At 43.9% G+C, this 144,179-nt stretch overlaps 4 protein-coding genes and 2 pseudogenes across 9 annotated transcripts; 1 reads left to right on the top strand and 5 right to left on the bottom strand.

The window, feature by feature from the left end:
- Window positions 1-23,334: 23,334 nt before the first annotated feature.
- Window positions 23,335-23,780, bottom strand: LOC121479040 (annotated as a pseudogene).
- A 1,945-nt stretch (window positions 23,781-25,725) lies between these two features.
- Window positions 25,726-29,600, top strand: CCR4 (C-C motif chemokine receptor 4). The gene is made up of 2 exons (XM_041734545.1): window positions 25,726-25,807; window positions 28,093-29,600. Exon 2 carries the CDS (start codon window positions 28,140-28,142, stop codon window positions 29,220-29,222), a length of 1,083 nt encoding a protein of 360 aa, XP_041590479.1. The 5' UTR covers window positions 25,726-25,807; window positions 28,093-28,139; the 3' UTR covers window positions 29,223-29,600.
- Window positions 29,601-35,618: 6,018 nt separating this feature from the next.
- On the bottom strand, window positions 35,619-36,915 carry LOC121478877 (TATA box-binding protein-associated factor RNA polymerase I subunit D-like). The gene has a single exon (XM_041734294.1). The coding sequence runs from the start codon at window positions 36,828-36,830 to the stop codon at window positions 36,012-36,014; it is 819 nt and encodes a 272-aa protein (XP_041590228.1). The 5' UTR covers window positions 36,831-36,915; the 3' UTR covers window positions 35,619-36,011.
- An 802-nt stretch (window positions 36,916-37,717) lies between these two features.
- Window positions 37,718-38,880, bottom strand: LOC121478579 (annotated as a pseudogene).
- A 20,295-nt stretch (window positions 38,881-59,175) lies between these two features.
- GLB1 (galactosidase beta 1) lies at window positions 59,176-141,840 on the bottom strand. 2 transcript variants are annotated; one of them, XM_041734620.1, is made up of 16 exons: window positions 141,713-141,840; window positions 119,762-119,931; window positions 117,930-118,080; window positions 117,310-117,370; window positions 115,236-115,330; window positions 108,360-108,540; window positions 105,676-105,734; window positions 104,304-104,425; window positions 104,182-104,222; window positions 99,521-99,633; window positions 85,742-85,816; window positions 83,464-83,553; window positions 80,062-80,175; window positions 78,606-78,737; window positions 77,171-77,425; window positions 59,176-59,795 (listed from the first exon to the last, which is right to left on the bottom strand). In XM_041734620.1, the coding sequence occupies exons 1-16, from the start codon at window positions 141,803-141,805 to the stop codon at window positions 59,526-59,528; spliced, it is 2,022 nt and encodes a 673-aa protein (XP_041590554.1). In that variant the 5' UTR covers window positions 141,806-141,840; the 3' UTR covers window positions 59,176-59,525. The 2 variants fall into 2 exon arrangements, with proteins under 2 accessions (XP_041590554.1, XP_041590555.1); XM_041734621.1 differs by lacking the exon at window positions 59,176-59,795 and adding an exon at window positions 69,160-69,220.
- TMPPE (transmembrane protein with metallophosphoesterase domain) lies at window positions 120,776-141,850 on the bottom strand. Of its 5 annotated transcripts, none has more exons than XR_005984648.1 (3): window positions 141,219-141,531; window positions 136,556-139,754; window positions 120,776-120,798 (listed from the first exon to the last, which is right to left on the bottom strand). XR_005984648.1 is itself a non-coding variant. In XM_041734624.1 (2 exons), the coding sequence occupies exon 2, from the start codon at window positions 139,643-139,645 to the stop codon at window positions 138,302-138,304; it is 1,344 nt and encodes a 447-aa protein (XP_041590558.1). In that variant the 5' UTR covers window positions 139,646-139,754; window positions 141,713-141,850; the 3' UTR covers window positions 134,814-138,301. The 5 variants fall into 5 exon arrangements, 3 of the variants coding, with proteins under 3 accessions (XP_041590558.1, XP_041590557.1, XP_041590559.1); XR_005984649.1 differs by lacking the exon at window positions 120,776-120,798 and having other exon boundaries at window positions 134,814-136,723; window positions 137,139-139,754; XM_041734624.1 differs by lacking the exons at window positions 120,776-120,798; window positions 141,219-141,531 and adding an exon at window positions 141,713-141,850 and having other exon boundaries at window positions 134,814-139,754.
- Between the last annotated feature and the right edge of the window lie 2,329 nt (window positions 141,851-144,179).

Below are 144,179 nucleotides of genomic sequence, written 5' to 3'. Positions count from 1 at the left end.
GACTGGGTATTCACACATTTATGCCTGGTGGGTTCTGTGATGTGAATGTACTTTCTGCTCAACTAAGCCTTTTCGGGGCCTGCTAGGACAGGTGGCCTGACAACAACTTTGTTTTCTTCGGTGGGGTGGTTTCTTGGTGTTTCACTCAAAAGATGTCAACTTTGATTTCAGTGATTGAGGCTTATCTTGGCAACTTTTACAGTCAAGCATTCCCAACAGGTTTTATTTATTTTTATTTATTTATTTATTTATTTATTTATTTATTTATTTATTTATTTTTTCCCAACAGGTTTTAAAATGGCTATCATGGGATGCCCTGGTGGCTCAGTGGTAGAGCATCTGCCTTTGGCTCAGGGCATATCTTGCAGTCCTGGGATGGAGTCCCACATCCAGCTTCCTGCATGGAGCCTGCTTCTCCCTCTGCCTATGTCTCTGCCTCTCTCTGTGTGTCTCTCATGAATAAATAAGTAAAATCAGAATAGAATAGAATAGAATAGAATAGAATAGAATAGAATAGAATAGAATAGAAATGGCTATCATATATAACATCCAGAGTTCTGTTTATAGTAATATGTGCTATCCTTGCTACAGAAGGCTAAAGACAGACTATTTTCTCTGGACTGTGCTGTCACTGAATCTGAAATTTATAATTTCTTACACTGTATTCTAGGCAGTATAATTTCTTATGCTGCATGGGATTTCAACAGCAGTATGGACCACCGTCTGCCAGATGAGTCGCTGGTTATCTGTGAGAAGCTGACACGGGAACGAGTGCTCAGTAAGAAGGGGGTAGGAGAGGTGTCCAACCTGGACTGCGACTTCCCGTCAGGTCCTCAGGGTACTCGGTTTATGAATGTGCCCACAGTGTTCATGTTTGTCATGGGAATGAGGAGAGAGAGGGTGAGGGATCCACCCAGAACACACCGTCCCGTGCCCCTCATGCAGGGAGGGCTGGGCAGGTGCCTGCATGTCAAGGTTCTCAGCCAACTCCAGCAGAATCCCTGAGAAACAGGCTGTGTCAGGATTCCAGCACCGCGTGTTATTGCTACACCTTCCGCAAAACAACAAAGGCAACTCCCCTGAAAAGATCTCCCTCCAGGACATTTTTCCTAAAGCAAGGCAGAGACCAAGAAGAAGGTAGAAGCCAGCCTCAGAGGAGGAAGTAGTGTTGGAGATGGAGGAATGGCCCAGTGTGTGCCTTTTAGGTGGGGCAGTTTGCTCTGTTGGGACACAGGCCACATAGCACCTTCTGTTTTTTTTTTTTTTTTTTTTTTTAAGATTTTTATTTATTTATTTATTCATGAGAGACAGAGAGAGAGAGGCAGAGACACAGGCAGAGGGAGAAGCAGGCTCCATGCAGGGAGCTCGATGTGGGACTCCATCCCGGGACTCAGGGGTCACGCCCTGGGCCAAAGGCAGACGCTAAACTGCTGAGCCACCCAGGGATCCCTGCCTTCTGGTTTTGAAAGGCCACTCCCTACTCATTTGGGTTCTCTTTTCTTTTGCTTTAAGTATTTTCATTCCTGATCATGCTGCATACATACGTGTCTGTATATATGACTATGAATCTAAAAGTTCATTTTCCTATTTATCAAGTCTCCAGGACTCTCTGCCACTACCAAACTTAACATGCTATAAAATTGATCACATATTCTCTTTTTCCTGCCACCTGGCCTCCCTTAGCAGCCTCCTCAGGCCTGCCATGGACACTTCCACTGATACACTAGAGGCTTTGGCAATGCCATTTTATTTATTCATTAGTTTATTCAATAGTCAAATATCCAGATATTTGTCGAATTTTTCTATTTTCTTATTTTTTTAAAAGATTTATTTATTTATTTATTCATGATAGACATAGAGAGAGAGAGAGAGGGGGGCAAAGACACAGGAGGAGTGAGAAGCAGGCTCCATGCCAGGAGCCCGACATGGGACTCGATCCGGGGACTCCAGGATCGCGCCCTGGGCCAAAGGCAGGCGCCAAACTGCCGAGCCATCCAGAGATCCCCTGTTTTCTTATTTAAAAAAAAGTTTTTTTAAAAGATTTTACTTATTCATGAGAGACACAGAGAGAGAGAGAGAGAGGCAGAGACACAGGTGGTGGGAGAAGCAGGCTCCCCATAATGCACCCGATGCAGGACTTGATCCCAGATCCTGGGATCACGCCCTGAGCTGAAGGCAGACAGGAGAGGCCCTGTCTAGCACTGGTCACAAAGTCCTTGCATCACTACATATTAGCTTATTAGTGACCCTGGCTGGGTTATTACACCTCTCTCAAATCTCAGAGTCCTCACTGTGAAGTGGAAATTCTAGTAGCTGCTGTGCAGGATCATGGTGAGAAATAAGTAAAATAATGAACAAACAGAACGGGCTTTACTGAGCGTTTAAAGCTTTGGTGGATGGGAGCCACCCTTAGGACACTGGCTTCCTATTTGAGGAACAGGCATTGCCCCACTCTAGGTGTTGGCAGTGGGACAACCGCTTGACCCATAGAAGGTTTGTAATTTACTCACATTCAGGAGGCATCTTGTAAGGATGGTGTTGGTCTGATAGGGACCTGTGTCATCCCTGACCCCTAGCGGCTGCAGCACAGTTCACAAGGGCTTAGTTGCTGGTCAGTCACTTGAGATGTGACAGTAATCAGGGGTGCCTGTGTGGCTCAGCGTTTGAGCGTCTGCCTTCATTCAGCTCAGGCTGTGATTCCGGAAGCTCAGGATCGAGTCCGGCATTGGGCTCCCTGCATGGAGCCTACTTCTCCATCTGCCTGTGTCTCTGCCTCTCTGTGCATCTCTCATGAATAAGTTAAATAAAATCTTGGGAAAAAAAAAAAAAAAGATGTGATGATAACCAGACTCCTATAGGCTTGGAATTGATAGCCAGTACATTGTGGTCATTCAGTCACCAAAATATAGGTGGCAAGTAAGCATACAAAGATATTCTCAGCATCACAGGTCATTAGGGAAATGCAAATACCACCACAAACTTATTAGAATGAGTGGAACTGAAAAACTGGTAATACTTGATGGTGGTAAGGATGTGGAGCAGCAGGAACTCTCGTTCATTGCTAGTGGGAGTGCAAGACCCTGGCAGAGAGATTGGTAGTGTCTTACAAAACGGAACATACTCTTACCATATAAATACCTTACCTGTAGTCATGCTCCTTGGCACTTACTCAAATGTCCATGCAAAACCCTGCATACCAATGTGTATAGCAGCTTCCTCCCTCCCTCCCTGCTTCCCTCCCTCCCTGCTTCCCTCCCTCCCTGCTTTCCTCCCTCCCTTCCCTCCCTCTCTTTCCTTCCTTCTGATTTTATTTATTTATTCATGAGAGACCCAGAGAGGCAGAGGCAGAGGGAGGAGAAGCAGGCTCCTGGTGCGGAGCCCGATGTGGAGCCTGATGCAGAACTCGATCCCAGGACCCCGGGATCACGACCTGAGCTAAAGGCAGACACTCAACCACTGAGCCACTCAGGCGTCCCTTTGGGCCCTCTTTAAGAGAAAAAACTACAAAACCACAAATACAAAATTAGGTTAAGAAGAAATATTTCTTTAGGATGTTACAGGAAATCATAATAAATTATAAATTTGAAAAAGCTGAAAAATACCACAAACACAAAATCCTGAAAAATAATATATAATTTCTATTGTCCAAGGCATTTTTATAGAAACGAACACCCCATATTTTCTGCTGCACATACTCCGATTACTTCTTCATATAACAATGTTTCAAATGTTTTCTACAGAGAGAATACAGAGGTAGTTCAATCTTACTTCTAGCATGTGATCAAAACTTTTTCATTACTGATAGATTAGAAAAGTGTCTTTCAGCACCACAGCTCATTAAGCCTTATAATGTGTCTTGCAAATTCTTGAGATTTGTCAAATTATTGTCAAATATGAGAAAACTTGTATCACGCTTCTCTCCTTTGAGGGGTAAGACCTGGGGATCCAGTAATCAATCTTAAATATTATTTAGGTTGGTGATACTTGGTGGCAAATTGATGTTGCCATGAAACAGCCTGAATTTTGGGCCGGGCTCGGCACATTTGCTTCATGTCAGATTAGTAAGACTATTGCCATTTCTGTCCCATGACAGTTAGCAATGATTTAATTATATTCAGAGGTGATGAGGGACCACAGAAATATATCCTGTTCAATCTAAGTATATTCTCAGCTCAATATTCCCTTAGTTGGGTCCCCCAAAATGTCAAAGGCCAGCCCTGAGCCTCTGCCACGGGATGTGCAAACTCCAGGTGGGAAGAGAGCAGCCTTAACCAAGTGCAGTTGAGCTATCTTACTGTTGTCTGTTTTATTAAATAGAAGCTGTAATCATGTTACACTGCTGCACTGTAGAGAAAAATCTGTGCTTCATAGAAAACTTACGTACCACATGTCTTCTGTATTAGCTGCGAAGTATGGAGCTGATTGTATGGAGCCATTTAACAACTCTAAATTGTAGACAACTGAGAGCAACATAAGATAATTCTTATATGTTAAAGTGCAAATGAATTCTGCCCAGTGGATGGAGCTTTGTCTCCATTTGTACACTTATTTCAATATTCCTGATCTGTAAATGTGTCTGTTCTTTGTAGATATAACATCTGCCTGGTTCCCTCACTATGCTTAAAATCTTTAACATGTTTATTTTATATTTGTATGAAAGTCATACTAATACCTTAAAAAAATCCTTTAATAATAGGGTCCTGGGGATCCCTGGATGGCTCAGTGGTTTAGTGCTGCCTTCAACCCAGGGTTTGATCCTGGAGTCCTGGGATCGAGTCCCACATCGGGCTCCCAGCATGGAGCCTGCTTTTCCCTCTGCCTGTGTCTCTGTCTCTTTCTCTGTGTCTCTCATGAATAAATAAATACAATCTTTAAAAAAAATACTAGGTTCCTTCCCAGGGCCTTCAAAGGAGCCCATGCAAATTGTGAGTGAGAGGCCATAAAGGATAAACTTTATAGGCCTCATGGTAAATCTTCCACTGGAATTAAAATTTCAGGTACTGTGACGGGATGCTTGGGTGGCTCAGCAGTTGAGCATCTGCCTTTGGCTCAGGTCATGATCCTGGGTCTGGAGATCGAGTCCCACCATCGGGCTCCCTCCAAGGATCCTGCTTCTCCCTCTGCCTGTGTCTCTGCCTCTCTGTGTTTCATGAATAAATAAATCAAACCTAAAAAAAAAAAAAAAATCAGGTAATGTGTGCAACATGAGAAGAAAAAAGAGCATGGATGGACCCACTTAAATGGGATGGACTAAAGAAGCAAGCACTGGGCTGCAAGAAAAGCCAGGAGTGGTCACTGCTACAGAAAGCAAATGAGTACAGATTTTGGAAAATTAAATAATGGAATGCAGTGTAAAATGCCTTGGGTTCAAGTAAGAACCTAGAGGTGGAAATCTGATTTGAAAATTAGGAGACCGGGGGATCCCTGGGTGGCTCAGCAGTTTAGCTAAAGCCTGCCTTTGGACCAGGGCACGATCCTGGAGTCCCAGGATCGAGTCCTATGTCAGGCTCCCTGCATGGAGCCTGCTTCTCCCTCTGCCTGTGTCTCTGCCTCTCTCTCTCTCTCTCTCTCTCTCTCTGTCTCTATGTCTATTATGAATAAATAAATAAAATCTTAAAAAAAAAGAAAGAAAATTAGGAGACCAAGACTCTCCTTGATAGCAATATTACGACAAGAATGAGGAAATAACCCTGGCAAGGGGAGTGAATGGAGGTGGACAAAGTGAGTACCGTGAGCGTGGCTTCCCTTTTTTTTTTTTTTTAAAGATTTTATTTATTTATTTATTCATGAGAGACACACAGAGAGAGGCAGAGACACAGGCAGAGGGAGAAGCAGGCTCCATGCACTGGAAGCCCAACGTGGGATTCGATCCCACATCTTCAGGATCGTGCCCTGGGCCAAAGGCAGGCGCCAAACCGCTGCGCCACCCAGGGATCCCTGAGTGTAGCTTCCTATTTCAAATAACTTGGCAATGAAAGGAAGGACTGAGATACCCCAACAGATAAGAGTAGACAGGAGCTTGGAGGGAATTTCCCCCAGTGACATATCATCACTGACATTTTCAAGTATCTAAGAACATCTAAAAAGAAATTTTAAAGAAAGAAAAACAAGGAAATTTTATTATTTATTTATTTATTTATTTATCTATTTATTTTACTTCTTTTGGTCTTTATTAACAAGGAAATTTTAAAGAAGGATTTACAAGGATATTATCATCATTTCATTTCTACATATAATCGGTAAATGTGTATAATATATAAAATAATAATGAGCCAATGTTTTGTATATACAGAAACATGATGCAAAATTAGAATCATACTATATATATATTATAGGAATATACTCATTACTTTTTCATACCTGGGAGAATATTTTCATTTAAGAGTCTTCCAAATCAGTAGCATAAAGACTGTATAATATTCTATATCGTGGGTGTTCCATAATCAATTGATTCATACTACTTGGCCTGGCCTTTAGATTATTAACAATTATCACTCTTTCAATACTGCTGCTATGACTTTCCTTTACATTACTCTTTTTTTTTTTAAGAAAGAATTTATTTAGTGGTGCCTGGGTGGCTTAGTTATTTAAGTGTCTGCCTTCAGCTTGGGTCCCATGTCAGGCTCTCTGCTTGATGGGAAGCCTTCTTTTCCCTCTCCCTCTCCCACTTCCTCTGCTTGTGCTCTCTCTGTCAGATAAATAAGTAAAATCTTAAAAAAAAAAATAAAGGATTTTATTTTAGAGAGGGAGAGTGGGGGGGGTGCAGAGGGGAGGGAGAGAATCTCAAGTGACTCCTTGCTGAGCACAGAGCAGACAGGGAGCTTGATTCCACGACCCGGAGATCAGGACCTGAGCTGAAACCAAAAGTCTGATGCTCAACCGACTGAGCTATCCAGGCACCTCTTCTTCTTTTTTTGTTTTTTAAAGATTTTTATTTATTTTATTCATGAGAGAGAGAGAGAGGGAGAGGGAGAGAGAGGCAGAGACACAGGCAGAGGGAGAAGCAGGCTCCATGCAGGGAGCCTGATGTGGGACTCGATCCCGGGTCTCCAGGATCACCCCCTGGGCTGAAGGCGATGCTAAACTGCTGAAGCCACCGGAGCTGACCAGGCACCAATTCTTTACATTAATTTTAATGATTAGTTCTAATTCATTCCAAAAGAAAATTACTTTTTTTTTTTTTTTTTTTTAGAAAAATTACTTTGAAGTAGAATTCTTGGGTCAAACAGACATGTTTCTGGCCTTTAATACATATTATCAAATTTCCCTATAAGTAGGCTGACCCAGCTTTCTCAGTGTATGAGTGACTGCTTATATCTTCCTTACCAATGAGAATTTGCATATTTTAAGAATATTTGCCAATTTGTTAGGCAGATGTTGCACTATTATAGTGTGTTTGATGGAACATTTACCATAAGTTTCTTTCACTCTTCTCATAAGCTAAGATTTCATTGTGCTTTCTTCTGCTAACCAAAATTTGTAATTTTACTTATTTGGAAATTGGGTTTGTATTGGAGAAAAATGGTGGTTGTTGGTGATTTACACAAGAACACAATCCATAGAGTTGTAGAGATAAAACCAGACTGAACTGGATAGAGAGAGTGGCATTTTCAGGGATCACAAGCACAGACGGTTCTTCTGGAGAATTTTGCTATAAAGGAAAACAGAGAAACTAGCTGTAGTTGTGGAACATGGGGAAGTGGACCATGGAGTCAAAGAAAAGGTTTTTTATATATGGGAGTGACTAGCAGAGAAGGGAGACTGAGCAGTTGACCTTAGTAAGAGCAAAGGAGGGCCATGCATTTTACCAGGACATGATGTGGATGAAGTGCAAACAGGTTGGAAGATTTGGAAAGTGAGGCGGCTCTTCTATTTTTCAGTAAATCAAGAAATGGTCAAAGCTGAAATGAGAGGAATGCTGGAATTCTGGTATAAAAGGAGGTAGGATATGATATTTCAGAAAATGGAGGAGTAAACTGATGGGAGAAATCCAGTAAGACTGCTAGATAATGCCAAGGGCCAAATAACATTCACGATTAGAAACTAGATGTGAGATCAGTCTACACACATCTAGTTTGTTTGGTTTTTTCCTTCCACCACAGTAAGCTGCTCAGATTCAAGTGACAAATAAGCAGAGTTAAATCAACTAGGGTTGGGGTACAGAAAGGATAGGGAGTTGATGATTACTGAAGTGAGTTATTATAGTGATGGGGTCACAGTATTGTAACTAGGTGGAAGGGAGGCAAAGAAACAAAGTGGGTTACGGGCAGCAAGAGTGGTGAGCCACTCTTTTCTCCAGCCATCCAAGGTTCTAAAAGGAAAGAAGGCTAAGGGGAAGATGGTGGGCCCTGTCCCTATTGCTGTGAAGAAGCTAGAGGTTGAGAAGGTGGTCAGTCCCCTGTTTGAGAAAAGGACCAATAATTTTAGCATTGGATAGGACATCCAGCCCAAAAGGGACTTCACCCATCTTGTCAAAAGGCCCTGCTGTATCCGGCTGCAACAGTGAGAAGCTTTGGCTAAGCTGGTGGAAGTTATCAGGACCAATTCCAATGACAGATATGATGAGATCTGCTGTCACTAGGGAGGCAATGTCCTAGGTACAAAGTAGGTGGCTCACCTTGCCAAGCTGGAAAGGGTGAAGGCTAAAGAACTGGCCACCAAACTGGGCTAAGCTGTTGAATTTTTTGTACATAAAAGTAATAAAAAAGTCTATTAAAAAAAAAAAAGTGAACCAATCATGGAGGCCTCAAAGGGGCCGAGGGATCACTGGAACACAATAGAAGGAGGGATCACAATAGAAGAACTATTAAGATGGGTGGTAAGAAAAAAGAGGGATGTCTGGTTGGCTCAGCAGTTGAGCACTTGCCCCTGGCTCAGGGCATGATCCACCATGGAGCATGATTTTTTTTTACTCTAAACAAAGCATCCACACACTTTCAATGTTTATCTTGTTTACAGATTTATATAGACTATCTGTGTTCTACAGTAATCCACGGTCTCAGGATCAAGTCCCACATCAGACGCCCTGCCTGGAGCCTGCTTTTCCTTCTGCCTTTCTCTCTCTGTGTCTTTCATGAATAAATAAATAAAATCTTTAAAAGAAAATAGAAAGTGGTTTTTGGAGAGTAGGATGCTTGAAGTGGACATCGGGGAGGTGGCCAGGTAAGATGCAGAAAGGGTTTTTGAAAATGTGGTTGAGGAACCGGGTCCAAGGTACTAGAGTGATAATCAGTGACCACAGCTGAAATGCATGATGGAGAGTAATGTCATGAAGGATTAAGACTCTAAGCCAGGTGAAGAGTCTTCAGTGAATGAAGGAATTGGCTAATTGTGGGTAGATCCTACTGCAGTACAGAAGTAGGAGTCTGATGGCCTGCATTTCACAGGGGATGGGCATTGAAGGAGGAAAACGGAGACATGATGAGAATGGGAAATGAGCAGCGAGGAGATCTTTTTTCTCCTCCAAATTCTTTAGAAGCAGGAGTGTTTGAGAAAGAACCACAACCCCAGAGATGATTAGAGTGTGGGGAGCATGAATAAGGGCTGATACAGAACCTGGCTTACTCAATGCTGGGGTATTCTCTTTTTAGACATTTTCCCCAGCTACTCTAAATTCCTTTTTTTTTTTTTTTAAGATTTTATTTATTTATTTATTTGAGATAGAGATGGAGATAGAGTGAGCACCAGTGTTCTTAGGGGATAGTGAGATTTTAGTATTTATTACTTCTACATTGGAAGTGAAGGAAACACTGAGACAAATGGTAGAGGACATAGGAGTGGGTGGGAGAAGGTGTTCCTGAGGAAAACCTTATCATGAGGTTATGAGGTCAAGGTTTGGGAATGCTGGGCTTTTTCCCCCAGGGCTGACCCTGAGCTGTGCCTCACCCTCCACCTCAGTGGGTCTCTTGCTGTCCCTAGGGGGGGGGGGGCAGGCTGGGGACCTGGGTCTCAGCTGGCGTCGATGTTTATGGAGGGGACTAAGATCATCCATCAGCCATCGATCACTTTGCAGTGCTCGGGTTTGCTCTTTGATGGCTTCCTCTTGACTTCGTGTGGTGCATTTGTTCATAACTAGGAAGTAATGCATGTTTGGTTCTTCAGAGTTTGGGAAAAGTGTTAGTCTGTGAAGGTCCCTTGGGTGCAGAGAGAAAATTGGTGTCTCCTATCCTGACTCAATGAGAAGGATGAATCTCCCAGAAAGAGCTGTAGCAGCATCGTTGGAAGAGAGGAAGACTGGCTTTGGAGGTGGAAGAAAACCTTCGGGGGAGCTCAGGAGATACCAGGAGAGGGGGGCTGACCGCCTCAGAGAGGATTCCTAAGGGCTACCACCTGGCCACCATTCACCTGTTCTCAGACTCTGCAATTTTGCCATTTCCAGCCTGTTATAAGAATGGCATCCTACAGTTTGTAACCTTTCAGCATAATTACTTTCCAGTCCAGCCAGATTGTTACTGCCTCAGTACTTGTTCTCAGGAGAAGCTGGGGTTCTTTGTGGAACCCCAGCTTCTCATGGTACCATGCTTACGTGATATGGGCTGACAATTCAGCCTGAGCTGATGTGAAGACAAGATAGCTCAGGTGTTGGGTGTTACTCTTAAGTCCATCACTTAGCAGCGTTGTGATGTTGGCATGACTGCTAATATGTTTGTGTCTCAGCCTCCCTGTCAACATAGGGAAGATGGTGAAACAAACAGGACTGAAAGGGACAGTAGATGGGTGCTCAGGAGAGGGTCTCTCACAGTGAACATTCAGTAGTTCACCTACTAGGATCCTGTTTTTTATTTATTTATTTATTTATTTATTTATTTATTTATTTTAATTTATTTATTCATGATAGACAGAGGAAGAGACACAGGAGGGAGAAGCAGGCTCAATGCCGGGAGCCCGACGCGGGATTCGATCCCGAAACTCCAGGATCGCGCCCTGGGCCAAAGGCAGGCGCTAAACCGCTGAGCCACCCAGGGATCCCTAGGATCCTGTTTTTACCTGTATTATTCATCTCAATCTGAGAGAGCAGGATTGATTAGATTATGGCTTTTCGTATTTGAAAAGGATACTGATGACCAGCAACAACTGCAGCCTCTCGATTACCATTATTATGCTCTGCCACAGTAAACTTTTTATGATCTTTTTTTTTTTTTTAAAGATTTTATTTATTTATTCGTAGAGACACAGAGAGAGAATGAGAGGCAGAGACACAGGCAGAGGGAGAAGCAGGCTCCATGCAGCGAGCCCGACGCGGGACTCGATCCAGGGTCTACAGGATCACGCCCCGGGCCGCAGGCGGCACTAAACTGCTGCGCCACCGGGGCTGCCCAACTTTTTATGATCTTTGACCCAACATCTGTCCTGTCTCCACTCCTTGCTTCTGGCCCCATGGTTTTCTTTACCTTGGGATATAGTCAGTCTGTCTGTCTTTCTAATGATTTTATTTATTTTTTTGAGAGAGAGAGAAAGAGAGCACTAGCAGGGAGGGGGCAGCAGGAGAGGGAGAAGCAGACTCCCAGCTGAGCATGGAGCCTGATACAGGACTTGATCTTGGGACTCGAGGATCGTGACCTGAGCTGAAGGTAGGTGTCTAACCGACTGAGCCATTCAGGTGCCCGGGATACAGTCTCATGGATTCTTCGTCTGGCAAATATAGCTAGCAAGTACCAGCTTTCTCAGAAGCCTTGTTCATTCCAACAAAATAGTTACTTTTCTACTGTAGGACAAAATTCTATCCAACTCTGTTTCAAGTACTGTATTATCATATTTTTATTTCCTCCACAAATCTATGAACTTTTATCCTGAACTAATTAATATTCATCTTTAAATCCCCATGGTCCAACACACTGCCAATCCTATAGGAGATGCTAACTATAAGTTATTAAATCAGTGAATGAAAATGAATTCCTGTGTAGAAGAACTGATTAGACCTTGAATTTCTAGGAAAATATAGATATTTTTAAGATTTTATTTATTTATTCATGAGAGATACACACAGAAAGAGAGAGAGAGAGAGAGAGAGAGAGAGAGAGAGAGAGAGAGGCAGAGACCCAGGCAGAGGGAGAAGCAGGCTCCATGCAGGGAACCCCAAGTGGTAACTGATCCCAGGATTGTGGGATCACACCCTGAGCCAAAGGCACATGCTCAACCACTGAGCCACCCAGGCGTCCCTCTAGGAAAAGATTTATATTTGAAAGTATAGGTGCACCTGGGTGGCTCAGCAGTTAAGCCTCTGACTTCCGCTCAGGGCATGATCCTGGGGTTCCCGGATCGAGTCCCGCATTGGGCTCCCTGCATGAGGCCTGCTTCTCCCTCTGTCTCTTTCCTTCTGTGTCTTTTATGAATATATAAATAAAATCTTGGGCAGCCCAGGTGGCTCAGCAGTTTAGCGCCGCCTTTAGCCCAGGGTATGATCCTGGAGACGCAGGATCAGGTCCCACATCCAGCTCCCTGCATAGAGCCTGCTTCTCCCTCTGCCTGTGTCTCTGCCTCTCTCTCTCTGTGTCTCTCATGAATAAATAAATAAAAATCTTAAAAAAAAAAGTTTATGCACCTTTTAATTTTTTTTAATTATTTATTTATTTTTTATTTATGATAGTCATACAGAGAGAAAGAGAGAGGCAGAGACACAGGCAGAGGGAGAAGCAGGCTCCATGCGCCGGGAGCCTGATGTGGGATTCGATCCCGGGTCTCCAGGATCACGCCCTGGGCCAAAGACAGGCGCCAAACCGCTGCGCCACCCAGGGATCCCTATGCACCTTTTAAATTGGCAAATTGCCCTGTAGAGATATAATTTCTTTATAGCTCTGTGATATTCCGTCAAGTCATTATAGTTTAATTACATAGTGTGATGACCTAGTAGAGCTGTATGATGTGTTTCGTTTCATTACATATGTAACCATTTTCATTTATTACTACATAATCTTCAGGAACAACTTTTTAAGAAGATTTTTTTTTTTTTTTTAATAAACTGTCTATTTTGGTAGGTTAATTTTACTAGATGTGATTTCTAACAAGGAACTTAGTTTCTTTCTTTTTTTTTTTTTAATTTTTATTTATTTATGATAGTCACACACAGAGAGAGAGAGAGAGGCAGAGAGTCACAGGCAGAGGGAGAAGCAGGCTCCATGCACCGGGAGCCCGACGTGGGACTCGATCCCGGGTCCCCAGGATCGCGCCCTGGGCCAAAGGCAGGCGCCAAACCGCTGCGCCACCCAGGGATCCCCTAAGAAGATTTTTTTAAAAGAATTTTATTTATTTATTCATGAGAGACACAGGTAGAGGGAGAAGCAGGCTCCATGCAGAGAGCCCGACGTGGGACTCGATCCTGGGTCTCCAGGATCATGCTCTGGGTTGAAGGCAGGCGCTAAACCACTGAGCCACCCAGGGATCCCCTGAAGAAGATTTTTAAGAAAATTTTAAGTAATCTTATACACCCAATACGGGGCTTGAACTTAGAGTCCTGAGATCAAAAGTTACATGTTCTACCAACTGAACCAGCCAGGTGCCTTAGAAACATAATTTTAATAACTAAATATAGTTGTTCCTCAGTTTTAAGTGTTTCACTATTTTGGAGATTTCATTTGCTTTCATTGTTTTGGCATTCCACATAATACGGCAATGATCATTTTAAAAAAATATTTTATTTATTTATTTATTCATGAGAGACACAGAGAGATAGAGAGAGAGAGGCAGAGGGAGAAGCAGACTCCCTGCAGGGAGCCCGACGTGGTACCTGACTCAGGACCCTGGGATCATGACACACGCGGAAGGCAGACGCTCAGCCACCGAGCCACCCAGGCACCCCCAAACTGCAGTGATCATCTATTCGCATAAAGTCATTTCTGTCTTTTCATTGTTTTCTTTTTTTATTTTTTTAAAGATTTATTTTAAAGAAGGAGAGAGAGTGTGAATAGGGTCAGGGGAGGGCCAGAGGGAGAGGAGAGAGAATCCTCAAGCAGGATCCTGGCTCACTGCAGAGCCTGTCGTCCCTCACCATTCTCTCACTCTCTTCTGCCCCGACCCTATGTAACCATTAATCTTTCTACCTTTATAGATTTGCCTATTCTGGACATATATAAATGGAGTAATAATGGGTTTTTTGGGGGCCAACTTTTTTCACTTACCATAATTTTTTAAAGTACATGATGTACTTTATTTCTTTTTATAGTTGAATAATATTCCATTGTATGGATATACTACATTTTAATCTATTCATCATTTGATGGACATTTAGATTGTTTACACCTTTTTGGCTATTATGAATAATGTTTTTGTTAACATATGTAAGTTTTTGTATGGATATATATTTTTATTTCTCTTGAGTGTATACCTAGGAGTGGAATTGCTGGATCATACAGTAACTCTTTTTAATTGTTTCGGGAATTGCCCAACTGTTTTCCAAAGTGGCTGCACCATTTTACATTCCCACTAGTAATATACGATGGTTCCAATTTCTTTAGTCCTTGCCAACACTTCTTACTATTTGTTTTTTTTGTTTGTTTGTTTGTTTGTTTGTAAGCATCCTAGAGGATGTGAAGTTGTAAATCAAATGTTTTGCATTTCCCTAATGGCTAATGATGTTGAACATCTTATATCTATATTTTGTTGTCTCCAATTGTGTATAACACAGAATTTCATGTGCTTCTTATTAGCTATTTTTATCTCTTCTTTGGAGAAATGTGTATTAGCTTCTTTCTCCATATTAAATTTGGTTATTTGTCTTCTTAGTGAGCATTTTTATGTATTCTAGATTTAAGTCTTATAACAGATACATGAATTACAAATATTTTTTCCCATTCTGTGGGTTGTTTTTTTAATTTTGTGGTGGTATCCTTTAAAAAATTATTTATTTAAAAAAATAAAAAATAAAAAATTATTTATTTTACATAATCTCTATACCAAGTGTGAGGCTCCAATTCATGACATAAAGAATAAGAGTTGCGTGCTCAAAAAAAAAAAAAAAAAAAAAAGAGTTGCGTGCTCCACCAACCGAGCCAGCCAGGTGCCCCTCACTGTATACTTTTTGGAGAAAAGTTAAAATTATTTAACTTAGTAGTATTATAAAAATACTGAACCCCTTGAAAGAATGTTGGAGCCCCTTAGGGATCCTAGGACCACACTTTGGAAACTGCTGTACTACACACACACACACACACACACACACATACATTTTTGACCCAACTCAATATCAGTATTTTAGCTTTCATAATGACTTTCAGTTTATTTTAGTTAGTTATTTAGTTAGTTTCAGAGAGAGAATTTGGTGATTCATCAGTTGCATATATCACTTACATCAAGTGCCTTCCTTTATTTTTAGAGAGAAAGAGACAGAGAACGAATACACGTGCACACATACACACAAGTGGGGATTGGGGGATGGTGGTGGTTGGGAGAGGGAGAGGGAAGAGAGAATCTTAAGCAGGCTCTACTCTCAGTGCCTAGCCTGACATGGGGCTCAATCTCACAACCCTGAGATTGTGACCTGAGTTGAAATCAAGAGTCTGACACTTAGCTGACTGAGACCCCCAGCATCCCAAATTTCAGTTTATTTTATTTTATTTTTTTTCAGTTTATTTTAAATGAGTACATTATATCTGTTTTTAACTCAGAACTCAGTGATGATAAGGCTATACATGTATATAATCAATCAGACTGTGGCCCTTAAAATAACTGCCAAAATGGGAGCATTACATTTTAGCTTGGGGGCAAGCACAGTAATAAAGATCTGCCATATGATATAACAGCTGGAATAATATCTTTATCATAAAACTAATTATATGAATTTTTCTAGGTTTTAGGTTACGGTAGGATTTTTCTCCCCAAATAGTTCAAGCTCTGTCATAATAAACTATGACTGATAAGCCATAAAGTGTGTGGGAATGATATTGTTGACGATCCTCTTGGTATTGTTGGTGATCATTTGTAGGAATTCTGGAAGTTAGCTCTCAGTTTCATTGAGAAGGAATATATTTTCATATATAAATTTTCCACACATCTTAAGAATGGCAATATTCTTTGGGTCCTCCAAGTTCATTTTGAACTTCTGAATCTAAATGTTAGATATAAAATAAGATTGAACTAAAAACTGCTTGCACACCACCCAAATGAGGTCCTAGTATGCAGATGAAGATGTGACAGTGAGTTTGGAGTGACAGTCAACTTTGTAGGCAATAGAAGCACCAAACAGAAACTCTTAGAGAAGCTGAAAGAAGCTAAAGCATTTTAGAACATATTAAATGGGTGAGTTTTAATAGTATAACTCTAATATGGTTATTCCCTTATTCGCAAAACCTAGCTGATTAGCAGATTTTGTCCATAAAGAGATGATGTTACACTTAAAGTGGAAAATGCATTTCTTTGTTTCATGATTCTATCACTACCATCTGTGTTATTACATAAAGTTGAAATATTTTCAGAAAAGAGCAAAAGATGATATTTTCTGTATAGCTTTTTTGAAGATTTTATTTTTTTTAAAGTAATCTCTACACTCAACATGGGGCTTGAACTTACAACCCCAAGATCAAGAGTCATATGCTATACCAAGTAAGTTAGCCAGGCAACCCTCTACATAAATTTTTTTTAAAGATTTTATTTATTTATTTATTAATGAGAGGCAGAGACACAGGCGGAAGGATAAGCAGGCTCCATGCAGGGAGCCCGATGTGGGACTCGATCCCAGGACTCCAAGATCACGCTCCGGACCAGAGGCAGGTGCTAACCCGCTGAGCCACCCAGGGATCCCCCTCTGCATAAACTTTTAAAGTACCTTTGGTAATGTATGAAAAATGTTTTTGATTAAAAACCCATTTTGTTTTATATTAGATATCATTTTTTATCTTGGACTGTTCTCAAATATTCCAAATGTTCCCCACGAGAGAACCTCGGGCCCATGTGTATGTGATCAGGTAATGAGTAGCTGTTCCTTGTCCATCTCCCTCTCCACGTGGACCTCTGGCACTCAGGGAAGCTGAGGACATCCCAAGCCTGAGCCGTGGGGGGCTAACATGTCAGCAGGTCTGGGACCTTGAGGTGGGAGTGTCCGGGAAGTGGCAGGGCTGGAGGAGGCTGGGGGAGAGGGAGCGGGCGGTCTGCTCCTGAGGGTCGGGGCGATGGCGGTGGACACCTGCAGACAGGGAGCGGGGAGATGGCTCCCACTGCTTCCCCACAGTCTCAGTTTTCCTTATTGTAAGCCTGGGTTTGGCACCATGAGACCCATTATGTGGGTCATCATGGCTCCCTTATTTCCTTTTTTTGGTTTGTTTTTCTTTTCCCCCTAGACCAAAAAAAAAACAGCAACAGAACACGTGCCCCTCGGCGCAGGTTCTCCAGCCTCCAGAGCCACCTCCTGCCTCCCCAGGTTCCACCTAAGGATTCTCAGGGCTGCAGAAGTGATTTCTTTCCCCACTTGCTTCCTCCTGGTGACCCATCCTGTCAGCGTCTCCAAGGCCATGGTAACTGTGTCTCTGTTACTCGCGTTCACTTACCATCCCCCTCATATATAAAATGAGACATTAACAGTGTTTATACTTTAAAAATATACAAGCTTCTGTTTATATATTTTGCTGTCTCCAATTGTGTATAATGCAGAATGGCTAGAGCATTGAGCCACTGAGAAGAGCAGAAAGGTAGCTGGAAGGAATGGTTGTTCCAGAGACAGGATTTGGTAGTTTGTGTGTGTGTTGGGTGGGTGCAATGGGAGATGGTGTCAAGAATATGCCCTGCACGGGGATCCCTGGGTGGCTCAGTGGTTAAGTGCCGCCTTCGGCCTGGGGTGTGATACTGGAGACCCAGGATCGAGTCCCACATTGGGCTCCCCACAAGGAGCCTGCTTCTCCCTCTGCCTGTGTCTGTGCCTCCCTCTCTCTCTGTGTCTCCCATGAATAAATAAAATAAAATCTTAAAAAAAAAAGAATATGGGGATCCCTGGGTGGCGCAGCGGTTTGGCGCCTGCCTTTGGCCCAGGGCGCGATCCTGGAGACCCGGGATCGAATCCCACATCAGGCTCCCGGTGCATGGAGCCTGCTTCTCCCTCCGCCTGTGTCTCTGCCTCTCTCTCTCTCTCTCTGTGACTATCATAAATAAAAAAAAAAAAAAAAAAAAAAAAAAAAAGAATATGCCTTGAAGTATTGTGGTTTTTTATTTTTTATTTTTTTTTAAATATTTTTTTGAGAGGGGTGGAGGGGCAGAGGGAGAGAAAGAATCTGAAGCAGGCTCCATACCCAAGGCAGAGCCCTACGTGGGGCTGGATCTCACCACCCTGAGATAACGACTGGACCCCAAACCAAGAGTCCAACACTCACCTGACTGAGCCACCTGGGCACCCCTGCCCTGAAGAATTGTAGTCTTGGGTGATGAAGTATCTCTTGGGGCATTTGGAAAGACAACTCTCCTCTGGATTTTAACCCATTAGCAGCCTCTCTAATTATATTATTATGTCAGGGTTTCATGGAAGAGGTTGGCTGATTTCACACATGGGGTTTCACACATAGGATTTCTGGGGAGTAGGATATTGTTGGAGATTTTTAAAATAACAAAAATATATTCAGTCTGTCTCTGGAACAGTCACTAAAGTTCATTTCTGGATACTTTCTTTTGTTTCTATTTTTCTATCCCTGTACCAGTGCCACCAATACCCAATTAGGTTATTTTTACGTTGTTGAGTTGTAGGACTTCTCTGTATGTTTTGGATATTAACTCCTAATCAGATATATAATTTGCAAATAGCTTCTCCCATTCTGTAGATTGCCTTTTCACTCTGTTGATTGTGTCCTTTGATGCACAGAAGTTTTAAATTTTGGTATAGTCCTTCAGTCTATTTTTTCTTTTGCTACCTATGTCTTTGGGGTCATCTTCAAGAAACCACTGTCAAATCCATTATCATGAAGGCTTTCTGCTATGTTTTCTTCTATGAATTTTATAATTTTAGCTTTTATATTTAGGTCTTTTTTTAAAAAAGATTTTATTTATTTATTCATGAGAGACACACACAGAGAGAGAGACAGAGATATAGGCAGAGAGAGAAGCAGGCTCCATGCAGGGAGCCTGATGGGGGACTCAATCCCAGGACTCCAGGATCATGCCCTGAGCCAAAGGCAGATGCTCAACTGCTGAGCCACCCAGGCGTCCCTATATTTAGGTCCTTAATCTATTTTGAGTTAATTTTTGAATATGGTGAAGGTAAAGATCCAGTTTTAATCTTCTGTAGGAGGATATCCAGTTTTCTCTAACACCATGTATTAAAAAGACTTGTCCTTCTTTATTGAATGACCTTGGCACCCTTTTTGAAAATAATTTGACCATGTATGTAAGGATTTATTTTTGGGCTGTCTGTTCTAGTTCATTGCTTTATATGTTTGTCTTTATGCCAGTCATACTGTTTTGATTACTGTACCTTTCTAGTAAATTTTAAAGTCAGGAAGCGTGAAACCTCCAACTTTGTTCTTTTTCAAGATTGTTTGGCTGTGGGGTGCCTGGGTAGCTCAGTCGGTTAAGGGTTTGCTGTTGGATCAAGACATGGTCCCATGGAGCCCTGCACCAGGCTCCTGGCTCAGTGGGGCGTCTGCTTCTCCCTCTGCTACTCCCTCTGCTTGTGTTCTCTCACTCTCTCTTTGTGAAATAAATAAATAAAATCTTAAAAAAAAAAAAGACTATTTGGCCATTTCGGGGTCCCTTACATTCCATATGAATTTTAGGATGGATTTTTAAAAATAATATTAATTATCTATCTATATCTATCTATCTATCTATCTATCTATCTATCTATCTATCTATCTAATTAGGGGGGCAGAGGGAGAGTCAGAATCTTAAGCAGGCTTCACACCCAGACAGGGCCTGATGCAGGGCTCAATCTTACAACCCTGAGATCATGACCTGAGCTGAAATCAAGAGTCGGACACTTAACTAATTGAGCCACCCAGGTGCCCCAGGATGGATTTTTTTTTTCTATTTCTGTAAAATACACTTTTGGAGTTTTGATAGGGATAGCATTAACTTTGTAGACTGACTTGGGTGTTCAACATCTTATTATTAAGTCTTTCAAGCCACGAACATGGGATGGCTTTCCATTTATTTCTGTCTTCTTTAATTACTTTCAGCAACATTTTATAGTTTTTAGAATATAAGTCTGGCCTGCTAGATTGTTTATTCCCAGTATTTTATTCTTCTTGATGTTATTGTAAATGGAATTGTTTTCTTAATTTTTTTAGATTGTTCATTGTTAGTATATAGAAATGCAGCTGATTTTTGTGTATTGATTTTGTACCCTGCAACTTTGTTGAATTCATTATATATTTTATTTAAAAATCTTGTCTTTTTCTATGAACTCTGATAGAACTGATGCTGATGGTCATTCTAGTCACAGTCCTGATTTTAAAAGGAATGGCTTTTGCTATTTACAATTAAATGGGTCTTTTTGGGAGATTTTCTTTGCAGTTACCTTTATTGACTTAGATGTTCCCTTCTGTTCTTAATGTCGTATGGTGTGGTTTTTTTCCAAATCGTGAATATCATTCTACTTATTCAATGCTTTTTCTGTGTCAGTGGATTTTCTCATTTATTTTGTTAATATGGTGATTTGCATTATAATAGATTCTATAATATCAAACCAACTTTGCATTTCTGAAATGGACTTAATTTGGTCATTATGTACTTTTTCAATTTTAGTGTTTGGTTTATTAGTATTTTATATAGGATAGTTGCATCAACATACTTATGAGTGAAATTGAATAATTTAATTTTTTTCATACAGTTTGGTTATACTAACTTCATAAAATGAGTTCAGGAGTTTTCCTTTTTTTTTGTAATTCTGGGGAAAAATGCATGAGATTAGAATTATATGTACATTGCATGTTTCGTAGAATTTTCCTGTAAATTTATCTATCCTGACTATTTTTTTTTACTTTGTTTTTATGCAAGGCATTTAAAGTAATGATTCAATTTTTAAAAAGATTATAATTTAAAAAATAAAAAGATTAGAAGTCAGATTTTGTATTCATTCATAGAGGAGAGACCCAGAGAGAGAGAGAGAGGCAGAGACACAGGCAGAGGGAGAAGCAAGTTCCATGCAAGGAGCCCGATGTGGGACTCAATCCCAGTCCCTGGGACCACGCCCTGAGATGTTTACCACTGAGCCACCCAGGATTCCCTTTCTATCTCTTTAAAAATCAATTTGTGTTTGAATTGTCTGTAATTTCCTATTTCTTTACCAAAGTTATGTGTATTCAGTCCTCCCCTGTAAAATGGCTTACATACCGTCTTGATCCAGCTTGAGGCCCTGGGTAGAGGCCAATCAGTTACCCTTTTCGACCAGTCACTTCCTTATCAGCATCTCTGCTCTGGGGAACTGTCCACTAGCCCGAATCACCCTGGGACCAGATACTAGACAGCTAGGGCCAATTCCTTTGCACAATCTCAAATTATCCCAATTAGCCTATTAACAGAGAACCCATAAAAAGAAACTAACTTCACCCTGCTTGTCAAACATAAGCTGCCCCCTAGAGTCCCACCTTGCTGTCACTCTGTCCCTGGGTACAGTACCCTGTGTGGCCCTGCTTGGTAGCCTTCTCTCATTTTATTTTATTTATTTTTTAGAAGATTATATTTATTTATTCATCACACACACACACACACACACACACACACACAGAGGCAGAGACATAGGCAGTGGGAGAAGCAGGCACATGCCGGGAGCCTGATGTGGGACTTGATCCCTCAACCCCAGGATCACGCCCTGAGCCAAAGGCTCAACCGCTGAGCCACCCATGCATCCCGCCTTCTCTCATTTTAAATGTTAACAGGTCTGACGCCAAACCTTTGATGCTTTTTTTTCTTAAAGATTTTATTTGAGAGAGCATGAGCAGGGTGGGGGGCAGAGGGAGAGGGCGAAGCCGACTTCCCACTGAGCAGGGAGCTCACGGTGGGGGAGGGGGGCTCCATCCCAGGACCCTGAGACCGTGACCAGAGCTGAAGGCAGATGCTTAACCGACTGAACCACCCAGGCGCCCCCTAATCTTTGATGCTTTACTACCACTGCTCTGCCGCTGAGCTCCCACGGAGCTCCTCCCGAGGCCTTGGGAGTGGCGTCCAGTGTCAAATAGGCTGGTTCCTGGGGGTTGGTATGTTCCGTGTGGCCTTGGGGTATATACTTAATGTTTTTGGTGTTGAGATAAGGTTTGGTACACCAGAGGGCGCTGTAGTCTTACATGAGTGCTTCCTTCCCCTGGGATGCTGATGCCACCCAGCACCTTGCCTTGGGGGAAGACTTGTCTGCTCCTCTCTGGTCAGGTTTGACGTTCTTAGCCCAGTGAAAGATGGTCTATGAACATGTCAAGAGTGTATGCATTAGCCCCAACTGTGTCTGGCCATGATGCCTTGAGTACACCCTGTCCCCTCTCTGGGTTCCTATTTCCCTACTTATGACATAGACATTACCAACAATGTGATCCTTTTGGGGGGGAGGTAAGAGTACTATTTAATTTTGAAACCCCTACTGGAGGGAAAATCTACTTAGTGTTTTTCCAGGACAGTAACATTATGACTTGGTAAACCTGAAACTCACTTTCTCCAGGGCGATCACCTTTGCATTCGGAAACATGAAACCTGCTCTTCGCCTTAGCCCTAACTCGGAGATGAAGCGTGGCCCACTGAGTCAGAATCCAAATACCTCCTGGATTCCTCATTGTAGCTACAGGCCACATGCCAGGCTCAGCTCCTTCATGAGAGAAAGCTATTACTGTGCATTTTATCTATGGCCCTAATTTCCATGGCTAGTGCTACAGTGGAGCGCCTATGTCGGGCACCATGCCAACTGCTTGAGCTCGCCAGTCCTCTCAACAGTCCTCATGCAGTATCACCCCTTTTACAGATGAGAAGACTGAGGTTCACATAGCCATGAAGTGGTGGCACTGGGATCCAAAGCCAGACGGAGCAGGCCTCCAAGCCAGTGCTCTCAACCAACACAGACACTGGGACTCATGATCTCCCTCCCTTGGACCTGGGATGCTTCCCATGTGGCCAGGTTCAGTCATGGGAGCATTTACTGCCTTTCAAAGAGGTGTCTCCAGGCCCACAATGACCAATGACAACACACGATCATCTGGACCTCTGGCTCGCGCATGCTCTAGAACTAACACCCAAACACTCCTCCCCCAAGGCCAGGTCCGTGGAGGCTTAGGCAATGTGTTCAGATGGGCTTGCCCAGGGCTCTCATGGCTTTCCCACTGTGCCTCCAGCTCTCTACCTTGTCCTTCAAGGCCTGGGATTTCATGATAGAAGCTTACTCTGGCTCTACATTTCTAAAACTAGGGGGATTTTTTTTTAATTGCTCCAGTCAATGAAAGGGAAACTTTACTGAAACCCCAGGGCCTTAGGGCTTAGGAGGCCACCCCGCTGGCGAAGGACCTTCTTGGGGCATAGGCTGTTGGTGTGGCTGCACTGCTTGTGGCAGGTGGCAGGGTGGGGGTGCAGGCGAGCATTGTGGTGGATCATCCTGTCACCCTTGTATTTCTGGGCCAGCTTACTGAGGGGAGGCTTGATGGTGTTGCCCCGCAGGGGAAGTACCAAGTGCAGGGTGGACTCTTTCTCGATGTTGTAGAGAGTGGCCATTTGCTTGCAAAAATCCAACACTGCTGGTCAGGCGGGATGCCGTCCTTGTCTTGGATTTTGGCTTTGACATTCTTGATGGTGCCGCTGGGCTCGACCTCAAGGACAATGGTCTTGTCCATCAGGGTCTTCAGGAAGATCTGCTTCTCTGTGTCTGCTGCAAGGCTGCCTCTGCCAAAGCATTTGGCCATCGTGTTGAAGAGAAAAGAGGGCAGCGGAACCTAAAAATATGCTTATTCTGTAAATTACCCTGTGTAACAGGCATAGTTTAACTGGTCAAATAGGGACTTTTTTATTCTTTTTTTTTTTTTTTAAGATTTTATTTATTCATGAGGGACACACACAGAGAGAGGCAGAGACACAGGCAGAGGGAGAAGCAGGCTCCATGTAGGAGCCTGACATAGGACTCAATCCCAGGTCTCCAGGATCACGCCCCGGGCTGAAGGCGGCGCTAAACCGCTGAGCCACCTGGGCTGCCTGGGACTTTTTTATTCTATATCTACTTCCAGAGTTCACAATGATAATTGGCATTGGAAAGCCCCCAAGAAGTGCTGCAGTATAGAGCTGTGTTTAGCCTGAACCCAAGCCCAGAGATCCCTGTACTAATTTGACCACTGAGCTTCATCTCTTTGTTTCAGGGTATCTGTGAATTTGGTCCCACGGTCATCCGCTGGGATTGTTGCCCAATCCCCGCTGGGGATTGTCAGGTCTCTCAGCCTCAGCTCTGTTGACATCCTGGGCAGGAGAACTCTGTTGTGGAGGGCTATCTTCTGCCTTGTAGGATTTTAGCAGCATTCCTGGCCTTTTCCCATTAGAAGTCAGAAGCAGCTCTTCCCAACCCCAGACGAAGTGTCTCCAGATGGCCCACGTGTGGGGGGCCTAAGAACCCCTGGACCCAACACTCTACCTCATGCACACTTGGTAAAGGCAGTATTGCCTTCAAAGAGGTGAACAAAAAACCCCTACTCTTTTTATGTATAACGCACTCATATACACGTATTACATCATAAACCATAGATACATGGTTTGTTTGTGGTGTTAACATTTCATGGGGAAGTGATTAAGAAAAAGTAACTGAGGGGACTCCTTGGGGAGAGGTGGAGAGGTAATAATGAACAAAGAAAGGGTGATAAACATGGATCTGGCTCAATTTTTAAGTTCTTATTCATACAACTTCCTTAGGAAAAATGACATTCCGTGGCTCTTTTAAGCCAAACCGAAGAGCTAAGCCACTGCAGACACGTAAAGGGAAAACATCTGGAACCTGCAGAAGCTGAGGCTGTGATAGACAAAGACTTAGGACTGCTGTCAGCCCATTGGCTGTGACTGCCATGCCACCCTGGAGGGACTTGGCCAAGATCACCGGCAGTGGAAGCGCCCTGGTTTGTAGGTAGAGGGGCGTGGGGCAGGTCTTCCTGTTGCAAGGGGGGCTTGAAGCTATATTGCTGGATGCCATGTTACACGAGCTTGACGACACGCCTGAATGTGGGGGGCTCAAGCTCTCCAGTTCCCGGACACACACATTCGCAAACATGTTTCTCTCTTCTGGTGACTCTTGCATGTGTCTGGCCTCTCTGCTGACTTCCTTGGGTGCCCCCTGTTGGAGGATACCGCACATCATGGGTGCCTGTGGACAGGCAAATCACAAACAGCCCACTGATCCAGAGGGTACAGATTATTTCTCCTGCATATAGCCGGCCAAAGGCAATTTTTTAAATTAAAAATCCACCAAATAGGGGCACCTGGGTGGCTCAGCGGTTGAGCGTCTGCCTTTGGCTCAGGGCATGATCCAGGGATCCTGAGATCCAGTGCTTGCTTCTCCCTCTGCCTACGTCTCTGCCTCTCTCTGTGTCTCTCATGAATAAATAAATAAGATCTTAAAAAAATAAAAATAAAAATCACAAATAAACATTTAAAAATTAAGAAATTTCTCTTTCAAAAGAAAACGTACTTCATTTCCCTCTTTAATCTCGCAGAGAGCAAACCTTCCTAGCTTTCAGTTTTGGGAAATGAGTGGCTCTTAGTCACTCATTTTCTCCTTCTTACTTCTATCAAAAAAACCCTCTTGAACTCAGCATAGATGGGTGAGGGACAGAGCTGATGCTCACAGGAAGCCACGCGCCCTACAAAGGCACCTGCCGTTCTTAGCGCTGTGCTTCTCGAGCAAGCCTGGCACTGGCTCACGGATCCTCCTCAGAACCACTGTCAGGAGAGCGAGGTAAGTGGGGTTGGGGCCACTCGCAGGGCCTCGGGCCATACACTGCTTTCTCGGTGGCTGTGTGGACTTCGGAAGAAGCTGAAAGTTGCCCAGGGGCTCAACTAGTGCCAACACTCAGGCATCTCGGACACCCTGGGGCTCCCAGCTGGCTCTGACCTTGGCATCCACACGCCATCTACTTGCACTCGCACCTTGGGGCCCTCATGGGACAGGTGTTCGCAGCCGCGGGGCTCTCTCCCTGCACACGTCGGACCCGAGTCCACATGCTCGGAATACACAGATACTTTTTATCAAACATACACACTTTTTTCTGCTTCTTGCTTCTGTGGAGATTCCCAGGTCAAGAAACACCGGGCAGATAAGGCTGATGGAATGATTCCTGAGATTTACCAGTTGTGTTTACCTTTTTTGTTTTCCTGATAATTTCCTAATTCCTCAGCCTCTTCTATTCCATAAGCTTTCGCTGGTCAAACAGTGTAGGGAGACTGGGATTGTTACCTATTTAACTAATATTCATTTGATGACATTTTTGAGAGGCCCAGCGATGCCCCAGGTCTTCAGCATCTGTTTGCAGGGGTAAACCAAAATCTCTCTCTTGAGAAACCAGATGGAGTTTGAGTGTTTGGGGGTGTGGTGATGAGGGTGGGAGGTGGGGGGTAGATGGGAATTAACGAACACTGTGGAAAGAGCTGTAATAATGAGTACCGGGTGCCATTGAAAAGGAAGCAAGAGGATGTAGCCCTGAGTCAGAAAGTACCTCTGGCCCCGAATTGCTCTGATTCACATGTGAACATGTGTGTGACTTTAAGAAGGTTTTAATGTTTTCACCTGCCAATTTAGGTAGGAAATGAGGGTGCTTGGAGAGGGAGAAGGGTTACATTTCTGGCCATGATGTGCCTTTTCAAGATCTGTTGGGCTAATTCCCACTGTGATGGGATTCAGTGCATGGGACTATTCTTGCATGCAGTTTTGATAAAAAGACCCAAAAGTTCCCTCAAATTACCATCTGAGTACTGTGAAATTATCTAAGACCTGCCACCTTCAGAAAGGCCTGGAAAACACACTTGCTGCATTTGTATCAGACTAGCCCAGAAACAGCTAGCCACCAGCCCTGGAAGGCCAGGCATGTTCCTGCCTAAGATGGTGTTCTAGAATGAACACGGGACTTAGTGTGTGCCAGAGACAACTTGCACCAACCCAAGACTGCAGAGATGAGGGAATTTTGTGAGGCAGTTAGTAGCTGGAATTTTGCCACGGTGGAAGTATTTGTACCATAGAAACCAGTAAACACCATAAATCAGAGTGCCTCATCTCACCTCCCCACACTGATTTCCCAGTACATCATTGGGACTTGGGGCCCAAAGAAGAAGTTCTGCATAGCCATGTGGCCTCATTTAACTTCTCTGAACTTTTTATGGCTCATCTACACTCTGGTCCAATATGCTTGCTTGACTTAGAGCTCTTGAATTTTTTTTGGGAGGCTGGTAGGGGCCAGGAGCATGGGAGAGGATTAAATGCACAATACCAGGGAACATGCTTTGAAGTCCACGTGTCAAACTTGCAGGAGGGATTAGAATTTTTTTTTTTAAGATTTTATTTAATCATGAGAGACAGAGAGAGGCAGAGACACAGGCAGAGGGAGAAGCGGGTTCCTTTCGGGGAGCCTGAAGTGGGACTCATCCCAGGACCCTGGGATCATGCCCTGGGCCGAAGGCAGATGCTCAACCGCTGAGCCACCCAGCTGTCCTTGAATTTTTATATAAAGGCCGGTGACCGACCATTTAGCCTAGTGGTTATTGAAGCAACTACTGAATTTTTGGAGTTATAATCTGAAGGGGAACCACGAGTAGAGTTTTAATCTTTTTGTTTTGTTTTACTTTGCCTTGATGTCACAAAGGCAGCTCTGAGTACAGGACTGTTGGGAATCTCAAGTGAGATTGATTCTGCAAATGATTCTGTTACCCCAGACTATTGCTTAGAAACGCATCCTTGAAAACACCTCTTTGAGAAGGAGTTTGTACTGTCCCCACTTACAGAAGAGAGAACTGAAGCTCCGCTCAGGAGGGGTAGGAAAGGGGCAGAGCTGGTACTTGGAATCTGCTAACTCCAAAGGGCAGAGTTCTACTGTTTGGCTGCCCTGCCCTGCGGGGAATGCAGCCCTTGAACTTGGGAAGGTGGGGAAGGGCGGGTGATGGTCCAGGTAAGAAGCAGCTGTGCTCTGTATTCAGCACCATTTCGATTAGTTTTGTTCTTATGGAAATCTTGTTTGCTCTTCCCCTCACAAGCTTCTGCTTGGGCTCAGACCTGCGTGGAGGAGCCTGTAGATTTGAAAATGAATCCCACAGATATAGCAGACACCACCCTGGATGAAAGCATCTATAATAATTACTATCTCTACGAAAACATCCCTAAGCCGTGCACCAAAGAAGGCATCAAGGCATTTGGGGAGCTCTTCCTGCCCCCTCTCTACTCCTTGGTCTTCCTGTTTGGTCTCCTTGGAAACTCTGTGGTGGTTGTGGTCCTGTTCAAGTACAAGAGGCTCAAATCCATGACTGACGTGTACCTGCTCAACCTTGCCATCTCGGACCTGCTCTTCGTGCTCTCTCTCCCCTTCTGGGGCTACTATGCTGCAGACCAGTGGGTTTTTGGACTAGGTCTCTGCAAGATTATTTCCTGGATGTACCTGGTGGGCTTTTACAGTGGCATCTTCTTCATCATGCTCATGAGCATCGACAGATACCTGGCAATTGTGCATGCAGTGTTCTCCCTGAGGGCGAGGACCTTGACGTATGGGGTCATCACTAGCTTGGCCACGTGGTCTGTGGCTGTCCTGGCCTCCCTTCCAGGCCTTTTATTCAGCACCTGTTATACCGAGCGCAACCATACCTACTGCAAAACCAAGTACTCCCTCAACTCTACAAGGTGGAAGGTGCTGAGCTCCCTGGAGATCAACATTCTGGGATTGGTGATTCCCTTGGGCACCATGCTGTTCTGCTACTCCATGATCATCAGGACACTGCAGCACTGCAAAAATGAGAAGAAGAGCAAGGCAGTGAGGATGGTCTTTGCCGTAGTGGCTCTCTTTCTCGGGTTCTGGGCGCCTTACAATGTGGTGCTCTTCCTGGAGACACTGGTGGAATTGGAGGTCCTTCAGGACTGCACCTTTGAAAGGCACCTGGACTATGCCATTCAGGCCACAGAGACCCTGGCTTTCGTTCACTGCTGCCTTAATCCCGTCATCTACTTTTTCCTAGGGGAGAAATTCCGCAAGTATCTCGTGCAGCTCTTCAAAACCTGCAGGGGCCCTTTCATGCTCTGCCAATACTGTAGGCTCCTCCAAATGTACTCCCCCGACACTCCCAGCTCGTCCTACACGCAGTCCACCGGGGATCACGATCTTCACGATGCTCTGTAAAGAATGAGGAGGCAAACGATAGAGCTCAGTTTCCCAAATTAAGAGCTTAAAATTGTATTATAGTAAGAATTCCTGAGCAAGTGGCAGGAAGAAGCCTTACATCTACTGCAGACCACGGGCTTCTCCCCGGCGTCAGCTTTTCCTCTTGCCACCTGTGAGTTCAGCGCAGCAGGAGCCCAGCTGGGCTGTGGCATCCCTCTTCTTCCCGGGCTTGCCTGCAGGGATGAATAAACAAAGAATTCTGAGCAGCATTTCAATGAGGTTGTACCTAATACTGTAAGGGAAGGATCATTCGTTCCCTCCTGAGCTGATGGAGTTCTCCAGGAGGAACTGTGGAAGATTGACTGGTGGAATCAATTGCTATTTCTTGCTGTGAGAAATGGGCCCTTTAATCAACTTCTAGCTTTTGTGGAACCATATAAAAGATTTTGACATGCCGTCCTAGGGTTTTTCTAATAATATACCTGAAGCATGATATATTGTCTAAAGCCAGATGTACGCAGAAGCAAGTAGTGAAGTAATGAACCTGATCTTGATTCTTTTATTTTAAGGTTTTATTTGTTAACGGAAACCAAAATTTGATGCTGATTACAAGTGTAAGGAGGTGAAGGCATTAGCGTGGTCTGATTTCCAAACATGAAACAAACATAAGGCATTAAAAAAATTCCAACACATTGGTGGAAATTCAAACACACTTTCATATGCTTGTGAGCATATTTTGTTTTAATGATAACAGATGAATATTCAAATTTCACAAATAGTATATAGGTGCAGATACATTCATTTAAGGTCTTTTACCTGTGTACAAACAGAACCTTCAAAACTAAAAATAACAAGGCCTAATAAAGGATGACAATGCTTCCTTAATAAGTTTGAAATGCCTGCCAGCCATCAAGTGAGGCGAGAATCAACAATTAAAGGTTTACTGATGTGGCATGAACAGGACCGTCACAAAATTATGAAAGTTGTGAACAAGGTTATCGCGTCTTTTAAGATATTGTTCTCCCTTTTAACTTTTAGATGACTCAAAATTTCAGTCAGTCATATCTTACAAGTCATTTTAATCATGTAATTGTTTGACACCTTTAAAATAAATCTCTGTTCTTACAGCCTTAATTAATCAGAATTAAGTAAAGACTTTAATCAAGTTGGGAGAGACCTATAATCCCTCCCAAGACAAAAACCTATCTTGCAAACTATTAATTGAGTTACCTGTTTCAAATGCTTCTGTAAGTGTACATATTATTACATGTTCTCCATCTATAAAGGGTGCATTTCCAGAAAGTTGGTTTTCAGAGAAGTGATTTTAAAACGATAGATTAATGTTGCCTTTATAGACAAAAGTAAAATAAACTTGTATATAGTGCCTTGGAGCCTTTTTCCTGATCCTGTTTGTGTTGCGTTTCTTGCTGGGTCTGGGGATCTGAGCCGATGGGGATGCGGTGTGCTGGGAAGAAACAGAGGGCTCTGGGTAGAGCCACCATGGCCATGGCCACATAGGAGGGGAGGGCAGAGCCACCTGCAGCAGCGCCTGCAAATCTTCGCTCTGCACTCCCATGTGAGCTGGAACACATCACTTCCGGCCTCAGTTTACTCTCATCTGGAAAGCAGAATGTATTGCAGGGTGATTGAAAGAAAGGTGATTATTCCCTGGTAAAGCTTGTAATGGTGTTCATTTTATCACAGCCACAGGGAAATTTTAGGGCACCCACAGACCTGCTGCTGGGGTTTCCCTGTCATTTGGTTCCTCCACGCACACAATGGTAAACAAGGTGGGGTACAGTCTGGGCGCTGCTCTCCCTCCTCCTGAGGGTGGGATCATCTGTGGCCTCAGGTCACTCAGGCCTTCCCCTGCTCCAAAGCTGGGGAGGATTCCTTTAGGATGGGGGTTTGGAAGCTTTGGTGACACTCAAACATGACACTCTCAGAACACTGAAAATATCTTCACGTTCAGCAACAGACACATGAAACACAAGCCAGCCTGATTTCTACACAGAGGTAGTAATACAAAGGTGAGTTTAACTCTACGTTCTCAGACACTCTGCTCCCTTCTGGGGAGCACAGACTGGGTGCAATTTGTTTAAGGACAACAGACATGGTGGTTGCACAACACTGTGAATGTACTGTCACTGGATTGCACATTTTAATTTTTATTTAAAGATTTTATTTATTCATTCACGAGAGACAGAAAGAGAGAGAGGCAGAGACACAGGCAGAGGGAGAAGCAGGCTCCATGCAGGGAGCCCGATGCAGGACTTGATCCCGGGACTCCAGGATCATGTCCTGGGCTGAAGGCGGCGCTAAACCACTGAGCCACTGGGGCTGCCCTTTATTTTTAAAAGATTTTATTTATTTATTCACCAGAGACACAGAAAGAGAGGCAGAGACATAGGCAGAGGGAGAAGTAGTCTCCCTGTGGGGATCCCAATGCAGGACTGAATCCCACCCAGGACCCTGTGATCATGACCTGAGCCAAAGGCGGACACTCAACCACTGAGCCATCCAGGTGCCCCTAAATTGCACATTTTTAAAAGATTACTTTTCTATTATGTGAATTTTAGCTCAACAAGAGCGATAAGCAATAACCCTCTCAGTATCTATCCCCTAGTAGGCACTCGAATTCTACTGAATAAATACATGCCATTTTCTTCCTGTGAGAAGAAAAAATACACGGTGTTGGCAAAAGGTCTTCAGACCTTTGGGGAGCCTTTCCTTGGGAAACTCCTAACAGTTTGGAACATCTGTTCCAATTGCATCTGGATGTAATTAGTTTCAACTTGTTGAACATCTATTTTGTGCTAAGCACAATGCTAGTTTATGGAGAGACTAACAGGATAAAGGAGAAAACTCTGCACTTGTGGAATTTATAATCTGATAAAGGGAAAACACCAGCACAAGATCAGGTCTCATGCCAGCAGGACAGATTTGACAACAGAGTAACAAACACAATGCTTTGAGACTTTAGAGGAAGGAGCAATGGATTTAATTTCCAATTTCATCATACAATTAGCTTTTGAAGTACGCCCATAAAAGGACCATGGTTTTGATGAACAGAAGGGAGGAAGGACATTCTAGTCTGATGGAAAGGCAGGTAGTGTTAAGAGCATACTGTGTGATCAGGGAGTGGTGAGTGGTCCGGGTAGTTAGAATATGGGGGGTAAGGGAGGGGGGGTAGCAGCAAAGCAGGGAAAGGTGAGACCAAAGGGAAATTAAAGACCTAAGGAGCAGCAGTTTTGAGGCTGCCTCCTGCGCTAGGCTTGAGAAGTATAGTGGATTCTAGGGTGTGTTGTCCACACCCCCTGTTCAGGACTCAAGTGCTCACAGCTACCAGGAGCATTGACGGTCAACAGCTCTCAGCCAGTCTCCTTTGAGGACTGTCCTCACTGGGGCAGTTCATATCCAGTGTCTGGATAATGAAGAAGTATAAACACTGGTCCTCTTGCCTTCATTTGGGACCACTCTGACAGGCCGGTCCAATTCTGGAGCTCTCTGGAGCTCTCCATAAGATTAGCTGGGGCCTCTGTTGCAGCTACATTGCAATGCAATTTTTCCTGTTGACTAGTCTTGCTTCCTTCATGTTCTCAGAGGTTCTCTTGTTCCCAAGAGGACTCCCCATTAAATCCCCTGTTAGTCACAGAGTCACAGAGTCTGTTTTTAGGAACCCCAGTCTAAAACGATGATCACATATAATATAAGTGGAAATTGACCTCCCAGGTGTGGGGAAATGAGAAGGCATGATCTCTGCATCGGGATGTCCTTCCATCATTGCCCTTTGGCCATCAACCCCATCTGATCCTTGGTTCCTATGTTTCCATTTGTCACTTGCACCCTCGCTCCCGTAATTTGCCTGCCTCACTCCTAGAGGCATCTCCCTCTTCACTACTGTTATGGTCATGGACCGTCTCTACCCTTGGTTGTACTACAGCCACCTGACCCGTCAGTGACTTCTGGTTCAAATGAACCAGATACAAGCTCCACCCAGTTTTGTGGTCACAATACTTTACTCCTTAAAAGCTTATAATGGCTCCAAATTCCCCTTTCAGAAAAGCAGAAATCCACCAAAGGATTCATATATTGAAACTCAATTCAGCTTCATTGTAAAGTAGATAAGGTTGGGTTTACCCCAAGAAACTGAGGTTCTGGGGAAACAGTATTGTAATCATGCAGTAGACTAACTCCACCAACAGTAACCACCACCTAACTGCCTAGCAAAATGCCTAGCACAGGGTAGTTCAATTATTTTCTAGTGAATGAGTGAATTCCCTTATCTCTTCGTTAAGCCCAGTATAGATACTGGCAATTCAAGTTTCTATTTCACTACACAAAGTTCAGCAGCCCTCTCTCCAAAATCCCCACTATGTTTCTAATAAAACTTTGGGTGACAGAGTTCAAGATTGATTGAATTGCCTCCTACTTCCAGAAATCAGTGGGTGTTCTTTGGGTCAAAGATTACTTCATTGAGACTTTTGCTATGAGCATAGTAGCAGAAGTCTGCATTTTCACCTTCTCTAGGACCTATACAATAACAGCAAGAAGAAGGAATTAAAAATTTAAAAAGCCCCCAAACTCCATTTTTTAAAATTCTTTTTAAGTAGGTTCCACACCCAGTGTGGGGCTCGAACTCGCCACCCTGAGATCAAGAATCACATGTCCTACCGACTGTGCCAGCAAGGTGCCCCACAAACTCTATTTTCAATCAAACTTGGAGAGAGAGAGACTTTTCAGATTTCAAAATATATGTAACGGCTACTAAAAGCGGCCACTACGAGGCAAGAATTATGTGGAGAAGATGAAGAGAAGAACAGTCAGAGGGGCTGTGCCACAGACTTTAGAGAGCCTGCGAATACACATGTCCTGAGGGAGGGGCACATCATGAGGAGCAGGAGCTGAATACAAACATGCTTCCCAGTTCAGAGCTAGTCACTAAGAAAAGTAATATTGACTATAATCAAGATGGTATAGAAAGGTAGGAATATAATAATTTATTACCATAATTAAATATATCTGTCTCAGCTCAAAATGCTTCCTAGGGCACTCCAAGGTATTCCAGCTAAAAACGGAAGAGAAGAAAGGTGCTATCACTTCTACAAAACGTCACACTGAATATACTTGCTCCATGCTTAAGAGAAAGAAATCAGTGGTGTAAAGATTGGAAAAGACAAAATACCTAATGCCCTTCAAAACTGAATGTCATCAAAAACAAGGAAAGTCTAAGAAACTGTTACAGCTAAGAGGAGCCTAAAGAGAGAAGACAACTAAATGAATTAGTTCTGGAACAGAAATGGACATTAGCTAAAAACTAAGGAAATCTGAATAAGGTATGCACATTAGTTAATAATAATGTACCCATATTGGGTCATTAAGCATAAAGTATCCTGCGGGGAAATTGCAGGGGGGTATATGGGAGGTCTCTGTACTTTCTTCACAATTTTTTGTAAACTTAAAACTGTTCTAAGATATAAAGTTTATTTTTTAAATTGGAAAAGAAAAGACAAAGTATCTCTAGTTGTAATGATAGTATTAAATAACTGGAAAGCTCAAGAGAATCATCGGAAAAATATGAGTAACAAGATAATTAGGTGAGTTAATAGGGGAAAGCGCTAATACATAAAAATTGTATTTAGATTTGCAAATAACCATTAGTTAGAAGATGTGATGGAAAAACAGACCTGCATTTTGAAAGAGATTAGAAAAAAAAATCCTAATTAAGATACATATTATGTATCTGAAATATATAGGAAATAAATATATGAAAAAAACCCCTGCTTACAACACTGAACACCAAAATGATCTAGATGAAAAGGCTTACATGCTCTTCTGCAAGAAGACTCAATGTTATAAAAACATCAGATCTTCCTAAGTTAAGTGGTTAAGTTCAATGTTATTCAAGACACATCAATGATTCTGTTTAAACTACATACCTTGATTTAAAATTTCCTGTGAAAAAATAAAATAAAATAAAATTTCCTGTGAAAATAAACAAAAAAGAATATTCCGAACAGAAGAGCAATAAGTATATTGATACTATAAATTACTGTGTATATTAAATTAGTTAGTTAATTAAAATAGTATGGCAATGGTCCAGAAAGTGGAGTGGGACAGAATAGGAAACCTGGTATTAAAAAAAAAAAAAGGAAAAAAAAAAGGAAAAAAAAAAAAAAAAAAAAAAAAAGGAAATCTGGTATTAGATCAAAGCATATATGGGAACTTAGCACATTAAAGATGGTATTTTAAATTAAACGGGGAATACAATAAATTTCTTATTTAAGGAGAGAGCCAAATGGACTGTCATTTGAGAAAAAAAATTAAGCATGATTCTTTCATCACACACATGGTTAAACCTCAAAAAGATATTTATTTATTTTTTTATTTTTTATTTTTTTAAAAATTAATAAATTTTTATTTAAGATATTTGACATGTGATTCCTTCGGCCGCCAATCACCATAGTTCCACCAAAGCCAGAGTGATGATCTTCAAAATAGCACTTTTAAAACAAACTTTTGTTCAATCCACAGCCGTCACTGTCCAGAGGTCTTCTTGGATCTCCACTTGAATATGGACATACTTCAAAAACTCCCCACTGTAATCTTTGAGGTCCAACTTCTTTAGAGCCCCATTTAGGGTCTAAACAGATAAATGATCTTCCTGGTTCTCAAACATCCTCTAAACATGAATGAGTTCAAATCATATTCACCCCTAAACTATCACACCCTAGAACTGTACAGATTGTTGGGATACGCCAATACCTTTAAATCCAGACACTGTTTTCAAGTGAAAAGCCTTAATATTCATATTCCTATCTCTTCCTTTTCAGACCATTCTATCCTCTGTCCCATGTTTTTGGATTTTGATGCTCTCTTTTTAGACGAAGCAGCTTCTTCAGTATATTCCTCTTGTCCTAAATACAGATTCATTTTCTTTGGTATTTCAGAACTTACTATGAATTCATTATTGTCCACCAATTTGATATCACACCCATCATCATTTTCAAGAGTTGTTGCAGCCTCTTCCACTGTTTCTGACTCTTCAATAGGAGAGAGAGATCCATCATCATCCAAGTATTTGTATCTACGACTGTCAAAATCTTCCCTTTCTAAATCTTCACCAACATTCATTTGTTTCAAGGATTCCTTGAGATAGTATTCATACTTCAATTTTTCAAGGTAGTTGAAAAATCCTCTTGCCACCGCTTGCTCAAAGCTTAAAATCTTTCTCCATGGTAATGGCTTTTTTACATTCTCAGATTCTAAAAATGGGAACCCAGATCCTTTGTCTTTAACTTGTTTCTTATTTATTTGGGAGCGTCTAGTGGTTTTTCTTCCTTCTGGTCTTCCCCTTGGTCTTTCTTTTGGCTTATATTTCCTCTTTTTACGTTTCTTTTTTTTGAATCTTTCAAAAATAGCTTTTAAAGTCAGTGGTCTTGGTTCAAAAGAGGAGTCACTAGATGAATCCCTTGCTTCAACACCTCCAGAAGAACGAACAAACTTTCTAATAGGGTTTTTTTGCCCCTGTTTTGGTGAGTACGGGACAAACTGAGTCTTAAATAAGCTGCTACCAGAAGAATTATCACTTTCATTGTCAATTTCTACAGCTGAATTAGATGCCATTACAGGTTGAGAAAATTCGTTACTTATTCTCCCCCAAGTCCTTTCCAAATTGTATTCACCACTTGTTTGCTTCAGAGTTCTCAGCAACCACACGGAAGGAAAGTCAAAAAGATATTTAAATGTAAAAATTGGAACAATAAAATTTCTAATAAGAAAAACAGGAGAATTTCTTCATAATTTTCGCACAGGCAAGGTCTTTCTCAAAATTCAGAAGGCTTAAAGAAAAGATTAATAAATTCAACTATGTGAATATAAAAATATGCATAACACAAACATCACCAAAAAAGAAATCAGAAGACAAACAACAAACTGGGGAAAGTGTTTATATGCAACTGAACTTTTTTCCTAGTAAGTAAGTGGCACATGCATGTTTATGTCACTTTTCTCAGTACTTTTGTATATGGTTGAAGTATTTAATGATAAAAAAATAATTAATTAACTTGTGTCCATGCTATGGAATGTGATGCTATTAAAAAGAATGCTTTCCAGCTAGATACTTACTATCATGCAGAAATGTTCATGATGTATTAACAGCACTTTATTTTTTAGACTGAACTGCTTTTATTAATAGACACAATGAATTACTGAAACAGTGATTTTATGTGGTTTTCCTCTTATTTTTTTTTTAAATTTTTTATTTATTTATGATAGTCACACACAGAGAGAGAGAGAGGCAGAGACACAGGCGGAGGGAGAAGCAGGCTCCATGCACCAGGAGCCTGATGTGGGATTCGATCCCGGGTCTCCAGGATCGCGCCCTGGGCCAAAGGCAGGCGCCAAACCGCTGCGCCACCCAGGGATCCCATGTGGTTTTCCTCTTAAAGACAGTACTTACAGGTACAAAGATGCAGAGATGTCTATAACCTTCAGATGTCTACTTGAAAAGTTCAATATTGACTCTCCTCATCTGATGATTCACAAATTCTCCATAATCAGATTGATGTCTTAGATTTAGATGACTAATGAAATTTTAAACAAAAATTAAAAAAAATATTTATTTATTTATTTGAGAGAGAGAGTGGGAGCAGGGGGTGGAAGGATGGAGAGGGACAAGCAGATTCCTCGCTGACACAGAGCCAGAGGCAGCGCTTGATCCCAGGACCCTGAGATCATGACCTGAGCTGAAATCAAGAGCTGGAAGCTTAACCAACTGAGACACCCAGGCGCCCCAACTCAGGAAATTTGTAGTAATTTGGCTAGAATCTCCCCCAGGAAGAGACACACAAAGAGGACACATCACAGGAACTATCTGAAACAGGTGATAATAGTTACAATGATCCAAGTAAACACTGTCTGGTAAGGTGTGATTCTTGACCCAAGGGACACTTAAAGGTGGGATGCCCAGAAGAACTTGTATTCTTGGGGTGCCTGGGTGGCTCAGTCAGTTAAGTGTCCCACCCTCGATCTTGGCTCAGGTCTTGATCTCAGGGTCATGAGTTCAAGCCCTGAACTGGGCTTCACATGATGCCTGCTTAAAAAACAAAATAAAACAAACTCATTAGGGGTGGCTGCTTGGCTGACTCAGTCATTTGAGCATGCAACTCGATGTCAGGAGTCATGAGTACAAGGCCCAATGTTGGGCATGGAGCTTTTTTAAAACATTTTTTGGGGGGGGGGCATGGAGCTTAATAAAAAAAGAAGAGCTTGTATTCTCTTGATAAGTTTTTGTGTTATCAGATGTAGATCTCTCACTTTTATTACTGTTCCCTACTGAATCTTGAGAGATCTGAAATTTTGGAATGCTAGAGGAAACATCAAATTCATCTTATAAGATTTGTAATGATGTATCATGTGATAGAATTTAATCTGTTTTGCAAAGCATCTGCAGCTACCAGAAAACTTCCTCTTGATAATTTCAAGGTCTAAGGCCAGTTCAGGACTCTCTCTCTTCTAGTCACATTTCTATGACAGAGGGGATGATGTATTCTGTTTTCTCTTATTGCAGTCAGGAAACATTTTCTACAGAAAACATGCCGACAAGCCAGGTCCAGTAGAAATCAGTAGAATCATCTTTGGTGTGGGATGTGGCCATGGAGAGCTCCTCAGCCATAGTGGTGGGGGTGTTGGAGGGAATCAAGGCAATGGTGGCACTAGATGCTCTACTCGAACTATTAACTGCATTTAGAAAACCTGGGCAGATAAACCTCAAACTTAATTCCTAAAATGTTAGTCATTACAGAGTTCTTTTCTCCAGATTTATCAAGCTATTATTGATGTTAGCTATTTCATAGAATGAAGAATTATGTTTTATACATTCCAGGCTTATTTCTTTAAACAAACATGGATTCCTTTCATAATCTGCCAAAAACAATAGAAATATTTCCATCTTAGAAAAAAGAAGATCTTTGTGATTATGGAAAGCTGACTAATGAACCAAAGAGAGATACCCTAAAAAGGGGGTCTCACAGGTGAGGTGTGCAGGTGGATGCTCATCCTGATATGACGCCCACCTACAGAGATGTCAGTGCATTGAAGAAGATGCTGACGTCAGTCCCAGGGATGTAGCAGAGTTCATGGTGTGAGATATGTACAAGATAGCATTAGGAGCCTGCAGAATGTTAGCTTTTTTTGATCACACAGGAAGTAAATGAGACTATAATTGGAGCCCAACTAGGCAGGAAAAACATCTGTCATTACGCACTGTACAGCCTCCTATCCACAGTTATCCCGGTTAGAGGGATTCCTCCTAATTTTGATGACATCACCATGAAAACATCATATGCAAACAAAGTGAGCAGTGGTTCAGGTGATGCATTTTGTGGTCCAGCTGCGCTCCTCTTGGGAGAATAACTAAGGAGGAGTTAGAGAAGTTTTGTGCAGCAGACAAAGAGTGAGTTTATGAGGGAACGGGTTCAAACTGCCCTGAAAACTTCTTGAGGGTCACAGAATTGCTGAGTCATTCACTGGGAAGACTTCTAATTAAGGTGAAGCGAAGTTCATTGTTTGCGGGTCTTCCTGTTTTCCAAAACTTACTGAGATGACAGATAACATGTAATAAGAGAAATTTTTTTAAAAGATTTTATTTATTTATTCATGAGAGATACACAGAGAGAGAGGCAGAGACACAGGCAGAGGGAGGAGCAGGCTCCATGCAGGGAGCCCAATGTGGGACTTGATCCTGGGACCCCAGGATCATGCCCTGGGCTGAAGGCAGGCACCCAGCTGCTGAGCCACCCATGGATTCCCAATAAGAGAAATTTAAAAGATTGTTTTGTACAAAAGCCATTTTGGAAAATAGATTGACAATTCTTTATAAAATTGAATGTATACCTACTCTGTGATCCAAGGATTCTACACTCAGGTATCAACTCAAGTAAAATGAAAACACCAGTCTATTAAGAGACTTATTCAAGAATGTTTATAACATCACGGTTAGTGGTGAAAGACTAAATGCCTTCCCCTTTGTAAAATCAGGAACAAGACAATACATCTGTTCTTGCCCCTTCCATTCATATTGTACAAGAGGTTCTTGGTAGAAAAAAAAAAGGCAAGAAAAAGAAATAAAATGCATTTGGATTGGAAAGGAAGAAGTAAATCTATGTCTATAAGATGACATAATCTAAGGAATCCATAAAAAAGTATTAGAACAAATAAGTTCAGCAGATTATAGGATACAACATCAATATACAAAAATCAATTACATTCTGATACACTGATGATGAATAATTCAAACATGAAATTAGAAAACAATTCCATGTACAAGGACATAGATAAATTTGACAAAAAGAAAGTACAAGATACATGCATTGAAAGCTAGAAAACACTGTGGAAATAAATTAGAGAAGCCCTAAATTGATGTAAAGACATTCTGTGCTCATTGATTAGAAGATTTGGAATTTTAAAGATCTTTCAAAAATGTCAATGCTTTCTAAATTGATTTCTAGATTCAGTAAAATCCCTATCACAACCCAAGCTGGCTTTAAAAAAATTTTTTTGGTAGAAATTGACAAGCTGATTCGGCATAGCAATGAAGGGGATCCAGAAGTGCTAAACCGGCTTTGAAAGAAAATAAAGTTGGAACACTCACACTTCTCAATTTCAAAACTTACTAACAGGCTACAGCTACTGTGATTAAGACAATGTAGTATAGCATAAGGATAGACATATAGATCAAGGGATTAGAGTTGAGAGTTGAGAAATAAACCATCATGTTTATGGTTCATTGATTGTTTGACATGGGTGTCAAGATAATTCGGTGGGGGGAAAGAATGGTTTCTTTCAACAACTGGTGTTGGCACAACCAAATATCCACTTCCAAAAGAATGAAGTTGGACCACTACCCCAGCTCCATACACAAAAAGTTAAAAGACTCCAGATCTAAATGTAAGAGCTAAAAGTGTAAAGTTTTAGAAGAAAACAAAGTTATAAATCTTCATGACCTCAGGTTAGGTAAATTTATAGAGACAAAAAGTCAATGAGTGGTTACCTAAGGCCAGGAGAAGAGGGAGATGGGGAGTGACCACTAATGGGTATGGATTTCTTTTTGGGGTGATGAAAAGCTTCAAAGTATAGATTGTAGAGATGGCTGCACAACTCTGTGAATATATTAAGCATCATTGAATTGTGCATCTTGAATGATCTAGTCAAGTATAACACCCAATAATGTAAATGAAAGAATAAGTCATTTACAACATTGATATGCCTCAGAAACATTATGTTAAGCAAAAGAAGCCAAGCACAAAAAGACACATATTAAATGATTCTACATATATGAACAGGCAAAACTCATCTATGGAGAAAAAAATTACAACAGTTGCCTTTGACAAGTAGTAGAGTATCAGTTGTGAAAAGAGTACAGAAGAATAAACTGGTGGTGAAGATTTCCTGTATCTTATTGGGTACTGCTGATCTGGGTAGACACATTTATCAAAATTTATTGTACTATATACACTTTAAAATACGCATATTTTATGGCATGCAAATTATACATCAATTAAAAAATATTGCAGAAAATTATAGGATTAAGTGTCTGGAAGAACTGGGAAATGAAAGCAAAGTGGCAAGCAAAGCTGATGCCTCAAGTCTGCTGGATCCTGGGACCTAAAGTTGGCAGTAGCTGCCAGAGTTCTGATCCTACAGAGTAACTCTGCTCCATACGATGGTGGGGAGGGTTTGAAGGCAGAGGCTATATTAGGGCAGGGCTACCTCACTTCTGAAAGAAGGTGGAAGAACTGCTGATTGGCAGCTGTAGGTCTTGTAACCTGGATGATAAATACAAACGCACAACTAAGATTTGAATTTAAGCCCCAACCGATGATCCAAAGTGTGATACCCTCAGAACTGTAAGATTGGAGATTCAAACCACCAACTTAAGACCTAGTTGTAGGCTGTAAATCTAATCTACTAACTGGTAGGAGTCTTAAGCTGAATTCTCTAGGAGTAGAGTCTTAGACAGGGGTTCCAGAGAAAGCAATTTACTAGGGGCACCTCTGTGGGGAAGGGAAGAAGGGAATATTATATGGAAGCCAAAGAAGGTAAGCAAAGATGTGTTCTGTAGTAGGGTTCTCCAGAGAACTAGAACCAATAGGAGAGGGACACCTGGGTGGCTCAGTGGTTGAGCATCTGCCTTCAGCTCAGGGCATGATCCTGGGGTCCTGGGATTGAGTCCCACATCAAGTTCCCTGCATGGAGCCTGCTGCTCTCTCTGCCTGTGTCTCTGCCTCTCTCTCTGTGTCTCTCGTGAATAAATAAATAAAATCCTTTTTTTAAAAAAAAAAAAAAAAAAAAGACCAGGGATCCCTGGGTGGCGCAGCGGTTTGGCGCCTGCCTTTGGCCCAGGGCGCGATCCTGGAGACCCGGGATCGAATCCCACGTCGGGCTCCCGGTGCATGGAGCCTGCTTCTCCCTCTGCCTGTGTCTCTGCCTCTCTCTTTCTCTCTCTCTCTCTCTCTGTGACTATCATAAGTAAATAAAAATTAAAAAAAAAAAAGACCAATAAGAGATCTATCATCTATCTATCTATCCATCACCTATCTAGAGACTTTTCTAAGGAATTGGTTCATGTGTTTATGGAGGCTGACAAGACCCAAAGTCTGCAGGGTGAGAGCTGGAGACCTGGAAAAACTGATGGTATAGTTCCAGGCAGAAGGCCTGCCAGGCTTGAAAATCAGGAAGAGCCAATGTTTCAGCTTGAGTCCAAAGGCAGGAAAAAAAAAATCAATGGCCTATTTTGAAGGCACTCAAGCAGAAGGAATTTTGACTCTTTTATTCATGGGATGGTCAGCATTTTTGTTCTGTTTGGGTCTCCAGCTGGTTGGATGAGACTCACCCATACTAGGGAGGACAATCTGCTTTTCCCAACCTAGAGATTAAAATTTGTTTTGTTTTGTTGTTGTTGTTGATGTTGTATAAAATTTAATTGAGGTGAGTTTTAGAGATTCAAATGTTGATCTCATCCAGATATCTTCACCAGAATGTTGACCAAATGCCTGGATGCTCCATAGCCTAGTCAAGGTGACACACAAAATTAACCATCACAAGCTCCCTGCATTGGCTTGTTCCTAGAGGGCCCCTCAGACACAAATTGTACCACAGAATTAATCCCACTTTGAGGCAAAGGGTCTGGTCTTTTGTGTCCCCATGTTAGTGAGGCATCTTCCTAATTAAGCCAAGAGTAGCTCTCTCGGGAAGGGAGCATCTAATGCTCATAGCATTTGGGGGGGGGGGTGCACACTGGCAGGCAAAGGCTTCTGGGGGGGGCACCAACAACATCCTGTACAGAGGTAACCTCAAAATTCCTATACAGGGATGGAGGAGCACAGAGAGACAGGCAGAAACAAATCTTTATAACAAACTAATAGAAAATTTCCCAGTGAAAATGAGCATGAAAACCAAAATTCCATAGTCCAAGGAAAAAATATAATTATAAAACAATGAACAAGAACAATAATCAAAACAAGAGTTCACTTGAGATGAACTCAGTATAATAGAATGGTATAGAAAATGCTTCTAAATAAATAGGCTAATTTATATTTTTGAGGAAGTAATAACACCTACTAAAATAACAAAAGATTCTAAAACATTTACTGACACCAGGAAGGGCTGATCCTACCAGAAGTGTTAAAAGAGATACACATGGGTGTCAACAGTAAACTTCCTTTTAGAACTGAGCTTCATTTCTATTTTGTGACCCCAGTTCTCCCAAAGCTGAAGACATAATCTTAGTCAATTCAGTGTCCCACCTACCCCTTCTTTCTTCAATGGTATGTGGCATCACAAGTTCGGGAAAGGGCCTCTGCTCTTCATTATCTTTTGGTGTCACTACCTGCAGAGGTGCACTTCATCCTGTCTGAGCCTCAAATATCAATCCATGAAGTGACCTGCTGAGCTGACCTGCCCTTGCATCCAGGACTTCTGCAGCCTATTTATCAGACCCTTTGACACTCCTCTTGTAACAGGAAATATTCCACTTTCTCCTGCTTTACTCTGAGGCCTCAGGAGGCTTCGTGAGCCTGCCTAGACCTTCACTACTTCATGCTGCTCCAGCTGGCATGGGCAACTTTCTATTGCTCTCCACTCCATATCTGGCTCATGGGAACCCTTGGAGGTGATCTTGGTCCATGTGCAGATACTCATGCTGCCTCCACACCTGCATCCTGAGGGGGAGCTCAGGGATCTTGCTTCTTCCCCAAGCTGGGCTGTGGGAATGATGGCCTAAAAAGCCCCATTTGCTTAGATATCAAAGCGCTGGGGGGGATTGTATCACTCTGCCTAACCCCAACAGCTTGGGCGTCGGAGGTGGCAGTGCTAGGACTCTTCTCAGGACTCCGGGATCCTCACACAAATCTGACTGTTTTGATTTCCTTATGACTCTTTTCCTACTCTCTGTCAGCCCAATGAAGCCACTTGCCTCTGGGGCCTTTTCCAAAGAAGTTGGACCTGGAAGGGCAAAGGTGGGCATGTGTCATTTCAGGAATACAGACAGGACATGCTTATTTTAAAAATTATTAGAAGTTCAGAGATGGGGGCAGCCCCGGTGGTGCAGTGGTTTAGCGTCGCCTGCAGCCCAGGGTGTGATCCTGGAGACCCTGGATCGAGTCCCACGTCAGGCTCTCTGCATGGAGCCTGCTTCTCCCTCTGCCTGTGTCTCTGCCTCTCTCTCTCTGTCTGTGTCTCTATGAATAAATAAATAAAATCTTAAAAAAAAAAAAAAGAAATTCAGAGGTGGGAGTAAACAAAGAAGAGGAGAGAAGATAAAAGGATGGGCAAGCAATATGGATGGTGGGAGAATGTCCTATGAAGATTGAAATATCCAGGGGCACCTAGCTGGCTCCGTCGGAAGAGCATACAACTCTTGATCTCAAGGTTGTGAGTCCAAGCTTCACATTGGGTGTAGAGATTACTTAAAAAATAAGATCTTTAAAAAAACCCTGGAATATCTAATATTCAAAACTACTGAGCTTATGCTGTTGCAGTATAGACCGCCCCTTGCCCCCAATCTCTTCAAAGCTTCTATAAAGTTCTAAAGATAAAAAGGTCCGATGTGGGTGAGGTTTTTGTGAAACTCAAGGGACTCAGCTCCACATTTGAGTCAAGATACTGCAAAAGGGTGTGTGGGATGGTGAGATCGTTCACGAACTGAACTAATTCAGTAGAAGCAGAGGCAGAATGTCTAGCCAGAGGAAATTATGAGAAAATCAGCCCTCCAAGGGTTCACAGAAACTTGGGAAGGTTTTAAAGACAGATCTTATCTAAATTTTTCAAGAGAAGGACACCTGCCCTCACATCTGTGCTAGATATGCCGGAAGGAAAGCTGGAGCCATGTAGACACCCTCTTAATCTGTGGACAGAGTCATGGCCTCACTCTTTCACCCATGAAGTATTGATTGAGAACCTACAAGGGGTTGTGCTGGACTGGGTACCAATGATACAAGAATGAAACCACATGGAACTTGCGTGAGGCTCTCTTAGCAGTAAACAAACACGTACACTATTATGGGCTACCTGCCATAGAGAGGGATGTAACTGGAGAAAGAATTAGCAGCCCCTGCACAAACCAGCTGCAGGAGAACCTAGCTCTGGGAGGACATGTGGGAGCTTCCTATCTACCCTGTGCATTTCCCCTTCAGGGCTCACAGAATGTTTTGCTAGCGTGGTCCAAATCTGGAAGTCTGCACTTCTGACACTGTGTCCTGGATATTTATTCACAAGTCCTTTGCCTAATTAAACATGGGAAGTTTCTCGTCTTTGTTGGTTATTGTGATCATCATGAACTACTGCTTTGTGAGCACAGGGCTACCCTGCAGAAGCTCCACGATGACCACGTTCTGACACCAGGAGAGTACAGGTGAAGTATTAGGAACAGTATCGCCAAAACAGGAAATTGCCCATCATCTCAAAAACCTTTGGGGGAGATCACCGTCTTAGTGTCCAGAGTTAAGACCAAGAACAACAGGCTCTTTTTGGAGAGGGACCTCAGTCCCAAAGAGACTGTGAGATTCTCGGCACATTTAGTGTGGAGATGCAGGGGTTTTCAGAGATTTTCTCCAAGTGGGAGTTGAAAAGAACAATTCTCCCCCACCATTTTACATAATAACAGCAATCAAAATAAAATAAATGTTATAAGTTTCAGGAGTTAGGGAAGGAAATAAGCTCATCTATTGTAGATTCCTACAACAGAGGAATTCATGGGCTTCTGACACAGAAGGAATTTTTTAAAAAAAGATTTTATTTATTTATTCATGAGAGACAGAGAGAGAGAGAGAGAGAGAGAGAGAGAGAGGCAGAGAAACAGGTTCCATGCAGCGAGCCTGACGTGGGACTCGATCCTGTGTCTCCAGGATCACACCCCGGGCAGAAGGCGGCGCTAAACCGCTGAGCTACCCAGGCTGCCCACAAAAGGAGTTTTGTAACAAAAATTCCTGCAAAAAGTTTAGCTTTCTACTTCCCTTTCTTTTTAATGGGTGAACAAACCCAAGGCAAAATACTCTTGGAGACACCTCAGCAGAGAGAAGCAGCTCTGACCAGTGGAGGCCTTGCTTGTCCCACCGGAAGAAAAGGGAGAGAAGGCAGGGGAGAGGAGGGCAGGGAGGTTGGGCCTGAGCCCTGGCTTTTTCTGTGCTGTTGACTGGCTGTGTGACTTTGAGTCTGCATTTCCGCTCTCTGGACTCAAAGTTCTTGGCCTTCGTGATACAGATTGAAATGTGGTTATTTGGGATGTCTGGGTGGCTCAGTTGGTTAAGCATCTGCCTTCAGCTCATGTCATGATCCCAGGATGGGGAACCTGCTTCTCCTTCTCCCTTGGCTGTTGCCCCTGCTTGTACTTTCTGACTCTCTCTTTCTCTGTCAAGTAAATTAATACAAAATCTTTAAAAAATTTTTCTTTTTAAATAATAAAATGTGGTTATTTATTTTTTTAAAGATTTTATTTATTTATTCATGAGAGACACAGAGAGAGGCAGAGACACAGGCAGAGGGAGAAGCAGGCTCCCCCGGGGGGAGCCCAATGCAGGACTTAATCCTGGGACCCTGGGATCATGCCCTGAGCCGAAGGCAGATGCTCAACCGCTGAACCACCCAGGTGTTCCTAAAATGTGGTTATTTTATTTTGTAGTTCCCGAAGTTCTATTTAGTTCTTTTACAAATCTGTGATGTTTCATCATAGTTTCCTGTCCTACCAACATTGTTTATTGGTCTTTAAATATCGTATTTATTTTAAAATATATCTCATAATTTAATATGTGAATCCTGTATGGACCTGTTTCTGCTGGTTCGAGTTTATATTGCTTTGTTTTTGTGTGTGTATTTGATTATATTTGACTGCTCTTTGACCCTGAAAATTACTTGGGGGATGGCCTAAGATGTGGGATGAAGGTGCCCTTATTCCAAAGATGATTTTGAGTTTGCTTCTGCCAGACACAAAGGGGAATTATCAGTATTGCACGGGACTTCGGCTCATAGCCCAATGTTTATTGGACAACCTCAGTGATGCAAGTTTAGACCCCAGATCTGCACAAGGGCTGGCCTGTGCTCACAACCTCAGGGAGAGGTTGGATTGGTTACTCCTGTCTTGCTCCAGTCAAGGCGCTTGTCCCTACGTCCCCTAGGACTCAGATAAGGGAAGATGATTTCCATTTGTTCCACTCATACTCTAAAGATCAGAGCCAGCCAGTGTAATGTGGGTCTGGCTCCTATGGGACCTCCCAGGCTTGAAGACCCCTGGGCCTCACGAAGCCACCCAAGACAGTTTCCAGTTTCTCCGTCAGCTTACTTTGGATCGCCAAATGCAAAAATGTCTCTGGATGATTTATTTATCTCTTTCTTACCATCCCATCAGCTTTTCAGGGCTCTATGATAAAAGACTGTTCACTTCTCTTTCTATATTTTATTTTATGCATACATGTTTAGGATTGGCATATCTCCTTGATGAAGAGTAATTTAATCATTTTTATGGTGATTTTTCTGTTCTTAAAGATGCTTTCAGAATTAAAGTCTGGTTTTTGTTGTTGTTGTTTGCGGGGGGCTGTCACCACACTTTGGCAACTTTGAGAGGAATGCTCCGGCTGATGGCTGCTTTGTCAGCCTGGGTCCCAGCGTGAAAACAATGGGGAACTGAGAACCCTCCCCCCAACTAATTGTCAAAGGATGTGTAGCAAGAATGAGAAATGATCTTGTTTTAAACTACCAGGATTTGGGTGTCGTTTGTTATGTAATATAACTTAGCCTATATTGACTGATACAGAAATATTCAGCTAATGCCTCAAAAATGTTATCCTCATTACACAATCATATGAGACACTTCACATCAGGTTCCCTGATACCTCTGCATGCCGTATGTTCTCAACATCATCCATCCCTGTCACTCACATGTCTGGGATTGGCCTTGTTCTCTCGTGGCTCTGGCTATCTGGAAATATGGGCAACTCCACCCAGGACACTCTCTCCACCCTTCAGGCGGCCAAATCTTATCCTTCTGGTCTCAGTTTAGAGACCTGTAGCAGGGGCAGATGATGCCTGCCCAAATATCCATCGGGGACTGGTGTACCCACTCTCTAGCGTCTGCAAGCACTGGTTGCAACCTCACAGATGCTCTTTTCCCTCGTTCTTGGCTATTATTCATAAGTCCCCCAGAGCACAGCTAGTTCCTCTCCCCCATGACAGCCTGCAGCCAGTGGCTGGCTGACATGACATTGGATAATAAGTTTGGCCTCCCCTGACTCAGGGTGAGACCAACTTGGTGGTACAATGAATATGTGTGTTTCTCTGGAATTAGCAGCCTAAGCTGGCTTGCTGACCAACCTCAGACATAGGAGTGAGCCCATGCAACATTAGCAGAGCCTGGCCCAGATCGGAAGTACCCAGCAGGATTGTGAATTAAGGAAATAGTTGTTTTCTGCTGAAGTTAGTCTCTTGGCTTATCTTTTATTTCCCTGCCCATGTTTTTCCCTCACTCCCTCTCTCCTCAGAGCATCCTCTCTATAAACTGCAGGCACTGGAGCCCTTGTCTTGGGTCTTGCAGTATGACAGTGTCCCCGACTGCCTGCCTCTGCGCTGTGAACCCCTCCTGAGCAGCTTTACCCCTGTACTGTTCCGGTCATGGTGCCTGTTTCAAGCATTCAATCCAGCATGCATTGGGTCAGTCTGTTTACTCACCTCTCCTACTAACTATATATATATATATATATTTTAAAGATTTTATTTATTTATTCATGAGAGACACAAAGAGACAGAGAGGCAGAGACACAGGCAGAGGGAGAAGCAGGCTCCATGCAGGGAGCCCGATGTGGGACTCGATCCCAGGTCTCCAGGATCACACCCCGGGCCGAAGGCGGTGTTAAACCACTGAGCTGCCCGGGCTGCCCTCTCCTACTAACTATAAACCTCATGAAGGCCTTGTTTTATTATTATTGCTATTAATAGTAATCTATGTTGTTAAAAGAAGATTGAGAGGGACAGTGGCTCTCACTGGGTGGCTCAGTGGTTGAGTGTCTGCCTTCACCTCAGATCGTGATCCTGGGGCCCTGGGATCGAGTCCCACACTGGGCTCCCCAGAGGGAGCCTGCTTCTCCCTCTGCTTATGTCTCTGCCTCTCTCTGTGTCTCATGAATAAATAAATAATCTTAAAAAAAAAAGATTGAGAGGGGGGCAGTAAAGCAGTTACCATTTTATCCTCAACCCCGCGTATTCATTAGGTGCTCACTGATAGTTGAATGAATGAATGGAATGGCTGTTCTGGATTGAGCAAAGTGTTGCAGAACACATTGGAGATTAGTAACATTCCTTTAGAGAGTGGACCTTGGAGACTTTTCCGGTGCAGAGACTAAGGACTTCAGTGATAGAATTTCTGAAAAGAAGAAGGAGTAAATTCAGTGTAGAAAAACATGGGAGCAGAAAATGGCAGAATTTTGTTACCAGGAGAAACAGGGGCATTTGAGACTAAGATGATGTCGAAAGGTTCTACTCAGTGAGGAGGGGCTCAAAGTCTGGTTCACTACCACTGTGTGATGTGCACATTCTGCATATGCTATCTGTTAACACACAGGCACCAAGCACACTGAGCTTTTTAAGAAAATATACTTTATTTATAATTATTTGAGAGAGAGTGCACTTGTGTGAGCTGGTGGGGAAGGGGCAGAAAGAGAAGGAGAAGCATACTCCCCACTGAGCAGGGGGCCTGCCATGGGACTCTATCCCAGGACCCCGGGATCATGACCTGAGCCGAAGACATGCTTAACCTACTGAGCCACCCAGGTGCCCTTACCCTGAGCTTTTACACCAGGGTGGAGGAGGTGGTTATTCTCAAAAGCATCGCTCTGTTTGAATACCTGAGATGGGAGGGTCCTTCCTAGCTGGTAAGAGGCAAAATTCTGATGTGCAGAGTGGAAAAAATCAGATTGTCATCTCAGTCTCCTTTCTCCATCCTCCACTTCCGTCCTCCTGAACAATCAGAATTCCGTCTTCCACTGGGAGGTTTCTGTAGAGTTTGTAACAAGACTGACTTGAATCTGTAAACCTTAGGACAGGGTCTGGAAGATGGGTGTGTTCCAATAAACACCTGTCTATTAGCAGCTGATCAGAAATCACAGAATCTTTTACTGGAAAGACAAAGCCAGTCCTGTACCCAACTATCTCTCATCTGGTTTTCTCCCTCTAGATCCTTAGTGCTGCAAAAATTCCATCTAGTGAAAAGATTTGGTGTGTCTCTTCTAGGCCATCTCGATTTCAGAGTACAAAACCATGAAAGATTCATCAAGGTTGCTGAGGGCTCTGAGAGCAGCCTGGCTACCTGTGGTCCACTAAAACGATCTCCTCAGTGTGCTTGCTTGAGTGCTTTGCTGTCTTTGTTCTTTGCAAATGCATGTGCTAGTGTTTACTGAGGATGGCAGAGTGTGGACAGATGAGACCCATCACCAACAAAGAAAGTTCCGAGGTGTTTATCATCTAAAGGGCTCCAGCTGACGTCAGTGAGCAGCTTCTCTGGGCAGGTCCCCTCAGCCAGTGTCAACTCCAGGGAGTGCTCCCTCCAAAGAACCAGAGAAGCGACAGTCACCATGAGAAGTGATAGTGGCCATCTGACTCTTCAGCTCCAACCCATGCCATGTCTATCTCCTCACCTCTTTCAGAGAAACCTGCTGCTCATGGAACCTTTCAGCTCAGTTCCTGGGGGGATTTGCTGAGTGTGTCAAAGAATTAAGACCAGGCTCTATTGAGGAGGGAGGCCTGGCATGGAGAATTCCTCGATTCCTGACCTGTGTCCACCGGGATCCCATACGTGCGGGCCATCCTGCTTTCCACAGACATATGTATGATGGTGGGTCATTGACCAAACCCTGAGGCCACAGCTCATACCTGGCCTCTTGGCAGCCCAGCAGCCTAGCTGAAGTAGTGTTCTGTGTTTTGAGTGTTCTCAAAGGGAATACAAAACTATCTTCTTGCAGCCTGATCAAGCAAGGCAACCTGTCTCTGGAAAAAGAGTGGGGGGATGTGTAGGTCAGAGACTTGAATTTTAGTTTCAGTCCCCATAACTTGGGGCAAATGACAAGATTTCTTACTTCTCACTCTTCCTAAACTACAAATTGGGCTGCATATCACCTGGTTTATTTCTTCAAAAGTTTCTTTTAAAGATCCAGTGAGATACTGTATGCAAAATCAAACATTAAAATCTGTTATTCTTGTTGTTTTATTACTATTATTAAAGCGCCATCAGAGTTTAGGGCAGGAGCCTAGAAAGGTCAGAGGATAACAGATATACAGACAGTAAATTCAGGACACTGCCATCCGGGTGGCTCTAATCCGAGGGCTCTAATCCCTGCATCTCTCTCTAATCCAAACTCTAGTCGGACTGGAGAGTTGCACAGCATCAGTTTCTGGGATTCTTCATAATCTCTCCAGACTCTGGATCTCTACAGGTGCTGCTTCCCTTCTGGAAGCACCTTCCTCTGTCTTCATTTTTACTCCTTCTCCTCCTCTTACTCCCCACCTGGCTCAACTCCAGGAAGCCAGCAACCCACACTCTACATCCAGTCTATGAATAGATCCAGGTATCATGGCACTCCAGTCTTGTCCTGGCCATTACCCCCGGCACAATGTCACACTGCCCACTTAACACATGTCTGTGCTCCCCGAGAGGCAAGGACACGTCCTGCTCAGTAGCACGGGGTTTGGAGTAAGTACTGAATAAACCCTGATTGAGTAAACGAAGAAAAAAAAAGCCCGCTCTAAAGGTTAAAGCTGAGGAGCACCTGAAATGATCAGACCCCAAACCCTTGGATTCCAAAGGCCACAGAAAAGAGGACAGATGTGCCGTAGCAGCCTGAGCACACTGGGAAAAAGCTTCCATTGCTTAGTAAGAATTAAAGCAAAGTAGAAGTACATTGGCCACAGGGCACCTCTTGCTCAATCTAAATCACAAGAGGTGACCAAAGATAATAAAGGGGGAAACCAGACTGACCTTTAAGGGCAGTGCCCATCATCTCGCAGCAGCATCACTATGGCTGGTGTCTGCTTTACATAGTGGGTTTCTAGTCTGTGTTCAGAGTCACAATGTCACTTTAGTTAATACCTCATGGGACCACCAGAGGCCAGGTAACCTGCCAGAGAGAGGAATTCAATTCATTAAACACAGGGTAAATGTAGTTCCTGTGGACCAAGCACATTGCTCTGCCAGTGGGGGCTTGGGTGAAGGGTGAATGGGACTCAGCTCACACTCTGGGGGTTCTTAGATGTTTAGTGGAATGGACAGAAATGCACAAAGCTGGCTGTGCTACAACCCAGCACCGTATGTACCTGTGAGAGGGGTTTTTGTTTTGTTTTAATGGCCACACATTCATTGTCCTTCCTCCTATGGAGTGGTGGGATCTCTGTGCCCTCCCCTTGAATCTGGGTGTGCAGCAGAGTGCAGTGGAATGGTGTGACTCCCGAGTCTGGGTCTTATAGGGCCATGCAGCTTCTGCCTGGTTCTGCTGGAAAGCTTCCTCACTGGACACACCCTCTCAGAACCTGGCCGCCACCCTGAAGAAGCCAGAGCCACATGAGAAGGGCACACGTCGTTGCTTTAGTGATAATCCCAACTGAGCTTAGACTTTGAGTCATCCCAGCCTAAATGCCAGATGTGAAGGAAACTCCAGATGATTCCAGTAGCCAGCAGAGGCCCCACCTATCACAGAGCAAAGACAGGCCAACTTACTGCCTCTGTCCAGATTCTTGATCCATAGAATCACATGCGTCACAAAATAGTTATTCTGTGCCACATAAAGAAACTTAATTGAAGTGCCTAATATACAATAACAGACCACAAGCAAAACAGTACACATGATGAGAGGTGCCCTTTGGGCTAGGAATTCAATATATTTTCACTAGAAAGCTCCCCTCCCTCCTTCTTCTTCTGTATAGGTTTTATTACCACAGAGCTGGAGCAGGGGTTGAGTCCTTCTTCAGTCTTGGAAGCTTTCCTATGGTGACTAGGACATTACTCAGTTCCTCTTGCTTCTTCTTGGTGTGGATGTGAGTCTGGACCTTTGCTTGATGACCTTGAGGGCCCACTTGTCCTTGAATGGCCCCACCGTGCATTGCTCGTAGAGGGCAAAGCTGAACCCCTGCTGAATCATGTCCTGCATGAACTTGGGGTGCTCAGTGAGGAGCTGTGGGACGGTGTCTCAGCTTGCTCACATTCTTGGCCATCTTGTGGCCCTTGTTAAGACCCATGGCTGTGGGGTGGCACAGAGCTGTGGCCGCTACCTTTCAGTGGCTACTGTGGCTGAGGGGCCCTGCCTAGGTTTTGAGATTGGGAGTCTTTTCCATGGGGGGACCACCCTCCAGGCACTGTCCCCACCCCCTCCGCCCTCACTGCCATGTTAATGCTGGGGTGTCCTGACAGATGACACCCCTTTGCTTTCTGTGGGACCTCCTCTCCTGCCACCAGTCTGTGTCCATGTTTTATACTAGAGTGTCACCTTCCCCTTTGCATCCTTTGGCCAAGCACAGCGCCTGGTCAGGAGAACTAGGTTGAAAGGGCTCCAGGAGAAGGATGGTGTGTCCTGGAGAGCATCTCTTCTCACCTTGTCCTTCCTTCAGGCTTCCAGATGCTGGCTTCCCAGCTTCTGTGGAGGAATGGCAGAGGAAAGAATCCAGCTGCCCTCCAGGAAGCCCCTACGACATGGCAAGTGCCGTCTGAGGTGCTTTTATGATTCTTGCATTGGATTTAAAACCCCTGAGGTGGGGACTGACACTTAGGATGTGGGGAAATTGAGGCTTCTAAGGGAATGGATTGTCTGAGGCCATGCCAGTGGTAAGTGATATAGTGGGAACAGGAACCTGTGTCCTGTTTCAGCTGGGGACACAGTGCTTCTGCTTTGGGAATTCAGAGGACTGAGGCTCGTGGGTGGCTCCCTCACCTGTGGGAAAGCCCCCAGGGATGAAGGTAGAGTGACTGCCTGAGGGGGGATCTGTTCAGAATCTGCACGGGGCGTTTACATGGCTGCTGTGTGTCCAGCTAACAAACATCACGGCCAGAGGTGGGGGGCGAGGGATGACCCAGGAGGAAAAGCTCAGTCAGACTGAGCTCAGGGCCAGGGCTCAACCCCAGAGCCGCCCCCTCCTACGTCTGGACATCGACTGGACTTTCCTCACAGCCCACGAGTTACGGGCTCACATCAGGCATCTGCTGTGCCACAGACCAGACTGAGTCCCCTCCCGGTGACTAAAAGAGGGATTTCAGAAAATGACTTCTTTCCTCCGAAGGCACGAAGCGAAGACCACACAAGGCCATTTCCTATCTGTGTCATCTGACAGAGGCTACGTTGCTTGGTGGGGAAACAATGAAAAAAACCCAAGCTCAGATGAGCACTGAACAATCTCATTCTGAATAAACTGAGTCTGCTGAGAAACGGGGGCTGCCAAGTTGACAGAGACAAAAGGAGACACATGAAGGGCTGGGGCGGGGAGGAGAGGGCTCGGCAGCTCCGGCCCCGCTGCCTTTGGCTCGCTGGCCTCGGAGGAGCGCCCTGCAACTGCCCGGCAGCTTCCGCAAACGCTCGACTACAGGCCGCAGGACTACAGGGCTCCCACGGGGAGTGAGGACACAGGAGCCGCGGAGAATTGTGCGTGGAGGTTCACAGCTCAGTGCTGGTAGCGGCCCCACCCGGGAAACAACTTCAGAGCTCAGTGCCTGACATCGGCAGACGCACGGTCTTGTGTCCGCACACGGCCCGCCAGCAGCCGGGCTCCTGGGCACACGAGGGCACGGACGCACCTGGAACACTGGACGCCGCGCGAGAAGGCCCTGGAAGGCTGCGCATGGCCATCCCGGGGTAGGAGACTCCAGAGTCGCAGCAAACAGATCAGCGGTGCCTGGGGTGGGAGTGGGAATGCAGACTTCCTGCGCCACAGAACTTTCTGGGGTGGAGCGCCCTAAAGCTGGACTGTGGCAATGGCTGCACAGCTGCAGACATTTAGTAAAACACATCAAACCATACCTTTATATGGGCAAATTTTATGGTATGTAAATGACTCCTCCATAAAGCTGTCTACTTAGTTTTTAAAAGGTTTTATTTATTTATGAGAGAGAGAGAGAGAGAGAGAGAGAGAGAGAATGAGCATGAGCAGGGTGAGGGGCAGAGGGAGAGGGAGACTCCCGGCTGAGCGGAGAGCCTGATGCAGGGCTTGATCCTGGGACTCTGGAATTGACCTGAGGTGAAGACAGATGCTTAACCTACTAAGCCACCTGGGTGCCCCTATTTACCTATTTAAGATTTTATTTATTTGAGGGAGGGAGGGAGAGAGAGAGACAGAGACAGAGAGAGAGAGAGAGAGAGAGAGAGAGAATGTGTGCACAAGGGTAGGGGGAGGGTCAGAAGGAGAAGCTGATTTCCCACTGAGTGGGGAGTTGGATGCATGGCTTGATCCCAGGATCCCTACATCATGACCTGAGTTGAAGTCAGATGCTTAACGGATTGAGCCACCCAGGCACCCCTGATAAAGCTATTTACTTTTTTCTTTTTCTAAAGATTTTATTTATTTGAGAGAGAGTGTGAGCACAAGTGGGGGGAGGGGTAGAGCTCCGGAGAGGGAGAAGTAGATTCCCTGCTGAGCAGGGAGCCCAATGTGAGGCTTGGTCCCAGGACCCTGGGATCATGACCTGAGCTGAAATCAAGAGTCAGTCTTTTTTTTTTTTTTAAGATTTTATTTATTTATTCATTAGAGACACACACGGAGAGAGGCAGAGACACAGGCAGAGGGAGAAGCAGGCTCCATGCAGAGAGCCCAGTGTGGGACTCGATCCCAGGACCCAGGATCATGCCGTGGGCCGAAGGCAGATGCTCAACCACTGAGCCACCCAGACGTCCCTCAAGAGCCAGACACTTAACCAACTGAGCTACCCAGGCACCCCCATATGTTTTTTTTAAAGATTTGTATTTCTTTGAGAGAGAGAAAGAGGGAGCACGTACAAGTGTGAGCAGGGGGAGAGGCAGGGGGTGGAGGAAGAGGGAGGATTTCAACCACTCCTTGCTGAGTGCTGAGGCTAACATGAGGCTTGATCCCAGGACCCTGGGATCATAACCTGAGCTGAAACCAAGAGTCTGTTGCTTAACTGACTGAGCCATCCAGCTGCTCCAAGGTGCAATGGCATCACAGCGGGCACCTGCGTGGCTCAGTCAGTTGAGTGTCTGCCTTTGGCTCAGGTCTGATCCCAGGGTCCTGGGATCTATCCCCACATCAGACTCCCTGCTCAGCAGAGAGTCTGCTTCTCCCTCTCCTTCTGCCCCTCCCACCCCCCACTTGTACTCAGGCTCTCTCTCTCTCAAATAAATAAAATCTCTTTTTTTTTTTATTAAGATTTTGTTTATTTATTCATGAGAGACATGGAGAGAAAGAGGCAGAGACACAGGCAGAGGGAGAAACAGGCCCCACGCAGGGAGTCGGACATGGGACTCGATCCGAGGTCTCCAGAATCACCTCTGGGCTGAAGGCAGTGCTAAACCACTGAGCCACCAGGGCTGCCCTCACATAAATAAAATCTTAAAAAAAAAAAAAAAAAAAAGAAGAATGGTATCATAGGTGAAACGTATGCCTCTCTGAGGTGGTCTGGAGAGCTGGATGGGACATGGAATCCAGGGTGGTACAATCTATGTTATCAAGAGCTGGTTTCCCAGAACACAACACCTTGGACAAGGGATGTCAGGGTGCTGTAGAAGGGATTCCCTCACACTGACCAAACACTGGCTTTGGATGGAGACAGACTCAACTGGAATCCAACCCTGCCTCTCATGAAGTTTTCAATATTTTCATCTGTCAGATGGACTTGCTGCTGCCTGAGTGTGGTTCTGAAGATGGGGTGGATAGAATGGAAGAACACACTCTCGCAAGGAAACCCCACTTCACCACCTTTGTCTTCTGGAGCCTTGACAGGCTGTGTCCGGGACAGTGGAGGCAACTGCCAACACACATGATGTTTTATTAGGAATGATCTCACATTTCTTTCCAGAGCTTTTTTTTTAAAATTTTTATTTATTTATTATAGTCACAGAGAGAGAAAGAGAGAGAGAGGCAGAGACATAGGCAGAGGGAGAAGCAGGCTCCATGCACCGGGAGCCCGATGTGGGATTCGATCCCGGGTCTCCAGGATCACGCCCTGGGCCAAAGGCAGGCGCCAAACCGCTGCGCCACCCAGGGATCCCTCTTTCCAGAGCTTATAGCTGGGTGCAGTCCTGGAGTATCTTTTATAAGTTGTTAGTAACTAGCAATGAAAGGAGGAGTAAAGTAATGAGAACATGAGTCCACGCAGACCCTCCTTCGCCCTGCGATATGCCTTAAACATCAAGTGCAGAACATCTAGACAAAAATGCTATGGAAAATGGTCCTAAATAAAGTTCTGGTCTCAGTTTGTCTCAACCCCGGGCTGCCTCCTACAGCTGGCTCAGTCAGCCAGAGCTTTGGTACTCCCTGGTGAGTCTCACATGTTTGTTATCAGTGTCTATGAGACAGGGAAAACAGCTAGCATGAAAATATGTTGTAGATTAGTATCAAAAATCTTTCCTTTCTTCCTCCTTTAAAAACATTTACATCTTAAAAAAAAAAACATTTACATCTTTTCTGTAAAGGATTTAAAACATGGGTGAACAAAAAAGAAAAAGCAAACTCTCGAATGCTTACCACCCAGATACAATCAAGTAACACTTTGGTGTGTGTTGTTTCAGTCCTTTCCCGTGGGAACATAAGCATATATTGGTATTATGTATGCAGTGTGTGCCTGGACGCCTGCACCAGACTACGTGCCTTCAAATCCTGTCTCTACCATTTACAGCTGTGTGGCTGGCTAAATCAGGGAAGATGATGATGCATTTCCTCAGTTCTTGTGAGGGACGAGTAAATTAAACATATACTGTGCTCAGAACCGGGCATGGTATCAGACAAGAGCTCAACAAATGAGAGCTACTGCCCCATGGCAGGGCATGCATAGTCTGCAATCACACGTCCCTATATATCCATGTATGTACCCTCACTCACGTGTAGGGGTGTCTACCAACATTCGTTCACACCTATGTTGTGTGGATAGGTGCAGTTCTTATGTCTAAACACAGAAAGCAGGACCGCATTTAAGTAATCTGCTTTTTTCACACAGCATATCATGAAAATATGACATATCTACATCATCAGTTTAGTGGCCACATAGTTGTCTCCCTGTGCAGAGGTGCCAGACTATGTACAGCCTCCAGGCTGGTCATTTAGGTTTTTGCATAATGGTTTTGAGTTGCATTTATGGGCCACCTAGTAGACATCACAGAAACACAAAAGGAAGTCAAATGAGGATCAGAGAAGTAGTAGTCCACTAGATCAAACCAAGACGATTTTCCATTCCTTTGAACCGCAGTTAGTGAAGTGGCTTATTCGACCCACTCAAGTCTAGTTATGATTTAAATCAGAGCCTATAATTTAATATCTGCTCAACATGCAAAACAGTATCATCATTGAATACAAATTTTATTCAACAAAAAGACAACATGATTCCTCCAAAATAAAAATCAGGAACACCTTCAGAGCTTCCATTCCAAACTGTGTGCCACTGCCCTCATCATGCATTCATGGTGGCCCCTGCCAGTGGAGGCTTGGGCACTACCAGGCTGCCTGGAAACCTCAGGAGAAAATGCACATTCTAAATCTATTTTCCAGTTGAACTTTCCAGTGAGTGTTGGCATTACACGGGGGGATAGGTGAGGTATGTGCAAGGCTGAAACTCCAATGGGTCACAGTGTTTCATCATCAGACATAGTCCAGTCTCAAGTCTCGATAGGACAGGTTTGGAGGGGGATGACCAGGGGTTGGAGGGGCACCGATAACCGGCCTGTCCACAAACTCCACGGTGCACACTTCTGGGCCACTGTCACCACAGGGCGCGTGCTCCAGTTCCAGCACCATGATGGTGTTTGGGGTTGATGTCACCAGGATGTGCCGTGGCACAAACAAAGTCATCTGGGGGCCCCGCGCTGGCCAATATCGACCGAGGTTAAAGCCATTAATCCACACCTGACCCTGAGAGAGAGGGAGAGAGAAAACCATCAATCCCAGCTGTACTGACAGTCCTGAGGAGTCTGATGCACGGGGCAGGAGAGGCAGGAAATGCCCTCATCAAGGCACTCTCTGGCCTCAGACCAGGCCTGACACCCTGGCTCCCACCAGTGTTGGCTCCTCTACCTTGCTGAGATGACTGGCCAAGTTGGGCAGGGGCTGGAAGGCAGAAAAAAACAAAAAGTTGCCCCAAATCCCTGTTCCTGCCTCAGGAGAATATATGTTCGGTTCTTCTGACTGGTCAATATTGTACAGTACTGGACAGCACTGTGGCAGTTTCACCAGGTTTCTGAATGCTGTCCTGGGTCCCGGGGGACTGCTGCCCCCATATGCCAGCCCTTCACTGACTTCACACAGAGGAGAACTGCAGAGCTGTCCCCCAAGATGGTGAGCTTTCCTCCTTCACTCCCCTTCCCAAAGGCAAGTCTTAACCATGTTGTCTGCATGCACCGGATGAGCACAGGCCCATCTGCAGCAGTTTGGGAACATGGGTTCCAGGAGCCACTGTCAAACATGGTGGGAAGGCCATGCTTGCTACCAGGAGCAGACATGATCCTACATACTTCCAAGGCCATTTCTGCAAGTAGAAACTCCCTCCCTCATAAAACTGAGAGCTAAGAAACCCCTAAAGAATAGGGTCCCCGTTTGGGTTTGTCTACACAGCTTTCACTACACGTGCTAGGGTTTGCTCACAGTTAGGACTTAACAGTTGGATGAACAAGTTGCATATTCTATTACAAAGTGTGTGGGGAGGGATCACACATGAGAAAGACAGAAAATATGAATATATGGAGATGAAGGAAGGAAGGAATAGAGGTGAAGGAGGGAGAAGTAAAGAGACTGCTATCCACAGTGGCCTGAATATACTGGGGCTGCCCTGGAGGTGCAGCCATGGTGTCACCTGCTGAGCCCTGACATCACCGTCCCTCGGCATCCTTCATGATACAGCTGCAGTCACTCACCTAGAGTGACTCAGTTGCTCACCTTGAGTATTTTTCAGCCTCCAGATGCCCCTTTTAGTGTCACTCCCTCTGAATGTCCTCCCTGGGTTCAAATCTTAGTCCTGCTACTTCCTGGCTACCAGACCTCACACAGGTCCCACCCACGCTGGGGACTGGGGCCAGTAGAAGGGGGCAGTGCTGTCCAGTGGGCCGCATAGTGGCTGGATCCGGCCAGGGCCCAGGGAGTAGCAGTGCTCCTCACATTAACATAAAAAAGATCTTGGCACTCAGAGGCCTAGAAAAGGAGGCCAGTGATTGAAAACCATCTGTCTGTTGAATTAAGTCATTTAGAGAAAGGATGACAGTTTCACGGTTCTCAGAACTATTTTACTCTTGTTTTTACCGCGGGATATGCTATCTCAATCCTTCCTACAAGGCATCGGCAATGACAGCCTTATCAGGTTTTTATCAGCTGAAGATCTGCCGGCACCTTGTTTTTGCAGCCGAAGAGAAGAGCAGCACTTTACTTTCGAGGCCCAGGGGGAGATGAGTTCAAAGGGGGAGCAGTGCGGGGGCTCTGAGCAGCGCACACGAGGGGTGGCCTGTGCACACATGCTTTCCCAAATGTCCTGACCAAAGCCAAGCCAACTCCCAACCCAAAGACGAGGGAGATGATGTGGAGGACTGATCCCTTCTCTTGCTTAAAATTCCCTCTTTTGAGTAGCTAAGGGACTGTCCCTCACATCCCTTGTGCCAAACTGGAAAGCTGGGAACCATTTCCCTGAATCCCCTTTGCCAGAGGGTTTGGGGTTAAAGTTGGTCAAAAGAGGACCCTGCCTGAGATTGGGCATGTGGAAGGGAAGCTGAGGCCATTGCTCCTGGAGGGTTGTCTCAGACACATGGCTGATGGAACCAGGGGCATCTGAGCCTATCCTCGGTCCTCCGTGTCTGGTTCATCTTCCTAAATGCTGCCTTGCAGATGTGCTGCCTCACCAGGCAACAGTGCCAAAGCCCTCCTGTGAGCTCCCCAAAGTACCATTCTGGCAGCTAGACTTGCTTCTGAGAGCCCCTGGGCCAGCTTGACCAACATGGCAAGGCTGCTTAGTGGTATAACCCTGGGATGGGGGAAAACTACAGGGGGTGTGCAAGGTGAGATGCCCACATACTGGAGAACTATCTGGGTGGGCGAGGAGGCAGAGTTCATACAGGAGCAGAAGGCCCTCAGTAGGCCACAGGTGATCATTTGGGGTAGAAAAGAATAACTAGAGTAGGAGGTGCTGTGTCCGGAATTAAGGAAGCAGTTAGGAGAAAAATCCTATCCACCTTGATCAGCAATGAGGAGTGACAGTTTGGGGTCATGCCTGCCTGTCACAGTGCAGCCTGTGGAGATATGAGTATTCCCTAGTAGGAGTGAGACCTCACACAAATGTGCGATGAGCTACAAAAGTGGAAGTTGGAGAGAAGCTAGGGACTCAAAGGTAGACCACCTTGCTGCTGGGCAGAGCCTCGGTTCTAGAGTTAATCAAAGAAGTGTGGGGACCTGTGAGGAGGCTGCAGGAGTCTGAGACAGCATTGATCATGACTTTCTCTAGAAGACTAATAAAGCTCTCTATTAGATTTATCTAATAGAGCTGTCAGGGAAGAGAGAATCGGAGATACTGTAGTCTGACAGTGTGGCCTTGGTTAATTCTAGAAAGCTATGAACTTCTTCAGGACAAAAATGTCTCTCCACTCCCAGCTCCTAACAGAATGGGCCTTAAGTGAAGTTTAAGGTGGCTTGGTTGCCCTTCCAGGACAGGAGAAAAGCATTTGTAAAGAACCTCCAAGGAATCTGGAAAGAATGGGCTACAGGCCCACAGCTCTGAAGCACTGCAGTTCAATAGAGCTTTTTGCAATGATGGAATGTTCCACATAGCCCAACATGGTAGCTGTGTGCACATGGCAGTGGCTACCAAGGGCTTGACATGTGTCTAATGTGAGAAGGAACTGAATTTTCACTTTTCATCAATTTATATTTAAACATCAACAGCCACGTGTGGCTAGCACAGCTGTGGAACGGCGAGGTACCTGGCATTTCATTGTCAGACCACAACATCTCTGCTGCAAAATGAAAATCAGACGATTTTTGTGCGATCTTGCCTCCGACCTCCTCCCCAGAACCCTGTGCCTACTTCCTTCCCATCCCGTCTGCGCTACCGTCCCCCTTGCCCACTCGGATCCCCACGGAACTCCTCCCTGTCACCTGGATGCATCACCTTCTCCCTCCTGCAGTAACTGTTCCCAGATCCCAAGCCTTCTGATCTCAACCCCACCGTCACTTACTTCCTCAGGGAACAGGAGCCATGGTCATCCTCCTCAATCCTGTGCCTTTCTGTACAGGTCACACACTATCCCCTCAGGATCTTTTTTTCCTCCTACTTATTGTCATTGTTTGACATTTGTATCATTTGTTTGATTATTAGCTTATCTGCTCTTTCCAGCATAGATTCTATGAAGGGAAAACTTTGTCCATCTTGTTCGCAATGAGACTCCCAGCACTCAGAAGAGTGATACTCGGTATATAATCTAACAGCACCTATTAGGGAAGACTGGCTGATAATTAATTCTGCCTGGGAAGAGATTCAAGGAAGAGGTGACTTGAAGTCCTACTGAAAGAATATTCCACGCTCTTCTGCTCCCACCTTAAGAACCTTAAGAATTTTAGAGAATCCTGTTCACTGGAAGAAAAATAAAATATTTGCATTCCTCCTTGATTAGCACTGTGATTTTTTAGTTGTAAAAAGTTACTTTAAAAGAATCATGTTTAAAAAGATTCTATTAACGGGGATCCCTGGGTGGCTCAGTGGTTTGGCGTCTGCCTTCAGCCGGGGGTGGGGGGGGGTGGGGGGGTAGGGCGTGATCCTGGAGTCCCAGGATAGAGTCCTGCATCGGGCTCCCTGCAGGGAGCCTGCTTCTCCCTCTGCCTGTGTCTCTGCCCCTCTCTCTCTCTCTCTCTCTGTGTCTCTCATAAATAAATAAAATCTTAAAAAAAAATTCTATTAAAAATATACTCACTCTGATTATTGTTTCTCTTTAAAAAGTTATGTTAAAGTTATTGGGGGTAGGAGGAGAGTGTGCACATGTTAGTAAATGTGATATAAATGTAGGCTCACTCTCAATACAGAGAGCCCCACTGGGGCCAAACATTTCTAGGGTGAATACCAATGGCTTCTGGGGCTTCCTGGGGCTGTCCCAATTAAAATAGATCTATGACAAAGTCTGACTTTCTCTGACCATGGCTTGACCCCTGGTGGAGTCCCCACTCTGCTATTATCACCAAGGTGATAATAGATCCAATAAATGTTAGGTTCCTGGAAATGTGTGACCTGCTTCTTTGTTAATCAGACAAATGTGTGTCTGTCTGTTTTAAAAGTTCTCTAAACACAATTCTCTCCTAAGAACTTAAAGCAAAAATTTCAATGCTGTTTTAAAGTCACAGTTTAAAAATTTTCAAATTTGCTCCAGTGTTCCTTCAAAAACAACAAACTCTGATTGAATGCTGACTTTGTCAAACTCTGAAAGAAGTCAAAGACCATTTGAGGACTTAAAGTGGAACAGACCAAGGTCCATTTCTCAAGGTTAAAAGGCTCCCATTACACAGGATAAATGAGTAATTGTGATGTTAATTTGGGAGAAAGAAAAGAAAAAGAATTTTTTTAAAAAAAAAGGTAAAATAGGGAAGGGCTTGCTTAGATAAGATGGTTAAAGAGATCTCATCACACTGCACTGCACAGAGAAAAAATTAATTCTCCCCTTTTTTTTAGATCCAAAAGGGTCTGCAGCTGATGTAAACCACCCTCCCTGCTTCCTCCTTGGTCTTGGAGTAATAAATAACTGTATGATCTCTCTGTATCTTATGACAGATCCAACTAGAATTAAAGCGATGAAAACATAAAATATTAGCATAAAAGATGAATCACTTCTTCCTTTTTTCAAATCCCACACATAAATTCCTTTCCTTCTGAGGTCCCAAAGTTCTAGCCCTGCTTGACCTTTTTAGGAGCACCTCATTTAACAGTGGGCATCATGCAGTCTCATGTATCTGGAACAAAGCTAAGAAATGGTGAGCAAAACCTGATTCCAGGCAGCCTTATATGTGTTACAAAATAACATGTACTAAAAATTGCAAAGAGAACCACCCCCTTCAACTCAGAGCCTCTTTATACCTAATTTGTTTGTTACTAAAGTTTGTCACTAAATTTTTGTTACTAAATTCTTAAAACATTTAAAAATTTTATTTATTTATTTTTAAAGTAAGCTCTCTGCTCAACCTGGGACTTGAACTCATGACCTCAAGATCAAGAGTTGCATGCTCTATAGACTGAGCCAGCCAGGCACCCTACCCTGTTTTGGTGCTAAATTAATATATATTGGTGGAAAGAAATTTGATGATCTAGTTTCCAAGCTTATTGGACTTATGACTAGGAAACAATGAATTAGATGGAAATAGAATCTGTAGGAGGTAAAAATAACCATAAATTGAATTAGGCCAAAAAAAGTTTAAAAAGCAAATCAGATTCAGAATGAAAGCAGGGTTAGCTGTGCTAAGACTTGCGGCAGTTTGCAGAAATGGCTACAGTTCTCTGCAGCTTCCCCTGTCAAGAGACAGAATCTGTTCCTCCATCCCCTGAACCTGGCTGGTCTAGTGACTTGCTCTGGCCAAAGAACATGGGAGAAGTGACTTGTGATTTCCGACTTGGGCCCTAAGAAGCCTCACATGCTGGCATTCTTCCTTTGAACACTGCCAGGTGCCATATGAACGAGTCTGGGACAGCTTGCTGGATGATGAGACATGGCCCGATCTCCTCTGTCACCTAAGTGGACAGATAGCTAACATCCAGGAATGCAGCCTCCGTGCAGACCAGAAGGGCATGCCCAGCTGAGACCAGCAGCAGAATGGCCCTGTTTGCCAATACCTGCAGTGATGAGCTGAATGAATGGCTGTGACTTTAAACCACTAAGGTGTGATGGTTTGTTATACAGCAAAAGCTAACTGATACATATCAAGGTGTATTAGCATGCTACTTTTCAGTAAAGGAAATGATGTTTATAAACCCAATTTAAAAACCATAGAGTCATTTTCTAGTATGCAGTTCCTCTTTTACTAATCAGTCACCAGATCCTGTCAGTGCTGCCTAGTGGTGTGTGTGCCCGTCTCGGGGTGGTTGTAAATGACTCAGTAGGAGGACACACGTGAGCACCCAGCACAGTGACATGCAGTAAGCTCTCAATAAATGCAGCTGCTGGTGTTATTTCTCAAGGAGGAGCCCTTCCCACCACCCCCATTGCTACACCAAAGTCCTAGCTTCATTCCTTTTCCAGGGGCCACGTCTCCAGCAGAAGAGCAGATGTCAGGGCTAATGAGGAGGAAGAGGTCTGTTTTAGATGGAGCGAGTTGGAGATGCCTGTGAGAGTGCCAAAGGCAGGCCCACACTGGTGGTTGGATGTGGGTCTCTGGGTTCTCAAAAGTGCTTAGTTGGAGCTGGGAATTTGGTTGCTGGTACATCCATGAGGATGACATCCCCTGGAAGTGTGAGAAGGGGGTGCAGGATCAAGTCCTAGGACTGCAGCATAGAAGTTGACAGAGAAGCCTGGAAAGGAAACCCTGGAGGAATTTCACACAGAAGTTAGAAGAGTTTCCAGGAAGGGAGTGGTTACTCACATCAGACGTTACTTGTCAAGATGTTAAGTAAGACGAGGCTTGAGAAATGGCTGGGGGACATATCAACATGTGGGTGCTGGTGGTGTTGGTGAGAACAGCTTTGGAGGAGCGTGGGAGCAGAAGGTAGTTCCTCCCCCATGGCACTCCACTCGGAGTTAGTCCTATCAGCTGAGTCCTTTCCCAACAGCTCCAAACCTGGGACAGGTACCCCACCTCTGCATTCCCATTACAAGCACTGAATATATATGCTTTCTTTTTTTTTTTTTTTTAAAGATTGTATGTAGGGGGTCCCTGGGTAGCTCAGTAGTTTAGTGCTGCCTTCAGTCCGGGGCATGATCCTGGAGACCCAGGATCGAGTCCCACATCAGGCTCCCTGCACGGAGCCTGCTTCTCCTTCTGCCTGTGTCTCTGCCTTTCTTTCTGTGTGTCTCTCATGAATAAATAAATAAAATCATAAAAAAAATAAATATTGTATGTATGTATTTAGAGGGAGTGTGAGCAGAGGGAGGGGCAGAGGGAGAGAGAGAATCTCAAGTAGACTCTGCACTGAGTGTGGGGCTCGTTCTTACAACCCTGAGATCATGACCTGAGCCAAAATCAAGAGTCCAATGCTTAACTGAATGAGCCATCCCAGTGCCCCTGAATACATACTTTTAACTTGCATTGCAGCCCACCTCCTAATTTGTACAGGCTTCTATGTATAGACTCAAGACCCACAGGTCTTCTATAGGATGGCCATTAGGTCTGGCAACATAGAGGAAATTATTCCACTGCACTGAATGTAGCTTTACTTATTTATTTATTTTTGCTAAGTGCCAGACTTGATGGCCCCTTCCTTTTCAATGATTAGATGATTAGTAAGTACTTGAGGCTGAACATGTCTAAAACAGAGCTTCTGATCCCCACCGGCACCCCGCCTGCCCTGCTCCAGCCTTCCTACCTCAGAAACTAACCACACACTCACCCCTCCCATTACATGTAGCCTCAAACTCTGGGGTCCTCCTTGACTGCTTTCTCTGGAACACCTTACAGTATCCTTCAGCAAACTTTGCCTTTTCTTTTTGTTTTCTTTCTTTTCTTTTCTTTCTTTCTTTTAAGATTTTATTTATTTGAGAAAGAGAGTGAGAGAGATAGAAGGAACAGGGGTAGAGGCAGAGGGAAAGGGAAAAGCAGACTCCCTGCTGAGCAGGGAACCTGGTGTGGGGCTGGATCCCATTGGGATCATAACCTGAGATGAAGGCAGATGCTTAACTAACTGAGTCACCCAGGCACCCTGCCTTTTTCCCCCCTGCTCTGAATCTTGCACTTCACTTCATTAGTACCCAAGCAGTTTCTTATAGGATTGCCACAATAGCTTCCTACCAGGAATTCCTGCATCAAGTCTTGCCCTCCTATAATCCATTCCCACTGAGAAGTGAGCTTTTATTTATTTTTTTAAGATTTTATTTATTTATTCATTCATGAGAAACACACACAGAGAGAGAGAGGCAAAGACACAGGCAGAGGGAGAAGCAGGCTCCATGCAGGAAGCCTGATGTGGGACTCGATCCCCGGTCTCCAGGATCATGCCCTGGGCTGAAGGTGGCGCTAAACCGCTGAGCCACCCAGGCTGCCGGAGCAGTGAACTTTTAAAGTCAGCTTTTTCATTGCTTACTCGTCACCATTGGAGTGAGAAGCCAAATTCACCAGCCCTGACTTGGCCATCCCTTTAGCTAGCCCCTCTTCTCCCACACTCCCCCCATCACGCATGGGATTTTTCTCTTTGTGGGCCTTTGCACTTGCTGCTCCCTGGCTCTGGAACGTTCTTCCTCTGGCTCCTCACATGGGTGACTGAGCACCATACTTCAGTTCTCAATGGTCACTTTCTCCTAGAGGCACGCTTGACCACTCCTTAGGTGATGGTTTCAAAATATGCCATTCTTAACACTTCTCCCTTCAAAGGGCAGAATCTAATTCCTATCCCCAAAACAGGGACTGGACTCAATGACTCTCTTTTAACTAACTGAATGTGATGAATACTATGTGACTTTCAAGGCTAGGTTATAAAAAAGGGTGGTTTCTGCCTCTTTCTCTTTCCTGGATGGCTCCGTCTGGGAAAGCCAGTCGCCGCCATGTCATGAGGACACTCAAGCAACCTATGGAGAGGCCTGTGTAGAGAAGAACTAAGGCCTCCAGGCAGCAGCCAGCACCACTGGCAGCCATGGGAGTGAGGCACCTTGGAAGTGGGTCTTCCTGAGCCAGTCAAGCCTTCAGACGCTGTAACCCTGTCTGACAGCTTGACTAGAACTTCACGAGAGAGCCTGCTCCAAAACCACCAGGCCAAGCTGGTCCCAAATCCCTGATCCACAGAAACTGTGAACTTAATAAGTGCTTATCATAGTTTTAAGCCACTAAATTTTAGGGTAAAATTTGTTACACAGCAATAGGTAACTATTATACCATATACGATAGCAACATCTTCACCTCTGTACCTTACTTTACATCACATCATCACGTTTAATTTCTTCCTACTTGTTACCAATATCTGAAATTATAGCATTCAATTTTTGAATTTATTTTAATTTATTTTTTTAAAAAATATTTTTATTTATTTATTCATGAGAGACACAGAGAAAGAGAGGTAGAAACAGAGACAGAGACAGAAGCAGGCTCCATGCAGGAAGCTCGATGTGGGACTCGATCCGGAGACTTCGGGATCACGCCTTGAGTCAAAGGCAGACACTCAACCATTGAGCCAGCCAGGCGTCCTGTGAATTTATTTTTAATTCAAATTATAGCATTTAATTATGAAGTCTTTCCCTGTAGCAATGCCCATGCCTATCCTGCTCACATGGTGAATGAAACCACCTTTCCAATTGTACTTTCTACCACTCCCTTCCTGACTCCTTCTGGGATGTTATCTATGACACCAGCGATTCTCTGGATACCAGCTGCAGGTCCAACAATTCAATTATGACATCATCTACCTAGAGCTGGGATCAGATCCCGTAAGACTGCCCTTACTTCAGATGCCAGTTGCAAGTCTGGGGCACCTATACTTCTGAACTACCAGCTACAACTTGGGGGTTCCTGTAACCACCTCCTTGGGTTCAATAATTTGCTAGAATGGTACACAGAACTCAGGAAAGCATTTTACTTACATTTACCCTCTCCAGGTGTACCTTCCATCACCTGAATTTGTTTACTCACCCAGAAGTTCTAGGGTTTTTACAAAGCTCCATCTCCAGCCCCCAATACCTACCCCAAGAAGTCAGAAGTTAGGGGGTGGAGCTGAAGAGTTGCAATCATTTAACTACTTGGTGTTTCTGGTGACCAGGCCCCACTGGCACTAGAAAGAACAAATGATGAGGGTGCTGGAAATTTCAAAAGCAAGACACAGAAATAATTTTAATTTATGAAGGGATTTCTGCCAGCCCTTTGTTAGAAATTCTTTTCTTTCGTGATTTTTTTTTACATCTTGAAAGAAGGAATATTTTTTTCCTTTAAAAAATAAAATTACTTTTAGTCAGTATTCTATTTTGCTTCTTAGCTTTCAGAGAATAATTCTGGTTGAGAAGAGTGGGACATTACTCCAGCCCTCTCCTCATCATGCTCTGTTATGCACCCAACCCTACCACGAGTGGCCAACACATGCGGGAAGGCAGTGGATATTGATACGAGACTTATGTGCACCATATGGAGGAGAGATAAAGAACGCCAATCCACTGCATTGGCCGAACACTTAAGGTATGGCACACATGACACAGCTAGAACTCCGCCTATCTGAGGGAGCTTGTGGGCAGATAAGAGTTCTGTGCAGACAAAATGCTGGCCTGTGTCTCTTGGAAAGAGCAAAATTTATGCCTGACCACTTCCCACTGGAAATCCCAGTTTGATGGTTGGGCATTTAACCAGAAAGCCATATCCTAATCAGAAGTGATTTCCTTAATCTCATGAATCACCCTTATCAGTGACTTTGTTCACTAAATCAAGGCAGTCTCTGTCAACTGAAGAGCACCAGCGCAGAGGCTGGCACAGGGCCGCAGAGGAGGGTGCAGGAGGGTCAGTGTGTCCAGAGGCAGGGTCTTAGGAATGGCTCCAGGTTCAGATGTCATTCTGTCCAACCCTTCCTATCCCTCCACCTGCCAAAGTGCTCATTCTCCCAAAAGTCAGAACTCAGTGCTCTGTGGAGGATGAGTTCTCTTTGTTCCACATCTGCTGATTATTCAGAACCTCAGGAGCTGGCCTAGGTCTGTCCTCATTAACAGGGACCACAGTTGACCAGAAAATAATAGAAAACAGTATGCACTGTTTTATGTGTATGTCCTCTGACCTTCGGACCCATGCAACCCAGGTCTACAAATCCCGTGGATAGGCCCTCTTGTCTGCTTTATTGAGATATACTTCACACACCATACAATTCACTCAAGTGTACAATTCGGTGGCTGTGAGAACACTATAGAGCTTTGCAACCATTACTGCAGTCAATTTTAGAATATCTTCATCACTCCAAACAGAAACCCTGCAGCCTTTAGTATTCACTCCCCATCCTTCCTCCCAACCTGCTCCTTTCCCTACTTTAGGCAACCACTGATTTTTCTGTGTCTATAGATTTGCCTATTCTGGACATTTCATATAAATGGAATCTTCCACATGTTTGGTTTGTGATTGGTTCCTTTCATTTAACACACTTTCCAGGCTCATCCAGTTGTAACATATATAACTACTTCATTTATTTTTACTGCCAAATAACTTTCCTTTACTATATATATAATAAACATTTTGTTTATTCATTCATCAGTGGATGGACATTTGAGCTTTTCCACCTTCTCATTGATTTTGGATAATTTGGGATAATGCTGCTGTGAACATCTGTGTATTAGTTTTTGAGTAGACATGTGCATTAGATGGGCTTTTGGGGTTTTAAGCCTTCTGACATATTTGTAAAGGGCGCATGTCTATGGACCTTCCAAACATGAAGGTGTAGAACACCCATCAGATTGACAAAATTGGTGCAGAGCCCCCGTCTGCACAAGTTCCTCATCGGCCTTGCAGGTCCTGCACCTTGCTGCCTGCCCTTCCATGTGGGCCTGCAAGTTGGGCAGATGTGGGGCTCAGGGAGTGGTTCCACTACCTACTTCTGCTCCTCCTGCAAGGTCCTTACCTCTCTTGACCTGCTCACCTGCAAACTAGAAGTAATGACAGGACATCCCACTCCACCTGCTCTTTTGGTGATTACAGAGGTAGTGTCTTAAAGTGTTGAGCACAAGGCCTGGGTCAGGCACTCTTGGGTGTGACACCTTTATGACCTTGGCCAAGGTGAAACCCCTTAGACTTCCAAAGATGTCTGCTTTTCCATTTCTGCACCTTTGCATCTATCATTTTTCCACTTGAGATTCCCTCCCTGAAAACCTCCCTCTGACTCTGGGGAAGGGCTATCCACCTGTCAGGTCTGCTTCACTTGAGCCACCCCACTCTTTCATCATCCCTGTCATGGACAGGTTGTCTTTCTGCTTTGCATCTCCTGAAAGTTCTTTCTCTGAAAGCACTAAACTGATGCCGCCTGGTGAACAATGGCTTTCATCTGCCTTGGCCCTGTATCCACAGCCCCTTGCAAAGCCTCTCATCACCAACAGGGCTGCCTGAGGGCCTACACTCCTCCTACTTGCTTTTTTCCTGGGGTGGGGGTGGAGGGTTGCTCAGCAACACAGCCACCTGTGCACCCTTCCACCGGAGAGAATTTACAGAGCAACCAGGTCCTGGGAGGTGAGCAGGATGGTGAATAAGCTGAGCACTTTTAACAAATGCCCTTTCTGAAGCTGGGTGGGTGAAACCGTGGTGCCAGCCTAAGTATGATGAGCTCGGGTGGGGCACTCAGGTGGGCGGGGATGGTTCTTTCCTGGACTAGAGTCTAGGAAGGTTTCTTAGAGGAGTTAATGCTGGTCTTGGCAGGTGAATATGTGTTGGGTAGTGTGAGAGAGTAAAAAAAAGCATGAACAAAGGACACATGTGACCCAGCAGGATACCAAGAGGAACAAGGAGACAAGGAAACCTGGGAAAAAGGAGGGAGCAAGGGAGCAAGAAGAACAAGATTGCTGGCTAAAGTGCAAAGATCCAGAGAGGGTCTGACTTTGCTTCTGGGTCTCAGAGCACCCAGACGGCACTTCTTGGTGGGAACCTGGAAGGTGACAGAAAAGACTGAAAGGCTGCTAAAATGCAGGATCCGGGCCTGGAGGAAGAAGGTGTGGAGAGGATTCAGAGCTCAGACTTCCTCCTCTGGCCACTGGGCAGGAAGTGAGGGTACAGGCAGAGATAAGTCTGACAGGAAGCTGAGGGAACAAAGGAGTTACACTTGATAGCAGTCAAGGAGGGTGAGTGGGTGGGGAAGGAGGCTGGTGGCTTGGCTTAGGGGAGAGGTGAAGGTTAGAAAGACCAGCTGGGGAAGGGGGAAGAGAGACCAAAGACTGCTAGGCCCATTGGGGGCCTCCAGGGCTGGAGAGTGCGGGGATCAGGGGCCCTGATGAGCACTCTAGAGAGCCCCCCACCTCCTGCAGTGCTCAGGAACTGGTGAAGGAGCACAGACCAATGGTGGACCCACTCAAAATAGAGAATGAAGGATGCCTGGGTGGCTTAGTGGTTAAGTGTCTGCCTTCAGCTCAGGGCATGATCCTGGGGTCCAGGGATCAAGTCCCACATCGGGCTCCCTACATGGAGCCTGCTTCTCCCTCTGCCTATGTCTCTGCCTCTCTCTCTCTCTCTCTCTCTCTGTGTGTCTCTCATGAATAAATAAATAAAATCTTTTAAAAAATTAGAGGATGAACAAGGAGACAGAGTGGAAGGTCAAGGGGGCCGGTTCTTTTTAAAAAAGAACAGGGATGATCTCTAGGCTGGATAGGGAAGAGCGGTGGCCTTAAGGGTGGAGAGTTTCAGGTCATCAGTAAGATCCAAGAACAAGCTGGGGAGGCATGAGAGTTTGGGGGATAGAAACACATAGCAAGAGACAGGATATCACAGCTCAAGATTCTGGAGGTATGTTCACCAAGATATACCATATGCTCGGTCATGAAACAAGTTTCAATAAATTTAAGAAGACTGTGGAACTATCACCACAATTGAATTTTGGAACATTTCCAACACCCCAAAAAGAAACCTACTACTTGCAGTTATTCTCCATTCCTACCATCAGCCCCAGACAACCATGAAGCTACTTTTGGTCTCTACAGATTTGTCTTTACTGAACATTTGATATAAATAGAATCCTACAACATATGGTCTTTTATGCCTGGCTTCTTTTACTTAGTGTGTTTTTTCAGACTCATCCACACTGTAGCTTGTATCAGTAGTCTGTTCCTTTTTACTATGGAACACTATTCCTTTGTATGGATATACCACCTTTTCTTTACCCATTCATCAATTGATGGACATTTGAATTATATCCAGTTTGGGGTTATTATGAATTATGCTGCTCTGAATATTTGCATAGACGTCTTTAGGTAGATAAAGGTAGATTTCTCTTGGGTATACACCCAAAAGTGGAACTCCTAGTCCTATGGTAATTCTGTTTAACCTTTGAAAAAAACCTCCAAAACCATGTTCCAAAGTGTTTGTGCCATTTTACATTCCCACAAGTGATGTAGGAGGGTTCTCATTTCTCCGTATCCTTGCCAACATTTGTTATTGTTCATTTTTTATTATTATAGCCATTCTAGTGGGCGTGAAGTAGTATTTCACTGAAGGTTCTGATTTATACTTTTCTGACAATTAATAATGTTGAGAGCATTATGCATCTTTTCAGGTACTTAGCCATGTGTATATCTCCTTTGGTGATATTTGAACATTTTTTGATTGGGTTGTTTGCCTTCCTATTATTGAGCTGTAAGAATTCTTGATGTATTCTAGAAACAAATTCTTTGCTAGACATATGATTTGAAAATATTTTCTCCCAGTCTGTGGTTTGAGTTTTCTTTTTCTTAATGATTTCTTTTGTTTGTTTTTTTTTAATTTTTTTAAATTTTTTAATTTTTAAATTTTTTTTAATGGTTTCTTTTGAAGAGCAAACATTTTTAATTTTGATGAAATCCAATTTATCACTTTTTCCTTAAGGATCATGCTTTAGGGTCAATGTAACAAGTCTTTGCCTAATCAAAGGTCATTCAGGTTTTCTTCCTTCTTTTAGAAAAATTTTATAGAAGAATTAAATTAGAAATCAGTAAAAGTAAGATATGCTGAAAAAAACCCCACAAATATATGGAAATTAAATAACAATTATCTATGAGGGTTTGTTTTTTTTTTGAGAGAGAGAAAACACAAAAAGTGGAGGGAGAGAGGGAGAGAGAGAATTTTAAGTAGGCTCCATGATCAGCACAGGACATGGGGCTCAATTCTAGGACCCTCAGATCATGACATGAGCCAAAGTCAAGATTCAGATGCTTAATTGACTGAACCACCCAGGCACCCCCAAAAGGGCACTTCTTAAGCAAATGTGTGCATCTTTTATCCTCTATTCTTCCAGCTATTTACCTACTTTTCTCCTCTTCTTCAGAGTCAAAATTCTCAAAATGAATGTTTATATTCAAGTATTCAAATTTATGTTCACAAGTTTGTTTCTTTACCTTATACTCCTTGGGGGTATATAGTACAGCCTATGGATGCTTTGCTCCACTGGCATATACTTCCTGAGGGTCCCAGTGAGCTCCTTGTTACGAAATCCAGTAGAAGAGCTTCTGTCTTTCTCACATTCATCCCCTCAGCAGTACAAATGCCGGTTTTCCTTCTCACTCTCTGCCCACCGTGTTTGTACCCCTTTTCTTTTTTTCTGTATCCTTTCTCCTCAGAGGATCTCCTCCAACCCATGTCTTCAGTGACCATCCATACACAGATGATCTTATACATACATTCCCAGCTCAGATCCATCCTCTGGCTTCTCCCTCCACAGATATCACAGCCCTCTTCCAATATCTTCTCTCAGCTATTCTCAAAGGCCTCTCAAACTCAATCTATCCAAATCCAACTCACAATCTCCCCCTTCTAGCACATGTCTTTTTCTGAAATTTCTTCTTTCAATAAATGGTACCATCTTCTCAGCCACCAAGCTGGAATGTAAGAGTCATCCAGGATATGTCCTTCTCTTTGAATCCTGATATCCAATCCATCATTACAACTCACTGATTTAACTTCACACATCTCTTAGATAGTTGATATTATCTCCATCTTGTCTACCACTATCCTAGTCTCACACTGAGACTATGGTCCAGCTGCCTAGATAGCTTCCCAAAATCCACAGGTACTCTCACCCAACCCTATTCTGCACCCTGGTATCAGAGAAGCTTGTCCCATCACAATCACATCATGGCACTCTCCTGCTTCAAAGGCTCTCAACACAAAGACAAAACTTTAATGTAGTTTAATTGGCCTAGTTCAATCTCATCTCTACCAACTTTCTAGTCTCTTCTCTGAACCACACTCCACACCTAAACCCTATATTTGGGTCCTTTACCAGTTCCTCATGCTCCTCATTCTCCCTCTAACCACATGGCCTTTGCACATGCTATCTTCTTTGCTTGGAACAAGTTTCCCTTCCCCTTTTGCCATGTTAATTCCTTTTTTTTTTTTTTTTTTTGTTAATTCTTTCTTATCCTTCATATCTTTGTCAAGCATGACTCTCACAGGAAAGGCTTCCCTGATCTCCCTGACAAGGTCAAATGCCCCAATTATTATCAACTCCTGTATTTCTTCTTAGCACTTATTGCAGCTGCAGTCTTGTCATTTAATTTGGGTGATTATATGATTTGGGTCTGTCTCCCCAACTAGTGTGTAAGTTCCATGAGGGCAAGTCCCATAGCTGGTTTGGTTCATCGTTGTATCCTTAGCACCCAGCACAAAGCTTGGATACATAGTGGCCACTGAAAAATACTTGTTGAATGAATAACTGAGTCATGGTAAGGTCACCCTGGATGAAAATACGACTGAAGAGAAGAAGACAACAGTGAAGGAAGACATGTGAACACCTTCAAAGAATAAAGGAGGGGAGGTGACCAGGCTGTAAAATGGCCAAGGAAGGGATCCCTGGGTGGCGCAGCGGTTTGGCGCCTGCCTTTGGCCCAGGGCGCGATCTTGGAGACCCGGGATCGAATCCCACATCAGGCTCCCGGTGCATGGAGCCTGCTTCTCCCTCCGCCTGTGTCTCTGCCTCTCTCTCTCTCTGTGACTATCATAAATAAATAAAAATAAAAAAAAAATGGCCAAGGAAGAGCTGAAGATCATGGAGATAGTGGTGGATGCCCCCAGGGTGCAGGGCTGTATGAAGGTGGGGTGTTGTGGAGTGTAGGGGGAGGCATGGACAAAAGAAAAATAAGTTCTCCCAGTGATTCATCCCTTTGCTTGGACCAAATTTTCTTCAAGATAAAGAGAAAGTATCCCTCATAATCAGTGTCCAAAGGAGCTATGGTTTTTCTTAAAGGAAGGAGGAAAGCCATCATTTTCTCAAGGAAGTTGTCAGTCAGTGAAAATGGGGCAGATGCTATACATTCAAGCTGGCAATTGCATTCCTGAAGATCTGCCATGGTTCCACTACTGAGGAATGGGTAAACTAACACAGAAAGCCCCCACTCCCAAACTGTTACACAACATCTCATTAGCAGTTCTTTTTTATTCCTTATCAGAAGCTAAAAGCAGATGTTTGAGACCTGAATTAAAACACTTTCCATGAAGACACGTACCTTGGTCCATCCAGGAAACTGGATAAAGGTGTCCTGGGGCAAGTCTGGGATCCCACTGGGAATAGAGAAGTTCCCCATATAAAAGGCCGGGAGCGTGTAGTTAGACGAGCAGTGGGCAAAGGTTTTATTATGGCGGCCATTGTTAGGGCCATGCCAGCCTCCCAGGTGGCTGCGTACTGCATCCTCAGTGTCCAACGGGAAGATCATCCAGTTTGTGAGGATACTAGACCCAAGGGTCAGGTTAGAAATAAGGCCCTGTAAAGGAGAAACTGAGCAATGAGCTAGGGTGGGAAGTAAAAGGCTTCAAGTGTCTTTGTGTCCCTACGCTGAATTCTTGAGAAGAGCAAACCAGGACATGAAACACCAAGAGTAAATGAGACTCAAATTGTGTGTGTACAATTTGAGTCTCATTTTTGAGCCTGAGGCCAGAGCTTTTGACTCCATACCCCCAATCTTCAGTGTTCAGTTCAGAGTCATTGCTGGATGGAAGGAATGAGTGGAGTCAGGAATACAGAAGAACATTTAGCCACTGTAGGAAGGGCTGGGGGGACAGACTCTGCCCCTTCATATAACCAGGAGCATGGCCATTCCATTGGAGTGTGATTGCCCTGCCTCTGAGTGGCACCAACAGGGTCAGGGAATAACCCCACACATGGGTTTTGTCCTAGAGGGGGGTACCCTCAATCTTTCCATGTGGGGGCCTTCTCTCCTCTAGATGGTGAGCTACATGGGAGAAGCCTGTACCTCAACATCTTTGTCTGCAAGATGCTCTGCAAGGCACTTTGAGGCATGCAAAGATGTCAAAGTGCCTTGCAGAGCATCTTGCAGAGTATGACCTTACCAAACATTTGCTGAATAATGCTCTAAAAATGTTTTCCTCAGGCAAACGTTTGGGCTGGGGCTAGACACCTGGACACAGGGTAACCAGGAGGGGTAAGAGAGACCGTGCACCAAGTGAAAAGCCTTTCTATTATTCAAGACTTCGTCCTGGATTGTCCACATCCAGAAAACAGAGCCAATCAAATACTAAGCTGGCTTTTTCAGCAACAGGGTATCTTTTGAAAGCTAGGTAGGTCTTTAAAGCAAGGGAGAAGCAGGGTGCAGTAGCTTCCTCCTTCTGTTTCTACAGGGTGACTGAACCTGAACACAAGAGAAGGGTTCTCTTTGCAAAGCACAACTTTCTCATCACCTGCAGAGGAAAACAGGTCTTCAAAATAGCCCAACTTTGAAGTTGCAAAACAAATTACCGTAGATTTACCCGCCAAACTTGGCAAAGTGTGCATGCTTTTAAAAATCGCTTCTTTGTGAACAGGGCTGGAGGAGAAGAATGTATATATGAGAGTTTTTAAATGGGTTTGCAGAAACTTCCTTAGGTGGCACAGGCATGGCCCCATCAACCTTTGAACCTCACTCCTGACAGTGGGGCTGCTCCTACCTTAAAATCATTGATATATCTGCCATAGTTCACACGTCCCATGTTCTCCACCAGCAGGTCCAGAGTGGCTCCAGCCTTCCCGGTTATGTTCAGAGTGATGACATTACTTCGCTCCATGACTCCCTGGGGCACCTGTGGGGTTAGAGACCAGTGGGAATTAACTGGTGTGAAAAATGCAGCAGAACCCAGCTCCCTCAGCTGTCACACTCATTTTGCTGTCTTGAAGTGTCACTGGACTCCGGAGGCAATGCTCTGAAAGCCCCTTTGCCCAAATCACCAGCCAGGTGATCAAGTTCCTCTAAACACTGCTTCCTAAGCAGGCAACTCACCAGCTACAGCTCAGAACAAGGGAAGATCTAGGCTGGGTTCCTCTGCTTTGGGATGTTTTGCTGCACATCCATTTTTAATAGGAAAGGAATGGAGAAAATTCAAGGAAGGGATTCGATTCCTATCACAGGAACTGCTTTGTATTCTTACAGCACAAAAGGCAATCATAAAAGGTGGCTTCTAAACAACGTGGAGAAATGAGACAAAATCAGATAGATGAGATAAAATCAGAGAGTTAGGTGGAGTAGTCTCACCTCAAAATACCTGATAATGGTGCATTAACCATGTAAATTGTATAATAGAGTGAGAAAAAAGCCAGGTTTTTTTTTTTCTTTTTTTTTTAGCAGCAACATATTCCTAACTTTTTGAAAGGGGAAGGTTTTGTTTTGTTTCTTTCTTTAAAAAAAAAAAGTTACATTGACTACAATTCAGTAAGATGACCCCTAAAATGGAATTCAAGAAACAACTGCTAACACTATACACACGGGCAATATACATATTTAAATGTCCTAGAAACTTGCTCCCACTGAAATGAAAGCCTTTGATCACAATAGAATGGAAATATTTTAATTTAAAATTTCCTGAACAAATTTCTGCGGTTAGAAAAATCTCTTCCTGTGTTTTTTCACATGATTATTTCAGTGGAAGGGATGGAAACCCTCCAGTGTACCTTTGCTGTGTTGGGAGATAAAGGTCTTTGTATATTGTAGCTATAATTATAATTCTCTAGAAGAGAATTTCTCATGCAGGATGAAGGCATAGGGTTAAAGGGATCCCTGCTCCAGCATGTACCACACAGACCCTGTCCTTAAAGAGCAAAGGCCACATGGCTGATGTTCTGTGACCAGGCGGAGAAGATGGCATGGACTAGGGAGACCAGGAAGGTTTAGGAGAAGAGAGGGTACTTGAGTGTACCCCTCCGGGTTCAGATGGGCGAGGGGGTGTATTCCAGGTGGAGGGAGCATGGGTGAGGCCACATCAGCCAGCAAGGACCATAGCTGAAGGACACCAAGAGGAGCAGAGCCTGAGTTTGGAAAGGTAGTCAATAGCTTTGAATGCCACATTACCAAGCGCAGACCACACATTGCCCCACTGGGGCAGACAGGCACAGCTCAGTGACAATTCTTACCCCATCCACAGAGACATAGGCGCGGTCGCGGACTCCACTGAGGGGTGAAGACAGGGGTGTGGGGTCACTACAGTCTTGAGGAAGTGTTGTTCGGTACATCACAAAACCGAAATACTGGTGAGAAAAAGATGTAAGAAAAAACACATCACTCTTTGAAAGATAGCTTGGTTGCCTCAAATCTGTGTGAAAGTGGTGTTTCTAAAATCATAAAGAAAATGTTTCCTCAGCCTCTCACAAAAATTCAGTCTGAAAAAAGGGAACTGGCTTAAATTTTTATATCATACTCTATCAGAGTAGTAAGAGCAAGGAACCCAGAAGAACACTGTATCAGCATCCCTTCCCTATGTGAGGAAACTGGACCTTGGAACATGTTAAATGATTTGCCCAGAATCACTCAGGTGACTCCTATCATATATATCAAAAGGTCATGTTACCTCAAACACACAACACAACACAACAAAAAAAGACAAACATGGGCACTGGTTGGCTCAGGGGGTAGACTGACTCTTGATCTCAGGTTCATGAGGTCAAGCCCCACACTGGGTGTGAAGATTACTTAAAAATAAAATCTTAAAAAAAAAAAAAGACAAACAACAACAAAGCCAAGAATGTTCGGTAAAACATTTTCCAGGTTCTTGGGCTAAATGTGCTTTCACATACAAAACAAGAGTCAATCAGAAACTGTTTAACGTGGAGGGCTGGGGGGTGGTGGGGACAGATATAGTGAGAGGTGGGGGTGTGACCTGTTGCTAAGTCAGAAAACAGTGGTATAGATACTGGTATCCCTGGTCTGAAAGGAAGGCCCCAGACTATCAGCCCCAGCAGCAACAGCACCCATGGCCTCAGCTGGTGATGTTCCCATTGTGGATACTAGCCAGGGTGAGTTGGATCAGACCTTGCCATACAAGAGCATCCAAAAGACATCTGGCATGACGGACAGAGAAAATGTTTCTCATATCTAGGGCCCAGAAAGCAAGGGAGTGCATCTCAGCAAATGCAAAGGTGATTTGGAGGAACTGAAACACACACACACACACACACACACACACACACACACACACACACAACAAATACGCCAACCCATGTTCCTGTATTGCAGGAAAGGGCTGAACTCAATAAATGTCACTGGGGTCACCACCCAAGGCTTCATACACAAGGGCGCCTCCCCTCCCAGATTTCCCAAATCTCCATCTCTTGTTTTTTTTTTTTTTCTTTTCCAAGTAATCAAAGTGGTAAGTCCCAACTCAGAGGCTGAGGGACACACTGTGAAGGGCTTCCTAGAGGGGAGTGGAAGCTGCAGACCTCCCCAAGAAGGTAGCTGAGGCTGTGAGGTGCTGGGTGGGGTGGGGAGAGGTGGGGCAGCTGCTGCAGAGGAACCCTACTCCCTGAGCCTTGCCCTTCATGGATTTCGCTGGAAATAAACATTCACTGGTCTTGCCCCAGACTGAAACAGCCAGGGCCCAGGGAGGCCCCCAGTCCTAGAGCACTGCCATGGCCAGAGGTCACAAAGCAGAAGGGTCTGGCAAAGAACAATGAGTACAAGTGTCTCTACATTAACCTGGGACTTTACTTCCTAGGTTCCAACTGTCCCAGGGACCATGCCTTGTCCGTGGTACTCCCCTGCTAGGTGGAGAAGGTGGTTGCATTTTCTAGATGAAGGTACGGATACATAGCCGGTGTTGGCTGGAACTAGAGCAGGAATTCTACCCAGCGTTAATGAAAGGGGGGGGGGGGGGTTTAATTACTCATTTTATTGACCACAGAGTTGTTGGAATAAACCAGAGCTGTTAGAATAAAGTCACAAGTGTAAGCAGAGTCACCGGGGGCAAAATACACTAAACTAAGATTAGAGATGTTATTGTTTTATCACCTTATTGTTCAGACACCTTCCAGAAGGGGATCTCCACAGAGGATCAGTGAAGGGGGGTCCAGATAAGTTTCTATTTCAAAAAATGGAGCTGAATTCCCAACTAAGGGTTCAAAATTAACCTCACAACAAAGGGACAAACTGACCTCATGGGTACCCTGGCACAGAGCTCTGAGAAGGACACATTGCCTTTGGCACGTTCATGCCAAAAACATGTTACTGCATCTAATCAGTGAGGGGCAGTCTACAAACAACTGGCCCAAACTCCTCAGAAATGTCCATACCATAAGAAAGAGAGAGAGTAAAAACAAGACTTAGTAACAGTCACAAATGAAAGAAGACCAGACATTCTAAGTAATTGCAATGTGTGATCATGAATTGGAAACCGGATTGAAAAATAGCTATAAAAGGACATTATTGGATACTTGACTAGAGAATGCATATTAATGTTAAAGTCCTTAAGTATGATCCTGTATTGTGACTATGAGACAGTGTCCTTTATCTCAAAAGATATATTCTGTTATATTTAGGGATGAAGTGTCAGGACATTGACAACAAAGCTGAATGGTTAAAAACAAGGCGGTTGACTGCATACATACACACAGAGGCAACTGCTAACACTTAGTGAATCCAGGTGAAAGCTGTGTGAGTGCAAATTATACTTTTCTTGCAACATTTTTAGATTTGAAAATTTCTGAAATAGAAAGTTGGGGAAAAAATTTTAAATAAATGCCTGGCTGGCTCAGTTGCTAGGACATGTGACTCTTGATCTCAGGGTCATGAGTTTCGGCCCCATGCTGGGCATGGAGGCTACTTAAAAAAATAAAAAATAAAATAAATATGAGGCAGTGCCTGGGTTAACCACATGCACACATGCATACACACTGACACACACACGTGCTCTGCTCTCTGTTCTCTTCAACAGCAGGAAAGAGAACCTAATCTATTAAGAATACAGTTCCTATACCTTGGAGCTAACAAGAACAAATAATTTGACTTTTGCATATTAAAACAGTGGTTTTCCTCTAGTAATAAAGATTAACTATATTAGAAATGCACCCAGTTTATAGCTTGCACTACAGAATTATGTTGAATCAGGTTGGGTTACTACCTATTTGAGTGATAAGAAACAGGGAGGTGGGGAGATAGGAAAGATCAGTTCACCATGCCATATTTTTTTTTTTAAGATTTTATTTATTTATTCATGACAGACACAGAGAGAGAGGCAGAGACATAGGTAGAGGGAGAAGCAGGTTCCCTGCAGGGAGCCCAATGTGGGACTGGATCCCAGGACCCAGGGATCACACTCTGAGCTAAAGGCAGATGCTCAACCACTGAGCCAGCCAGGCACCCCCCACTACACCATAGTTAAAGCTGAAGAGAGCCTGGGAATCTGTGGTGAATTCCCCTAGGATCTGATTTATCTGCCTATGGTTCTGGTCCATGCACTCAGAACTGGCTCTGCGAGGCAGTGCAGAAAGCACATTTTTTTAAGTAGAGAAAGCAAGGGTGAAGCATCACCTTTGAAGGCCTACCTGTTTCACCTGGATAAACGTCAAGGGATAAAGGCTGTTTATGGGCCCAGGCGGACACAGAACATTCAGGGCCTCCTCCACTGTCTTTAACTGAAAAGAAACCAAAACATCATTCACTTGCTGTCACCCCTCCCTGGTAACCACAGTGGAGGGTAATGCCATTTGCAAATTATCAAAGCCATCAGTGGATTTGCCCAAATCCTTGACTAGACCTAATGGTTCAGATTCCACTCTTGCTGCCCCTACCCCAGACACCCTCAATCATGCCTATCCATGAGTCAGGGGACGCTTGATGAAAAGTAGCTGATGGTAATCAGAAGGTTTCAAGCATACCTATTTGCAAATACAACCTCCTTTGTATAAAAGGCCTTTAAAATGAATGAAAACCGAGGCTCAGAGGCTGCTCCCTCTGTAAAGCCTTCCCCAGCATCCCCAAGGGAAGCAACCATGACTGTGCCTTCCTCTGAACTGATCTGGTATCTATTTACCATGTCTGCATCCATGACTAGTTGATTACGTTTGCCGTCCTTGCCAGACTGTCCGCTCCTTAAGGGCAGGGTCTGTAGGGTGCAGTGTCACCCAATACCCAGCCCATAGCAGAGACTCAATAAATGCTTAGTATATTCAGTCCAAATGACGGGGTATTCTTGTACTTCAGGATGCTTATTCTGATGCAGTAGCAAGAATGCTAACAGCTCCCAATCACTGAGTGCCTACCAAATACCAGGTCAAAGCACCCTACAGGCACACCTTGCTGAACCTTCGAGCCACCCAAGGAGGCTGCCCTCATCCCCATGTTAGGGATGAAGAGACAGGTTTTCAGAGAGATTCACTGGAGCAATGGCAGAGTCAAGATTTGCAGTGAGGTTTGGCTCCGAACCCAGGACTTCCTGTGACATGATCCTGGTCAGGAATTTTTATAAATACTTCTCGAGGTTACCTGACCTTGCTGATGTGTGGCATCAAGGAAAGCAAAATCTTAAGCATAATTATATCAATTTGGCTATTCCATGGATGTTTTTCTACCTGGACAGCTGAAGAAATTCAACTCATGGTACAAGGTTTAATCCTATAAAACCATGTCTGACATAAATTCAGTTATATGCTAATTTGCTACCTTAAATTATATACATTTAGCTAATAATGAAAAGCTATTTCTGCTCACACAATTTTTTCCTTCATGGTAAACAGAATGTATTTTTGGTACTAAGCTCAGTTTTGTTTTCTTTCTCTCTCTCTCATTTTTTTTTCTGTATTAAATATTTGCAGTTATTTTCTGTTGCATAAAAATAAATTTCTCTCAGCTCTAAAACCAACCAACCTTTTCCTTAAGTAGCAGCAGCAATGAAAAAGTAGAAGGTGCTCCCCCTTCTGAAGTGTGATTAAAGTCTGATTAAACTAAATAAAGATTCCTATCAGGCAGACAGACCACAGTCTTTGTAGAATGTAACACACGTATCTGACACTAGGTGGAAAATGTTACAAGAGCTCAACCAACCATAATATCAAAGGGCTTCAGGAACGGAAAAATTATACAATCATGTTTGGCATTTGGTTTAAAGATAAAAACTTACGCTATTTTAGAATATCAAGATTCTTAAGAAATATGTAACTGCTCGTGTTTTTTTTTTTTTCTTGTGAGTTAACAGATGTAGGAGTTAGGGATTATAAAAGGGGAAATCCTGAAGACAAAGATGGTCAAAACAAATTTATTTTGGCTTACGTCACTCCCAACTATGAAATGAAATCTCCCTTTTCTCTTTCCTAGAATAAAATGTCTCTAACTCCTATTTATGATTAACTTTTAGCTTTTCCCCTCAATGTCCCATTTGCCATATAAACCACAGAGCAGAAAAATTAGAATATGATTTTGAGATGGAGGGGAATATACTATCTATGAAAATGCCCGTGGTTTTGAGGACCCCCACAAAAAAGTAAATTACAGGAAAGAGTCTTACCAGCCATAACAAGGTGCTATGTTTTTCCACAAAGGCTCCTGAAACTGCTTTGGATGACTGGTAATTAAACCAAAATTACCCGAATGCTCTAAGAATGCCCACCTACCCCTGCTCATGCCCCTGGGTGCTTGCCCTGACAACCTGAACACATAGCCGCTCACCTCTCACATACCCATTTCCCCAGAAACATCACCCACCCCGTCAGTCTCACAGAAAACGGATTCACAGAAAAACAGAACCAATTCCCCAGCGTAACACTTTCACTCACAACTAACTTCCACTTCCCCACTCTCAACACCTTTGTTTATTTGCTCTCTTACCTTCTTCAGAGCAACTTTTCCATATGCAAACTTGGGTGTAGACGGAGGGATAAAACCTTCTGGTACTTTTTCAAACTATAAACCGGAGTGGAAAAAAGAGAAGATAAAAAGCTGTTAAACCCTCAGAAATACTATATGCAATTCATTTTTCAAAAGGAAACTCAAAGACTCAAACAATGGTGCCAGTGATTTTTGGAAAGGCAAAGAAACAAGAGACTTTCTCCACAACAGGGTCTGGTAAAATTTTTACTTCTAAGTATATGCCTGTGTATTTATGTTTGCATTTTAAGCTCCAGGAATCATTTAAATAATTATAAAATAAAAGATTGCAAGACAGCAAAAACGAGAAGAATGAGGTGTTGGCAGAAAGCTGGAATGGGGGAGAAAAGGAAGAAGGCCCACAGCAAGGCAGAATCTGAAGGGAGGGAGCTATAGTAGTAGGCAAAAGTGTTGCTTGCAGGTTAAATCTTATTGGTAGAGTCAAGTCTTGTATCAGTGTTAAATCTCCTGTGGTTACATAGAGCATATTCCTACCTATTCTTATAAAACACACACCGAAGTATTTAGGGGTAAAGGGTCATGACATATGCAACCCTCCAGTAATTAAAAAATCCAACGGGGTGATGAGGGGCAAATGATGAAGCACACGGGGTGTAATGCTGACATGGGTGAATCTGTGTGGGATACTCGTGTTCTTTTTAGGACTTTTATTCTTAAACTCTCCTATAAGTTTGAAATTATCCTTTTTTAAAAAAAGATTTTACTTATTTATTTTTATTTATTTCCAAGATGACTTTTTAAAAAGATTTTACTTATTTATTCATGAGAGACAGAGAGAGAGGCAGAGACATAGGCAGAGGGAGGAGCAGGCTCCCTGTGGGGAACCCAATGCAGGACTTGATCTCAGGACCCTGGCATCATGACCTGAGATGAAGGCAGATGCTGAACCATTGAGCCACCCAGGAACCCCAGTTTGAAATTATTCTTAAATAAAAAACTGAAATAGAAATAAAACCTTATTAAATATTGAATATGAACACACACACACATATTTACATTGGAGTCAGAAGATGTAAGTGCCAGGTCTTAAAAGTCTGTGTCCATCTCCGTGTAGGTTGTATTATGATCTCTCAGGATACTTGCATTTCTTTCTTACTCCCTTCTTTTCTATCTCCCCTTCTCTTTTCCTTCATTTTGGTTTCTCTTTTAAAAGTAATTTAAGAAGGAAGATAACAGACTGATATAATGAAAAGCAATAGTCTCCTGACTCAGTATTCTCTTAGTTCTATTCTTCAAAGGAAACCATTCTTTTAATTGTTCCATTTTTGTATCTTTTGATCTCTAAATAATATACTTATCTTCTATTTCTTATCTGATCTATTTAAAACATTATCATTTATTTCTTTAATATGTGAGAATTTAGCTCCATTGTAGTATTCTGGATATCCCCTCTTTCTTGCCAACATGGTTATATCTGCATTTTCAGTTTCTCCACTGGTTACCTTTATAGCTTGAAATAATATACCTTTGTTTCTTAGTTCCATCAATTAAGATTATCCTTTGTATTCATATAGTTTAAGGTAAGGCTATTTGCATCCTTCCCTGAACTCTCTTTCCCTACTCCCACTCTCAAATCATTAGCTATACTTTTACATTGTCAAGGTTAAAACAGTCTGTCCTGTACCCATACACTTCCCTTCACCTGTATATTGACTTTAGATTCAAAATCAGTCAATAGTGCTTATGCTTACATGATTATAATTATATAAACATTACTCTCTGCAAAGTAGTATATACCACAATGGCATGTTCTGTCTTGCTTAGCTTTTTGTGTTCTTCTCCTTCCCCTGGGCTTTCTAACTGCCTTTCTTTTTTCCTGTCTGCCTTTAGGTTAACACCTATAGGTTGTTCCAAATTTCCAAAGATTGTATTGAGTATCTCCAAACACCCTTTCCCTCCATAGGAAATTCCCTCTTGGAACTCTCAAGTCTTCTTGCTCCAAGGAACTGACTCTCCTCGAGGCTTGATATTCTGGGACTTCTCTTCATTATTCTCCTGGTTTTAGCTTCTGTTTCTAGAATCTTATAACCACCTCATTTCACTGGAGCAATCACAAATAACTTATGAAGAACTAGTGTCTGGAAGGAAAAGTTTTTGAAACTCTGAATGTCTGAAAATGGCACATTTAGCTGATAATTTGGATGGCTATAGAATTCTATGTTGAAAATCATCTTTCCTCAGAAGGAACAATATGTCCTCCCTGTATCATCCAGTATGACACACACCAAGTTCATTGTTGTTTTTTCAAAGGTGACTGGCTTTTTCTCTCTAGAAGCTTGTAAGTGCTTTCTTCTCTCTGTTTTAAATTTTTCCAAGGATGTGTTTGGACATGTATGTTTTAATGTTTATTATTCTGGGCAACTCAAATATCCTTTTCTGTTTTGGAAAAAAATTCATTGATATTTTCTTTTTATCCATCTTTTTCCCTTAAAAGTAAATGAGACATACTAGATTGTCCTGATATATCTCTCACCTTTTCTCTATTTCCATTTCTGCCATCTAGTTCTAATTTCTAGGAGATTATTTTTTTTTTATTTTTTTATTTTATTTTTATTTTTTTATTTTTTATTTTTCTAGGAGATTATTATTTACTTTGGGGAACTCTGTTTTGTTCCTTAATGGCTCCTTTTTCAAAGCATTCCATTTTTATGTTGTAGAAAAAAACATTTTTTTCTTAAAGATTTATTTATTCATGAGAGACACACATACACACACACACACACACACACACACACAGAGAGAGAGAGAGAGAGAGAGAGAGAGAGAGAGAGAGAGGCAGAAACACAGGCAGAGGGAGAAGCAGGCTCCATGCAGGGAGCCTGATGTGGGACTTGATCCCAGGACTCCAGGATCAGGCCCTGGGTGGAAGGCAGGTGCTAAACCTCTGAGCCACCCAGGGATTCCCCCCAAAAAGCATCTTTTCAAATGTCTCTTAAAGTTATAAATTTGAGAGAGTGTGCTTTGTTTTGCTTAAGATCTTTCATTTCTGTCCCTGAATTCCCTGTTGTATTTTGGTTATTTTTCTGTTTATTTCATTTTTGTCTTCCTTTTTCCCCTTTACAGGTTTTATGGATGTCCTCAAACATCTGGCCACCCTTGGCTGTCCATTTATATTTAATGGTAATGCAAAAGACATACCAGCATTTGATAACCATCCTCTTTATGCCAGTCCTGCTCTGTGTACAGGCGCAAGGCTTGTCCAGTGGGGAACCTTGTTTTGGGGTGATTTGGGAAGGAGTAACACAAAATACGTAGGGTCTCTTCCTTCAGGCTGCACACTTTTTTTTTTAAATTCTGATTTTCTGACTGTTGAAAAGATGTTTCCCTGATAGACAGTATATTTGTAAGAGGAGTGGTAGAGCGGAGGACCTGATGGGAATATGTAGAGTTTCATTAGCCTTCCCATTTTCAGCTCTGTTTCTTTTCTTTTCTTTTTTTTAAATATAGACAAATTACATCCACATAATGTGTCTATATATTTTTTTAATTTTTATTTATTTATGATAGTCACATAGAGAGAGAGAGAGAGGCAGAGACACAGGCAGAGGGAGAAGCAGGCTCCATGTACTGGGAGCCCGACGTGGGATTTGATCCCGGGTCTCCAGGATCGCGCCCTGGGCCAAAGGCATGCGCCAAACCGCTGCGCCACCCAGGGATCCCTTCAGCTGTTTCATTCTGTCTCTTGTCACACATACATTTCCAGGACCCTGGCTGTCTGGGGTTCTTTAAGGGCAGTCTACACTCTGTTACCTATTTCTATAACTTCCTTTCACACTCACTGGGGACCCAGAGTTCTCATGCTACTTCCTCAATCAGCCATCTTGAACAGGGAGTCCTTTATATTTCTAATATTCTATGAATTGATATTTCTGTTAAATTTTTAAAAGAGTACATTAAAATGATCTTCATGATTCATATTAAAGTGAATGTGAGGTCAAAGAGTTATTCCTGCTGATCTCAGTCAGTTAAAATGTGAGTTCTCTTCCAGCTTTGCCTTCAGTCCTAGAACACATTCACTCTCCTTTGGCAGTTTACCCACGTCTTCCTCCTCCACCTCACCTTCTGGTCAAGAAAAGCAGAAAACACAAATCCATAGAGGGGACCTGAGAGTCATCTGATTTGTTTCTGAGGTTCCCTATTCACCTGCACATAGCAGTGACCATATCGAACTCCGAAAGTCAAAGTGGATTCCAGTGGAACTAGCGCCTCAATGTTGTCTGACACATTGGAAGAAAAAGTCACTGCACAAACATTCTTCTTTAACCTTCATTCACCTAACATTGATGAAGTGCTTCTCTGCCTGTGTTGTCATCTCCTTTGCTACTCCCATAGGCCCTCAAAGCCAGTATTATATTTCCTTTTCAGAGGTGAGACTGAGAGGAACTTGCTCAAGATTATCACGAGAGTGAAGGAGTGAGCTGGGTTCCTCTCAGTCTACTGTTGTCTCTACAGCTTCATCTGACCTCCTTTATCATACAACAATAGTACAACAGAAAGTGTCTTCTAGGGGTGCCTGGGTGGCTCAGTCAGTTAAGTGTCTGCCTTCAGCTCGAGTCATGGTCTCAGGGTCCTGGGATCTAGCCCTGCATCAGGCTACCTGCTTAGGCAGGAGCCTGCTCCTCCGTCTCCCTCTGCCCCTTCCTGTACTTGTGCTCTGTCTCTTTCTCTCAAATAAATAAAATCTTTTTAAAAAAGTCCTCTATTAATTAAACATAATTCCAAAGACAAAAACATCCCACAAATCCTTTTCTCTTCCAGTTTTCCTCCTGGACCCTCCCCTTATGCACATATACCATGTTAGGTTGGAGATAGTTTTGTAATTTGCTACTGCTACTTACCAAAAGTACGTCTGGTGTGACCAAATATCAATACTAATTTTATTTATTGCTTATTGTATTCAAATGGACATGACTATCCTTTCAATATTAGGAGTTAGATCATTTCTAATTTTTGATATTATGAATAATGTTGCAACGAACAACTTTATGTCTCTAGCATTACTTGCTTAAAAAAAAATCTTTTTAATAAAGCCCCAAGTGAAGAGTTACTAGGTCAAATGATAGGAGCATTTTATATGAGTCTTAATGTAGTATATACCAGGGGGCACTTGGGTGGCTCAGTCAGTTAAGCATCTGCCTTTGGCTCAGGTCATGATCTCAGGGCTGGAATTGAGCCCCGCATCAGGGTCCCTGCTTAGGGGGGAGCCTGCTCTTCCCTCTCCCTCTGCTCCTCCTCCTGGCTCGTGTTCTCTGTCTCTTAAATAAAGAAAATCTTAAAAAAAAATAGCATATACCAAGGTTTCTACCAACTGTCTCTACTTGTTTATGCCCTCCACCCAACTGTCTGTTTGGATCTTGATTTTTTTAAGTCAGTGGTATGAGCTCATCATAATAATGGTAATAAGTCTCCATCTGTCTGTTCCAATCTTTGGTCTTTTCTTCTTAAATAAGTTTAGTGATTTTTTTCATTGGTTATCTTAGCGTAAAATCCTAATCTTCCATCCAACTAATTCAATGTTTCAGAAAATAGATGAATATTTCAAAACACTGTATCTCAGAACATCTATTTCTCCGTAATAATTTGTGCTTTAATCATAGCTTTCAAACCAATCTAAATATTGCTCCTTATCTTGTCTATTTGGACAAATTTAACACAGGAAGCTGCTCTTTTCCCAATCTAATCCAATAGATTCAATGGTGACCAACCTTTCTTTCCCCAAGATCTCTAATGTTTTTATTCATTCTCTTAACAAATTCTTATTAAGAAAGTACTTTGTGTCGGGTCCAATGTTTAGTACTGGGGATATAAACAGCTCTTAGTCCAGATCAGAAGAAATGTGTGTGTAACAAATAGTATCAACACACTACTGGAAATAGAGTGTTCAAGAATTCCACACTGTAAGGCAGTGGAAGAAAACAAAATGTGACTAACTCTGCAGAGAGATAGATCAAAGGCAACTCCCCCAGAGAATGTAACTGAGGTATGTTCTCATGTTCCAGATGGATTATGGCAGAGGGAACATTATGTGCAGCAGCCAGGAGGTATCAACAGTGCTGTCCCATTCATGGAATTTTATGTACCTTCATTTTAGGGCCAGAGAGTAGCATATAGGAAAGGGAGAATTGAAAAAAAAATGAGGTTTGAGGGAAATAGGAGACCAGGTCATGGAAGGCATCCTGATCAGACAGATGGACATTTTAGAGAATTCACTCTGGAAGACAGACTAGAAAAGCCAACTATGCAGGGAAGGAAAAGACTAGTGCCACAAGAGTGCAGGCAATGTTTGTTACATTATATTCACTTTTTCCTCTTTAATTACCAGACATGAAACACTGTTTCCTCAAGCACCATGGATCAGCAAGAGACCACTTGCATCTACTAACTGAGCTAATGTAATTCTATCCATAAACTAAGAAGGACAATCAATTGGCCAGTGTAGTCTGGTCTTTGGTCAAGTTTCAAACTTCATTAAGCCTTTTTTTTCTTTTAAGATTTATTTTATTTTTATTTATTTATTTGTTTGTTTGCTTGTTTAGTGTGTGAGTGCAAATGTGAGTTGCGGGGATGGAGAGAAGGAGAGAGAATCTCAAGCAGGTTCCACAGTGAGAATGGAACACAATGTGGGGCTGGATCTCACCACAATCAGAGCTGAAATCAAGAGTCCAATGCTTAACCAAATGAGGCACCACCTTCCTTAAGCTTTGTAGTACTAAAGGTCACTGTGGCCATATTCACATCTCTAGTGCCCACCCAGCTCCAATGCCCCCCTCAGGAAATCCTAAGATTCGCTCCAATTATCCCAGTCCTCAACATACAACTTGGTTAATTTCTATAAAATGACCCATCTCCAAAAAGCCAGCTGGGCTTTTTATCCTTTTTTTTTTTAAGATTTTATTTATGTATTCATGAGAGACACACAGAAAAGAGGCAGAGACATAGGCAGAGGGAGAAGCAGACTCCCTGTGGGGAACCTGATGCAGGACTCGATCCCAGGACCCTGGGATCATGACCTGAGCCAAGGCAGATGTTTAACCACTGAGCCACCCAGGTGCCCCAGAACTTTCTATCTTTGATAGAATTCCTCTGAAGAACTATAAAATACTCCTAAAAAATGGGTCTTAAATTCACTCGAAAGAATATAAAAATAAACTCACCACTGCCCCTCTCAGGAATTGGTAGGGAGGAGTAGGGTGCTGTCCTACAGTCTTATGGTTCATCCTCGAGGTCAAAGTGTTAACCATGCCTGGTTCAGTTTTACCCACACCAAAGAGAATATCTTAGAAAATGCAAATGTCATGAGCTTTGTCATGCTTTAAAGAATCACATGCAAAGGGCCACCTGCAGCCTTCATCACTGAGCACAGGTCTGTGTAGCTTAATGGGAAACTGTTATCCCTGGGAGCCATGTCAGTGAAAGATATTGTCCACTGACATCCAACTTACTCTTGAAACAGATTAAAGAAGAGAGCCATTCCAACTTTTTAAGTTTTTGGTAAATAAAGAGGCAGGAAGAGCTATTTATGGGGCGTTTATGATACCATTCCTTTCCTCAATGCAAGCAAATATTTCGAAAATTTTATTTACTTATTTATTTGAGAAAGAGAGTGAGAAAGCAGGGGGAAGGGCAGAGGGAGAAGCAGACTTTCTGCTGAGCAGGGAGCCTGACAAGGGGCTCTATCCCAGGACCCTGAGATCATGACCTGAGCTGAAGGCAGATGCTTAACCAACTGAGTCACGCAAGCGCCCTGAAGCAAATACTTTTTAAGCAAATATTTTGAATATCATTTAATAAACCACGTAACTGAACATCTACAAAGTTTCATAAGAAAGAGCCCACTTGGGGATCCCTGGGTGGCGCAGCGGTTTAGCACCTGCCTTTGGCCCAGGGTGCGATCCTGGAGACCCGGGATCGAATCCCACGTCGGGCTCCCGGTGCATGGAGCCTGCTTCTCCCTCTGCCTATGTCTCTGCCTCTCTCTCTGTGACTATCATAAAAATAAATAAATAAATAAATAAATAAATAAATAAATAAATAAATAAATAAAAGAGCCCACTTTTAAAGTTGTTCATTTCTCTCTCTCTCTTAAACCTAAAATACCAAAAAAGAGAAGGGAACATTTCTCAAGACTATTTCTGTTATGGGTTCATTTTATTGTACTCATTGGTTAAACACTTGGGATCCCCTGGGTTTGTCTTTGCTTGGCTCGCTGCCCTTCTCACTCAGCTCTCCATGGGCAATCTGAACCTTCCCTGGGTTCCAGCCTCCACTTCCACTGATGACTTATCCTAATGGATTTTTCCTAGAGTTTCTCCCTCTTAAGTGAGGTGCTTGTTGGGTAGATACCTTCATCCAGATGTTACCAAAGGCATCTGAAGCTGAACAAATCTAGAACAGAAGTTACTTCCCCTCTCCCTTCCCAGCCTGTGGCTTCTCTGTAATCCTCTAACTTGGCCACTGACCATAACACCCATCCAGTTACCCATCCTAGGCTGTAACCTGGACAAATCCACAACTCTTCATAGTTCCTCACAACCACAGGTAGTCAGTTGCTGAATTCTACTGATTTACTTCCTAAAGACTCTTCAAATCTCTGACTTCTTCTCCATTCCCTCCTGCCCCTGCCATCATTTCATTCCTTGGTTACAGCAGCAGCCTCCTAGCTCATGTTCTGCATCCAGAAATGTCCCAAGGGAGAGTCCTACCAGTGCATTCACATGGTCACAGATAAAATCTGCAGAAGTAATATAATAATTTAACCACAACAGGCTAAAACCCTTGTCTCCTTCTGCTCCAGCTTCTCTGTATCACATAGCCCTCTTATGTCAGGAGACTTTGGAGCTGCTATAGGCATTCTTGGAATTCAACCAAAGGAGAGCTGGGGTGATTTATTTAATCTGGGTGTAGAATATATCTACATATTTCATTGTTATTTCTATGGATAGGTAAATTATTGGTAACAGATTATGCCTAATATCCAACATACTGACTCACTTGTATATCACTTGATGGTGCTCTGAGGCACCCAGTCTCAGAAGTATGGGGGTTCTTGAGGAGACACAAGGTTTCAAATGTATGTGGCCAGAATCTGTCTGTAGAAATTTCTTCTGAATACTGCAGCTCATGTATGAAGGAACTGGAGAGAGACTGCCCCAATTTTGATAACAATTCTAACCATTTTATAGCATTATCAGTAACAAACTGGGAAATTTTCTGTTTTCTAAACCTTTAATACATACTAAAAAACAAAGTTCAATCAGCCACACCGAAGAGAAAGATTTCTGTTCTCTTTAGAGAAAAAGATTACAAATATAACAGAGACAAAAAACAGCATTGAGCCAAAAGAATGTAAAAAAAAGAGGGATAGCAGATATATTTCAGTTAATAAAGCCAAAATATGCTTTAAGCTTTGTGATGTTCATGATTACTTTAATCTTTAAAAATTTTAAATTTGCAATTTTTTTTTTTTACTCATTTAAATACACACCTGGGGGTGCCTGGCTGGCCCACCAGGGGAACCTGTGACTCTTGATCTTGGGGTTGTGAGACTAAGCCTCACACTGGGTGTAGAGATTACTAAAAACAATAAATACATATTCATTTTTGTTGCCTTATCCAACACCCTTTCTGAAATACATATCTGAATACATCACTTTCCTTATGTGGCTTAACAGGGCATATGGAAGAGTATTAATGTTCTTGGTGAATGTTCTCTTAAGGTGAGACTATAGCAGTGATTATTTTCAATGGAAAGAGATCAGGGAGCAAAACAGGCCCTGGGGACAGTTAAAGGTCTCTCGTAATCTAAGAGATGAATAAAACTAAATCCCTACCTCAGTCCCAACAGCAAAAACAACAATTCTACGTACATCAATATTTCAGTGTAAAATATGAAATCACAACATTTTAGGTACTCCACAGGAATTTATTGACACTACTAGACTAGGGAAGCAGCCATGAAGGAAAAAATTGATACATTTGACTACGTAGATTCAGGATTGTTTTTTACAGAAAAAAACAATGAAGAAACTCCTAAAACTGTTAAAAATGCCATAATAATAGAACTCTTGCAAATTACAGAGAAGACAAATAGGCAAACAGAGAAATTGTGAAAGACTCGGCATAAGTAGTTCATAGAAAAAGAAACATGAATGGACAATTTATACATGATAAAGTGTACAACTCTAGTACTCATCACTAAAGAAATGCAGTGCTTTCTTTTAAAATAATTCTTTATACCTATCAAATGGCAAGGTCAAAAAGTCTGATAATTCACAGTATCAGTAAAAGTGTGGGGAAAAGACTCAACCAATACAATTTCACTGAAGGGCCATTTGGTAACATCTATCAGAATGTCAGAGGTAAGCAACATTGACCAACTAGTTCCATTTCAAGAACGTTTTCTACAGCTATCCTTGAACTGGTCCAATCCTGTCTCACCTAAATGGTTGCAAAAGCCTTTTAATTGGTTTTCCTGTTCTATCCTTGTCTCCCAGAGTCTAGTCTCAACAGCAGGCTGAGTAATCCTTTAACAGCTCTGTTAACTCTACAGTGGATCTCCATTTCACTCAGTCAAAGCCAAAGTCTTACAAAGGCCCATAAGGCCCTATGGGATCAGTTCCCCATTATCTCTCTGGCCTCATCTCCTACCACTTTCCCCTTTGCTTAGTAGGCTCCAGCCACACTTGCATCCTTATTATTTCTTTAAAATGCCATGCACATGCCCACCTTTCCACTGGTGACCTTCTGTTTGAATGCTCTTGCCCTGGATGTCCCATATGGCTATCCTACCACCTTAAACTCTTCACTCCAGCTTCACCTTCTCAAGGAGGCCTTATATGTACCAAGCAGCTAAAACCATACCTGGCATATAGAAAGAACTTGCTAAGGGGATCCCTGGGTGGCGCAGCGGTTTGGCGCCTGCCTTTGGCCCAGGGCGCGATCCTGGAGACCCGGGATCGAGTCCCACATCGGGCTCCTGGTGCATGGAGCCTGCTTCTTCCTCCGCCTGTGTCTGTGCCTCTCTCTCTCTCTGTGACTATCATAAATAAATAAAAATTAAAAAAAAAAAAGAAAAAAGAAAGAACTTGCTAAATATTTATGGAATTACCCACGAATAAATAATGTGGTTCAAGTCAAATAGTTGGAAACAATTATAACAACGCCTTGTAGAGTTTTTTTAAAGAAAGAATTGAAGTGCACGAACTCTAAACCTAAGAGAACTAAACTACATGACATTAATAACATATGAATCAAGAGGGATGCAACTAGGGTTAATGTGAGATAAAGTTTTGTGTGGTTGTATTGATTAATTTTTAAATTATTATAAGTTTAAAAAGAATGTTAAAGTTTTTTGAGAGCTGGGCATAAAGGTGAGCATACTGTATGAACCCATTTATATAAGTCAAAAAAACAAGCAAAACTGACTTATGGTGACAGAGGTCAGAATAGTGGTTAGCTCTGGGGATAGAAGGTTCATGACTACAAAGGAACATGAGCATGGCTTCTGGGATGCTATATGTTGGCTGCAGGGGTGTTTTTACTTTGTATAAATTTACTGAGTAGGGTACTTCTGAGTTGTGCTTTTGGGGGGTACATATTTTATACTTTAGTAGGCAACCCCTAAAAGAACAGAAATAAAATGAATAACTTCTAAACTGGGAGGAGGATGCAGAGGGGACAGGGAGAGAGAAAAATAAGAAAAAAAAAAAAGACTCAGAACGTAATCAAGGGAAGACAGAATGGAAAAGGTGGACAAATAGATTATTATAAAATAAGATAGCTCAAATTAATTGATGTGTATATCAAGAATCATTATGAATGAGAATGAATGAATGCACCAGTTAGAAAAAAAAATGCTCAAACTAGATTTTTCAAAGATCGTTATATCTTGTTAACAAGGGATATGTTAAAATAAAATATATTGAAAGATGGAAATTAAGGTATCGTAAAACATACACCAGGTAAATATTAACCAAAATAATGCAAGATAAGCTTTATTAATATCAGACAAAAAAGACTTTAAGATAAAAAACATTATTAGAGATACAGGGTTACCACATAATGACACTAAATCAATGACACTGAAGAATTTAATCCTCAGTTTGCATACCTAATAACAGGTCTCCAAACTGACACAACTAGGGGTGCCTGGGTGGCTCAGTCAGTTAGGTGTCTGCCTTTGGCTCAGGTTATATCTCCAGGTCCTGGGATCAAGCCCCGTGCTGGGCTCCCTGCTCGGCGGACAGTCCCTCTGCTACCCCACCTGCTTATGCTCTCTCATTCTCTTTCTCTCAAATAAATAAAATCTTTAAAAAAAACAACAGACACAACTATAGAGAAATATATAAACATGATTCTTTCGATAAATGACAGAATAAACTGACAAAAAGCCAGGAAGGTTATCAAAGATATCAACAGTACAAGTATCAACAGAATGAATAAGCTCAATCTAAGGATCACGTACATAGATTACAGCCAACAATTATAAAACATACAGCCTTTTCAAGAATGCACAGAACATTCATTCATTTTGATACATGCCGGGCTCGAGGACTGGGTTCGACACCTTTCAAGGGACTGGTATCATACAAAGCACATTCTCTACCCAGAAGGCAAATATGTTAGAAACCAGCAAACTAAAAAAATACTTAGGTTTAATAATCACTACTTTGTGCTACTTCAGAACATCTCTAGGCCAAAGAGAAATCCAAATAGGTATTACTAGAAGCAAACTATAATAAATATAACAACGCTTAGGAGATGGAGTTATAGAGGTACTTAAATGCATAACCTTAACTAGTTATATTACGGAAGAAGAAAGGCTGGGTTACAAAGCTAAGTTTCAGATAAAGGAAGGAAACACCAAAGATAGGAACAGAGACCTTTGAAACAGAACAAACATACAAGAGAGAACTTGGGAGTCATCACTAGAAATTAGATGAAACACATAGTAAATTTAAATGAAATGGACAACTGAGATGAAATGGACAAAATCTATGAGTAGTTATGTAGTGATCATATTTTTCAGTATTCTTAAAACATTTCATAATTTAACAGTTGGGCTTAAATTGAGACTAAGGCATACTTAAAACAAAAAAATATCCATACCATTTATAGGCAGAAAAATCTTTGTTTTTTAACTTCAAAACTCAGGTGACTGAGCAGAAAAATTGTGGGTTGTTTTTTTTTCACCCACAGCAGAGACAGGAAACCCCACCTGGGTGCTGTAAATGCCTCAAAAGGTCACATTAGTAGGACTGAGCAGTTCTGCTTCCAGGCCAAAAGGAAACAGCAATTACTCGCCCCAAATAAAAAAATGAAATATTGCTGACAGCTTACCTTTGCACCATGCTTCTCAAAAGCCCATGGATTTTCTCTCCTACATACTTTAGCTACGTATGTGGACATGCATTTTCTTACCTTTATTAGAAATAATTGTAATGGCTACCACTTGCTGCACAATACATGTGCCAGTCTATACTGGATGCCTTATGGATATATTCTTCTTGATCCTTATAATGCAATGAGGTGCTATGGTTCCAGTTTTACAATGAATAGACTAGTGGCTTTATCAGTGGCGGCCAAGATTCAAGGCCAGGCCATCTGATACCTCCCTTCAGTATGTCCTTTTAAACACCAAGGAGTCACTGACAGAGCACAACAGGTCCAAAGCAGGCTCTGTCCAAGACCAGCCCACTGCAGCCCATACCAAGCACCCACCTTCTGAATAACTTCTCGCAGAGCAAAATACTTCTCAGTGAGGTCCCCTGCCTCGCTCAGAGGGGCATCATAGTCGTAACTGGTGGGCTGTGCTTGGTAGGGCATGTTGGCCCCTAGAAGACAAAAACATGCCATGAGTGACTCCCGAAGCCCTTCCCCTGGGACAAGTTCTTTGGGATTTTCGGGCTTAGGGTTGTAGAGGGAAAAAATAAAAGACACATTAAGAAGCAATTGTCAGATGACACCAGAGGTGGCCCCGAGGAGTCAAAGTTTAGAGAGATGAGTTTCTTCCTGCAGGTGGCCCTCGCCAAGCACCTGACAGTCCATAAGGCACTGTCTCCACCCATTCGCTCAGCAAGAGCTCTTAGCTGGGACCCCAGCAGATATCACCACCACTGAACCAGCAGGGAAGCCGAAGCTCCCATGAAACCAGCTGTGTCTCACAACCAGTAGTGGCAGGGCTTCTGGTATGACCCACACCTCTGCCCAATAACCCCAAAGTCTGTGATCATTTTCATGTCCTCGGACCAAGGATCAGCAGAACACAACCGAGGAGTTATGGGAACACACAAAGCAGGAGATGGCTGTAGACACAGACTAAGGTCTCTGTAAGGTCTGCAGAATCAAGGGTGCTGTGGTGTCCTCTCACAACCCTTCATGAGCAAGTCATGTCCTCACCCCCCAGCTGCTGGGAGGGTTAACTGCTGATGGCTCTCACACACATCCCTCTGCTTACAGGCCTCTGCAGGGTGGCCTTGCCAAGGTTATGCCCTCCAGGGATAGCCCATATCCAATAACTGGCCAAGGGGTGCTCAAAAACCCAGTCCCTGGCTGTCCCAGCTACAGAGCTCTCTCTAGAACCAGCTGGGCCACCTTCAGAGCTGCCTCATTCCTCAGCTTCTTCTTCTGCCTAGGGCTGTCTCCAACATTCTTTAAAGGTGCTGCTCCTGGGACTGGCCCCAATAAGCTTCCTGCTGGGTAATCTCAGTCTGTTTCCCAGGGAATGAAATCCACATCAGAGACTGATAAATGATGCCAGAAAAGACTAGAAAAGTAGATGGCTTGGCAATTATTGTTCAAGGGGCACAGTCTAGAGCAGAGGCCCCTTCCCCTGTCACAGATGACATTTACAGGTAGGAGACTGGGTGCAACAGCAGGCAGTGATCCTATGCTACTACTTAGAAAAGTCATCCATGCAACATGGAGAGTAGGTGCAGATTCCTAAGCCCCACGCCACCCAAGATTCTGAGTTGGCAGCTCTGTGGTGGGACCCGAGACTCTGCATTTCTAACAGGCCCCCAGGTAATGCTGGTGCTGCCCTCTGTGGACCAGCAAGGCTCTGCGCCAGCCCTTTCTCTGTACTCTATAGAGTGTTTTACAATGCAAGGGGATGAGAATAAAGTTGCTTTAGGATTCTCTTATATCCAATCTAACTCTTAAGTATAATAAGGCACAAAATCTGATAGTTCACTTGTGATGTAGTAACAAGTTCCTTCGACTGATGGCCCAGGCCACCAATGGTAGAGCCACCTTGGGTGATCCCACTGGTGGTAGAGCTGATAGAGGAGTTAGGCTGCAGATCAGTTCATCCGCCCTTCTCTGTTTCATTAGTTCTCTGCACAAATCCTACATTTCTGAAAGACCCGTACCACTCAAGCAGTTGAACTGACCCATTCCTATCACCTTTACTTCTTGTTTACTAACAGGATGCAGCAGCCTGCCAGCAGGTCCACCTGCCAGTGGGGGCACATACATTAAAGCACATCCTTTGCTGTGAGATGCAAAGAAAAATAAAACCACATCCCTTGTAGCAAAGAGCTCACCTCTTTTGTGGCCCTTTGTCTAGCTCTAATGTGGCAGTCATCTTGCCTCCCTCACTCCCCTTCCCATTTATATGCATGGTGCCACACTGGCTGCCTGCACTCTGGGGGTAGGTGCAGCCTCACTTCCCTGAGCTGAGCGCAATCAGCGGTTACCAAGTTGAACTGAACAATGGAACTCCCAGAAACAAAATCATAGGCCGAGGGAAGCCGGGCAGGGAAGCTGGCTGGTGGGTTAAAGGATGGACTGAGAAATAAAGAAGCCTTTGCTCCACTTCTACCAGCAGAATCCTTCCCTGGGCATCCTCAGACCAGCACGGGGCAGTATCATAGAGAAACAGGATGCTAACTGAGGCATCTAACACAGTAGAGTGTGTGGTGGGAGAAGTCTAGGGTGGCCTGGATCCCTCCAGGATGCCTCGCAGACTGGGATGCACACAGGCAGAGTGTGGTGTGCAAGACTGCATGAGCAGATACATCTACTATGGGCAGGCTGGGCAGGGAGCTCCCTGTCAGCGTTTTTTTGTTTTGTTTTGTTTTTGTTTTTTGTCTCATTGCTCTCCTCTTGGATCTGGCCCAAGGAGAAGCTGCTAAGAAGCACAGACTGGCCCTCCCCCATCTCCCGAAAGAGACCAAACACTAGGGCAGGTCAGAGGCCCACAGGCACAGGAAGGGCCGGGGCAGCGGGCTTCAGGATGCAAGAGGTGATCCAAGGGCAGTGACCAGCCTTTCCAAGGCCCACGTTCCAGGCCAGCCCTGTCCACTGCCAACTGAAAGGGAAATGTGGACTTTTTGTTCCCTGCTTTTCTTATCTGTAAAATAGATCCATAATCTCTGGCACAGATGAGACTGCAATGAGGACGAAATGGGAAAACAGGCAGAAATGAGACTTTTACTGTTTATGGCAGGGTCAGGAGCAAGGCAACAGACAAAGGACAACTGCCATTTTGAGTGCTTGTTTTTACATATCTAGATTTTTAAAAAGAAGAATGTTTTGTTTTAAGTAAAATAATGCAAGATAAAAAATTATATCATGAACTGTAAAGTTCCCCCCGAAATGAGTCTTTATTCCTGGATCAGATGCTTGGCACAATTCCATGAATGGAAGGTAGGTAGAATCCTTTTCTACAGAATGAAAAGAGCATCACAAGTCTTAACTGTTTTTAATGAGAAGATGGACACACAGACATGATCTAAAACTTCAGAGAGCAGCCCTGGCATACTATGATCTTTTAAGAAGTGACATTTGAGTTTTTCAATATCTCATTTCTTGGCTCTAATAATAGTGATAATATCAGTAATGCTTGTACCAAAGTCTTCTCCTCACCCATCCCATTCTGCACAAATGAGAGCAGTTCATTAGAAGCTGGTAGTTTCCAATGACAGATCCTAGGAGACTCAGGCCCAAATTAAGTTCCCCAAACTCAGCATTGAGAGCTGTCCTCAACGACTCAGAGAGAAAAATGTGGAGAGGGTGAGCAATGAGCCTGAGGAAAAAAACTAATATAGCATGATTGTCTGCAAAAATCAAGGGTCAGGAAGAGAATTTTGTCATAAGTTTTCTTATTAAAAATATAAAAAGAGAAAGGCCATATAGGAATTGAAAATGGTACAGTCATTTTGGGAAATACCACAGCAGTTCCTCAAATGCTAAACATAGGATTAGTTATACCATATGATCCAGCAATTTTGTTCTTAGGTATATACCCAGAAGAACTCAAATGAAGATTCAAATGAATACTTATATGTTAGTGTTCATAGTAACATTATTTATAAGGGCCAAAAAGTGGAAGCAACTCAAATGTCCAGCAATTGACAAATGGATAAGAAAAATGTTATATATCCACACAATAGAATATTATTCATCAGTAAAAAAAAATAATAATAATAAAGTACTGACACATCCTATAGCGTGGATGGACCCAGAAAAGATTACACTAAATGACAGAAGCCAATCACAAAAGATCACATATAGTATGATTCTGTTTATAAGAAATGTCCAGAATAGGGAAATCCATAAAGACAGAGAATACAAACTAGTGGTTGCTAAGGGCTGGGAGGAGGGAAAGTGGGCAGTTTGTCTGGTAAGGGGTTTCTTTTTTTTTTTTTTTTAATTTTATTTATTTATTCATGAGACACACACACACACACACACAGAGGCAGAGACACAGGCGGAGGGAGAAACAGACTCCATGCAGGAAGCCTGACGTGAGACTCTATCCCTGGCTGAAGGCGGTGCTAAACCGCTGAGCCACCCCAGCTGCCCCTGGTAAGGTCTTTCTTTTTGGGGTAGTGAAAATGCTCTGGAATTGGATGTTGGTAATGGTTGCGCAACTTTGTGACCACTAAACCGTACACTTTAAAATTATGATTTTTGTGGTATGTGAATTATATCTCAACAAAACAAAATGTTAAAAAAAAAAGATCACAGCAGAATACATGAACAAGTAAGCTATCGCCAGAGACTATGGGACCTGCCCAGCTACCTGGTTTAAAACAATAAGGTTTCTGGGGTGCCTGGCTGGCTCAGTCAGAAGAGCGTGTGACTCTTGATCTTAGGGTTGTGAATTTAAGCCCCATACTGGAGGTAGAGAGTACTAAAAAAAATTAAGCAAACCTTAAAAAAAAATTTAAAAAATTATGTTTCTAAGTGTACAAATTATGTTCCTTAAAAAATCTTTTTTATGATATAAAAAAATTATATGGGCAGTTTTTATAATACTAGGAAATTTAGGAGTAAACAAAAATAGAAAATAAAAATTGTCTATAGATACTCTGTACCCCCAAGTCAAGCACCAGAAACATGCTAGCATATGCTTTCACATGTTAAATTGTTCTTACCATTCCAATAGGCAAAATTGGTCCCACCTATGAACATGTACCTACAAGGAAACAAGAGAACATATTTCACTGTGAACCCACAGCTGTGGAGGGTACCCTCTGTTCTAGCAATTAGCACTCACAAGTTCACATTTGCCCCACGGGCAAGTATATCATGGAGGGAGGAAGCCACCACTTCAGTCCTCACTGTTGAGTGTGGCTGGCCCCAATGATCCAACCAGCCGGTATAGAATTCAGAATTCACCTAAAAAAGAGGAAAGGACATGGAGCTCAGGATGGATTTATGACCTTCCGAAGCTGCCACTTCCCTGTAACCATCACCTTACCAACTCTACTGAAGGAAGGATGGGTGGAGAGCGGTATATCTGTACATTTACTGCCTAACCCAAAGCTGGAGGACCAATGAGAGATTCTAGTAACAGCACTGCCCAGAATCACTTTTTAGGCACCAACAATACAGGTATTCCTGAAAAGCTGTACCTGCCACAAAATTTTGTTAGCCAAATCCTACTTTAAATAAGGCAGGGAAGTTTGTTGGGCAAAAGAATTGGGTGGCAAAATATTTTAATGAAATGATCAGATCTAAGTTCACCCTTTATGTCAATCCAGATTTTCAGATCTCAGGTTGGCTTAAAGTGAGGTGGACTGTCCAAGTACTCAGCAAAGCAGGCCTCAAGTACTTCATGTTTCTCTCGAGCATTATGTTGCCACAACCTTCATCTAGAGAAGGAAGAAGAAATCTGGACATGTTCTGGGGCCTTCTTGTCTCAGGGTCTCGAAAATAGCTCCATCCAGAGTCTGTGAATGCAGACTGCCAACCAAGAAGAAAAAGCATGGGACCTCAGCCCTCAAACTGTGCCAAGAAACAACAGGAGCAAGTATAGAGAAGGGAGGAGCAGAGAGCGAAGGGCTGAAGGACTATACAGATCTTCCCGGACTTTGTCATCATCTCCTCCTTCGGGCTGCCTGTCCAGCATGCCAGAGAGCCTGTGCTCACCTGGCTGCCTGTCAGAAATGCAGAACCTCAGGCCCCACCTTGGGCCTCGTAGGTCATAGTCTCCATTTTACCAAGATTCCCGTGGGATTCATAAGTGCAATAAAGATGGATAAGCTCTGTCACAAGGAGCTCTCAAGAAACACAGTGCTGAGCTCAGATCCTGGCACTGCCACTCACCAGCTGTGCCACCCTGGGTCAGTGACACATTCTCTGAGCCTTGGCAAAAATGGAGTCAATGATACTACCTGTGAGAGTTACCATCAAGGCCAAAGGGGATGAAGCATGCAAGAGCACAGCCTGATTCATGGCAGGACTGTCACATTTGTCCCCATCTGTTCCACTCCAGCACAGGGCCGCAGTTTCCAGTAAGAGCATGGCTGTGTACAGAGGGCAATGCGCCCGCAATCCCATCAGCTGCTGACCCCACGGCTAGAAAAAGTAAGGACCCTTAGTGCAAACAACCACACCTCAACCCACACTTCACCCCCAATTCTCACCAATGGTCCTTTGGGCTCACTCTTTCTCTGGATTTGGAAAGCAGCAGTGATGTTGGCACCTGGAAATTATGAGAGTGAGAAAAGGTCAGTCATGGGAATGATAAGAAGTAGAAAGAGTTCTTCATAGATCTTCAGCCTGAAGCCCCACCTTCCCCCACATGCCCGTGGGGACACCTCTGAGCCAGCTGTCGGCTGCACCCTGGCCAGCCATCTGACGATGCATAGGGGCCATGGAGCACTGCTTCCTCCCTGAGGCATCTCCCTGGCCTCTCCTGACTGCACTGCCTCTGAAGATCATGTCATAGGCTTGGCTCCACCAAGTTTCCCCACGGCCTGGACATGTGTTTTGTGTTCTCTTTTCACGTGGACATTGGAGCTAGATGTTCCCTATAGGACGGGTTTGCTTTGAAGACACTTCTTTGCAGCCTGGGCTGCACCACACGCACAATACTGCCCAGTAATTAACAAAGCAAAGGGAAGGACATGGTCTAATGGTGTTGACACCTCAATAACAGCATATACTCTGATTCTGAATTTGTACATCATGAGCCATTCCAGGCTATGTGCCCTTTTTAAATAGTCATCAGGACGCCTGTGTGTGGGCTTGCTCCTGGTGTCTTCTTTCTCCCCCTTCCCTTTCTAAAGGGAATGAACCTCTTCTCTCCTTCAGTGACAGAGCAACCATGGGTAGCATTTCTCTGACCAGGGCAGGAGAGACCCTGGCCCCAAGCTTCACGATCCACTTCCCACAACAGGTACCCAGAGTGGAAATGATAGCAGCCAAGACCTCCAAATAACCCCTTGCTCTCTGTAAGCCCAGATTTTAAGAGAGAACATACTCATCAGGAGTGGAATCTCATTTATTTCATGGCTGTAAATGTCTCACTATTAAGCATCAGGTGGCATTCAGATTTCTCACCTCTGTTCTCATGAGCTTCCTCCCGTGACCTGACCCTGGGCACTGCCTCCATCCCACATACATGAATGAAGCTGCCATGAGCCCCACCTGCCTTGAATACATGGGCCTTCTAGTGGTCTATCCTTCAAGCCAGTGCTGTAGCCACTGTGCAATCACCCCACACTCACATAGTGCTGACAACAAACTTGGAATAACCTTCACAATGTTTCTCCCAACCAAAGAATACTGTGCTTCTTCATCACTGTGATGGGAAGCTTGCCAAAGCAGGAGGAAACCAGCATGCCACTTCCTTTGCTGCTCTTTGTAGACAAGTTATTTCATCACCTAATGCTTTCAGCAATGCACTATGTTTCTAGAAACACTCCATTCACTTAAAGCCAGTTCTCTTCTTTTTTGCCAATGTAGAGGAATCTCTTTAAAAATGCAACTTAATGGGGTACCTGGGTAGCTCAGTTGGCTAAGTGTCTCCCTTTGGCTCAGGTCATGATTCCAGGGCCTGGGATCGAGTCCCACATTGGGCTCCCTGTTCTGCGGGGAGCCTGCTTCTCCCTCTCCCTCTCCCTCTCCCTCTCCTGCTCCCCTTGCTTGTGCTCACTCGCTCTCTGGCAAATAAATAAATAAAATCCTTAAAAAACATAAATAAAAATGCAACTTCAGTTCTAGGTACATCCTCCTCAAGAAAAAGCCACTATTGGGTGTGCAATGTGGGTGGAGTGTCTCATACCTCAGCCAGAAAGGCATTGGGGTCTTTATGCTACTTGAAGAGTTAACATTTATTTTGAAATAATTTCAAACTTATAGAAGAGTTGTGAGAATAGGACAAAGAACTCATGCTCCTAAAGAACCAAGATTCCCAAATTGTTAATATTATGCTACATTTGCTTTATCAGGTTCTCTCTCTGAATACACTTATTTTTTTCTGAACCATTTATGAGTAAGTTGCAGACATGATGACCCCTAAATATTCCAGTGCACATTCCCTGTGTTTAAATAAACACAATTATGTAAAAAAAAAAACAACAACAGGAAATTAACATGGATACAATCCTATTACATAATCTACAGAATTGATTTAAAAAATTCTATTGTCCCAATAATGTCCTTTATAGCATGGAAAGGTAGAAAGCAAGCAAAAAAGTCCAATCTAGGATCCTTTACAGGAGCACATGCTGCCTGTAGGCATCATGTCCTTTATGAAAGCTGCTCTCAAAACATTTATTACAGCTTGGAGCTTCCTGGCCATGCTGTCCGCCCCCAGAACTTGTATGTGTGGAGCCTCTGCAGCATACACAGCACTAACCAGTCAGGGAAGACAACTTATGTGGCACCTACCAAACCACCTGCAGGCCGTCACGGTTCACAGTGTTGAGTTCCACAGAAAGAGAACGGAAGTGTAGGGAAGTTCCCTGCACTCCAGGACGGACAGGTCCACACTACCCGGCCAGCAGGTGACCTGAGGTGACAGCCCTGAAAGGCAACTGCTTCAGGCAGAGCTCCTGGCACCAGCCCTAGGAGACAGGGCTCCAGGCGAGCTTACCAGCGCTAAGAATGGAGCTCTTGTCTTAAAGGGTAGATCAGCTTAAATAAAATCTGTGCAGTAGAGGAGCGCTTTATTCACGATTCCACTTTACTTGTTACTTCGTAAAGTTTGAGAAATCTCGTTCAATTTACCCCCTTAAAACCCAGCTGCCCAGAGCGATTGATGGAGTTACCTGCCCATGCCTGCATGGCCTGAGCAGGGTTTTCTGTGATCACAAACACCAACCTGGTCCAAAGTCCACTGTGGCATAGAGGCCCTGCAGAGCCCCGCACTGCAGAAACTTTCCATTTGCCCCATCAGTGGTGAACAGAAGTACATCATTGCCCAGGTGGCGGTGGAAGAGCTTCTGCAGGAAACGCAGGTAGTCATAATCGCAGGTAAAGTAGCTGCCATATTCATTTTCAACCTGCAAATTAAAAAAGAGACAGGGAGATCAGGAGGGCCCAATATACTCATTCTCATGCAAGCTTTTGTTTGCAGACAATACCTGAACATCTGTGAGACAAGGCCCAAAGATTGCCAAAAATATTTCCTACACTTGATCCTCAAGGCTCATTTTTCAAAGAGCAACTCAGCATAAAAATTTACTTTCTACTACTTCCCACTCCACCAAAGTAGGAAAATCAAAACCCACCACGTCACCTTTGGGTTGCCGTGATGTTCTACTCTGTACTGGATCATAGGTACTTTAAATGTCACATAAATAAGAACTTCCCATGGTAAGATATTAGAAAATGGGAGGAAATGCAAAGAAAATAGGAAAATCGTGTGTTAATTCTATTACCCAGAAATAAGTGCTGTAAGCATTCTGGCTTAGTCTTTTTTTTTTTTTTTTTTTTTTTTAAGATTTTACTTATTTATTTGAGAGAGAGAGAGAGAGAGAATGAAAGAGAGCATGAGAGGGAGAAGCAGACTCCCCCCCCCCCCCCCCCCCCCCCCAGGGGAAGGAGCCAGATCCCAGGGCCCAATCCCAGGACCCTGAGATCATGACCTGAGCCAAAGGCAGACACTTAACCCACTGAGCCACCCAGGCGCCCCCTGGCTTAGTCTTCCAGATTTACACACATACATACATCCTAAAGTCATTGTTCTCTGTTCTCAAAACTGGTATCATATTACTTGCACCAGGTATAGCATTAGTTTTGCACCTTGACACATTATGCAAAATGTCCACAGGAACAACGAGGGCAAATGCTGGATAAAGATTTACCATCACTTACTGATCTACTGTCAAACAGGGCGTTTCTCCTTTTGTACTTGATCACCAGTGTTCAGTCTGTGTTCAATAGCATCAGTGGTTTTCAACCAGGGGTTATTTTTCCCCCCAGGGAACGTATGACAATGTCTGCGGATATTTTTGGTTGTCACAACCCGGGGCGGGGAGGGTGGGGAGCGTGTGCTGCTGGCACCCTAGTGGGTAGAGCGGCCAAGGGATGCTTCTAAACATCCTATTTGTCAGCCTCCACAACAAAGAATTATGGCAAAAGTCCTGAGGGTGGGAGACTGCTCTGAGGCATGCATTCTTGATGGGGGAGGACAGCAGGCCCAAGGAAGTGAAAATTGATTCTCTCTCTTTTTAAAATATTTTATTTATTTCTTCATTTGAGACACAAAGAGAGGCAGAGACACAGGCAGAGGGAGAAGCAGGCTCCATGCAGGGAGCCCAATGCGGGACTCAATCCCAGGACCCCGGGATCACAACCAGAGCCAAAGGCAGACGCTCAACCGCTGAGCCACCCAGGTACCCCAAAATGGATTCTTACAGGAGAAAAGAATAGCTTACTCTTTTTTATCTGTAAAGCAGAGACATACAGTAGGTGGGAGGTATCAAAATTTCGTGGGAAGACAGAAAAAAATATCTAAGGAGGCTCTTTAGGGGTAACAATGAAATAAAGGTTAAGGAACATTCCTCTAATGCAACAAAACAAGTGACCTTCAACTCTACCTAATACATCAAGGAATCTCAGAGGTATAACATTGAGAGAAGGAAGCACTGCATTGAGAAATACAGCCAATGTTTCCCCCCATAGAAAATTCACAATAGTCACAACCAAACTATAAAGTCTGGGTACGGGATCCCTGGGTGGCGCAGCAGTTTAACGCCTGCCTTTGGCCCAGGGCGCGATCCTGGAGACCCAGGATTGAATCCCATGTCGGGTTCCTGGTGCATGGAACCTGCTTCTCCCTCTGCCTATGTCTCTGCCTCTCTCTCTCTCTGTGTGTGACTATCATAAATAAATAAAAATTAAAAAAATAAAGTCTGGGTATATTTACAGGTAGTAAAAATATAAACAAAATCAAGAACCTAATGGCCACAAAGGTCAGGACAGTGGGAAGAAGTCATGAAGGACACCTGGGAAACTTCTTGGGTTCTGGTCACATGCTATTTCCTATCTCACTTGGATGGTGGTCACGTGGGTGTTGTTATTCTAATGCATCATTATACTACACCTTTGAGTTATACTTCACAATCTTACAAAAATGAAGAAAAAAAAAAAAAAAGCCCGGCCATAAAGCTTCAACCTGCACATAATGCAAAATAAATTTTTCTGATCCTGGGGATCCAAAGTCATTAAACATAAGCACAAGAAATCATGAGCCACCCCCCCACCATCCCCACCCCCACCAAAAGAGGCACCTGGCCTGATGGTGACTGGGGGAGATGAGTGAGGAAGCTTCCCTGGAGGGGCTGCCCAAGGTAGCTCTAGAGGGAAAGGAAATGATTCAGGGAAGAGGACAGGCAGGGAGGACTCCTGCAACAGGTGGCCTGTTTCTCCTAAATGGCCAGTAGCTTCATGTGGCCTGTGGACAGTCAGGGAACAGGCATGGGGCAGTGAAGGATGGAGATGAGCTAACTGCCACCATCATTCTCTGCAGAGTACTGCTGCCCAAATAGTTTAATGAATGATGGTTTTCCCAGAGAGAGGGGATCCCTTTGATAATACTTTCATGTTACAGGTTCAAGAAGCAAAACAGACGGTAGCGAGTATGCCCAGCACCAAGAGCTTCACTGGTCATGAAACCACCTTGAAAAAGGAGCAGACTTTCTCACACTCACACAAAACTTCCCTGGAGCAACTGCTCCTGGAACTTTGATTGGTCCCACAGGGGTCGCTGTGGGAATAATTGGAAGCAATGCTAAGAAAAGCTTTGCAAATACCGGCAAGATACTTTCCTCTTCATTTTCTTTTTTTCCCTTCTTTTCATAAGATCTACTTAAATGGCCATGTGTTCCTTTGTCATTTGGCCATCCAGAAGTTCAGAGCTAGTTCCAGGGCCAGTTCTAGCAAGTAGGTGGGCCTGGAGCCTCTGATCCTTGTGTTCCTTTCTGCCTACCACCACATCCCAACCCAAAGCTCATTTAGGGTCACTGATTTTTTTTGAGTTAACTACCCATTATCAGGATTATTATTACTACCCATTATCATGATTGTACCTTAAAATATACAGGCTTGCAATAAATGCATAAACACAATTAGGCTAGGTTTTTAGAAAAAAAGGTCCACATTTGCACGGCAGCTCAGAGCTGTGGTCACGGGCACAGGCTTCGGAAGCCCAACTGTCCACATGCAAGTGCCAGCTCTGCATTTCTCAACCGTGGGGCTCCACCTATGAAACAGCTCCATCTGTGGGAGGCCCATGAGCTGCCCTCATTGGGCTGTTATGAGGATTAACTGAGTCAACCTGTGAATCCCTGGCACCCAGTAAGTGCCCAAAAAGCTAGCAACTCAGAGCACGCTCACATTCTATGTTCAAGTCAGTTAGAGAGAAACAGAGGTGGTACATAGACAGGGAGGGTGAGAGGAACAACACACAGATGAGGGCTTGGAGGACTCACAGACAAAGGCATAGTGAGATTCAGAGGAATGCTTGATTTTTCTAGAGTAAGGGGTCAACCTTTTCAGTAAAGGACCATAGAGTAAATATTTTAAGCTTTGTGGCCACATGTCTCTCTGCACTGCTGAACTCTGCTACTGATGTGCAAAAGCAGCCACAGATCACACACGAACGGCTGGACATGGCTAGGTGCCAACATCCCTTTATTTACAAAAACAGGCCGTTGGGGCACCTGGGTGGCTCAGTGGTTGAGCATCTACCTTCAGCTCACGGTGTGATCCTGGCATCCCCACAGGGAGCCTGCTTCTCCCTCTACGTCTCTGCCTCTCTCTGTGTGTCTCTCATGAACAAACAAATAAAATCTTTAAAACAAAAAACAAAAAAACAGGCCGTCATGGGTCCTTGTTATAGAGTCACCATCTCATCCTGTAAGCTCCTTTATGAAGCAACAAGGCACTGCGGACTTCTAAAGTTGGTGATCTCACACAACATCAGGTAGAAGCAGGGCTGTTACCTCATGACAAATACCCTATAAATTGGATGAAGCAAAGTTGTGGGTGAAAGGTCCCCACTCCCAATTATTGTCACCTTGGATATTAATAGGCATTTGTGGCTTTCCTTATTTTAGGTGTGGTCTTGGTAAAAATGGAGATAAATATCCACATAGGCAAAACAGCTTAGGTGGTGCTGGTTTAGCTAATCTTTCCAGAAGAGAAGACTTGCATATATGGCTGAATCACGGTCCAGGCTGGGCTCTCTGCACCTCTAAGATAGCAATCTCATGTGCCTGTGGACACATGGGCAGGGTCTCTTCAAACTCTCCAGGCACCCAGACAGAGCACCAACACTGTGAACAGAGTAAAGCCATCACTTTGCCCTAGGCCTGAATGAAGATAGAGACAGAAAGCTCTGCATACCAAAATACTGTCTACCAAAACCAACTCTCTAACCTATCGGATTCTATTCCATCCCAGAACTGCTTGGTAAGCGTGTGAGGCATACCCACGTGTGGCGTGACCTTGTGGCTGCCAGCCACACACATGGGGAGCAGAAGAGAAGGGAGACATCTGTGGTCAGAGGTGAAAGCAAACAGACTGCCCTAAGTACCTCACAAACGGAGGCACCAACAGAGATTCTGAGAGTCACGTGGACGCCAAGTACTACAACTGGGAAGGCTTCCAGACAGAGTGCCTAAGTGGACTGCAACTTAAATGCCAAGATGCCACCATGAATTTGGTATACAGTACAAAGAATTTTTAATGATATGAAAAAATGCTTATGACATAAGACTAAAGTAAGAGAAGTCAGATAAGGGATGCCTGGGTGGCTCAGTGGTTGAGCATCTACCTTTGGGTCAGGGTGTGATCCCGGGGTTCTGGGATCAAATCCTGTATTGGGCTCCATGCAGGGAGCCTGCTTCTCTCTCTGCCTATGTCTCTGCCTCTGTCTATTGTGAATAAACAAATAAAATCTTTAAAAAAAAAAGAAAAATCAGATAAGAAACAAGTCACACAGTTTAAACTGACTCTATAAAAAGAAATTTTTTAGGGGATCCCTGGGTGGCTCAGCGGTTTCGCGCCTGCCTTTGGCCCAGGGCGTGATCCTGGAGTCCCAGGATCAGGTCCCGTGTCGGACTCCCAGCATGGAGCCTGCTTCTCCCTCTGCCTGTGTCTGCCTCTCTCTCTCTCTCTCATTCTCTCTCTCTATCATAAATAAATAAAAATAAATCTTAAAAAAAAAAGAAATTTTTTAAAGTCATGGAAAAGAATTCAAAGAAATCTCTCCATAATATAAAGAGCTTTGCTTCTGGCTCCTGACATTTAAGTGACAATTATGGTTTTTCTGTTTTCTTATATTTTTTTGTACTTCCCATACTTACTTGTTTATTTAGGAATCAAGGGGCAAATGGACAAGCAGCTGGAGGTCTGAGAGGTGGAGGAGGAGGGGGGGGAGGAGGCTGAGTCCCCTGGGAGGACCCACAGTCAAGTTTAGGTCAGCCTAGGCTGCCAAGGATGCATACAAGAAAAGCCCCCATTGCAGCCAACTTTGTACTCCTCTGTGGAGTTCATATCTGATTATACCTTTTGTGGCATTTCAAAAACCAAAAGGTAAGAAAAGTTGTGACCAAAATTAAAAGAGAGTTGGCAAGAAGCAGAGACTAAAAAATGAGAAAGACTAAAGAAAAGCTGAGGTTAAGAGAAAGGAAGAAGACCCAGTCATGCAAAGACACAGTCAAGTGGCAGCCTTGAAATCTTCGTACAGAAAAATGGGCTCCTCTGAGCTTAACCAGTACAGACTCAAGACAGGTGGAGGAGCATTCAGCGCTACCTGGACATCCCTCAGGAGCAGCAACCTGGCCTCTCTTCCCCGTGCAGTGTCGGAATGGTCACTCTGGCCAGGCCTGCCTTCTCCTTGCTTCATTCAACCTACACCTGCAGAGCAAGAAAGTGCCCATGCTCCCTTTCCACAGTGACCATGCCTATGACTGTCCATAACAGTGTTCATAAGAAGGAAATCTTGCCCACGCTTCTGTAGGGACTGCCACACTGCCACCCTTTGTTGTTTCAGGATGCAGCCAGTTTTACATGTATTCCTTGGCAAGTGACTAGTGAGCATCATTTAATGTTTTACCTATGTAATTCGGCAAACACCACAAATTGTTGCAAGTCAAGTGTCCCAATTTTTCATGTGGAAAATACTTGGCACATGATATACCCCACAATTTACCAGTCTTTGCAGAGCAAAGAACAGATGGAAGAAGGAGAGTGGGGGCAGGAAGCGGGAGAGGAACCATGGTGGCCCCAATTCACCACATCCTCTTTCCTTCCTAGCATGAACTAACAGCCTAACCAGTGCAGACACCAAAGCATTTCAATCTGTTCTGCATCCCTGCAGCCAGAGACAACATGGTACTAGAGAAAGAAGACACAGGCCACAGGATCAGTGGACCTACAGTGCCATCCTGATTCTGCCATCTGCAGCTGGGTGTCCTTGGCCAAGTCACTCAACCTCTTTGAAGTTCTTCTTTTAAAAGAGACGGTGGTTGGAATAATTGAATAGCACCAATAGGGCAGTCAGCACATTCTGGTATACAGCAGGCATTCAAATGATAATGCCTCCCCAAAATGCAACTTAAATAAAATCACCAGCTGTGGCATTGCCTCGTAAAGAAACAGACTTATAAAGCTCATATCTGCATCACTCTTGGATATACTGAGGATGGATGAAAGCCTTCCCCTACCACCTGCTCATGTCTGAGGTTACCTGCATGGTTATAATCGGCCCTCCATTCTGATAGAGGAGAGGCTTCATCTTGGGCAGGAGGACTCCCAACCATTTGTCCACAGCTGCAAGGTAATCTGCAAAACAAGACAGGTTTAACTCCATTCCACATCCTTTTGTGCAAACAGACACAAGGCCGCCCTAGAGCTGGCAGCTGAGACCAGGATATGCTGGATTCAGCAATTACCTGAAATGCGGTAGCTGCATGCACTACAATCTGATAGAATTGTCCTGCAAAGAGCCGTCTCCTCAATGAACTCTCAGCGGACAAAGCAGTATGCACGTTATCTGTTCCCGCTACTATACACCAAGCCTGGAGTGCAGAAGGCATCCAGCCCATGTTTGTTGAATGAAGAAAAGAGTGCCTGAATGGTGTGTCTTTCTGTCATAGAAGGATGGGTTGTTATTCCTTTTTATTTTATTAATTAATTTATTTATTTATATTTAAATTCAATTTAGCTAACATATAGTGTGTTAGTTTCAGAGGTAGAATTCAGTGAGTCATCAGTTGCATATAATACCTGGTGCTCATTATATCACATGCCCTCCTTAATGCCCATCACCAGTTACCCCATCCCATAATGCACTTCCACTTCAGCAATCCAATTTGTTTCCTAGAATTAAGTTTTGTGGTTTGTCTCCCTCTCTGTTTTCATCTTATTTTTCCTTTCCTCCCCCTATGTTCATGTGTTTTGTTTCTTAAATTCCACATCTGAGTTAAATCATGGGGTATTTGTCTTTCTCTGACTGACTTATTTCGCTTAGCCTAACACCCTCTGGTTCCATCCACATCATTGCAAATGGCAAGATTTCATCCTTTTTGATGGATGAGTAATATTTCAGTGTGTGTGTGTGTCTGTGTGTGTGTGTGTGTGTGTGTGTGTACCACCTCTTTATCCATTCATCTGTTGATGGAAATCTGGGCTCTTTCCATAGTTTGGTATTGTAGACATGGCTGCTATAAACACTGGGGTGCATGTGTCCCTTTGGATCACTGTTTCTCCAAAGAAGACATGCAAATGGCTAATGGACACATAAAAAGATGTTCAACATCGCTTGGCATCAGGAAAATATATGCCTAAACCACAATGAGATACCACTTCATACCAGTCAGAGTGGCTAAAATTAACCACTCAGGAAACAACAGATGATGATGAGTATGTGGAGAAAGGGGAACCCTCCTACACTGTTGATGGGAATGCAAGCTGATGCCACCACTCAAGAACAGCATGAGGTTCCTCAAAAAGTTAAAAATAGAACTACCCTACGACCTAGCAATTGCACTACTAGGTATTTTTCCTTTTTATTTTTTTCTTTTTAAAATTAAGTTCTAATATATTATATATTTACATTGACAAATTATATATCTACATTGAAGTACATATTTTGTAAAGTTGCCATAAGAATGAAATGAGATAGCACATGTGGAAACTTAATAATGTATTAAGAGTGGAAAACAGGAGGGTCATATCCTAAGAAGGAAGTATATGTAGAGCATAGTACACTAGCCATTTGCACAATAAATTTAATCAATGTTAGCTGCTCCTATGACCATCTCCAACACTAGCATTACCAAGAGAAACTGAAGTCTTCTGAAGACAGAAATTCAGCTAAATGAGATCTCTGATCAGTCAGGGTTTACAGCCAAAATAACTTCCAGTTGTTTAAAAAGACAAGAAAAAGACATAATTTACAGATAACTCTGTAAAAGCAGACAAATGAATTGCCATTTTGATTAGCTAGATGCTATCACCAGCCATGTAATTTATTGAGAAAGTAGGAAGAGAAAGCATTAAAGTCAGTTGGTAAACCACAAACAGGGCCAAATGCCAGTTCAAAGGTACTGGTTTATCGGCAAGATCTGGTCAAATAGTTCAAATGAGCCTTATTTCCTACATATTGAGTGTTTGCAGTGGACAGTGATTAATACTCACAGTTCCAGTAAGCTTTCAGAGGTGTTTGTACAGAAGCACCCCAGCCTTCAAAATACCTGATGCTTCTGAATAAAATGTCAAAAGACATTATAAATTCTCTCAAGACATCTGTAACAACTTACCTGGATCAGAAGAACGGAGAATAATAGATTCTTTTAATAATAGCCAAGCAGGTAATCCTCCCTACAATGGGGGTGGTGGGTGAAAAGAAGAAGACAGGAGTCATTATAAGGTCTCATGGTGGGGGTGGGGGAAAGGACTTACTCTCAGCAGTGAGGAAAAAGGAGGAAAGCTTCATGGAGGAGGGGTATTCGAACTGGGCTTTCTGGTTTATAACTTTCAAGGAGATAAGAAATTATAACACACTGAAAGTCAGATGACTTCACATGAATGCAATGTTTGAAGAATCAGAGCCTTTACAAAGATCATTCCAATTAACTTCACAACTACCCCATGAGGCAGACAGCCCATACCATGAACTGCTTTTTACAACGGGGAAAGTGAGCTATGTGAGTGAGCACAGAGAGAAGGACACAGGCCTTCTGACCCTCACCGGTTCCTCTCTGCTGAGGCACCTCCTAGGGTAAAGGTCACCTGTGCAGGCTACAGTCACAGGCTCAGTGTTATCTGGAATTAGAGACTTATTTAAACTGCTCTAGCTTACTGTCCCCCAGATCCCTGCCCATCAGCCCACCCCTGTCAGGGGCACCAGCCAGGTAGAGCCCGGCCCAGCCATACTCACCATGTCCCACTCTGCACAGATATAGGGTCCCGGCCTCAGGATGACCAGCAGTCCCAGCTCATGGGCCAGCTTAATAAAATATTCCACATCCTGCTCCCCAGAAAACTGGTACTGTCCTGGCTGGGGCTCGTGAAAGTTCCAGGGCACGTACCTGCCAAGACACACACAGTCCCTTGTTGGAAATAAGTAAAAAATCCAGATGTCCTGTGTGAATTTCTGAACTGGCAGTAGAAGTGTCAACCCTCAGACACTCACACGGCTCCCTCTGGCAGGCCTCTGGGAAGCAGGCCTTGTCTCGAGTTTTCTCAGTGGTTATGAAAGTGAACCAAACTTGGTGGGGGACACTTTCAAGTTTACGACCCACCAAGAATGCCTATTCCTTTTTTTTTTTAATTTTTTTTATTATTTATTTATGATAGTCATACAGAGAGAGAGAGAGGCAGAGACACAGGCAGAGGGAGAAGCAGGCTCCATGCACCGGGAGCCCGACGTGGGATCCGATCCCGGGTCTCCAGGATCGCGCCCTGGGCCAAAGGCAGGCGCCAAACCGCTGCGCCACCCAGGGATCCCAGAATGCCTATTCCTATTTAATGACTTAAAAAACCCACAGAATCACACAAACATGAATTACTACTATGTAAAGGTTATGTATGCTTGTGGAAGGTCCAGGAAAATGAAAATATCTATGCTAAGGCAATAAGAGGGATACTTATTTTTTGGAAAATGTTTTTTTAAGAATAATTTTAAAAACTCCTAATCCCTGTGTCTTCTTGCAAAAGATTTTGTCAGGAGGTAAAGCAACAAAACACTTTTAACAGTTCCCCTGGCTGCCTTTAGCAGAGGCCACAAATTGAAATAGGAAGCCACCCAGTGTGCCATCACAAAGGTCTCTTGGGTGACCCCACAGCTTTGGGGCTCTCTGGGACAGGCAGCCTCTGTTCAAACACAGGTGGGTCCTGGGTGCCCTTGGAATCTTCCTCTGCACTTCTCATCCCTTATCTTGATGAGGCTATCAGCAATCCTCATCAGTAGTGCAGAAAACAGAGCAGCCAGCCACCCCAACATTCCCCCCCCCAATTAGTCACCTCACAACAGGAGAGATGAGGCGAGATAGTTATTGAGGTCATTCTGAAACTCCAGGCTAGAGTTACCCCACAGAACCACAAAGAGAAACTGGGTTTCGGGAGTCTACCAAGATGCCCCCAAGAGCTGGGAGATGCCATGGCTGCCTACAAACTTTCAAATTCTAGAGAGACCTCTGGCCAAACATAGGCACTCGGGGAAATTTCAGCTTCACCAGCTGTAAACGGGAATGAAGAAACAGCATCCTTCATGTAAAGTGCCCTGTACACAGTAAATGCTCAATCACCAGTATTCCCCTTTGCCTTTTAAAAATTTATTTATTTATTTATTTGGATTATTTATTTATTTATTCATTCATTCATTCATTCATGAGAGAGAGAGAGAGAGAGAGAGGCAGAGACATAGGCAGAGGGAGAAGCAGGCTCCTCGTGGGGAGCCTAATGCAGGACTCAATCCCGGGACCCTAGGCTCACGACCTGAGCTGAAGGCAGGTGCTCTACCACTGCGCCACCCGGTGTCCCTCTGCTTTGCCTTTTTAAGCTGATATTCATTTTATGATTTCCAGTGACAAAGTTCATGATCGGAAGATGGGCCAACGGAACTCATGCCAAGCCCCTCCCAGAGCACCAGGTTACGCTGTGTCCGTCCTGAGGAATGAGACAGCGAGCTGCACTGAGGGATCCAGCTGCTCTCTCTCTCCAGGTATGGGTGTCTAGGCCCAGGTGAGAGCCCAGCGCCCTCTTACTTACGTCTGGATGGCATTCAGCCCAGCCATCTTCATCTTCAGCAGCCGGTCCTTCCAGTAGAAGCGGGGCACGCGGGAATAGTGAATGCTTCCTGAAATGTAGCGGAAGGGCTGGCCGTCCTTCAGGAAGCGGTTGTGGCTGTAGTCAATTGTGAATGTCCTCTGGGAAGCATTCTGCAGAGCAAGGATGGGACCACATGAGAACTCTATCTTCTGCGTTTCAGAAGCTGACTTCCTGACTAGGGCAAGTGGTTCCCTGCCTATTTCATTTGTGGAATATGCAGATGGAGTTAATGCCTGGCTTCAGGGCTATAAAACAAACCATGGCTCGGTCACTGGCTAATGCACTCAGACAACAGAAATCATTGAGGAGGACCATGTGCATCAGGATCCCAAAGGGTTTGCGTTCCAGAGGCCAGCACTAATCTGACCATGGGCAGCTGAGACACAGAACTTCTATTCCCAAAGAGAAAACCCTCCTCGAGGTGACTCCTTCCTTGGTACAGCAAAGCCCAGTGTGTTGGGAATAGAATACATACGGACACACCCTCCCTCCCTGGCTGTGACTTGTTGGAGCATGGGATGTACCTCAACAGTAATGTCACTGGGCTGAAAGCAACCGATGAGAAGTCTGAAGTCCTGGCTGGTGCTCTAAATCCCGCAGTGACTAGGCACATACCTTCTCTAACCCTGTGTCTCTGCTTCCATAAAATGCAGGATGTCAGACTAAATGAACTTTAAGGCAGAACTTTAAGGCTGCATCCCAATTTGTGAATCACGAACCTCATTTAGGTGATGACTGGCACTTAAAAAGTTTTTTGATCAGCACTTTTTTACTTATTTATTTTTGCTTATTTATTTTTGAAGATTTTATTTATTTACTCATGAGACACACACACAGAGAGGCAGAGACACAGGCAGAGGGAGAAGCAGGCTCCATGTGGGGAGCTCGATGTAGGACCTGATCCCAGGACCCCAGGATCACGAGCTGGAGGCAGACGCTGAACTGCTGAGCCACCGAAATGCCCAGATCAGCACTTTCTTAAATGAAAGAGAATAGAAAATATCAGGGTCTTTTATTGTACACAGTAAAGACAAGTATTAATTAGTGAAAATTTGTTTTATATACATATATAAAATTGCATTTGATGTATGTCTCCCTGGGCTGCAATGAAAGGCATATTTCTAGCAAAATAAAAAAATCTAGGCAAATCAAATTTCGAGAAACACTGGGGATCAGTTCAGAAGCTAAAATGCTAGGTTTTGAAAGGGAAGCCGATGGTTAGGTAGAATGGAACACTGCCCTCTAGTGGATGGAAAAAGGCAGTGAGGGGTCACAGGTGCCACCAGGACCACAGCCTTAAAAAAAAAAAAAATTAATTCCTGTCCTCCATTGTTGGTAAGATTCCTTGTGCAGCTTTACGCTTTTTTAAAAAAAGCTTTTTTCATAGCAGCACCACAGTCCATCACAGCTTTGGAGGCTTCCCTTGAAGCCATATCTGGAAGCAACTGTAAGATCATGAGTCCTAGATCACACTTGGCCTGAAATCCAATTAGGGAATGAAAGCACTGTGATGGAAAGTTTGACAACATAGAGTAGACTGCTCAGGGGAAAATGGAAAGCTTTACTGCATGTGAGCTCATATCAATAAAGCTAATCAGAAAGCAAACAAGCAAGCAAAAATCATTTCAAAAAAAAAAAAGGCCAGAGTGTCAATCTAATATCACTTTGTTGTTCTAGTAAACAAGGCTTTAACTGCAATTCAAAAGCAAGAAATTCCTGAAGAAGCTCACAAAACATATAAAAGTTACTTATATCAGATAGCCCACTTGTCTAGAGGAGGGGGCACAGAGGAGCTGATGAGGTTGCTGAGAAATGATCTTCGCAGACAATGGACTCTGGCCTTCATTCCACTCAGCAGAGCACCATACCTACATTCAAACAACCCCAGAATCCAGCCCAAATATCTCCCTACCGTCAAATATTACCAACCACCTACTATGTGCTGAATAATAATTAGAGGGAGCCACACAGATGTGGCCACAGCCTACGTGAAGCTTCCATATGGCTTGGAACAGACCAGGTGTCAACATCATGAGGCCCAGATGGTAAAGTGAGGATAAGATCATCATGTTGCACACCTTTACGTAGTATTAGCTATCAATTATACCTCCATAAAGCTGGGGTCAGAGTTAGAGTGGAATGCTGCAGTGTGTAATAGATGGCATGTAACCCGGGAGTAGGGTGTGAGGACAAATTTCCCAGAGGGAGGAACTCTGGCTCTCAACTTTGGCCACACATCAGAATCACCTGTGCAAACTTCTAAAAATAGCAAAGTCAGGCCTCACCCCCAGACATACAGATTTTAATTGATCTTGGGTGGAGGCATTAGCATTTCTTAAAACTGCCCAGATGATGATGTAATATACAGCCAGGGTTGGGAACTACTGGTTCCAGCTAAGCCCTAGGATGAGGAGGAGTTAGGCAAGAGGAAGGACACAGGCAGAGGAGACAGTGTGTGGGAAGCAGAGAAGGAACCCTGGAACCTCAGTACAGACAGTGCATGGCAGGGAGCTGAAGTGAAGATGGGCAGGGACCAGGCCAAATGAGCCCCGATGTCTACATTCATGGGCCTGGGCCAAGAGCCATGGGCCATGGAGAGCAACCCAGAAGACCACGTGAAAACATGTGTTTTCAAATGTTTGGCACTCTCGCCTTTTCCTGAAGTGGCAAAAAGGAAGCTGAGGCATGGACCATGGTGGCGGCAGTGAGGTGGGCAGTGGACAAGGAGGTGGAACCTACAGGACCAGGGGGTAGTTAGATGTAGGACAGAGGTGCTAACCTCAACAGGCTCCCACTGGCCTCGCTGGAAAAATTGGGGGCATTTAAAAAAAAGAAAGAGGCTTAAAAGAAGTATCACCTAGGAGAAAATAAAGACTATGTGGATATTAACACCTGTGAGTTACACGTACGTGATTCCTCTGCTCACTGTCAGCCTCTTAAAAATGGAACAGGCAGACATTATGTTCTTCATGTTGTGATTCAAAAGGAAGTACAGCCCCACCTAGAAGCAGTCCCAATTACCGAACAGGAACCTCAACTGAACCTTAACTACTGACAGCACAATGAAGCAAAATATGCCAAATTCAAAATGTGGGACATTCTAGAAGTCCAATGATAGAGTTGCTTCAAGAGATTGATGGCATTAAAATCAAACAAAATAAAGAGTATTAAAAAAAAATAAAGAGTATTGTCATAAAATAAAAGAGAACTTAAATGGCATATGACCTAATGCAACATGGGAACCTGGTTTGGATGCTGATTCTAATGAACTGCAAAAAACCCCAATGTTGAGACAGGGAAAATCTGAAAACAGAACAGGTATTATGTGGAATTAAAAGAATTACTGTTCATTCTGTTGGGTAAAACAATGGCATGGTGATTACACAAAAGAAGAAAAAAGTTCTCATCAGTTAAAGATACATACATGGCAATTTTTAAAAAAGATTTTATTTATTCATGAAAGATACAGAGAGGCAGAGATACAGGCAGAGGGAGAAGCAGGCTCCTTGTAGGGAGCACCATCGGGGACTCGATCCCAGGATCATGACCTGAGCCAAAGGTAGACACTCAACCACTGAACCACCCAGGTGCCCCACATACATGGCTATTTATGGGTGGAATGACACAATCTCTGAGGTTACTACAGATGAAAAAGAAAAAGAGCAAACAAAAGAACAGAGGGCACATAAAGCAAAGGTGATCATTGTGGAAGCTGGGTATTCTCTCTTTGTTCGCTTGTGTGTTTGTTTTCTTTTTTTGTGTGTGTGTGTTTGTTTTAATTGTAACACTGGTTAAACCAACTTGCACTTCAAAATAAAGCCCTTTTTTTTTTTGGTTATAAGAAAAGTATGTTCATGAAAAGAGTTGTAACAAATGTCTACAGCAGGTTTGTTCATAATTGCCTAAAACTGGAAGCAAGCAAATGTCAACAAGAGAAACGATATGCAAACTTTGGCGTGTTCATATAATGGAATACTTCTCAGCAATGAAACAGAACTACTCGTGCTGCCAATAATATGGATAAATCTCAGAAAAATCATACTGAGTGAAAGAAGCCCTACACAAAAGGTCCATACTGTATGAGCCCATTTATATGAAGTTCTAGAACAGGCAAATCTAATCTATGGTGGGAAAAAAAATCAGAGTAGTTGTTGCCTTTGGGAGGGGGAGGCAGAGATTGCTTGGTAAGGAACATAAGGGAACTTCCTAGGGTAATGGTAATCTAGCTGAATAACAGTTTCGATTATACAAATATGTACATTTCTCAATTCTCATCAAATGGTACCCTTGAGATGTATACATTTCATTTATGTAATATTTATCTTAAAAGGGGAAAAAAGGGCTGTAAACAAATATTCAACTCTAATTAATGATATAGGACATGCTGAAATACTTGGAGGGGAAAGTACACTAATGCTTGCAACTTACTTTGGAATACATCCAAAAAACAAGATGAATTGAGGGATGGATGGATGGATGGATGGATGGATAGAGGGATAGATAGTAATATGCTAATGGTAGAATATGGATGGTGAGCATAAAATTCTTTCAACTCTATGTGTGAAAATTTTTCCTTGTAAAATGTGGACACAAAAAAAGTGGCGGGGGGGGGGATTGGGGAAAGGTGTTCAAAAGGTACAAACTTCCAGTTAAAAGATAAATAAGCACTAGAGATGAAATGTACGCCATGGTGACTATAGTTAGCATTGTTACGTGATATACTGGAAAGTTGATAAGAAGGGTAAATCCTAGGGGCGCCTGGGTGGCTCAGTTGGCTGAGCATCCAACTCTTGGTTTTGGCTTAGGTCTGATCTCAGGTCCAGGGATTGAGCCCTGAGTAAGGCTCGGCGCTCAGCACAGAGTCTGCTTGTCCCTCTCCCACTGCTCCTTCCCCCTTTCATATTTATTTAGATTTTCTAAAATATTTTATTTATTTATTCATGAGACACACAGAAAGAGGCAGAGGCACAGGGAGAGGGAGAAGCGGGCTCCCTGCAGGGAGCCTGACGCGCGGGACTCGATTCCCAGACTGGGATCAGGCCCTGAGCTGAAGGCAGATGCTCAACCACTGAGCCACCCAGGTGTCCCTATTTACTTATTTAAGAGAGAGAGAGAGAGAGAGAGAGAGAGAGCGCACATGTGCACGAGCAGGGGGAGAAGGAGAAGCAGACTCTTTGCTGAGCAGAGCCCGATGCAGGGCTCAATCCCAGGATCCTGAGATCATGAACTGAGCTGAAAGCAGCCCCTTAACTGACTGAGCCACCCAGGCACCCCTCATACATAAATAAAATTTTTTAAAAATGAAAAAAAGAAGGTAAATTCTATAAGTTCTTATTGCAAAGAGAAAATTTTTTTCCTTTCTTCTTCTTTCCTTTCTTTCCTTTCCATTGTATCTATATGAGAAGATTGACTTTGGCTGAACATACTGTGGTGACCATTTCACAATATATGCAAATCAAAACATCGTGCCATACACCTTAAATTCATACAATGATGAGAGTCATTTGTCAGTAAAACTGGAAAAATAAATATAAATAAATAAAATTAAAAGGTGACTGATGAGGAGCATCTGGGTGGTGCAGTTGGTTGAGCAACAGACTCTTGATTTTGGCTCAGGTCATGATCTCAGGGTCATGAGACTGAGCCCTGCATCAGGCTCAGTGGGGAGTCTGCTTAAGATTCTCTCCCTCTCCCTCTGTTCCTTCCCCTGCTTGTGTGAGCACTCCCTCTCTAAAAATAAATAAATAAATCTTTTTTAAAAAGTGGATTAATTAAATAAATTATGGTCTCTATAGTAAGGGCAGTGTACATGAATGTATGTATACACACATGATGAAGTACTATGCAGCTTCTGAGACCAATGAGATGCTCTTGTCCTTGCAGAAAGATCTTCAATACATAACGAGGAAAAAGAGAAGGCTGAGAAGTGTTTTTAAGGCATACCTCTGTGAGTTGCAGCCCTTGTGGACAGTCGTGTGTGAGCTCAGTATACTCTGTGCTGACAGCATCTTAGCTCAGACCCACACCTTGGGACTTTGCGCCTTTCTGTCCCACTACAGGAGCCTGCTGACCCAGGGATCCAGGAGTGCTGGGATGCCCATGCCCATCAGGGCAACCCTCAACCAATGAGGGTGGATAATTATATCTTTCCAGCAGACAATGCAGGAGATGTTCTGTGGACCTTCCAGGAGATCCTGGCAGAATTTTGGCCCTGCTGCCAGAGCAAGAACCATGATACATCCTTCTACAGACTTCTGCTTCTTTCCACCTGTCCCTTGTGCCTGCATTCTTAGATCACTTCTCAGATCCCTTGCACTCAAGCCCTTGTTTCATGTTTTGCTTCTAAAAGAACCCAAATAAAGACAATGGGTATCAGCAGATCCTCAGGATGTGAGCCTATACATGAATTTCTCATGTCTATCAAACAACAACAAGAACCCTATAATTGGTGTTAAGTGGGTGGTGACACTCTGCATTATGCAAATATGAATTCTAAGGTCCCTCCTGTGCTGGACTGGGAGGAGGTACAGGCAGAAGGGGAGGAGTTGGCATCTGCATTAGCTCTACCCCTGGAATGGGGTGGGATGGTAGTAGGTACTGGTAATTATAAGGATTGTGAGGCTGGCTGATCTTTAAAAATATTTTATTTATTAATTCATGAGAGACACAGAGAGAGAGGCAGAGACACAGGCAGAGGGAGAAGCAGGCTCCCTGCAAGGAGCCCAATGCAGGACTTGATCCCAGGACTCAAGGATCATGACTTGAGCCAAAGGCAGATGCTCAACCACTGAGCCACCCAGGTGCCCAGAGGTTGGCTGATTTTCATTAACAGCTTTGGAAGCTTGGAAGAAAGATTGCCTGATGTGCTCAAGTCAGCATTCTGTGATGCCAGAGGCTTTATGGCCATATCTAAAGAGATTATGTCTGCAGCTATGTCTCCCAGCTGCAGGCATCAGGGAGCTGCCTGATGTAAGGCTCAGGACTGGGCACACTGGGAGAGGACCCTGAGGGGCAGAATGTAAGGCTGGATGGAGGGAAGTGTACTGACAATCTCCCGTGACCTATGAGTTACCATCTTGATAAAGGTACGTTAACCTAGTTCCTAAGCTGTTGGAACCAGACATGATATTGGCCTACAGGAAACGAGGTGGAGATGCCAGGATGGGCTTCGCATCCTGTGGAACGTGTGAGATGTTTCAAAGAGATGGGAACACAAAAATGGTGACCAAACAACCCACCATCTGATGGTATTCCCCAGGACAGGCCAGAGAACACTTCCTTCAGGAAGGAATGAACTGCTGAGGAGGGCTGTGGCATCCTTGAGAAGCCCAAGGCTGTCCTCCATAGGCAAGGAATGACAAAGTGCTGCTGTGGCACTGAGGATGACAAGACTCTGGTATAACCAGAGAGGAACCATATAATTCCCACAACGACCAGCTAGGCCAGAGGGCAACCGGGGTGTGTTGACCAGTGGTGATCTCAGGAAAAGGCTCATAAGCCACAGCATTTCCAGTGAGTGGGATGATTGGGTAACCAGCAAGGGAGCTGCCTGGTGTGTCTAACAAGGAAAAAAAATCAAGAACTCATAAGCAAAAGGCTGATGCCAGCCGCTGCAATGGAAAATTGTGATTCCTTCTTCCAGTTCCCAGCTCTGGGGCAGCTTCCAACAGACGGCCAATTGACTGAAGGGAGAGTCGGAAGGATCCCTTGAGGAAGAACCCTGTGATGCCACTCCAGTACATCACAATGAATATTCCCCTAATCCTCCCCCAACAGGACTTGGGTACCTGCATCCTCGGAAAATGCCCCCCTCAGACCTTCTGGGGATGGTTGGATATCCCTAAGCTGATATACCAGGGTATTTCAAAATGTGATGGCATTTACCACTCTTTAGGAGACTGGGAAGAAAGGGAGCCATGACCCAGTCCTTCTACATAGGTCCAACAAGTCAGAGGGCCTATCCTATGGTGATTTCTCTGGCCCTGAGTGCAAATTGGGATGATTTTACCTATCAGCCCCCAGAACCCACACCCACACCATAAGTCAGAGGCATTATGGAGGGAAGAGAGCCAAGTGGAAACCATCGAAGTGCCCACTCCCCACCTCAACCCAAGATAAATCTGAAGCAAGACCACAATTCCTCCTGGAACGGCAGATCCTAGTATCCCCTCTACAAAGACTCACACAACATTCTCATCTTATCCTCATTCATCTAGCACATGTAAGCCCCTGCAAATAGCAGACAGATCATGGTGGACTACTAACTGAACCAAGCAGAAGCCCAAGTGGTACCTGCTGTGTGGGTGTAGTATCATTTCCGGTACAGTGTGGCCTCTGGCATTTGGTCTGTGGCTAATGTTCTATTCTTTACAAAACCATCAGTAAAAAGGACCAAAAGCAGTTTGTTTGTAAGTGGGCAGGATAGCAGTACACATTCCCTTCTTGTCCCAGGGCCCCCTTAATTGCCCCATCCTCTCCCATGAGAGACCGTGATCATCAGCACATCCCATGGGCTGTCACGGGATCTAATACATAAACAACATCATGGGATTTGGACATAGGGGGCAGTGATAAGTCTCTGAAATGGAAGCTTGGAAAAGCAACACAGAGTGGTAGGGACAGCTGCAGAAGCAGCACCAGCTAAGAGAGAGCTTCCAAGTATGGCTGTCATGGCTAAGGTAAATGGAGAATCTGCTTCATGGGTCCAAATGGATCCCCCCCTTAACATTTAGGAATCTGAGAGGATGCAGCCTAAAAGAGTCAGCCTCCTGGCTGACAGAAGAAGTAAGAAGTAAGGCAATGGAGAAACGTAGGGGGAGAAGCAAAGACAGAAGCTGCCCTCAGAGCTTATTCCCACAAATACAAAAACCAATCTGTGAGCAGATTCCACCTCTTCTGAATTAATTGGCACAGGAACAGAATACTGAAGAGCCACAGTTTTATTTCACATGTGCAGGATTGTGGTAGCATCAGTGTTTACAATGCATGAGGTCACAGAAAATTTATAAAAGAAAAAGCAATTGCAAGCAAGGCCAAGCATATGCCTTCCCAGGACCCCTGTGTACATATGCATATGATACTGGAGAAAAAAGACAGCAGTACAAAAAAAATACCCTTGAACCAATTACACATCAGAGACCTAATACTATCCAATATAACATTTTTAAAGTTACTTATTCCATTTAGATGGTTCCAGTGGTATATAAGCATATCTTTAAAGTAAAAAAAAAAAAAAAAAAAACCTAAAAAACCAACTAAACATAATACCAATATTTCTGTCACCAGGTAAGGTGAACATTCCCCAGCTTTCCTAATATTCAGGACTAAAGATAATTTTATTTGCATTGCTTTATGCACATTCCTCAACTACAACAAAGGAAAGCAGCTCAGTGACATTATGAGTTATGGGTCCTGTTGACCATGTAAAGACAATATACATCTTCAAGCTCTTCGGTATGACTCTGATAAAGCACCTATTCAGTGGATCTGTATCCCCAGCACCCTTTTGCCCTTTCACTCACCCCAGAGACCCAAGAGCCTGGAGAATTCCTGACATGAGCTGCTCAGCTCCAGAGTGGCAGAGACCCAACCCTTCTAGGCTGCTGGTGCCCCAGGGTTGAGGGACAAGGGATTAAGGAGAGCAGAGAAGATAGGGATGGAAGGGTGTTTATACATATGGACTTCCCAGATCCCTCAGCTCACAGAACATAAAGACAAAGGACTATTTCAGATGACTGTACGACAAACTTCAATTGTGCTAGAGCTAAGAGCCTTCAAACATCCAGTGTCATGGAAACACGAGGCATAGACAGCCGGAAGAGGCAAAACATCCACAGTGATTGGTGACAATCAATATGGATCTGGAGGAATTTGTGGATGACCTCCTATGGCTTAGGCGTTCTATTCTTATCAGTTTTATTATTTATTTATGCCTGTCTTGTTCTAAAAAGACTTCTGTCCAGCATTCCAAATGATGGTGGATGAAGAACATAAATTACAAGGGAAGAAGAAGGAAAGTGGCCAAATGGAGGAAACATGAACACAGCTTGGGACCAGCTCCCAATCTTCCAAGACTCACAGGCAGTTACAGTTACAATTCTGCTTCCTCAGAGAAAGGGTAAGCACATAGTCTTAAAAAAACATGAGGGATCCCTGGGTGGCGCAGCGGTTTGGCGCCTGCCTTTGGCCCAGGGCGCGATCCTGGAGACCCGGGATCGAATCCCACATCAGGCTCCCGGTGCATGGAGCCTGCTTCTCCCTCCGCCTGTGTCTCTGCCTCTCTCTCTCTCTCTGTGACTATCATAAATAAATAAAAAAATTAAAAAAAAAAAATTTAAAAACATGAGATAAGTTTTAAAATTATAAAATAATTCTTAAAAATTAAAATCAGGGATCCCTGGGTGGCGCAGCGGTTTGGCGCCTGCCTTTGGCCCGGGGCGCGATCCTGGAGACCCGGGATCGAATCCCACGTCGGGCTCCCGGTGCATGGAGCCTGCTTCTCCCTCTGCCTATGTCTCTGCTTCTCTCTCTCTCACTGTGTGCCTATCATAAAATAAATAAAATTAAAAAAAAAAATTTAAAATCAGCCCTAAGTTGCCACACAGAAAAGAATCATTTCAAGTGAATTTGAAATAGTATTTTGACAGTGTTTAGCCTGAGGATAAAAATACATCTTAAACCACATTCAGGTAAAACAAATGAACAAACAAAACTGCATCCAGTAGAGTTAATCCTGATATAATATGTTATTGCTATTTTGAATCCATAATATATATAAGTAGGATAAAGTAAATAAGTAATAACATTGGTTGTTAGGAACCAAAATTTTCAGTGTAAAACAAACAAACACAAAACCAGAGAAAGTTAAGTAAAAACCTTTAATCAGGGTTCTGTGGGAAATCTCTGTACCCTCTATTCAATTTTGCTGTGAAACTAAAACTTCTCTAAAAAAATAGTCTGTTTTTTTTTTTAAAGTTCATGATTTGCCATTTGAATCGGAAATACTAGTATAACTTATAATTTTTTTCTTTCTAAAAAAATTATTTCCTAGCAATAGCCACTAAAACAACTTAGAAATGACACTAGCTGGTAGCACTTGGCCCCTCTAGCACTTAAATTATGGTCTCTAAATATTTCCCACTAAAGGGAAACCAGAGCTCCTTCAAGAAACTACTTAGCCCGTCTGGGGCACAATATGTACAAAATAAGCCAAAAGCTATCAAAAACTACTATGGTCACAACAAAATGACACAGAAGCAATTTGGTTCCAACTGGCCAAAGGTGGGAGATTTTGAGCATTAAAAGGTTTATCACTTCAATGGACTGAAACACACCAGATCTATGAAAAGAGCCAAGTTCATGATACTCCCTTCCACCCCAAATAAGAGATTACTGGTCATCCTTGGAGTTTGCTGGGACATCAACTCTTTATTCTGACAACTGATGAATAAAGGGGAAGAGTCTAGAATCTGTCTTGCCTTTGATATAGCCCCTTTCAGAGTAACCAATTGATGAGGATAGAGTTTTTTTTTGTAGAACAAACAGTTTGTAAATGCAGAAGAAACGATCACATTAAAAATCACCATTTTGGGGGCTGATGGCAGGATTATATTTCTGAGTATTCCAAAACTCCTTCCGAATTCAGAACAGAGGTAAAAGAAGTATCCATTGTCTCTTGAATATATAAAAGCTAAGTAACCAACTATTCCTAGAAAGCCTTTTTAGTACTCTGGCCCACCATATTCTGTATTAAATGAACCAAACTGTAAGAAAAAAAAAATCATGATTTTTGGAATCCCTAATGGAATAGTGACTTTAGGCAATAATCATCAATGACTGCTGAAACATTAGGTGAAAAGATGATGAGGAAGTTTCTAGGGAAGAATCAAGCTGACAACACTGGACCTGTGGGTCAGTCTTAGATCATTTAAAGCAATGAAGTCTTCTTGCCCAAAAAAGAAAAAAAAAATTGAACCTAAATCCATCCAGCCTCTAGTTGTAACTTTCCTAGATCTCTAGCTTTATCAGTTCACAGACCATATGAGGGACAGTACGATACAGTAAACAGCACCACAATTCCAAAATGTAGGAAATACTAAGATGTAATATCCAGATAACTTGAACAAATAAATGACATAAAAGGGGAGAATGCTATATAGACTTACAGAGATTTAAGAAGTATATCAGATATAATATATGGCCTTGTTATTAGATCCTGATTCAAACAAAAGAACTGTAAAGAGACATAATTCCTCAAGAAACCAAAGAACAAACTAAACCCAAAGCTAGCAGAAAGAAAGAAAGAAATAGTAAAAATCAGAGCAGAGATGAGTGAAAGAACAAACAAACCAAAAAAAAAAAAAAAAAAAAAAAAACCAAGAAAAAAAAAAAATCCGTGAAACTGGGCACCTGGAAGGCTCAGTGGTTGAGCGTCTGCCTTTGGCTCAGGTCATGATCCTGGGGTCCTGGGATCGAGTCCCACATCAGGCTCCTGCACGGAGCCTACTTCTCCCTCTGCCTGTGTCTCTGGCTCTCTCTGCGTGTCTCTCACGAATAAATAAAAAATCTTAAAAAAAAAAAAAATCAATGAGACTGAGAGGTTTTTTTTTTTTTTTTAAGATCAACAAAATGGACAAATCTTTAGCTAGATTAACTAAGAAAGAAGACTCAAATAACTAAAATCAGAAATGAAAGAGGAGCTATTACAGCTGATGCCACAGAAATAAACAAGACTATAAAATATTAATATGAACAACTGTATACCAACAAATTGGGTAATCTAGAACAAATGAAAAAATTCCTAGAAACATACAACCTACCAAGACTGAATCATGAAGAAATGGAAAATCTGAGATCAGTAACTGGAAAGAAAATTTAATCAGTAACTGAAAATCACAAAGAAAAACCCAGGGCCAGATGGCTTTGCTAGAGAATTCTATCAAACATTTAAAGAAGAATTAACACCAATTTTCTTGAAACTCTTCCAAAAAATCAAAGAGGAGAAACACTTATAAGCTCATTCTATGAGGCTAACATTGCCTTAACACCTGAGCAAGACAAGATGTAACAAGAAAACTACAGACCAATATTTCTGATGAATATTGATGCAAATATCCTCAACAAAGTACCACCAAACTGAATTCAATGACACATTAAAGGGATTGTATACCATGACCAAGTGAGATTTATTTCTGTAATGCAAGGATGGTTCCACATATGAAAATCAATCACTGCAACACACCATGTCAACAGAATAAAGGGCGAAAACCACATGATCATCTTAATTGAGGCAGAAACAAGATGTTGGTGTTGACAAGATTCAACACCATTTCAACGACCAAAACACTCAACAAACTAGGAATAGAAGGAAATCACCTCAACATGATAAAGGCCATATATGAAAATCCACAGCTAATATTATACTCCATGATGAAAGACCACAAGATTTTTTCTCTATGATCAGAAACAAGGCAAGAATGCCTGCTCTTGGGAATCCCTGGGTGGCTCAGCAGTTTGGCGCCTGCCTTCGGCCCAGGGTGTGATCCTAGAATCCTGGGATTGAGTCCCGTGTCCGGCTCCCTGCGTGGAGCCTGCTTCTCCCTCTGCCTGTGTCTCTGCCTCTCTCTATGTCTATCATGAATAAATAAATAAAAATCTTAAAAAAAAAAGATATCCACTCTACCCAATGTGATCTACAGATTCAATGCAATCTCTATTAAGATTCCACCATGTTTTTTGCAGAAATAGAAAAATTCATCTTAAAATTCTTATGGAATTTCAAGGAATCCCAAGTAGCCAAAACAATTTTGAAAAAGAACAAAGTTGGATGACTCGTACTTCCTGATTCCAAAAAATATTACAAAGCTACAGTAATATACAGTAAAAGAGTGTGGTACTGGCATAAAAACAGACAAATAAGAGTGCCTGGGTGGCTCAGTTAGTTAAGCATCTGCCTTTGGCTCAGGTCATAATCCCAGGGTCCTGGGATCAAATTTGATGTCAGGCTCCCTGCTCAGCAGTAGTCTGCTTCTCCTTCTGCCCTTCTCCTCACTTGTGCTCTCTCTCTCTCTCAAATAAATAAATAAATAAATAAAAATCTTTAAAATAAAAAACAGACAAAGAGACCAAAAGAGTAGAGAGGCTAGAGATAAACCCTCACATATGTACTCAAATGGTCTTCAACAAGGACTCTCAGGCAATTCAACAGGGAATGGACAGACTCCTCAAGAAATAATGCTAGGAACACTGGATATCCACATGCAGCCTTAAAAAGGAAGTCTTGTCACATATTAAAACGTGGATGAACACTGAGGATGTTACACTAAGCGAAATATGCCAGTCACAAAAAGACAAATAATGCTTGATTCCACTTATACAAGGCACCTGGAACAGTCAGATTCATAAAAACGGAAAGAATGGTGGTTGCCAGCTGAGCGGGGGAAAAGGAGCTATTGTTTAATGGCTGGGGTTTCCGATTTGCAAGATGAATAAACCCTGGAGATCTGGTTCATGATGATTTAAATATACCTAACACTATTGAACTGCTCATCTAAAAATCATTAAGATAATCAATTTTACACTACATGTTTATCACAATAAAAAAACAAAGACAATTGACATAATCAGGAAAAAACGAAACATGAATTCTCTACACAGTTAATTTCATTTAATCCTGCACTCAGACACAACTACTTAACCCCGAGGCAGTGGAAAAACACTTATATTGAGAGGTAGAAGACATGGCTTCCAGCCTCAGATCTCCTAATTGGGTATTAAATGATGTTAAAGAATTACTATTACCTTTATTGGGTACAGTGACACCATGGATGTACTTTTTAAAAAAGTATATTTTTTATTTGAGAGAGAGAAGTTAATTTTCCTTTTTTTCTAAAAGATTTTATTTATCTACCTATTTATTTGAGAGAGAGCGAGTGAGCGAGCGAGCATGTGCACACCGCAGGGAGAGGCAGGGGGAGAAGGAGAAAGAATCTCACTCAGACTCCCTGCTGTGCATAAAGCCCAGTGTGGGGCTTATCTCACGACCCTGAGAACACAACCTGAGCTAAAATCAAGAACTAGATGCTCAACTGACTGAGCCACTCGGGTGCCTCTGAAGTTATGTTTTCTAAGATTTGCTTTAACATATTCTAGCCAAAAAAGAAAGAGTACTAGGCAGTGGTACATGAGAAAGTACAGCAAAATAGTCATAATTTTTGAAGCGGCATGATGAGTACCTGGGGATTCAGTATGCTATTCTCTCTGCTTTGTGAGCATGTTTATATTTACACAATAAAAAGTTTAAAACAAAATAAGGGGAGAAAAGGATGACATAGCATTAACATATTGAGATTTTATAACAATAGTATATTTCACATCCTATTGCTAATTTTTAAAAAGCACTATATTTCAACTTGCAGTAACCAAATTAAAAAAAGAAACCAAAAGGAAATTGAAAGAATTTTCAAGCTTCAAGTAAATGTTCCTCACCAACTCATCCAGCCATAAGCAAACAAAACAAGGTAAAGTGAATGAGGAACAGGGAAAGAGGTGCAAAGAGTGCCATGGAGGGTGGCCCACCAGGACCACATCTGCACAATAATGGAGGAATTTCTGTGGGGAACAGTTCCATTACATCACAGGATACAATGGATGAGAAGGTGCTGCTGAGCATTCCTGAGATGCACCCACAAGATGGACCTGTCTCACTTTTGGGAGTAGAAAGAAATCAGTCAAGCAAAGACTTCGGAAGAGGGATGAAAGGTACACAAGATTCCACTTGAGATGGCACTTGAGAAAGAAGAGACAAAGATGAAATATAAAAAATAAGGATGGAAGTGAATTTCACAAAGCTCAGAACACTGATGTAAAAGATCTGAAATTCAAAGAGCAGTGAGATAAGTGGCATAGGAGGCAAGTCAACCACCACCAGCTGCGTCTAAGGGTGGAAGACAAATGGCATCAATTAACGTAGTCTGGTGAAATCCAGACAAAAGAGAACTGGAAAGTTAACTGGAATGATCCCCCCAAAAACGGGGTCAGGTTACAAGGAAGGGAGAGGGGTTGGAAGGGCAGTCATCCTGAGGCCGTAAGGGGTGGCCAGCCTAGGAGGGCGCCGTGGAGAAGGCAGTGGGGACATGGGAGCTGGGTGGGGAGAAGCGCTTCACCTCTCCTGGAATCCCACTATCTGCAAAATATATGAAAAGAAAGGCCAGGGACCCTTCCTCAGCTCTGAATAAGTTGTTCTCCAAACTTACTCCTGGCTGCAAAGACGATTAAACACAAGGGGATAGAAAGTAGAGAAGCCACTGACATCTCAACTCAAAGACACATTTTAAGTTTGCCCGGAAGTCTTGCTGTCCATACCTCGACTGCCTTGCAAACAAGAAAGGTGGTCTCCAGGGTCCCCTAGGACTTTGTCATACAACAGGAAGTCAGGGAGGAAAATGAAGACTTCCTCGGGCCAGGCCCAAGAGCATGCACAAGACCCCAGCATGCCCAGGCCAAGGAAGGCAAGCCCTCAGCAGTTGCTGCTTTGACCCATCACTGGACCCTGGCCACAGGCAGCATACTACCCACATTCTCCCAGTTTGGCCCCCCCATAAATTCTCTGGGCACCCGTGCCTAACACAGTTCCTTAGCACACCTCATGTGATGTTTATTTATTTATTTTTTTCTCATGTGATGTTTAAATATGAACACCATCCAGTGCTTCCTGTGTGACTGTGACCCATGTACCTGACTTACACTGTGTCTTCATACCATCCCCGTGAAATAGTCATGAGGTAGATATCATTATCATTATAGGGTGAGGGAAACCGAGGCTCAGTGAGGTCGTCTGCAGACTTCTACCCGACCAATGAACAGCAGGGTGAGCTTCTCCAGGCAGAGTGGTGTTTGTGTTTCCTGCTGGAGAAAGCCGCTGGATCACAAAGAAGTCAACGCTGAGCCGAGGTCCCCGGGTTTCTCAGTGAGGCCTCTTCTGACAGGAGACCTTACTGATTGGTAACCTGAGGGTCGAAGGGTCTCTTGCCTCTGGCACAAGGCACAAGAGGCTTGGCCAACAGGGTGAGGTCACTCCAGAGGGCCCAGAACCCAGCAGCATGGCACTATGGTTCTATGGCCAGAGCCCCGGGACAACTCTGATGGGGTCAGGATGGGGTGAGGGAATGGATAGGTGGCCGTAGAAGTGGAAGTTACCCAGCAGGGAAGACAGTCCCAGCATTCCAGGGCCCAGGGGTAGGGAAGGTCTCAAGACCTTGCTGGAGCACAAAGCCCCACCACCCCATGCACCCTCAACTTCCCCTGATAGAAAACGAACCTCAGTTTCTCACAAAACATAGACCCAAACCCGGGGGGTAGGGTGGGCTCCACTTTCTCAACTCTTCCAATGTTACAGACATCCTACACGGGAACTAGCCATCCCCCTTCCAGGCCCTGGCCCCTGTAGTCACAGGCAAAGTGAAATGAGCCTCAAGCAAACCCCTCCAAGAGACCATCAAGGTCTAGACCCTTGTTCATTCTCTTTGCACAGTTCAGTGCATCTGAGTCCTGCCCTCACTCGTCACAGATACTGCTCCTTAACCACTGAACAGTGGAGAGGGAGGCAGAAGACCCAGCTTTTGGCCAAGAGTCTCTTATATACCCTGTCATGTTGCCAGTGCCCTATGTCCCTCTGCCTCAGTTTTCTTGCCTGCCTGTAAAGCAGCCTGTCCCTAACTACCTCGCCCAAGGGTTGTATAAAAGGAGACAAGTGAGACAAACCCCCCTGAATTCCTAAGCAGCAGCACCATCACCAACACCTACCACTGTGCTCAGAGTTTCTTTCTGCCCCACCCCCGATCCCAAAGGCCCAGGAGCACAGGCAGTAAAATAGCATCACTGATGGCCTGGAACAGCCCGAGCCCTGTGTCCCCATGGGTTTGGCTAATGCCCTCAATAAAGGTGACTCTGACACAACCAAGAGGAAAAAGAAAACATTCTTCCCCAGCAGCTGGAGGGGCCTCCCTCTTGCCTGCTCTAGATCACCTAGCAACACTGCCCCTTCCCTGGAAAGCTATGGATCAGTGATCCTAGAGACTGCCTAAGTCCTAAAGAGGGTTTAAAAATGTCAGTGTTCCCCTCTGTTCTGATTTCTAATGGCATCCCTTTTAGGCAAGCCCATGTGTCAGTCCAGCCTCGTGAGCTCTGCGGAGGAGGAGGGCTTACTGCACATAATCTGGAAAACAGATGCTCATTCTTACATAGGTGGCTTTAGTGGCCCCACAGATACATATGAGAAAGTAACTGGCCATCTACAGAGTAAACCAGCCTGAACTTGCCAGGCAGCCCCAGCACATATCACTGTTCAAGCCAGGCCAAGCAGGTATTGGCAGGGCTGGGCAGGAGAGGCTGGAGGGGGTAAAGCAGGCAACCCGCTCTAAAGAGGGATGGATAGCGAAGGCAAGGGCACTGAAGAGGCATCCAAGGTAGGCAAGGTCAGGTTCAAGGAGCCCGCTGCAGGATGAGCTCGGTGATCTCTGCCCTGCTACCCAATCTCATGGGTATTCCATAGTAGGCTGTGCCTGGGCTGACATACACAAATGTAGTCTGGGCCACTTGGTAGAGGCCAGCAAAGAAGGGGTTCAAGAGATAGGCTGCCACGTTCAAGGGGAAGATTTGCCCAGCATGTGTGTGCCCAGAAAGAATCAGGTTAATGTCTGGCCGGGCCTGCAGGGCTCTCTTGGCAGCCAGGGGCTGGTGCGCTAGCAAGATGGTGGTGTGGTGTGGGCTGCAGCCTCCCAGGGCCTTGACGAGGTCCATGCCATGGCCGTAGTAGTGCAGGATGTCTGCCTCAATATCGTCCACCCCGGCCAAGCAGATCCAGTCATCGCCCTCACCACCCCCGGGTTGGGCCCCTGTGGCTGAAATCTTCACATTCTCGTTGTGCAGTGGCCTGACGTTCAGGGATTCCAGCAGCGCAAACCAGTTGCTGACATCTGACGTGTAGTACTCGTGATTCCCCGTGACGAAATAGGTGCCGAGGCGGGAGTGCAGCTGGCCCAAAGGAGCCACGGCTGTACGGAGGACAGAGGCTTCGGAATCACAGAGGTCACCCACGATCACCGTGACGTCTGGTTCCAGCCTATTCACCATCCTCACGAACATTTCCATCTTGGTCCTGCCCACCGTGGGGCCCAAGTGAATGTCTGAGAGAAGCGTGATCTTGAGGCCTTCCATGGAGGCAGGCAGCTGGTGGATGGGCACCCGCACGGTTTTCACAGCCGGGGGCCGGGCAGCGTTCAGGAGCCCAACCACACTGAGCACAGTGGTCACTGCCACTGCCAGGGCCGGCCGGACTGCCAGCTTCCTTGTCTTGTCGAGGCTGCCCACGACCCTACCGCTGCGCCAGGCCAACAGCTGGTAGGCCTGCTCCATGCCGCTGAGGGTACAGAGGAAGAAGACCATGATGACGTATGCCCCAAGGCAGGAGTAGGCTGCCAAGGAGAAGAGATATGGCTCCTCGGCCACTAAAAAGAGCATGGTGAAGAAACTGGAATGGGCCAGGGCCAGAAATGCCATGACAGCCATCTTCCAAAGCTGAAACCAGGCGGACTCTGCGGCTGGGGAGTGGCTGAGGTTGCCGACTGCGCTACGCCAGATGTAGAGGGAGCCAATGAGCATGAGTGAGTTGGCAAACAGGGCGAGCTGCAGGCGGAACAGCCAACGCCAGGCCCTGAGCTCAAGGCTCCCGGCCAGATAGGAGCGGGACACGATCATGGACACGAAGATGGTGCCGGCAGCCAGGGCAGCCTTTGCACCCAGGGACAGCTGCCTGAAGGTCGCCATTTTCTCGGCTCCTAAGAGGGTCCCCTGCCAGTTCTGTGCGGGCGGGCTCTGGAAGGTGACTTCCTTAGAAAGGACAGAGGCCAGAGACAGGTTTCCAGGTCAGCTCCGCCTGCAACCAGGAACCGGCATCAGCTTTGTGGGATATTACAGCTTTTTTGTCCCCATTCAAAATCTGAAGGCCACTCACATCTTCCCAACCCACCTTGAATCCAGGCCACTCAAGTAACAGTTGGCTGCTACCCTTTAGTATTAAAATACAGACATAGTGGATTGTAACACGGTGGGAAGTTCTCATTTTCTTACAGGTTTCTGAAAGTTTAAAAGTTTTTCCACAAACCATATGAACTTTTTTTATATAATAAGAAAAACATTATTTCATGTTAGCAGTTCTCGAAGTGTGATCTGGGGAGACCCTTGCAGGAGGTTTATTTACTCAAAATTATGTTCACAATTATACTAAGCTATAACTGCCCTTTGCATTCTCATTCTGTCACGAGTGTATAGTAGAGTTTTCCAGAGGCTCCATGACATGTGATGTGGCAAGACTGAATGTGCCGGGCCATCATCTATCATGACAGGTGTGAAAGAGGTTTGTAAAAATGTAAGACAGTGCCACTCTTCCCCCCTGAAGTTTGAAGAAAAATACTGTTATTTTTCAAAAAACATAGTTTGTTACATATAATGATTTATTATTTGTTAACTAAACTAACAAATATTTAAATTTTTTCTGTTTTAATTTCCAGGACAGTTGGTCTGAGAACCGCTGTTCTATATACATGTAAAGGAGAAAATAATGGAAAGCCAGGCTGCTGGTGTCTTTCTGAAGCTCCAGGCCCAGCAAGGACGCCTAGACACTGACAGGAGAATTCCTGGGTTGAAACTGGCCTTCCTCTGTAGGCTCTGGGGGCGCACGCACACACGCACGTGCACACACACGCACGTGCACACACACGCACGTGCACACACACGCACTGAATGATGCTGCACAATCATTTTCCAGGGGCCACCCTTTCCACCCGCTCCTCATCCATAAACCCTGACCTCTCCCCTCCCACAACCCTCCCAGACGTTGGTTAAGATCTGTCACCCCTGTCTCCCCATGTTCTCTTCTCTTGGGGAAATGTTTCCGGGAACACTTCCCCAGCCGCACCCTGGCCAGGGCTCCCGGACTCCCGCAGGCCTTCTGCCGACCCACACAGCGAGCAGGCACCGCACACAAGGTAGGCAGAACTCACCGAACACTCGGTTTGAGGTGCCGTTTCCTCAAGAACCCCAAACCAAACTATTTTCAGCAGCTACTTTTCAATTACTTACAATTTTCAACCTTCATTTTGGATAAACGCGTGACTCTCGTGTGCCGAGTCACCGGAACCTTTTATCGAGGGGCGCGATCTACCCGCGAACGGGCCGCATCCCCTCCTCCCCTCCTCCTGAGACGGCCCAGCGTCAGCCCGCCCGAGCTCGCGGGCAAGGGCACGGCCCCCCGCCCAGGTCCCCCCCGGCCCTGACCGAGGCCGCCTCCGCCCCGCGCCGCCCGCCTCCCCGGCCTGCGCCGCCGCCGCCTGCAGCCCACCTCGTGCCCACCCTGGGCCTGCACCGCCAACCCCGGGCACCGGGGACATCAAGGCGGCCGGGGCGGCAGCAGAGGACGAGGCGTCAGGACGGAGCACACCCCGGAGGGCCTCCATCCGGCGTCTCCTCCCGAGCGCTCCGCAGCGCCCGGCCGCGCCACCGCCGAGCCCCGCGGCCGGGCCCTGCGCTCCCCGCGACCCCTCCCCCCCTCCGGGAGGCCGCAGAGCGGGAAGGGCCTGGCGCACTGCGGCTGGAGCACCCGCCCTCGCTCCGACCGGGAAGTGGGTCCGCGGGCCGCGCGGCCGAGCCGAGCCGAGCCGCCCCGCCCCGCCCCGCCGGGAAGGACGCGCGCCCGCCCCGCCCCGCCCCCGCCCCCGCCCCCGACGGCAGGGCCGGTCCGCCGCCCGCGCTTCCCCGGCGGTCCCGGCCCCCGCCTGCAGGCCCCGGCCGGCCGCGCCCCCGGCAGCGCAGCCCTCCGCGGGGCCCGGGACTCACCCGCAGGCCGCGCGCAGAGCCCAGCAGCAGCGGCAGCAGCGGCAGCAGCGGCAGCAGCGCCCCGAGCACGCGGACCGCCGCGGGCAGCGCCATCGCCACGTCCCTCCCGGCTGCGCAGTCGGCGCGCGGGCCAGCGGGAGCCCCGGCACCCGGCCCCCGGCCCCCGGCACCCCGCGGAGGCCCCGCCCCGCCCCGCCCCGCCCCGCCCCGCCCCGCCGCCTGGCCCCGCCCCGCGGCCGCGGAGCCTCCGGGAGGGCCCGGGAGGGGCCGGGGAGGGGCCGGGGAGGGGGGGGAGGGGCGAGCTCCAGGGGAAGAAAAAGCCTTTGCAGCCTCAGTTAACAGAACCTTTTGGAACGCCTGGGAGGCTCAGCGGTTGAGTGTCTGCCTTCACCTCAGGGCCTGATCCCATGATCTGAGACGGAGTCCCACATTGGGCTTCCTGCATGGAGCCTGCTTCTCCCTCTGCTTGTGTCTCTGCCTCTCTCTGTGTGTCTCTCATGAATAAATAAATAAAATCTTTTTTTTTTTTTTAAAGAACCTTTTCCTGATTGGTTCCTCAGGAACTCTGAAAAATCCCACTTCCCTTCACTGACACTATAAGAGTTTCAGCTTTAATGGAAACTGAGTTTTAGAGGGAAATCGCTTTCATTTTTTTCCAGTTTATTTATTTATTTAAAGTTTTTATTTTAATTTCAGTTGGCCAACATACAGTGTTATATTAGATTCAGATGTACAATATAGTGATTCAGCTCGTCTATGCAACACCCTGCACTCATCACTACAAGTGAGCTCCTAATCTCCATCACCCCTCTGGTAACCATCAGATCTCTACAACTAAGAGTCCGTTTCTTGCTTTGTCTTTCTTATTTTCCCTCTTCGCTTGTTTTTTTTTTGTTGTTGTTTCTTAAATTCCACATATGAGTGAAATCGTGATATTTGTCTTTCTCTGACCTATTTTGCTTAGCATTATACTTTCTATCTCCATCCATGTCATTGCAAATGGCAAGATTTCATCAATATGGCTGAATAATATTCCATTAGATAGATAGATACATACATACATAGCTACCACATCTTTATCCATTTATCAATCGATAGACTATTGGGCTATTTCCATATCTTGGTTATTGTAAATAATGCTGCTATAAACATAGGGATGCATGTATCCCTTTGAATTAGTGTTCTTGTATTCTTGAGTAAATACCCAGTAGTAGTATTTGCTGTATCATAAGGTACTTCTATTTATGTGTATGTGTGTGTGTATACATCATATATTTTTTCCAGCTTTATTAGTTATAATTGACAGCACTAAATTCATTTGTTTTAAATATTTTATTTTGTTAACTCCTTATTTTGAAAAATAAAATGTAAGGTTAAATTATGATATTAACACATTCTCTCCCAGACTAAACTTTAGTTAGGCTCCTCCTATCCTTGCCTGACCTGCATTGCCTGATCTTAGCAAAGAATCCTGCTAAATCAGCTTAGGGAAGATTACCTGACTCTTGACACCTGATCAAGTTCCTCATTCCTTGCCTTTGACTTCTAAGTCCTTGACCTGCCCTTAGCAAGAATTTTCTGATATCCCCTGTTGTAAAGTTTCTTCTTCAACAAACCCCTCACCTCACTCTGCTGGTCAACTATAAATCCCCAGCTGTCTTTGCTCTACTTAGAATTGAAACCTTAAAAAAAAAAAAAAAAAAAAAAAAAAAAAAAAAAAAAAAAAAAGAAATGAAACCTATCTCTCTCCCCTATTACAACATCTTTTTTTTTTTTTTTTTAACTTATTTATGAAAGGGGAAGGGGCAGAGGGAGTAGCAGACTCCCCACTGAGCAGGGAGCCTGATCCATGGGATTGATCCTGGGACCCCTGAGATCATGAGTGAGCCAAAGGCAGGCAGACTCTTTTTTTTTTTTTTAAGATTTTTTATTTATTAGAGACACACAGAGAGGCAGAGACACAGGCAGAGGGAGAAGCAGGTTCCAGTAGGAGCCCTTGAGTAGGGAGCCTGATGCGGGACTCGATCCCAGGAGCCCAGGACCAGGCCGAAGGCAGACGCTCAACCTCTGAACCATCCAGGCATCACAATGCTGGCAGACTCTTAACCAACTGAGCCACTCAGGTGCCCCCTCCCATTACAACATCTTGAAGGGAGTCTTCCTTACCATCTTAACAGGTGTCAGAATAATTTTTTCTTTAACATTATTTTGCACAACTTTTGGATCCTTAAAAAACCTTAATCTGGTTTTTAAACACTGGGAGAAATGACTATAAAAGTCAAGAATAGTGGTTACTTATGGGGATGAGGAGCTGAGATTGAGACCCAACTCATGCAGGGATTTTTGGGGGTTTAGGAGGCAAGAGAGTTTTGTTTTTTGAACTGGAGGGCAGTTACAAGGGTTTTCTCCATAATATAAATCATTATTTTTTTGTGTCACTTTCTGTATCTTTTTAAAATAAGTTAAA

The sequence above is a fragment of the Vulpes lagopus genome, chromosome 19 (genome assembly GCF_018345385.1).
Source record: "Vulpes lagopus strain Blue_001 chromosome 19, ASM1834538v1, whole genome shotgun sequence".
In the NCBI taxonomy this organism is placed as follows: Eukaryota; Metazoa; Chordata; class Mammalia; order Carnivora; family Canidae; genus Vulpes; species Vulpes lagopus.
This window is presented reverse-complemented; position numbering and strand designations above follow the sequence as displayed.

Excerpts from the sequence above, each read along its gene's own strand:
- CCR4 (XM_041734545.1), top strand. The coding sequence starts at position 28,140 with ATGAATCCCACAGATATAGCAGACACCACCCTGGATGAAAGCATCTAT.
- LOC121478877 (XM_041734294.1), bottom strand. The coding sequence starts at position 36,830 with ATGGCATCTAATTCAGCTGTAGAAATTGACAATGAAAGTGATAATTCT.
- TMPPE (XM_041734624.1), bottom strand. The coding sequence starts at position 139,645 with ATGGCGACCTTCAGGCAGCTGTCCCTGGGTGCAAAGGCTGCCCTGGCT.
- GLB1 (XM_041734620.1), bottom strand. The coding sequence starts at position 141,805 with ATGGCGCTGCCCGCGGCGGTCCGCGTGCTCGGGGCGCTGCTGCCGCTG. Across the intron at positions 117,371-117,929 it reads TCTGTGCAGAGTGGGACATG|GGAGGATTACCTGCTTGGCT; the intron begins GTGAGTATGGCT and ends CCCCCATTGTAG. Across the intron at positions 78,738-80,061 it reads CCTATGTCTCTGTGGATGGG|GTGCCCCAGGGAGTCATGGA; the intron begins GTAAGAATTGTC and ends CTAACCCCACAG.